The sequence below is a fragment of the Cygnus atratus genome, chromosome Z (genome assembly GCF_013377495.2).
Source record: "Cygnus atratus isolate AKBS03 ecotype Queensland, Australia chromosome Z, CAtr_DNAZoo_HiC_assembly, whole genome shotgun sequence".
Taxonomy (NCBI): domain Eukaryota; kingdom Metazoa; phylum Chordata; class Aves; order Anseriformes; family Anatidae; genus Cygnus; species Cygnus atratus.
Window position 1 is genome coordinate 27553215 of NC_066396.1, and position 144179 is coordinate 27697393.

The 144179-nt window shown below is 40.5% G+C and overlaps 1 protein-coding gene across 1 annotated transcript; it reads right to left on the reverse strand.

The window, feature by feature from the left end:
- Positions 1-8351: 8351 nt before the first annotated feature.
- On the reverse strand, positions 8352-82245 carry MAP1B (microtubule associated protein 1B). The gene is made up of 7 exons (XM_035565813.1): positions 81803-82245; positions 77007-77108; positions 31958-32040; positions 28000-28140; positions 15973-22549; positions 13683-13921; positions 8352-12931 (listed from the first exon to the last, which is right to left on the reverse strand). Exons 1-7 carry the CDS (start codon positions 82209-82211, stop codon positions 12776-12778), a joined length of 7707 nt encoding a protein of 2568 aa, XP_035421706.1. The 5' UTR covers positions 82212-82245; the 3' UTR covers positions 8352-12775.
- Positions 82246-144179: the final 61934 nt, after the last annotated feature.

Genomic DNA, 144179 nt, shown 5'->3' on the forward strand with positions numbered 1-144179 from the left:
GATTTCTAGTCTAGACACAGAAGGCTGAAGTGTCCCTCCCCTGCCTATGTATTTCAGTTTTTCAGTGTCAGAACAGGGATTGTACATCCAAACGTTCACAATTGCTGCTACGTCCTCCAATTTCTTTTGCCAACTTCTTGCTACAGGCACCACTACTCCCTTCTGGGATCTCCTCCACACGACCTCAGTTTTAAGACCCTCTGTGCTGCCACATTGCCTCTAGACTTCTCAGCTGTTGATCCTGTGCTGATGAGGCACTATTTGGCTAGGGCACAGTGGGCACTGCCACATTTCTCCTCATTTCTCATTAGCATCTGTTTCTTGGCAGCACAAGGAGCCTGCTTCTGGCCCCACTTCCGCCCTCCCTCACCCTGCTCAGTGGATATGCCAGACTGCTAATGCTAACTGAGCTACAGCAAGCTGCTGGCTGCTGCATCCCCCGCTCCCTTGCAGAGCATGCTTTGCTTCCCTCACGACTAACCCCCCCTTACCATTTATTTAGATTTAACTGCTATAGCAACAGAAAAAAAAATACTCCTCCTAAGCTCTGAGTAACCCGGTAATTAATGTTACAGGCTGCCTTCTTTTTTTCACTCCAATCAGTGTAGGTTTGAATGCTTTCAGCACAACCTGAAGCCAAAACTCTAAGTGTAGATACAGCCTTTCATCCAGGCATAAGCTTTAAACAAATTGGACAGCAACAGTTCTGTGCCACATTGTTCTTCAGGAAAGACCTTTCTGCACTGTGGATAAACCAGATATTCTGCATTGGAGCTGAATCTGCTTCCATCTGTGCTCTGCCCTTGGGAGAGGGGAGTTTCCCTGCTAAATGCTTTGCAGGCAGCAGAGGAGGAGGTTGCTGCAAAGGTCACCAAACCCAAGATCATGGCAGTGAGTCTAGACCATTTGTAGCTTAAGGAACCAGATGTTTTGCCTCCTCATATCCGATCCCTCAGTATCACCCTGAGCAAGAAACCACTCCTGACACTTCTACCAGCCTCACACCAGAGCCACTCTTCCCTCCCCTGCATGCCCCAGCCAGGTATTTCTCTACAGTCCAGCAGTCTCCATCTCTTCCCCCCCGTCCCAGGTCTCGCCATCATCTCCACCAACTGGTTTCTGCCAAACCGATGTTTTCTCACCAAGCAAATTCTCACATTTTCCACTAACTTATCTGTACTCGATTGAATTTGCCTTTTGCCAGCTTTCGTTGCTTCCCAGCTTCCCTTCTGATCTCCCTCGTGATCCTCTGCATGCTCCTCCCATACATACCCCATGTCTGTTCCTGCCACACCACCCCTCTCTTTGTCTCCCCTGTCTCAGACAGCATTGCACCCCAGGCTCTGTAGGCTGCACCCAAGGGCACCCAATTCTCAGGCACATTTTTTCAGGCCCCTGCTCACACTCAGGAAGCTGGAAACAAAAACTAACAACTGCAGCTTGGGAGGGGACTAGGGGAGGAACTCTCCTTTTTTGTGGTCTCTCTTGCCTGCTAGCTTTAAGCCAGGTGAACAGTGAAACAGGCAAATTGTGAGACAAGGGCACTCGGAGACCATTTGGGACCAGTGCTCTGCAGGCTCCTGCTCAGCTTCTCAAGGGAGATAACACCACAAATGCAACAGCATGAAAAATGAACAGAATAGCAACTGAGCTTGCCTTACCTACTTTTCTCCTTGCCACTGTAGGAAAAATAGTATAGAATTGACTTCCTCCCCAGCTCCACTTCATAAATCACATTGCACGCACACCTGTTTTTCAGCTGCTTCCTAGGGTAAGCTTAACAAGGAGATTGAATAATTCTGTCCAATTCTGTCATGAATTCTGTCACAAAAGTGACTCAGGACATTCTGCAATCTCAGATCTCAGTCTGTCTCAGCTCACAACAAACTGGAAATTTGCATTTGTTTTGTCTGTTTCCATAAACCAGTAGCATTCATCTTTGCCTTAATTCTCAACAATGATTAAGAATTAACAATAGCACTGCTAGTAGTAAATACAGTCTTAACAATATTATGATTAATGTTAAATCTATTTTACCTCGAACCACCTTTTTTTCTTTTTTTTTTTTTCAGTCTAATTTTTAACAGATCCTTGATTTCTTCTGTCCTGGCAAGTTTCACGTGAGAATGATGTATCCAAGTGTTTTTCCCTGTTACAAGTACTGCAGAAAAGGAAGTTAACAACACCAAAAAGAGTCTTTCCCACCTTGGCATAACTGGCTTTTCCTTTCATGTACTTTAACCTGCACATAATCTGCTGGTTCACAGAGGTGCATTTTCCCTTCTGACGGCACTGGTTGCTGTAGCTGAGCTTGGTGTTGGGAGGGTTTTATCTACTTCTGGAGCTCCACCACACTGAGTTAACCTTTCATCCCCTTCCAACAAGTTGGTCTTTGTCGTGATATAAGTATTCAGAATCTGCAAATTTCTCCCAAATGACACCTCAGCTGGAGTTAATGCTCTCTGGTTTGGCCTCTGTCTTCTGTGCATTAAAATGACTGGTAAGGCCTCTGGCCACGTCAGACTGGTTTCTGCACAAATTTTAGACACAGCACGGTTCAGGCTCTGATTCATTCTTTCAATTTTCCCTGACGATTATGTGTGGTAGGGTTATGCAGTTGTTGGGTGATACCTGATGTTTTGTATAAGCGTTTTAAACCTGGGCTGTAAAATGGCTGCCCTGCTCTGAGTCGATGTTTTCTGGAGCTCCAGACCTGGTCACCACATCTTTTAAGGGGAACTTGACTGCTTGCCATCTGTGTTGCCAGCTGGATGAGTCTTCTCTTCAGTGTGCACTGCTGGATGCATCACGCTTTTTTCGGAGGTCTTTTCTGGGAGGCTGATAGCCTCTAACAAATCCTTGATCTGCTCAGCATTTGCTCTCCAGCCACTGCTGGAGGTATGGAGGTCACAAAACGCCTTTGTTTCCACAACTGTCCTGTCCTGTAGCGTGGCAGATAGGTACAAAAGCATACTTCAGGTCCATGTAGCTGTTCACTTCGTTCCCTTGTGCTTCCCTGTGGGCTTCTGCCAGGGCTACCAACTCGGCTGCAAGAGCATCGTGTTTGGGAGAAATAGGCTCTGCGATTAGCACCTTGTGCTGAGTCAGGAGGGCAGCATACCCTGTTAGTCACCTTCCTTCTGATCCTAAGGTGATCGGTCTACAGAAGTCTGGAGTTGGCAGGGCATGTCTGTAAGGTCTGCTCTTACCTTTCCTCAATTTTGGGTGACCTCTGTGCCATCATGGTGTGGTTCCCCATCATCCAGGCTCAAGGCATTGCTTCTCTGCTGTCAGCAACAGCAATTTGTACTTCTGGAGTCTCTGAAAACTCAACACCTGCGATGATTTAGTGAACCTCAGTTCGACATCATGTGGGGCTTTTACAGTCAGTGGGTGTCCTAACACAATCTTCCCCTATTTTTCTGCTATCAGTGCTTCTGAAGCTATTGTTTATATGTTTATGGAATCAGACAAAAACAAAAGCAACTTTCCAGTTTGGTGTGAGCAGAGATGGACTGTAAGAACAAATACAGAATAATGATTGGGTTAGGCAAAAAAAAATAACAAAAAAATCCCATCCTATTATTCTACAATCAAGAGCTGAAAAAACACTGCGTAAAAAGCTGTTTGAAAAACAACAACAAAAAATTAAGTTCAAAACTGTCCATTAATCAAGCCATTTTTATAAAGCACCACTATGATATCTTTAAGAAATATTCACCCAAAGCCATTGTGATGTTACATTTATCAACACATCCTATTGTAACTCTGTTATGTTGTAATTCTGTTGAATTTAATGACCCTGCTGTTTCTGTGTGCTGCTTGCTCGCACATGAAAACGCAGCACCCGTTTTCAAAGAAGTGCTCATGCAGTGATATTGAAGAAGATACAGGCCTGGATGGCCACAAGAGAAGTGGGGGCTGCAGGGAGGAGGCGAACTGCTCTGCTCTGCCCTGCTCTGTGTGAATTGCTCTGCAGGGAAGAGCTGCCTGTTTCACCTGGAAGTTTGGCACCACTTGCTTTGTCTCTGCCAGCGCCACAAATGGAGGTGAGCTGTGGGGCTGGGGCAGTGGTGGGACCGCATGGGCTGTGGGGTGTTGGGAAGGGGACCAGACAGAAGGCACCGCAGGTTTTAACTGGGGCAGGGGGGCTCTCCTTCCCATCTCCCTAATGGAGGAGGAGTCCCACAATCATGGCTAAAACTATTTTCATGTTCTCTACAAATGCAAAAAGCTTCTGAGTTCTTCCAGTCTTTCACCCTGGTACTCATTAGATGCAAGCTCACAAACCAGTTAGCACTTCTTCACTGGGAGACATTTCTTGGAAATGTTGCTGCTCCTTGCTGCAGCACTTCAGGCAGCTGCCTAGACATTTCATGTCTAGACACACATGGATGGGACTGTCAAAATATTCCCTAGAGGAGAGAGACCACAATCTTTCTTGGTAGTAACACTATGTCCTTTGTATCAATCTCCTCTTCTAGAAATGTTCCTTCACATCCTGTTTTCTTTTGTGATTACAGATGTGATTTGAATTAAAGCTATTGCAGTTTCTCCCTTGTAAGTATATTTTAAATCATTGTAGTACATCTTCCTTCATAAAGGTTTTTGAATAATTTCCCTGCTCATTATCCTGTTGCCTATATAGCTGAAGGCGCACGAAAAGTTCTCAGTACTGAAAGTAATACATTTACATGCACAGTCACAAAGTTGTGCATGCAAACATGGTGACTACCAGCCTAAATAACACTTGCCTGCACTGTCACCCATGGTACAGCACTGTCAGGCTTGCACATGCTTGGCAGTGCTAACAGCTTTCCTGTCCTTCTCCAGGAGTGGGAGAGAGCCTTCTCTCTGCAGCCATAGCCAGAAGAAACAAACCAGTGCAAAAGCAAAGCCTGTTTGGTATGTTGGCATGAATTTAATTGCTATTGGGAGAAACACCAGCACTTTAAGGGTTAAAGCTCTCCCTTTGAATGCAAAAAGCAGCTTCCCAATTCAAATCCATGGCAGACAGCAAATACACTGCTGATTAGGTAAGCAAATATGTAACTCTTCCTCCCACAAGTGTCACTGGCAGAACACTTCCAGCAAAGCACTGAAGGTCATTATACATTATTCACAAGAGGAAAATTACATATTTATTCCCTTGCAGCTCAAATAAATGTTGCCTGAAGCCTTGCGCAGATGGGCTCTATTTACAGTAACACCCGACCATGTCAAAATAAGGTTACCAGATGCACATGGGGCTGGCCACACTCTGTTCTATGCATGGTGCTGGTACCAAGTCCCTCCTTAAAGTTGTGGGACCTGGTCCAGGACCTAGTCCCAGCTGCAGAGGAGGGCTGGCTGGTACGAGGGGGTTTCTGACCCCATCTGTCCATTGCTGTGCCACCGACACAGGCAGAAGACATCCTGGGACACACGTTAGCAAATGTCCTGCTTTCCCCGACCTCCTCAGAAAGCTGGAGTATTTACAAAAAGGAGTTGCACTGTTGACTTCGGGTGATGCAAGTTCTGGTTTGCAGAACACCATCTGATCCTGCAAGTGCTGCTGCTGTTTTTTTTGCTGGGGGTGTTTATGCAGAAACTACAATTTAGCTTCACAAAAGGGTCTAGCAAGTGCTTGAGGACATTTGTGGAAAGTAAAGTTAAATTTAACTTCCTAGAAATGTAATTGTAGGAAATGTTACTATCAGGACATGTCTCTTCTGCTGCAGGAGAGAATCTACTGCTGCAGAAGTGACAAATGACTTTAAGTTGGGACAGTGATTCCTTCAGAACAAAACTTTTGAGAATGAATTGTAGACCAAGAATTAGTTACAAAACATCAATTCAAGAGGAAAGGTAGTAAATGTGATGCTATCTACTCTGGGTCAGTCTCCTTATGGAAATACACACAGCTTTCAGTAGTTACAAAGCTTGGCCCAGTCTGCAACCACCGTGGTACTGACTCTGTTACTGCTCTTAAACTTTTCTGATATATCAGGACCACCCAACTCACCATAAATTGCAGATATCCCAGGCACAGAAATAGCACTGCAGCCCCATTACACTTTAGATTATCAGGATAAAATTCAGCTTTCAAAATATCCTGTTTATTGCAAATCCTGACAATTCTTCCCCTAAATGAACTGGGAAAGAAACTATCAAGTCTATTCCTCTCTAACACACAATGTAACTGCTGCTATAATTATATCTTTGGAAACTGTAAACTCTTGCTGGAAATACTGAGTTGCAGTCCAGGGGGTTCACATTAAGTATTGAAGTGGCTCAGTGGTTTAGCTTACTTTACTGTTCAAGCTCAGTAACACAACTGGGCTGGGATAATGTGAGGTTCACTCAACATGGGTTTCTGCACCTTCGCATGTACACAGGATGTAACTACAGTTTATACAGAAATTGCCAGCTTTGTTTATATCAGCATATACGTTCACCTACTTAGGTTGTCTTCTCTGTGTAATTCACAACCACGGGTGATGGGCAGAGCAGTGGTGCGATGTGTGAATCGTGGCATATGCAGCCGTTTTGGCAGCGAACCTGGCAGCAGATGCACAGTCATACTCCACCTCCTCGCCAGCTGTTCACACTGGGGACAGTAATGCTGGAGTCGCAAGGTGGAGAAGCAGCTACATCAAGTGGTAAGGATCTGTGAAAAGCAGCTCACCAAGCACAGGCAGCCTACAGAGCTCGCTGATTTAGTTCTTTAGTTCTCCTCAGCATTTAAGGGAATAAAAATACTTTAATTTCTGGTGGAAAAGATGCTGAGCATGTGGTCAAAAGCCAGTAAAACCCCTGGTAATTGCTGAGGAGTTTGGCTTTCGTCTGCCTCTATAGGGTTTGGGCTGAATATGAGGAAAACACACACAACAGAACAGAGGACAATGCTCTGTGGGAGCATTCATGCTAGCCTGGACTAGTCATATCTGTTGGAGGTGGAGGTAAGGAGCTCAGCAGCAGTCAGCAGTGAAAGACTCTTTACTGGGTGAAGGCCATGGGCAATGTTCGTGTAGCAGAATCACCATGAGCCTGGAGACACCCCCTAGGAAGTCAAAGAGCTTTGCTGTAACCCTGGGAATGAGCTGGATGTGCCACCACGGATATTATTCAAAGGACCCTTGCACACATTTTTTCATTCCATTCTAGGAACCAGGAACAGCTACAATTTCCTCCCAGCCATAAAGAACTAAAAATTATTATTAAACAGCCTACAGGTCTGGGGTGCTACCAAGCAGATTCCTCATTTTAGAGAGACCCAAGAGGCCTGAGGGACCATCATTTTCCTCTGTCTTCCATAATACTTCACAAGCTGACTGAATTTGTTCATTAATAACACTAGTGGAAATAAAAAACCTCCTCCTAATCAAGTGCTTTGAAGATGAGTTTTCATTTGGCCCCTGGAACCAGCAATGCTAGAGACCAAGCTGGTCTACCCTTTTGACAGGTACAAGAGGTGGTTCCACCAGTGTTAAGCCTTACACTGCAAGTATAGATGAATAATTGGGATTGAAACCTGACCTGGCCTATTCTACATGTTCATTCTAATATATTTTAAGGCACATATATAATATTTAATATATCTTAAGGCATTTTTTGAGTACAACAGCTCAAAAAAACTTGACATAAACATACTTGAGGTATAAGATTCATAGCATTCGCTCCCCTCATCTGGTCTTCATTTTCCTCTGGTTAGCTGCAGTCAGACCAATTCAAGCCAAGCACAACATTTCTTATTAATATCATTGGAAGTTATAAATGAAACTGTAGAAGTCGGAGACAGAGAGGGGCACACAAGCAGGACTGCTGTCTGAGGGGGAAGGAAACCACTCAGTGACACAGCTTCTCTGGGGAGCCAGCACCCCCTGCTCCCCGCCGCCCCAGCCTTGACCTGCTGATGGCCATCACCTACTGGCTCACTGCTCACCAAGGAGAAAAATGGGAAGGAGCAATTCACTCTTGTTAAACTGCAACAACTCCCTGGTTTGGAAAAGATCTCTTTTCAAACCAGGGCGGGTTTGGTTTGATGTAGCTTTATTGGGTATCATCTCTGACACAGCCACTTGAATGCGTACTTACTGAAAATGAGGTGTTTTCTCATGCTGCTGGGGAATACAGAAATGAGAACAAAAAGAAGCCACATCATGGTACATCATGGTAATGTTTTACACCATGAGAGATAAAACAATCTTCATTTATTTTCAAATTTCTAAATAGAGATTGGTTCTAATCTAATACTTAAATAGTCACTGATATTTTGAGCAAAACCCCATATAATAGGCCATCATGATTGAAGGAAAGGGGAAACTTACAAATACATACACACACAAAGACAAGAAACATGTCAACACCACTTTACCACTTTTGTATTTTATTGTGGAACTGAGTTTGTTTCCTTTACATCAAATATCCTCAATGGAAGAGGGGATATTGCACACAAATATCATAAAAGCACTACATATTACTTTCACTGGAAACTAATTTTCTACATTAGATATGACTGGATAGAATAGAAGTGATGCAGGATTATAAGACATAATACCATACACAGCTGCAGACTGACACAAACACCATTCAGAACAAGAGAGAGGAGGTGTGTGAGGTGCTTCTCAGCCAGCAACAAGACTGTTTCTTTCCATGATTTGGAAGATAATGGCTGCATGCAAATGCGTGAAAGCATATTTCAGATTTGCTCTTTTACAGTTGTGATTACAGCCCAGTCTTGAAGAGGTAGCTCCTGTCATTTGGAGCTCCTAGCAAATCTAGTGCAGAGAAGCTTTGTATTATTTTTCTCCCTTTTTTTTCTCTCCTTTCAATATTTTTATGCAATTGTTTTATTTAGTTATTTAATTTTTAGATTTTTTTTTTGTAAAGTCACAACAAACAGACTATTTTTTCTTTTTTTTTTCTTTTATTTTAAATAGCAAACATTTTTAAATCAGGTGAATAGTATAATTGCATTCTAAGAAATGCTTACCCTTAGTTGCTTTTAGTGTTTTGTTCAATTATTAAGTGAAAAGATGAAAGCTTACAGTTTCTTTCAAGTGTAAGTATTATACTTTTTCCTTTTCTAATAAATCCAGACCAACAAAATTACTATTTCTCTCAAAACATCATTACTGAGCAAGAACCTCTGGCGACAGATGAACAGAGAGAAGCATATGACATAAATGTTCCAAATGCACAGTAAGCGCTCTTTGGAGCTGACTTGCTTGTGGTAGGAGGGATTGAAAATTCAATTAACAAATCAATTAAATCTTACTAAAATGAGTACCGGAACTCTCCTAAATAGCGTAAGCTATTGCAGGCAATAAAGAAAAAAAAAACATTCACATATACGGTTAGCTCCATTCACCACAGCATGTAAGGTAATTTAAAAAAAAATAATCAAAAGTGAATTTTTGAAAGATGGGGTGAAAAGTAGAGGTCAATGAAGTCAGGCCCACCACAGGACTTTGAAAAGGCATGCAAGAGAGGCCCTGTCCAAGTTCAGGAGTGGGAGGTGATCTCTAAAGTTAATTCTTCATTGAATTTTATTAAGCAGTATACTTAGTAGCATAAAGATCATGACTGGGATGCTATTATGGATAACACCATCATTTAAATGGAGTGTCCTTTACACTCAGACACTGAATCTTTATAATTAGAGTAATCAATAACAAACCATGCTCCTAGAAATCTATGCCAATCAACAGCACTCATCGTTAATGTACATGGTACATTTTGATGACTGTTCCTAAGCTAATTGTGTAGTATTATAACTAGCACAGTTAGATTAGTTCCACAGGCAGGAAAGACATTAAGGGCAAGAGGAGCTAATGGAGGAGGGAGTTCATCGTTTTGTTGCACCCAGGGGTGGTTGCCATTTAAAAGGGAATGGATGGAACAGGCATTACAAAACCTCGGAAGAGCCAGGCTGGGCTTTTAATATTATTGTAGCAGCAAAAAAAACAAATGCACATTTTAAGATCAGCTGTAACTACATTTTTTTTTTAAGTAAAACAAATGCTTGAGCCATCACAAACTTGGGGAGATTTAAGGCTTAATTCTAATTTAATTTACAGTAGGATTGAATGACTGTAACTTCCCTGATTGTAGTGAAATTGTTCTTGATTCACAGTGGTGTGAGATTTATCTCAGGACCACTGCTGTACTTAAAACAGATTTTCTACCAAAGCAGAGGTACAAACTGTTTCAGATTTTGTCATAAAATCAGAAAATCTGTTAATCTGTTCCCACTCAAAATGTTTGAAATCTTACCTATATAAGAAAGTAGACAAAGCAGAAAGAATTGTAGAAACAATACAACTATTCTGCCAATATTTTGCCTATAACTTCGAAAACTATGTATTACTAAAGTAATTTAAGTAAATGATTATGAGCCCAGCAAACATGCTTGCTTTCACAACACATTTCCACCTGCCTTTTGTGCCATAGTCATTCTGAGTTATTCTTAACAGCTTAAAAGGTATAGCAATAAATAAAACAGCAATGCTAGAGATACCTAAAAAAAGAAGACATTAAAAATAAATCGAAAACCCCAACAGTTGACAAACAGTAATTCACAGCATTAAATGGGCCTCAGGAGCCCATGTTTAAAGGGCCCTAAAGCAAGATTAAAAAAAATCATAAAAATTAGGAGTGCAAACATATACCTATTAAACAAAAATATTCTAACTATGTAAATTTGAAATAAATTAGAAGTAAAGAAAATAAAATGAGGTCATAGTTCACTACATTGTGAAACTTAATATCAGCCATAACATTGAATCATACAGACCAGCACATATCTCCATTTCAGAGGCCTTTATACCTTCTTTAAATTCTGATTCGCAAACCTTCTACAAAGTAACTTTTTTTTTTTTTTTCATTGGGGTAAAACTTCTGAGACTAAAAAATCCAAACTGTCTTAAATTATGGAACTGTTCTACATGCTGTTCCTCTGCAGGCAGTCTAGAGAAGGAAAGAAAGGGGAAAAGAAGGGAGGAAAGTGGAAAGGAAAGGAAAGGAAAGGAAAGGAAAGGAAAGGAAAGGAAAGGAAAGGAAAGGAAAGGAAAGGAAAGGAAAGGAAAGGAAAGGAAAGGAAAGGAAAGGAAAGGAAAGGAAAGGAAAGGAAAGGAAAGGAAAGGAAAGGAAAGGACTTATTTTAGCTTATTGCTTATTCTATCTTTTCTCAAGATCTTGTGAGGGTTGAGAATGTAGACACTTGTAAATATTAGGCAATCAACATTTCAAATTCCATTTTCTTTCATCATCAATAGATTAATTTTATCATTAGGGTGCCCCCTCTGCACCTATCCCCAAAAAAGGTTTTGGCAGTTGACTATTTTCAATAAATTTTAGCTTAATATCCATTCTCACTAGAACCTTAAACAACATTATTCATTTATCTTACAAAACTACTAAAAAAAACTGCCTTCACCTGAAAAATTTTTCTTTGCATTTTCCTGTAAATGAAAACTTTTGTTAAAAATTCATCTATTAAAAGTTCACACATTGCTAAAAAAAGGTTTCTGTACATTTGTTCCCATATTCACTCTTAAATTAAACAAATAAAATGTAAGACAAAGGAAGGTTGAATACTGTACAGACTCGCAGGTAACCTTTTTATCATTCTGAAAATTTCACTAAGTTTTGCAACTCTGATACTGGACACCACTTCAATCCTGCTTCCACAGTACAAAAGAAGCTTTCAAAAGAAATGCTCATCTTGCCTTCTTCAGCTGTCCAGGTGTACCAATGAAGTGTTCTCATGACTAAGATATGTAATTCATAGCACCAAGCCATTTGACCAGTCAGATAGGTTTCTAGTACCACACATGCACACTCACACTTCTTTACTGGTGTAACTATGATCCTACACTGGTGTTTATAAATTTGCTGTCTCAACAGTAAAAAATAAGTGCATCGAGTTTCTTTGTACATTCAAGTCACTTCCTAAGGCAAATTGTCTACTGTATGTACTCCCAACTGCTTTGGTATTTTGCTTCGGTCAATCAACAGCTGACATGGGTGTTTAAGCATGTGGACTGGTCAATTCTGAGTGGAGTAAGTGGACTTTTGCTGGGAGTATGCCTTAGACCAATAATTCTGGATGTTAAAAGGAAGGTTTTAGAGTTCTGGATGGGGTTCAGATAATGTGCATATTTGGCCTATGATTGTTATGGTATGTCAGTATGCAGAGTTCAAATTAAAGTGGAAAACTGCTATGAGAGTTTAAGTTTTATGTCGTTTCCTAGCCACGTTCTGTTTCTTTACATTTTCCAGCTAACTTAACTCTGTAAAGTAAGGACCCCCTTTGCGATAGCTCGGATTGATACAAATTTAAAACTTTCTTTTCATATGAGAGCATAAGAAGACTGCAGTAAGCGATACATCTATTGCCATGAGACTAATGCAGATCTAATTATTTATTACTTTCTCCTCCTACCCCTCTCTCTCTTTCTCTCTTGTTGTGTTTCTTTAGAGGGCAAATGCCTCTACCTGGCAGAAGTCAGTTATGGTTGCTAGTGCATGGTTTCTAAACGTTCAGCGGAGATGAAACTGGATCTGTATTTTCGCAGTAATTTGAACCCTACTATAGGAATACTGTTACTTCCCTTAGCAATCAGCAAAGACTGAAAAATATTAGTGACTTGCATCACCGTGACACAGTATAGCATTTGGCAGGTATATAGTTCAGCAGTTGAAATAGATGGGTTGAATTTTTAGAAAAGGTGTTTTCAAACTGAAGAATTTCTGGAAACAAAGTTTAACGTTGTGGTGCGTGGTCTTGTTCTTACAGTTCAATCTTGCATGCAGGAAAAGATTCATCTTGCATAACAACCGTGCTGCTGCTTGCCAAAACCATGATGTTGAGGTCCTGCTGTTTCTCATGGGTCTCTTGGTACCATTCTCTCATCACTTCTGAGTCATGTGTTGGGATTAAGGTCACCTACAACATGAAAAAGGAGAGCTTCTCAGGCATGAGCAACAGAAGAAAATTCTAAGAAAATTGTCTTTGTTAAAATGCCAACCAACAGTTACATTTCCCTTTTGGAAAGATCAGATCTTTATGCAGTAAGTAATAAGATAAATTTACGGATAAAAAGAAATAATAATAATTTAAAAAAAAAAGTAGATAAGATAAAATGACTGTAAAGAAGCAGTTTATCATAATAAAACCTTAGTTCTGTAAGGTGCTCAAATACAGCTTTTCAGAGAAGGAGCAAGGTATAGTCTGCACTGATATCCCTTCTGATTATGGCCTATTTATTTATTTATTTATTTATTTATCACATTGGAAAGGCACAAGGAGTTTCCAAGTGTACGTGGTTGCTGTACAAACCACAGAATGTTAATTTTTTCTTTCCTACATGCAAACTGAAAGGTTCCCAAGCCCAGATCATATATGGTATAATAATAACATGAAACAGCCAAATGGCCCTGTAAATAAGGCATTTTCAACTATTTTATTCTTCAGGGCATTCAGTCAGAAGGGCGAGGAGTAGAGGCGCAGCTGACCACAGCTCTGTACTTCACTCGTGTGTCCTCTCACTGGTTTCATCACTGATGAAATGAGGTGCCCTGGCTGGGAACCTCCTGTCCAGAGCAGCGGCTGTCCACTCCACAGGTGCTCTGGGTACCCATGGTTGCTTCTCAGAAAAGTTTTAATTTCCAGGCAGAAATACTAGCAAAGAGCCTACCTGCATGTTGCTCTCCCACTGGGCCTTGCCCTCCAGCAGGGAGTCCAGAACAGCCCTGCTTGGCTCCTCGGCTGCGGCATCATTCCCGCTCACCACGTAGTAGGATGACCGCACCCTCTTGAAAAACTCAACGTCAACATTCTTACTATTGCTGTGGTTGGGAATGTACACCAGATCCAAATACACTGGAGGTCCTGGAGGCACTGCCATAGATTTTGCTGACTTAGTAGTCCCAGGTCCTTTGGAAATCAAACAACAAAAGAATACATCCCGGGGTGGTTAAAAACATGCATTTATTAGTGACCATTAAAATCGTAGAGGTGATACTCCTTAAAATAGCTACTGCTGGTTAAGTGTTACAGCTGTACTTCTGTGTCTTCTGAAACAATTATGGCATTACCCTCCTACACCTAATGACATGCTCGAGCTTTGTTGAATCCAAATGCTGATTGTACTAGGAGGAAAAAACCTGAACACATGTAACTAACTATATAATACAATAAAAACTCACTGCCACATAACCAACAATTGACTGAACATTTCCCAGTAATACGCTACTATTATCCAACAATTACTACACAAATCTGTGATTACTGAATTACCATTCAATAAATGGCAGCCTTAATTTTTAAGTTAAAAAGCATAGCTTTTTGAAAGTCTCAGATCTGCATGATGATGAAACATAGGGTCGCATAGGGAGCCATGCAGATTTGAAGCTATCGTTATTTACATACACAGATTGGCCACATCACAAAAAGCAGGGGGAAGAAGCTGCAACGAATAGTGCAGTGGCTAAGAAGAACTTCATTCAAAAGGAAGTCCAAATTTTAAACACTTACATACTTACAAAAAAGCTGCTTTTGCCACACACTGGGTCACAGTGTGAACTGGCAATCAAGGTTCAATCAGTAATCGTATTCAGATGATGGCCATTTATCGATTACTAGCCTCCTCATGATGTTATAGAGGATGATGTTTGGTAAACTAAATTATCTGAGCAGTACACTTTATTTAGGGTCACATATTGAAAGGCTAGGAAAGTCCATTACAATTGTCTAGCTTGATCTAGCTTGATTCATCAGAGGGCAATATGCCAAACAAGCATCATAATATGAAAATATTTCCTGAATTAGAGCATTTTTAACTATTGGGTATGTTACAAAAATTTTTACCATCTTTTATCACACAAAAAATAATAATAATAAAAAAATAAATGATACATCTTCTGGAATTGTGGACGCTACCTTTGCATACAATATTGGGCATTATATTTTAAACCTAAATGTCAATATCAAATGAGTCTTGTCTTAAGCTCTAGCATATGCCTGAGAAGTATGCTTCAAGGAAAAAAAATCTAATATAAAGGTAAAGTTCTGGAGAAATGTACAGCATGAGGACCTAAACTGCTGTTTTGAAAAGCATCTACTAGCAGAGACATGCAAACTACAGTATAAGAAATGAACAGTGGACTACTTCAAATGGGAGAGCTACGGACATGAATGTTGGTTTGCTTGTACTGAATCCCAGACCTGCAGGGAGTAAAAAGCTTTCAAGAGAATGTCAGTCCTGTTGATAACAGTAAAATCGGAGTATCCTCAAAACTCTGTAATAAGATCTGCTGGAAACAACATGCACAATGCCTTCTTCAGTAATTTAATTTGTATTTTATTACTACTTAGAAGGCACAACAGTCATTCAAAATGACATTAACTTTCCACATGTTGAGTCATCACTGATGGCATAAGACGTTAACCGGATTATGTGATATATATACTTAGCTCACTGAAAGTGCTCTTACTACTGTTATATATTTTTTTTAAATACTCTTTTTAAACATAATCCAGCAAAGTAATAAAAGCATCCAATGTCCTACAGCATCTTGCATCTCAAAACATTAAACTGCATTAGTTTATGTTAAGAGCATTGTGCCTATATGATTCTGGAAATGAATGAAGTGGATCACTCCACTGTTAATTTCACTTCACCTACAAGAGCAGTACTTTTAATTCTATTAGTCGGTTAACAATTTAGACAGCTGGTATTAATCTTTTTTATACTTGATGTACTTGAACTAATTCTTTATATCTCTGGAAACTGACACGTCAAGTTGCTCAGATTAAAAGAGTTAATTCAGAGAATTTCATTCATTTAAATGTGTCCTTTACATTCTGTATTTGTATCTAAAACATGGACTTTCTTTGTGGGGTTGCTGAAAACCACATTCCCAACTGATATAAAAGCAATCTAACTTCACTATCTTAACAACTAGAGAGGTCCTATGTGCTTTTACCTGTGGTTGCAGTCTTTGCTGACTTGGATGCTGTTGTATTTGCTGCATTCTTGGTGTCCTTATCTTTCTCTTCTACTCGGGACTTTACTTCTGGATTAGAGATATTTTTGGTTGCCTTCTCCACAGACTCCTTCTTTTTTGGAGAAGCTGTTTTGGAATTTTTTTCTAAAGATTCTTTCACAGCTGGCTTTGGTGAAGCCACTTGTTTCGATTTACCATCACTTTTTTTAACAGGAGAAGATGACTTGGTCTTAGTACCCTGTTTTTTTGTTTTTGTCTTTTCCTTAAGGTCCTTCTTCAAAGGTTTACCCAGATTCTGGTCAACAGGCAAAGCCTCTGGATCAACCATGGAGACATCAGGGTGCCTAGGGGAAGGGCTACGATCCTGCATCGGGACCGGCGGTGGGTCAATGTGTTTGTATGTAATCGTCTTGTCTGTTGGAATGGTTTCCGACTCATCTTCTGAGTCAATGTTAGCATCTGCAGTGATGGAAGGGCATTCCTCAGTCTCGGGGGGAACATCTGAATCTGTCTGAGATGGGGCAGACTCACTCACTGAAGTGGGAGGTGTTTCATCGCACTGCCGTCCCTGCTGCTTTCCCCCGGAGGGTGGCTGGGCTCCCCCAGACTGAGTTAATGGCTTTTCTTGATCTTGAGACTGCTCTTCACTTGCAAACCACTCGAGGGGATTAGGGTTGATAAATGAAGGTGAAAGTTCAGTTTTAGGATGCTTATATTCGCAGGAGGACACAAGGCATAAATCAACATCTTGACGAGATTCTGCTAACGATTTTCCCGGAGTAAAATGTGCGCTTGCTTCATAGGAATAGCTAGTAGGTTCAGGTGACCTGGTGGCTTGCTCAGTTGTCTCAAATGAATAATCTGTGGCTTCAGGTGACCTGGTGGTTCTCCCAGTTGTCTCATAGCAGTAGCCCATGGCTTCTGGTGACTTAGTGGTTTTCCCTGTTGCCTCAAATGAATAATCCATAGCATCAAGTGATTTGGTAGCTTTCCCAATTTTCTCATAGGAATAATCTGTGACATCAAGTGATTTGGTGGTTTTCCCAATTATCTCATAGGAATAATCTGTGGCCTCAGGTGATCTGGTGGTTTTGCCTGTTGTCTCATAGGAATAATCTGTGTCCCCAGGTGACCTGGTGGTTTTTCCTGTCATATTATAGGAATAATCTGTTTCACCAGGTGACCTGGTGGTTTCCTCTGTGATCTCGTAGGAGTAATCTGTGGCCCCTGGTGACCCGGTGGTTTTCCCTGTCATCTCATAGGAGTAATCTGTGGCTTCAGGTGACCTAGAAGTTTTCCCTGTTGTATCATAGGAATAATCTGTGGCTTCAGGTGATTTAGTAGATTTTCCAACTGCCTCGTAGGAGTAGCTAATATCCTCTGGTGATCTAGCAGTTTTTTCTGTGGCCTCATAAGAGTAACTAAGTTCCTCTGGTGACCTGCTGCTTTTCTCTGAATCTTCTTTTTCTGGGCTGAATAAAGGTTCTGGGCTGTGTTTTGCTAGGGGTTCCTGTAATGTCACAGCCTGGTAACCAAAGGCTTTGTCAGAGGACATTTGCAATGACAATGAAGATGCATGACTAGCTGATACTGCTTCTGTGACTGCAGGAGGTGAATCTGGAAAACTAGGAGAGTATAGAGGAGAAGATTCCCTCGGACTTAATGGAGATAGATCAGACTTTGGTGACAGCTTTTCTCCTAGGCTCTGCACCTTTTCTGAGGTAAGAGAAGAATGAAGTGACATATCTCTGGGTGGAACGGCACCTGCAAATGTTTCCTCTGGCAGTGGAGAAGTTACCTGGGAAGGAGTATGAGCTGATGAACTTGAAGATGAAGCTTCAATTTGAGAAACTGAAATAATTTCTGAAATATCCTTCTCTTGAGAGTAAGATGTCTGCTCCACAGGGGAAATCTTCCGTGCAAAAGTAGTCTCCTGTATATCTGAAGGGCTATAATCTACTTCTGTTGGTCCATTTTCAGATACATGGTGTATACTAGTGCCTACAGGAGGATATTCAGGAGATTGCCTACTGAAGTCCATTGCTAAAGACTGCTCAGGGGATTCCTGACCAAATTCTACTGACATAGTTGACTGTTCAGGAGATCTGTGATCATGCACTGGGGTTCTTGATTTTGCAGTTTTAGGTGAGAAATCTGGTGGAGAAATTGACATAGGTCTTGGGCACTCCTCCTTAGATGGAGACATTTCTGTTTCCTGAAACGTTGTTGGTGTTTGTACAACTGACACTGAAAGGGAATCGTCAACTTCTGTAGAGTGGGGTGATCCAACCTCAGCATGCAAAGAGGGGGATACATCATCGGTAGTTGGTTCTGGAAATGAACTAGTAGCAACAGATGCTGTGGAGACAGAAGCTACTCCCTCAATATGGGAATACGTGTCTTCTGCTACGACCTCATCAACAGGAGTTGCAGACTTATCAGAAACAGTGCCTTCAGAAATTGACATTTTTGTGTCCTCTTTTAAGGAACCAAACTGACTGATATCTATTTGAGTAGGTGAGAGATCACCTGTCAACTTTCGCTCATCCAAGACCAGTGAAGACTGGGAGCTGCTGGGTTCTGTATCCTCCATTCTTCTCTCTAGGCTGAAGCCTTCCTTAATTACCATAAACTCCATGCTTTTTTCATCTTGTTTTTCTTGGAAAAGCCCCACTGAGCTGGCTTCAGAAGCTGGGCTCATTTGAACCGGTGATTTTTCTGTTTCAGGTTTCTCCTCAGAAGGACTTCCATAATCTCTGGTGGGAGACTTTACATCAGCACTCAAAAATGTATCATAAGTGGTCTCTGAACCTATCAGTGGTGGACTCCGTAGAGGTGAGAGAACCTTTTCAATAGGAGATTCTGAATCTGGAACAGGCTCATCCATAGGGCTTATTCTGGGTTTTGCAGACTCATCTTTGACTTCACTGAATTCAAAGCTAACTGGAGCTTCTGTTGACTTTTCACTTGTTTCAGAGGGAAGCTGACTGGATTTTTCATCAGTGGGAGACTGATAATAAGGTGTGTGGCCAGCACTACCAGCAGCAGACTGTGAGGGAGATGCTACTTCTAATGTTTTATCTTCAGGGCTTGCACAGTGCTCTTCAGCAACTTCTTGACGTACATTGGGCAATGCAGCAATGGGGGCAGGCTCAGCCAAGACCTTGATCTCATTAGGAGTGAGTGAAAAGTTGACACTGCGTTCACCCAGTGGTGTTTTGGCAACTGGTGATGGAGGGGACAAACTATCAGCTGGACTCTTGACTGGGCTAAGTTTTCCAGACACATCTTCTAGACAGGTTTCTTTGATTTCTAATTTGGCAGTGCCTTGGATTTCACTTTCTTTTTGCCGGTACACATCCTGGAACGCGGATTTGCAGAATTTGTCTTCCTCTAATGAAGAAGGTGGTGAGATGGTAGAAGCTGAGGCATTATAGTCTTTACCTTCTGTGGCCTCTGTTTTGGATCCTTCTGATAATCCGTTAAGAGCATCTGGAAGTGGAGAAAGTTTAGGCCTACCAAACTCTTGAGAGTACAGTGATGTCTCATACTTGGTAATATTCACATACTCCTGAGAAGGTGACTCACTTTCCTCATTGTTAGTTTCATCACTCATGACATCCCGGGGCGTAGACATTTCATCCATTGGAGTTGGTTCGCTAGATATTTCAATGGTAGACTGTGTATAACCCGAAGTAGCAGTGAATTCCTCAGGCTGATCTTCTCTATTTTCTTCATCAGAAACAGTGGCTTCACTTTCTGAACCACCAGGTAATGTCTCATCATGGATTGAAGAGGCTGGTTCAACTGCTGGAGACTGAGGCTCTGAGTGTTTTGTTGGTGTAATGATGAGTAGGCCATATTTATCTTCAACTTCACCAGCTTCTGCAGCTTTGTCTACCACAGCCATCACATAATCTTCTTCAGCTTCTATTTTTTCAGTCTCCTCTTCATCTCTGATGTCTTCTGCTTTGTCTTCTTCCTCTTCTTCAGTCTCTTCAGTTTCTGCTTTTTCTACTGCTTCTTCCCTGTCCTCCTCAGCCCGTTCATCTGATGCCTCATAATCTGCCTTTTCAATATATTTTTCATCTTTGATATTAGCATCTGTTTTGGCCATTATTTCTTCTGCACTCTTACCCACTTTTCTTGCTTCTTCCATGTATGGTTTTGTGGTGTCAAGTGGTGTCTTTTCTTCCTCATCTTCACCTCGTTCTTCAGCTTCTTCTGTCTCTGCCTTCTCCTCATAATCTCCTGCTTCAGATGATTCTTCCAAGCCAGTTCCCTCATCTTCATACTTTTCATTGTCATCAACCCTGTGCTTTTCCACAGGTTCCAATTCTTCAGGTGTCTGTTCACACTCACCCTCAGCCTCTGTGGTAGTTATGCCTTCATCAGAGGACTCAGCAGGTCCTTCATTGTCTAATTTTTCCTTTTGGATATCAAAGGCCTCTTTTTGTTCTTTGCCAGAGAGCTTCAGTTCATCCTCTATGAGTGCAACCTGAGGTTTTGTTGCTTTTATTGTTTCCACTTCTTCAGCTTTTAATTCTTCAAAATCCTTTGTTAAATCCTCTGGTGAAGACATAAGGGACCTCTCTGCCTCAAGTTCTTTTCCACTAGCTGTAATTTCTGCAGCTGCTACAGCAGCTACAGTTGTAGCAGCAGCTCCAACGGCTGCAAGGGCAGCTTGTTCTCCACTGACTTTGATCTCCTTCTTCACAGTCTTAATTTTTCCCTTTTCCTTTGGTTTTCCAGCAGGTACTGCTTCTTTTTTAGCAGGTTCCTCCTTCTTTTGTGGTTTAGGTTTTACTGCTGGCTTTTTGGTTTCAGCTGAAGGAGTGGGTGTCTTCTTTGTTTCTTTAGGAACCTTTTTGATGTCCTTTTTGGCTTCTTTTTCTTCCTTCTTAACTTCTTTTTTCTCTTCTTTTTTAGCTTCTTTCTTCACTTCCTTTGGTGGAGCTTCTTTCTTCACTTCCTTCTTAATTTCCTTCTTCTCTTCCTTTTTCACCTCTTTTTTAACTTCTTTCTTGATCTCTTCTTTTTTGGGTTTTTCCTCTTTTTTGATGGGAGTTTTCTCCTCTTTTTTAGAAACCTCTTTCTTTGTTTTTTCTTTTTCCTCTTTCTTTTCTTCAGGTTTTGCTTTGACTTCCTTTTTCACTGGCTTCTCCTTTGTCACTTTTGGTTTGACATCTGTAGCTTGTTTTTCAGGAGTTTCAGATTTCAGTAATTGTTCTTCCTTACTTGTTATATCTTTTTCTGCCACTATAGGTTTGGTTTCTGGTTTTGCTGGTTTCTCTTTTTTAACTGGAACTTTTTCTTTGCTTTCTAATTTCTGAGGCTTTTCTGGTGCTGGACTAGGCTTTGCAGGCTCTGGAGTTTCTTCTTTAGATTCTTTTCTGACAGTCTTGCTTGGTGGTGTCTTTGCAGCAGGCTTGAGACTTTCTTTGCTGTCAGTTCGCTGTTTCAACTTTGCTTGTTTCACAGCTGGACTAGCAATGTTTCCGGTTAGGTCTTTTTGTGTAACCATTGGTTGTTTAAGGAAGTCCAAGTGTTTGAGTTTTTCTAGTCCTTCTAGAATATTATATTGGGTGCTGTTTCCAGGAAACAGAACTCGAATTATTTTTTCTGAAGGATTAGCTGGATGCCAAACAATCAGGGATGAAACAGAAGTGAAATAGGATAATGGAATGTCTAGTTCTTGGCCATTTGGTAGCAGAAATTCAGCTTTATCTCTGTTAGTACCACTCCACTGTTGCATAAAATATTGCATCTCTTTGCTGCTTTTGACAGGATTAAGCACATACATCTCAAGTTTACCAACTCCCATTTTCTGAAATAAAATAATGGGATCAATGGTATTTCCCACGTTTCTGAAAAGAGGTTCTGGTTTCATAGACAATTTATTTAAATACTGAAGAGTAAAGCAAGCTTCTTCAACACTCCTTTTAACTCTGATGTTAGGATCCAGATTCTTCAGGTTCTCAGGTACATTAAGGAATACAACTCCTAAATCCGGTGAGATCAGATTTTTCATCCAGTCACTGTTGGTAGTAGACCCTTGAGACTGTTCCTCTTCTAATTCAGCTATTTTTCGCTGAAGCATGCTATTGATTCCTGGCAGGTTATCATCTCCGATGTGAGTGAGCAGAATAGAATCTACCCTGTCCAAATGCCGGATAAGCTTCCAAAAGCAAGATTTTCTTTCAGATCCTCCATTGATAAGCATGTTGAATCCATTCACTGCAAACAATGCAGAGTCTCCTCGTCCACCCGGGAAAATATAACAGCAGGGTTTGGAGAGTTTCAAGAAGCCTCCTGAGGTTGGAGGTTCCAAAATGTCAAAGGGTGATGGCACTTCTACCGATTCTGACAGATACTCTGTAAATTCAGAAAGTCCTTCCATTTCAGGCAATATGGAAGATGAGTTGAGTTTAATGTTAATGAAGTCTTGAAGGTTGTGTCGGTCAAGATTAGAATTTTTCCAGTCCCCTTCCTCAGGGCAGAAAAGAGTTAAGCTGGCTTTGTTGGCAGGGTGTGTGGTGCTCAATAATTCACCAATCTAGGGTTGTGAAACAAAAACACAAGATACACGTAAATTAATTTTTAATGATAATTAATGACAGAAAATAATATTAGCTAATCAGATAGATAAGACTTTTGTTAGACCTTCTGCACTGGTGAGTACTCATCCTAGAAGCCAAGGAACTTGTTTACACTATTAGTTTACTACTAGATTATTATTATTTTTATTATTATTATTTCTGTTTTTTTAAATACAAAGGAACTGCTTACTCCTGATCCCTTCCTCTCTGCCCAAAGGAGGAAATTACACCAAGGTTCTCCCTTCCTTCCTTCCTGCACCCTTTATAGTAGGACGGTAGAAGCTTTTATATTCAGAGGGGATGAGAGCTATGAGTTTAAAACTGCAAGTGCTACCACCATCTCTGCCACTGGCACATGAGCCTCTGTGCTGCCCCAATCAATCCAGAAGAGCCATGCAAATACCTATGGGAAACAGTACATCCTCTGAACAGGCTGTACTGGGCTCATTTAACAAGGTTTTGGTAGCAGGGTACTGCAGGGGTGGCCTCTGTGAGCAGAGCCCAGCAGTTGCCCCCATGTCAGATCAGAGCCAGCTCCATCTGGTTCCAAGAAGGACCCACCGCTGGCCAGAGCTAAGCCAGTGAGCGATGCTGGTTGGGCCTCTGGGAGAGCAGATCGAAGACAGGCAAAAATGGTGTGCTACAGCAGCTGGGAGAGAGGAGTGAGAAGCATCCCTGCAGCCCCCCAGGTCAGTGCAGCAGGAGGGCAGGAGGTGCTCCAGGCAAGCAGCAGCAGTTCCCCTGCAGCCTGTGGAGAGGCCCCTGGTGGAGCAGGCTGTCTCCCTGCAGTCCATGGGTCCCACACGGAGTGGATCTCCATGCTGCAGCCTGTGGAGGAGCCCCCGGTAGAGCAGGTGGATGTGGCCTGGAGGAGGCTGCGGTCCATGGAGAACCCCTGGAGGAGCAGGCCCCGGGCTGGGGCTGCAGCCCGTGGAGAGGAGCCCACGCAGGAACAGGGGGTCTGAGGGAAGTTGCTGCCCGTGGGGGACCCGTGCTGGAGCAGTTTGCTCCTGGGGGATGGACCCCCTGGTACAGAGCCATGTGGGAGCAGTGCTTGAAGAGCTGCTTCTGTGGGCAGCCCACGCAGGCTCAGTTTCAGAAGGACGGCATCCTGTGGGAGAGACACCATGCTGGAGGTGGGGGAAGAGAGTGACCATGAAAGAACAACAAAGATGAAGTATTATTGTAACCCCATTTCACTACACTGCTTAGGGGTAGGAGGTAGAAGAGGTGGACGGGGCAGAGGTGTTCATAGTGTTCTTAGGTGTTCTTAGTTTGCTTTTGCTTTTTTTTTTCACTGTGCTAATCTGTTAGCAGTAGGCAATAATATTAATCTCGTTTATGCTGAGTCTGTTTTGCCTGTGACACTAATTGGTGATTGATCTCCCTGTCCTTATCTCAACCCATGAGCCTTTTTCATCATATTTTCTCCCCCTGTTCTGTTGAGGAGGGGTAGTGAGAGAGCAGTGCTGAACTACCTATTGATGTTAAACCACCAGATGCCATAGTATGAAAGGCTATTTTTCTGTTCCAATCTGATCTAAAAAACAACATTTAATTGTTCCAGATCAGTACACAAACAAACATGGAAAAGTATAACATATTTTAAACCTTCTGCCAGTTAGGCAGACACAGTCTGTCTCTATTCTGTTTGTTCTTAACAAAGAAAACACCAAATTATGTAAAACTCTTCTTTAAAGAAGTAATTCAGATATAAAACGCTGGTGTAAAATATGCCCACACAGTATCATGGAAAATACCATAATCTTCTTTACGGAGACTCAACTGTCAGTTGAGCTGTAAGAACAGTGTCTATTATGCTACAGCTGAACAATTTGAAAGTCTTGGACCACAAACTGAATCAGCGGAAGAAATGAATATATATAAACTAAAATGATGTTTGATTGCAGTGATCTCTGTGGGTGTCTGTGTGCCTATGTCTAACTTCCTTTCTTTGTGTTACATTATTTATTTTCAGCATTTACCAAAAATAAAACTCATCAAAGATGCAGTGGCTGTTATCCAAACAAAAACAATCCAACCAATGCCTAAATAAAGCAGAAAATAAATATTTTCTATCTTCCTTTGTCAGCCTTACATAGTATCCGAACCATTTGATAGGAGTCTAAAGAAATTTCACTTGTATGTCAGACATGGTTTTGTCTGAAAAAGAACAAAGAAAAAGGCAAAATAAAATGTGTAAAGATGGAAGAGGATAAATGACAAGGGAAATAGGAGATCCATTCCTGCTGTTTATCACAGAAATAAGAGTGGCAGCAAAGACCACAGCTCTGAAGTGGATTTAGGATCTTCAGTATAGTCCTTATGCTGTCTCCCTAGTCAGGGTTGAAAATACATTATTAGGGAGAATTAAAAGTAGTAAAAGATCACTTCCTTTGGGAGAATAAATCAAAGCCTGTTGCATACATAAGGTGATAACTTGTGTACAGACTGTTTCTCATGGAGGGCCAACTTTCTGGATAGATAGAAAATCATGTAGTAATACAGTGAGCTAATTAATATACTGGCCCAAGGTTTGCAGTTAGTCCTGTCTAGTTTATATAATACCATATTTGGATTTCTGCTTCATACCACTAAATTCAATCTCCGTTTCCTCTTAAAAGCTGTCACACTTAATGCAGATACTGTTCAGCTATTGGTAGCACAGGCCAATGAAAAGTTGGGAAAAAAAATCCAGGCATAGATCATATCTGTTAGGAATAGCAAGCTCAGGAATGCCCCAGTAAAGGCTTTAATGGATTTGTATTTCCAACAATGACACAAAGGGCATTGACAACTTCACTGCTTACATGATTTTATAACACAAGAATGTAAATGCTCTTTCTTTCCTCTGGATTGAAAGTCAGTCTGCGAGCAAAGAAACATATTTATGAACCTGGACATCTTTAAAACACTGGGATACCTCTTTTGAAGAATCCTCAAGTTTTAAAGGTGTTGTAGCTATAGAAGGCAGACAGCAAGGTGGTTGCTCCGAGAGCATACTACATTGCTTCATACCCTGGACCACAAAGGCAATAACAAAAAGTTTTTCCTCTGATAGCTGTTGTTGCAGAGGCAGTGGAATAGGACATCTTCAATGCTCTGGCACAGGAGAAATTGAAAACAATGCTTTTTGGCATCGCCTGCAGAGAGGTCTGCAAGCTAGAGATGGATTACTGAACTGGACTTCAAAAGAGTATCACCCTGGCGAAGGGAAATACTTCTTTATTTATTTGTAGGCACATTCCATCACCATAGTTCAGGTTTGGTCCAGTGAAACAAAAGGGACAGAAACCAGAAACATGAACTTCAGACAATATTCATCAAACCTTATATGCTTACGGGTCAGGACAGCATAGGAATTCTTTCATTTAATCACTATTTGGAAAATCACTAACCACTTTTTTTCTAGCCTTTTTTTCTAACCATTTTTCCAATTTGTAGACTCTCTGAAAATTTCCCATTAATGGGAGCATTGAAAAAATGTCACATTCACAGGCTGCTATATGGGAATCAGGTTCTTTCTTTGGGTTTCTGAAATGTGTAGAAGCAGTGAGAGCCCAAGGCTTAGGGAAAACAAGCTGGATGCCAATGCTTTAAAAGAGTCGTGCTGGCTGGTGAGCATGCTGCCACCAGCAGAGATGAGCCATGGGAGCCTCCTTGGGGCCAAAGGAATATGTCCCACATGCCCCACAGCAGTCCCACACTGGCTCTAGCATGTTGCCAGACATCACCCCTCTGCTTTCCAGCCAACTGTTGTTGGCTTATTAACTGTAACAATAGGATTTGCCCCTGGTTTTGCATGTAGTTCATGCGTTCCTACTTAGCCAGAAGCACATGGAGCTCTGTCTTGCAATTCCACAGAAAAGTAACTCTGCAAACTGACTTTTAGGGGCCAGATGCATTCCAGAGAGCAGGAATCCAGTTCTGGAATTCCAGCAGGTATCCCTAACCCTACAACCACATGCAGAACAAAGAGGCTTTGAGAACATGATCAAATAGATACAGTAAGGTCACATCGGAGCTAATGCAAACTTTGCTTTTTCAGCACTGAACTTTCAAATATCACTCCACTGAAATTCTCCTAATTAATTTTGGAAACTAAAATCCTATGGATGCAGCCATATAGTTTATCTAAATATATGTTTTACACAGCAGCCAAATTAAGTGTGACAGCTTGTTTACTATGGGCTCCTGCCCTATGGGAGCTTTCAGACACAGCACATTAAGCAGGACAGCAAAATAACAAGCCATGAAACAAACAGCATTAAATACTGGTATGTCATATACTTGTATTTTTGGTGCATAAAGATCACAAAATTTACAGGTTTCTCTAGCCGGATTTTAAACACTACAGTAAAGAGGCCAAGTGGGTAGGTGGTGCAAAATTCTCCAGCTGTTCCAACAGACAGTCTCTATCTTATTTAATGTCACCTACTGCTCAGCTGCCAACAGGCAAGGACCTTTGTCAAATTCAGTTTGCCTGCTTTGTATGTTCACCTTAGATAAACAACCTGTACACTTTAGAAGCAACACTATCTCCTTCCATTGTGTCCTGGTTTCAATTAGGACAGAGTTAATTTTGCTCCTAGTAGCTGGTAGGGTGCTATGTTTTGGATTAGGATGAGAAGAGCGCTGATAACATGCTGATGTTTTAATTGTTGTAGAGCAGTGCTTACACCAAGCCAAGGACTTTTCAGCTTCTCGCTCTGTCCTGCCAGCGAGCAGGCTAGGGATGCAGCAGGAGCTGGGAGGGGACAGACCCAGGACAGCTGACCCAAACTGGCCAAAGGGGTATTCCATACCATCTGACGTCATGCTGAACAATATATAGGGGTGGCTAGCCGGGGTGGGGGGGGCGGCTGCTCGGGGATAGGCTGGGCATCGGTCAACGGATGGTGAGCAATTGCATTGTGCATCACTTATTTCGTACACATTATTATTATTAATACTATTATTATTATTATTATTATTATTATTTTTCCTGTCTTAATAAACTGTCTTTATCTCAACTCACAGGCTTCACTTTCCCGTTTCTCTCCCCCATCCCAGAGAGGGAGGGGGGAGGGTGAGCGAACGGCTGTGTGGTGTTTGGCTGCCAGCCGGGCTAAACCACAACACATTGTCAAAAGGTTCACTGGTTTCCCGTTTCTCAAAATTAAAACTTAATTCCCCAAATTAAAATGCAATTCTTTAGTTAAGCAACTCACATTTAAAAAAAAAAAAAAAAAAGTAAATTAAATAGATGTTTTTAAAGAAAGCATATGTTTTTAAAGAAAGAAGAGTAAAGAGCATCAGCATCAAGCTGCCAACTCTAAATTCAACCTAACACAGAGGGCCATTTTTGGTCTTCTAGAAACCTGTGCCATCACACGACAATAAATGGAAGATACTTTTCTGAACACACCTCTTGATCAGTGAAGATCTCAATGAAGTTCTGGAAGGAGAAGGACCCTGACTGAAGAATGAGTTCTCCTGTGTTTTCAAAGCACTGTCCAGTTAGTACAAGGAGCTTGTGTCTTGCAGCATCTGTGATCATTAAACGCACCTAGAGTGAAGGAGAGAAACACAGCAATAATGGGAGTTACCATGTGTTTCTACATTCCTATGAGAATGAGCAGTTTACCTTGCTTAATTTAAAATATATTTTGCAGCAGAGTCTCACAGTACTGGTGAAACATCAAGTTATATTTCTGCTAACAAGTAGCAAAAAGAAACAAAGGAGGCACAAGAATCAATTAGGGAGATGGCCTGATAAATAAGTCAAAGTAAAGACATGTAAAAAAAGCAAGAAGCAGAAGAGAATAAAATTGGAACGACAAGAAATATTTTCAATGAACAAATATATTCCTTATATAACCCTTGGTAAGTTTTAATAGCAATATATCGGGACAAATTTGGTCAACTGTGCCTCATATGCTAATAAGGGACAACTACACTTATCAGACTCAGTTTTTGGAAGGCCATTCTATTTTTTCTATTTTTTTTTCCCAGTATACAGCATAACTTGCCATTCGGTTGAAAAAATATCACTGAAAAGTAACAGTCACAAATCACAATCCCGCTTCACCAAAATCATAAACTTAACCATCAGGCACTCAGATACAGTCATATGCACCATTTACTCCTCATGATGTCACTAACTATGGGCTTTTTATAGAATGCCTGTGAAAGATCTTATTTCATACACGTTACTAAATTATGTGGATGCCTGATGGCTTAAAGGAGCTTGTTATTCAGAAATAATTTTCTTCTGCATTTTGAAATAACAACCTTAAAGTAGATTCTCATTACTTTGCTTGACCCTCACAACAACTACTAGTAATTCCTGTTTCCACCTCAGGGAGAGATTTAACTGTATCCTAAGAAATATTCATACGTTCACTATCATTCTGTTGGCTGATCTCAACTTAAATTGAAGAATAAGAGTAAATAAAACCTTCATAAGATTCTGTACTGTTGAGTAAACCTTTTGCTAATATTTCAAAAAAGTATTTTTTTTTTCCCAGCACCAAAAAATCGATTCAGATTAAGGTAAGGCTTGAATTTCAAGTGTGGTAATTCCTCTGTTCAAGAAGAATTAAGTTAAAACAGAGTAGTGATTCCAGAACAGTGCTATCCAAACTAAACTAAATGGGAAGAGTCCATCTGGAACAACTCCACATGTAGATATTGCATCCAAACTCCATCTCCATGGAGATGACATAATCACCTCAGCACTCCTAGCAAGTCATTCTTTCAAATTTATATATTGATTGTTAAGCAATCGATTGTTCTAAATAATTCCCTCTCACGCCAGGGAAGCTGAGCCAGAAAGGCTTGACCTAAATCTCTGCTGAACTCATGTTTTCAGTACAAGTAGAAAAGAGCCACTGAAGAGCTTGTATCTGCAAGAAGATGCCAACTCTACCACATCTTCATTGTTATTTTATTAAATAAGTGGCCTTGACTTTAAACAGCAGTAAGTTCCTTTAATTAAGCACAAAAGTAATGCTGGTTTGTCACTAATTGCACTTAGATGATTATAAATTCAACAATATCCTTGATAGATAGAGTCTATCTATTTCAGATAAGAATAGAGACAAATGCAGTGGTCTGTCTGATGTGTGTCTTGAAACCCTGTCTGCGCCAGTGGTATTAAAACCATAAAAAAAGATGGTTTCCTCTGCTGTCTTTTCTCTCATTGCTGGCAGCAGCTCTGGACAGTCTGCCAACTTATGTATAAACTTACTAGGTTTTCCAACAGCAAAATTATTTCCTGATTTATGAATCACTGATATGCGACTGTCACATAATTCCCCTTTAACTTATTTTATTAATCTGTGGTTCTGCAGAATAAATAGATTCTGCAGAATAAATAGATTCTGCAGAGCTAGAAAACTATGGCAGGGGAAAAAAAAGGTAAATACATGGTTGCAGATTGTAGAGGGTAACATATGATACACATGAAAGAACTTCCAGAGACACATAAATTCTGTGTCTGGCTATAATCAAAGCATTCTGAGGGACTACCAGAATTTTGTCTTCTGATTTCAAGACCACTACATTCAAGAAGAAACATTGCAAGGTGATAAATTCTGTTCAACTTTACCCTTGGTTGAAGTCCCAAATTGTCTGAAGATAGCAAACAGCAAGACTCAGCCGAAACTGGGTTACTTATTACATACACAATTGGAGGAGTATTATGGCAATGGAGTGGAGTCTTCTTAAAAACTAAGTGACTGTTCATAAGGTTTTCAGAAATTTGTTTTCTTAGGGGATATGTGGTCTGTCTGCTTTTGGACTTCTCTCTTTTGGGAAGTATTTGGCAGCTGACGGAACATGATAGGAGCTTTGGGCAGAACCATGTTCAAACTACAACCAGTATGGCTGTTACCAGACAGATTAGAAAAAAATTGTTCTAGCAACTTTTGCCTTTGTTTTTCCTGAACTGATAGATTCAATTTTCTCTTCTGATGAAGTCAGAGCTCCATGGTATATCACTGTCTCCTCAACTGCAACATGGAAAACTACTGATACTTGAAGCTAAGTTTTCTATTTGCCATAATGCACAAGGCATGTCTCTTCTAACCTCCAATTTAATTCTCCTAGCTCTTTCTTACCATCTTTTCTGGCTTTTGTCCAGTGAGGGTTTTGCTTAGTCAGCCAAGATAAAGACCAGCTTCTAACTTCTGGCTGTGATCAGTTTGGCAAGATGAAAGCAAAGTAAAGATTGCCTCCCACAGCCTCGTGAAAGGAAGTTGGCAGTAACCTAGCCAAACATCTTCCAAAGCCAAAGAAGTAAAGACAGAGTTCAGAAGTCATTAATTGGCCTCAGACAATGTTCTTCCTTGTGGTCATCCATCCAATGAAGACAAGAAACAGAGATAGAAACAGCATTTCCTTACTTTTGGCAGTTTCTTCTACTCTCCAACCCCCTCACACACACTTTAAAGCTTTTTATTTTTACTCTGAAAGCCTGAATGTATTAAAGACAATCCTAAGAGCTGCTACCCAGCTGCCCTCCTTGTTCCTTACCAGTCACCTCTAATGAATGCAAGAGATTTTCACAAATAGTTTTTCAGTCAATGAGCTGCTGTTAACTAAGGTGGATTAGTTATTTTAAATAAAATAAAATAAAAGTTTACAAATTTCATTTGCTTCAGTGTGTTTCTTCCTGTTGGTGTTTAATATCATTTTGGGTTGGTAAAAAATAGATTTTTAAAATAAAGTATTGCAAGTAAAACCACTTCATTTCCCCACAGAAATCTTATCATGTCAGTGGTCCCCAGCACCAGCTAGCAATGCAATTATCCCTATTTTTTAAACCTTCAGTCTCAATATCTAAATTTCTCAATTTTCTCTTTGAACTATGTACTCAGTTCTTCAACTCTACTTTACAGATTTCATGAGGAACTGGTGCTTTCCAGAGTCCAGTGATTATGTTACATGTTTTTTGAAGGACAGATCACAGATCAAATTTGAGGCACCATCACACAGCAATTTTCCTCAAAGACCTGAATTTTTCTCAGGGCACCAGTTTCTCTTCAGGCACATTTTCATGTGTAAAATAGACATCTAGAGGTACCAACAATGGAAGAGCCAAAGAAAAGCAGGTGCAGTTCTATCACAACTGCCTCCATTTCATCAAGAAGGGAATTTGGTGCATTATGAGGAGAAGATTTCTACGATCAGAGATCTGCTTCTGTTTACACCTTTGGCAGTTTACCAGGAGTCTGAGAAACTAGTAAGAAAATCAAGGGATGGTTGATAATGTTGATATTTACTACTAACATATGCTTTCAGCCACAATCAGGGCCTGCTCTCCTTCTGTCCACTTAATGGAGCTTTAATAACACATCCAGTGAAATATTTCTGTGACTTACCTCGGTACTAACTGCTTCATCCGAGGGATTGATCAGGACTACTGTTTCTAGGATATCACTTCTGTGGTGAAGAATTTTCTGACCTGCAAACACAGAGAGGGGAAAAAAAATTAAACCAGCTGTGCAACATGGTTTAAACCAATGCTTTCCATGAGCTAGCTATGTGTCCCACTGTGCAGCAGCTCCCTGGTTCACCACAGCTGCGCACAATGGCCACAGCAGCCAATGCATTGGCTCATGTCTTCAGAAACATCAAATGCCATGAGGTACTGTGTGCCAAAAACTGGAGAAATTCAAGGTAATGGAAATAAACTGTCAATAGCTGCGGGTTCTGTGCCTTTCCTTCCTGTTACTCAGCTTGGTCTCACTGAGCTGGTGTGATCAGGGACTGGGGTAACTGCTACCAGCTGAGCACCTGGCCTTGTGTTTCTGTGGACATATCTACACCGCGGATAGAGCAGAGACTACACAGTCCTCTAGCATGACCAGGTGATTTTAAATGAGCTTTCTCATATTAACAGCTTAGCTGCAGCAGTAGGAAAGTCAGCAAGGGCTGCAAACTTCCCCTATACAAGAAGCAAAGTGCCATACATCAGTACTGTCTGTCAAGCACAGTTTGTGAGATGAGCAGAGGAGGCCAGGGATTGTCCCCACTCCACACCACTAGAAGCACACTCACTGTGGCAGTGCTCTAGAGCCAGGCAGCATCCCACATAGATCCCAGGTCCCCAGCCACACCAAAACAACCGGGTTAATTAAAGCTATGACAGAAGTCCTCTTCCAGCCTTCCCCTAATACTGACTAATACCACAACACTGTGAAAAATTCCCTTTCAGGATGGTCTGACACTTGCCCTGCTGCCCTGCCATACAGCTTCACCTCCGTCCCATTTGCAAAAACTGTAACAAGCAATGTTAGGTAACAAGAGTGAACAGAAGTGCAGAATACAGCTAGCTCCTGAATGAGTAATGTCTGCGCAGTTCTGCTGCAGCCTCACAGCCTGCTGGCTTTCATACTCAGTAGTTAGTCTGTCTGTGTATTTAATAGTGATATTCATCTGACTGGGAGTGGATGCCAGAAAAACACAACAGGACTCTTGACATTTTTTTTTTCTTATGGTAATTGGCAAATGCTTATCAGCATCTCTTTCTGTGAGAACTGCAGAGAGATTAATTAGCAGCTGTATTGTCATTCAGAAATGTGGACTGGTAATTAGACCAAAACCAGGATAGCTTTCCTTTCCAAGCAAACTGCTCGGTATAATATTAATTAATTAAAATAATTAATTGTACTCACAAGGAAGTAGGGGGGAAACATAACAAGTCACGTATTTGCCAACTTAGAAAAACTCCCCTGTAAAGAGACTTAAAATAACAAGGCCAAGAACTGTGATTGTGAAAAGAGCTCTGCATTCCCGAAAAGACAAGAGCACCATCAAGGCAGTCTGAGAGGGTGGGTTGCCAGCCTTTCCCACACAGCCCCTGGCCCTGCCTTCACCCGTCCTGCACCCGCCTCCTCCTCACCTCTCAATTTACTGCATCTTCTGCTGTTGCTTTGGGGAAGCTCTGCATTCATAAATGTAAGAGCTTGTAATCAAAAGATAGAAAATAAAGGAGAAGGAGAAAAACAAACTAAAAAACCTCAAGAATGCTCTCAGTTAAAATGTGAGATGAGGTTGCTCTTTATTGTTTTGTGTGTGACGATACTTGGAGACTTGTGGATAATAATCAAATCAAGTTAAACTTGTTTTCATAACACCTATTCTTGGTGCACTTATTTGCAAGGAGAGACTGCATATGACAAAAGTGGAGAAGGGCAAGTCTCCCTCTGCAGCATCCAGTTCTGGCATTAGCCTTTGTAATTCAGTTTATTTTAATAGCTCTGCTTCCTGGCCTAACAGGAATGCATACATGAGGTTGCATTCAGTAAAGCATCCAGATGGCTCTGTTGCCACAGACTCCTTCAGAAAATGTTCTATGATCAGATATTTTAGTTATTCTGCAAGCTTCCATCAAATGAAGAGATTAAGCAGCGTATTGAATCTAGTGCTGGAATCTAGTTTGAATTGAATCTAGTGCTGGGAAGGAAATGAAAGAAACTGTCACCCTGGAGTTGCCACAGAAATTTCTCATGTAATAGTGGGTGACACAGAACACACTTTGCTTCAGGCCAAACTAAGCGTCATCTATGATTAGATGTTAACACATTAAACATAGCTATAGAAGAAATGCGTTCAGCCGCATGCGAAGTTAGACAAAGATGCATGGTATCCACCCGACTCAAAGCACCGACTTTGGACCTCACTGATGCTACTCCAAGTCATCTCTGTAGCTGAGATGAATTCAACCAGAGGAGCCTCAACTCTCACTGACTGGCACAGATGGAGGTAACACATGACTTACACCCCCACGGTGCAGACACCCAGCTCCAGTGGTTGCATGGTTCCATGCAACTTGAGATTGATTTCCAGAGGCAAGTGTGGCGGTCTGCACCATATACACGTGCCTGTTTGGAGCTGCAACTGGAGCTGTGACTGCCCCCTCTTCAGCTCCTCCATGTGGGTGTGTTACTGCTGACCACACAGGGTGGGGACCAATCACTGGCAGGGTGCAAGACACTACAAGGGCTTCCCTCATGTAAAATTCTAGGGTGGGCTCTATTGCCATTAACCATAAAATGATCCTATGCCATTGCTTGAATAGTAAAAAGTACGTCCTTTATGGACGTGACAGTTTTGTAGGAGCAACAGAGGGTTGCTGCTCAGGTTGTTACTTGGAGATGCTTGGCTGTGATGAAGGAAAGTCTCTCAGAGGGACAGTTTTACCAAAGAGAAATTAAATGTCACAGGGCAGGAGAAGAAAGTAGCATGACCATTTCACAGCCTGGCTAGAGACTGTGACTTCCTAAACTATAGATGGAGTAGGAGGATTGGAGATGTGTGTAGAAGACCCGGAGATTCTCTAAATTAACTGTACTGGATTTTTACAGCCTTTCTCTACACATTTAATGGAATGTTTTTATGATGTGACAGAGGAAGAAAGGAAAAAATTTCCAGGTTGCACAGCAGCAATTGGGTAGCCATATTTTACCCAACTTTATTTTCAGAAAGGCAAGTCAAACTCTTATCTAACAACTTCAGGAAATAAATATTAAATATTAATTCTGTTTGGAAGAAATCTAAATATCTCCTCATTCCCAATTTTATTAAGTAAAGCTTCAAATTTAAACCAGTTATGAATAGTCTTGGCAGTTGTCTGATCCAGAAGCAGTCCAATAGAGAGAAGAAGTAGACTGCGTCTACTATGGCCATAGAATCCCATTGACCAATATCCTAGGATTATTGAGACTGGTATTGCCAGTAACATTGAGAAGTGACTAAAGAGGTTTCTAACTTACACAGTTGGTCTTTTCAGGCCAACCAAGCACTATGATCGTGGGATGCACTTCTAACTATACTGCAGTTAATTTTGTGCAAGCACAAAATGTAAATGAATGGCAAGGGAAAGCAAGCAAGCCTTGTTTTAAGTCTTTTTAACCAAGAACCACTGCTGACACACACTTTGCCTGTGCAACACCAGCCCATGGGGATGCATGCTATAGGCAAAAAGCTGTTCAACAGAAGAGTTCCCAGCAGCCCTTCCCACCACCCAGGATGAACACCAGCACTCCCTCACTCCCCATCAATGCCATTTCCACACAAATTAAATTCAGAACAGCCCATCCATAGAGGAAGCAGGAAAATATTTTCTGTGGTGTTTCTGGCAGAGAGGGTGATGGGAGAACAGCAGCTGAGCTGACATTCAAACAAAATCCTTTATCAACTTCTAACGTTTTTTAACATTTTTTTCTATGTCATTTTAAAACAAACAAACAAAAAAACAAAGAAAAACACACACAAAAAAACACTAAAGTATTGTCTCTCTTTCAAAAGACATTACCACCTTGTTCTGCCAGTCACCATGCTGGGTGACATTAGCAGTTTGTGGGTATTACTGATGTAGTCACCCCTTAAAAGCTGTAGTGGCTTTATGCCCATGGAAAGCCGGAGCTGGATGACTGAAAAATATTACCAGCTAAGGATTTCATACATGTGAGTGCACAGGGCTTGGTGGTGGTGGGGTGGTCTGAACCACTGAAGGTCAAGGCATGGACAAGTAAGACACTCTTTTGTATTTAATTAATTTTGATAAATTATTATTTTGATAAATTATTATTAATTAATTTTGACAAAACAAAATACACCTTTAGCAGAAAAAGAAGTAATAGCCTGAGGCACACAACAAGATGTCAGACAGAGCACACTATGTGAGTTGCTAGACTCCAAAAAAGTACTGGGATACATCAGACACTATGCTAGAAAGCAATAACTGATGTTCAAGAATCATCACATTGGTTTCAGTTTTACCATGCCTGATGAAATTTACTGAAAGATTATCATATCCTTTGCATGTAATCCATTTAAAGTAATAAATTCCTTTTGAGCTTCTTCCCTAGCAAACAATAGTGCAATAGCCCTTACCTTTTAGATAACTTCAAACTGCTACCCGTTTCACCTTATATTTCCAGTAAAGATTTCAAAAAGGTCATGGTAACCTCGTGGTCAGCATGGTTGCCTTGTGCTATCAATAGGGTATTCTGAGTTCTGGATGACTGGTCATCTGGTGGCTGCTATTTTTTAAACTAACTGAATAAATCTATTCTTTTTTCTTATTTTCAACACAAAGATCAACAGTCATAAATTACCATATAACACCATAATTGTGACCAGCCCTTAAACTTCCCCGCTGTCAGTCTGGAGGCACTACATTGCAACAATTCCAGACCAATGAGGAAGGATCAAGATCTTCCTTTACAGCAGATTATCTGTTATCTGAAGAAACCTTGCATATATGACATGCAGAGTTCCATACCCTTTACCTTCTCCAATGAAGTGCAGTCACCAGAGGCTTTAACTTTTTCTGGCCTGAACTGCAAACTAGAGAAATAGGTAAATTTACAGCATTAAGCAAAGTAGAGGGTTTTACAGAGCTGCCAAAACAAATCCTGATGTTGTAAAAATTTAGAGTTCCCTATCTGCAACTGAGAAGATTTGCAGATTTGTTAGAGAGATGGCCACATAATGTCAAGTCACTGGACAGTGGGAGAAGAACTTCAGAAAGCCCCTCCAGGCACTCTCTGAGATCCCTGCAGGTGATGCAGGGTGCTGCAGAGGCTGAACAGTCTTACAACTCGATGACATGATGGGGTGTACATAACAGACATCACTGCATTTACATCAGAGAAGATAGATTCACTGCCTCCAGGGCTCAGTGTGACCTAATGACTTCTTACATTTTATCTGGGTGCAAAGAAGGAATAATATATATATATATACATATATATATTTCCAGCAAGAACTCTTATAGATATGTAGGAACGTCACAATACTTTACACATTTCTGAGTGAAAATAAAACACATAGTGGCTAGGATGCTGAGTCGACATGACAGCTGTGAACTAAAAGTCAGCTCTACTAACATTGCTGAACCCTCTGACAGTGACAAAGATTTGGAAGAGTGACACTGACTAAAGTGTTACTCTTCTCCCTGTAATTGCTTAAACCTGTTTGCCCTCAACATAATGGTTAGTTCAGATTCAAATCAAACGTAATGTACTTTTTTATAGAGAATTATGCATCATTTCTGCAGAGTTAGATATCTCTTGCATCTGATCTGCTGGAGTCTAAACTGTGCTGTGACTTTGTGAGAAGTATAAACCCCTGCTTTACCTTCTCCTTCTGAATACAAATGGAATTCATATTCAAGTTTCATATGGTTCAGCTGCAGCCTGGTGATAGTTAAAGGTTTTTCCTACTTACACCTACCTAGCAACTACAAGTCCTAAGAGGTGATGTCCTGCAGCATATTGTATTTTAAGACATTTAAGCTCATTTTTATTTAATGAAATAAGACTAGTTGGATATAATTCCATTTTAGTTCTTGGATAAGTCCTTATCTATCAGGTTTAATCTGAGTTTATATTTCGAGATAGTAACAGATCCCTGAAAATATATGGCTAGACAGAAGATGATGGTGCAGCCTGAAAAGAAACTGCACAATTCAGCCCCCAGTTACTCTACACAAAGCCAGTCCATTATCCTTGCTCAGTACTGTTGAGCAGCAGTCAGGGAAAGCAAACTAACCCCTTTACATGAATATTCATATCTGGGTTCATATCTTCTGTCTCAAATGTTAACCTGTAATGCTTGCAGACTTGAGCTGAGCTGCACTAGGAGATGCTGTAAGTGCTGCCCCCCTATCAAACAACACAGGTGGCTCCACAGTTCACAATGAAATCTGAAGTGAATTCAATGCATTAAATCACATTTTCACATACCCTGTTAGCAACAGACTAATTGTATCAACTTTACACAATAAATATCAATTTCTTGCACCCTTCGCCAACTTTATGTGACATCCAATTTGCTGTCAAAGTACAGCCATTCATCAAGCAGAAGCAAACTGCTGGTCTTTCTCTCCCATTTGGTACTCTCAAGAGCAAATTATTACCCTCAGCTATCATCACTCCCCGTCTGAAACAGCATTTTTCACATAATTCTTCATGTTTTACAATTTCAGGGCTCTAAGGATGATTGCTAAAGAGCTAAAAATTTCTTCTGAATGAAGATGTATTACAAAAAGTACTCTGAAAAAACTTGAAGCAAACCAGTCTAAAGCAGAACAAATAGAAGTTTATGTATTACATTTTAAATGCCTACAAATCCGGTGTTTTTTTTGTTTTGTTTTGGTTTGGTTTTGGTTTTGTTTTGACAAAAAAGGGGTATGCCTCAGAAACTGAACCAAGTCACCTGGAGTTTTCATTATTGATTTCACTGAGGCGATGGACAGGAGTGAAACTTAAACATGGCTGAAGACCTCAATAAAATCACTGCCAAAGAGAATGAAAATACACTTCCTGTTTATATACTGCACTTGCAATTGTAATGGATTCCAATGCTCCTGATAAATGGGTTGACACTTGAATTTGCTAAAGGAAAAATATAACCAGTAGTCAGTCAGCACCACCAATCCATTCAATGAATTCACCTGCAAGTTACTGTTGTCATGCATTAAAATTTGCTACCAACAGGCAAAAATACAAGCCTCTTCTTGAAGAAAGCAGCATTTCCTTGCCAATTTTAACCAACAGCTAAAGAACGCCAAAATATTTTGAGAAGCAGTTGAATAAAAAGGTGTTCTGTGGGTGAGTGACAGTCTTTTAATTACTGAAATCCTTCTTTGATTACAAGACCAAACTTTCCTTATCCGTCCTAGGATAACCAATTATTCTGAATGTCTAAGATTTCATATTTCTGGGGAAACCACCTAGTATCTCAACCAGTTGTTACAGAGATATTGGACTCCTGGCAGCAGTCATTGTTTTCTCTTTTAATGCCCAGTTTTTGCTATAGGCAAGCATGGCTGTCCCTGAACTCCACCACTTCTACTTTTTCAGAAGTCTCAGTGGCAGCTAGAAGACTGCAGCACTCATCAACATAGATATGTACATAGGCATCTTTATGTCTAATTTTATGTCTTATTCTTAAATTGTTTTGCCCCTAAAACTATTTTACATAAACTGCATAGTCTTTTATTTTCAAGGCAGTAGGTGGCACTTATAGGTAGTTCCACATAAATAAAAATTAGGATCTCCCCCTAAAGTATACACGGTTCACAGTGGCTTCCTCAAATGCATATTTTGATCTTGCTTAGGAGTATTCCCATATAGTGTTTTTTGTAGATTAGAAACCTAAAAACACTGTGAACTCTGAACTACTTTCACAGTTAACTTTATCTTTTGGGTTCAAAAGATAATCTGGGTTCAAAAGATTCATCTGATAGGTGTGAAAGCATTTTAAACTCATAAAATAGAGATAAGGAAACAATTTCCAAGGTCATACAGAAACCTGAATCTTTAGAAGTCAGGCAGAGTGCCTTAGCTACACAATCCTTTTGGTTCTGCTGGGTGGATCAGTATGTTGTGCATTATAAAATACTGAATACTTAAAAAGCTATCCATAATGGATTATTTTTTAGAAGATCTCCTTAAGTCACTGTTAACTACTGTCCATGGACGAAATTCTTCCATAAACCATTTGCCTGGCTATTAAGATATCTATATTATTTAACAAATAATACCTTCTGCACTCCAGACCCTGAAATTCTAGCTACAAATGGCAATATAAAACCGAAACCAGCACCCACTGAAGTTACAGAGAGATTTGGCCAGGTCTATCAAGCAAATGAATTTAATCTTTTCCTCTCCTAGAATTTATACCTCATAAACTTGATACAGGTAGGCAAATGTGAGATTCTCTGTAAGCAGTGGTCTTGAGTTACACGTTTCCATTACAAGTAATAATCTTAAAATGCTGCTAACAGCTAGTGAGGAAGTTAATGGCATCCATGCCGTGGTCAGCCCTGTATAATAACATAGGCTGTAATCCTTTCATTGCCTCATGCTAATCTCTCTCCTGCCCTTAAATCCCAAATGCACAGAAAATGGCAAAGGCAGCTCTAAGATATGCTGCAAAATTGATCCATGGATCTGGAGTTTTAGTTTTCAGCTGCACAGTGCATTACCCTGGTACTGCATAGAAATTGGCAGTCAACACGCACCACGATGGGAGACTGCAGTGATGCAGAGCTGACTCATCAGTCATGAAGGTCACAGAAAGTCCTCATCTGAGCCTGCATTTGGAAGCATTACTAACCAGGGAAAAGAAAAGAGCACTGCACAAAATCAGACCTCTTCTGGAAGTGATCTCTTCTGTCTACAAGGAAATTTCTTCTAAAACCAGAAAATATCTTGGACCCAGAAACCAAAACAATCACAAGCAGAGCAGTCCGTTCCCCAGGAGAATTGCTTCTGCAATAGTCACAACAATGTGATTCTTGACTTTGCTGACTTGAGAAAAATAAACTCTCTTCCACATCCCAACTTGGAGTAACAGTCAAATAGAAAAACAAAATCTTGTTCGGAATATTCTCCCCCAATATTGCTGTGTCTCATTACCTCACACTCCAGAGTTTCTCAAGCAACACCCTATATCATAATATGGGATGGTTAGAAGCATATTTGTTCTTTTGTTATAATGAGTGCCCGGTATACTCATAGTATTACAAGCAAAACCATTTACTGGGCTGTTAAAGACGTTAAGCAAATTCATGCATCAAAAGGAGAATGCTTGGGATTATTTCCAAGGGCTGCTTTTTATGGAGAAGAATCATCAGATTAATTTTAACAACTTCTTCCAATAAAGAATGATTATGCCAATTTGTATTAAACAACATGGTGTCTAACACAAATACAAATGAACAAGAAAAATTGCCACTGAGCTCAATGACGACTGGAAGAGTTTCTCCAATTATAACTATCTACTGCTAAAAATAAGACAGAAAACATCAGCATTATGTTTCACCTTAATGGAACTTAAGCAACTAGACAAGATCCTTCCTGTATTGAAAAACAAAACAAAACAAAAATGGTTACATGTATTTTACTTCCCTTTCAATGCTGCTATTGCTAAAACCTTCTAACATCCTTTCAGTTTTACCTCCCTGTGCTGCAGTGCCTGACTGAGCCATTCTGCCTTTACCTTCCTGACTGCTGGGGAAGTTTCCCAAGAGTTTTCCTTTTCCCTGCAGCACTATGTGCAAATGCATGCTTGCACTTCACAGCAAATTCCAACTTTCTGTGGAAGACAGCACAGTAAACATCAGGGAAAAACACGTAATGCAAAATGTGCAGCAAAGGGATGAATACTGAAATGAACATTTCAGAAAAAAAAAAAAAAACAGAAATCTGCCATTTCCCTTCCCAGACATCTCTACCCGAACGCAATTTTAGTCTCCTTTCCTTCAGTGAGAAGCCTCTGGATTTTGATCACTTCAGAAGGTCTCTGTTAATGTTACCAAATTGCTTTAGCTTACTTACTAATGGACTTTCATCACTGTGGCAGCTGAAGCCAAACCCAAAGCTCCAATTAAAACCCTCTGGGGGATATTTCTGGTCTTGGGGTCATTACTGCAAATGCAACTTATTTTTAAGTTCATCTGCCATCTCTGTGAAAATCAAAGAAGTCTTAATACAACCAGTAGGGGTTTCACACATGGGGAATCCATTCTCTCCCTCAAGCAGATTTTCTTCGACACGTATTTATTAAAAAATCAAAGTTTCTCAGTTTATATATAATTTCTATTCTTCCTCCTACTTCAATTCAGAGAATAATTTCATTGGTTTGGCAGTCCATGTATAATGAATGACAGATATGTTCACAAGCACTAAGGGCTGTTGAAGCAAGCCTTGCACTCCAGATTTGCACTTAAATTTCAGTATAAAAATTATTTATCATTGAATCTTCCTTGAGCCTGGAAATCAATAAATTTTCTTGGGGAGCAACCAGACAAACAAACAAAAAACAACGGTTTGCAACCTACCCTTGATACCTGTAATGTAACATTTATTACATACATTAAAGATCCCAGGCTGTTAACCAAAATACCTCCTTAAACATGATTCACCCAATGATTCACTTTGAAAGGAATTTACGTTTTGGTGAAGTTGTTTCACAAGTAACATCACAGCTTTTTTGCTGTTTCCTGAATAATTCATACAATCATAATAGCTATGTTAAGCAAAAATTTGTATTTTTAAAAACTTGTTTTTACTTTTATAACCATTAGAAACTTCCAATTCTTTCAAACATATATTACTGCTATCAACTAAATTACCAGCTGTGGAATATCTCTCTGAGCCTCTGCAACCACTGTAAAACCTAACAAGATGCTTTGTTTCTAAGCCTTTAATAAGAATTTGGTTTAGTCTTTTCCCTCAGCAACCATCCACCTTCCCAGCTCCATGGGACATCTTGCCCAAAGCTTTTATTTTGCTTTATATAGCGAGAAAAGAAAATCAATCAAACAACATCAAAACAAAAACACCATGAAGATTAACAGTGCTATTAGTGTTATTAATCAGTTTCTAAACTTAAATTCACTGTCATATTCTAGTAACACATGCTTTCCTGGTCTGAAAGCAGAGATCAACTGCTCTACACAAAGGCGGAGATCTTCCTCTTCCAGACAAGAAACTCACTTGAAAGCCTCAAAACTCTTTCATCTTCTAACTCTTGATTGAATGTGTGCAATTCTCTTTGGTTTTATACAAACTGCAAATGTAATATGAAATAAACTGCCTCCAAGTACAATATAGGCAAGTGTTATTAATTAATTCCAAGTTTTCATAAAGAAGAAAATGAGAAAGCATATCTACCAGCTACATGTTTCAGCACAAAGTGAACCTTCTTTTTGCTTTCATTTCTGGAATTAATGCTTAAAGTAGTCTTTGTCCTTAAGTTTTCCTATGATATGTTTAAGTTCAACCGATTGGACGGTATTATAAAACTGAAAAAATCAATGCTATCCTGCAATTAGAACATCATAAACAAGGATGGAGGGGGAAAAAAGGCAACATATTCAATAAATACAAACCTGTATCCAAATATTATCTTCAAAAGTCAGTGTCTTTTAGTACCTAAAATCTAAATTTTCACAAAGCAATTACACTAATCACTTGTGGAAACTGCAATATCAAAAGCATTATATATAAACAATAATGGTAGCTCATATCCACTGATACAGTAAAAGAAAAAAATACCCATTATCAGAAGTCAAAGGGTTCAGAAATCAGAAATCAATGAACCAGCAAGTGTGACAGCAAAAGCTGGCCATTTATATGACAAAAATGGGCAGACTCCAGAGGCCAGTCAAGAGACCAGCTTGGATTGTTTTTTTCCTTTCTGTCACTGCACTAACGTGAATATGGATAAATAAGTAAAGAAGGAAAGAGAGGAAGAGATCTATTTCTAAAAACACCTACTTTAATCTTCAAGCAAGCAAAGAGCTCACCCTGTCAAGAAAGGAAAAAATAATTAATTACGAGTTCTACCTTAGGATCAGTGTTTTGCAGCTAGGTTTTCCTGCCTTTTCCTAAATCTTCTTTGTTATTTAGGAACCTCTAATCACCTTTTATGCCTCAAAAATACAAATCTCTGAAAATACTTAATAATTTCACCCAGTGGGAATAGTCATCCAATTTTGGTCTGGTTCTTTGTGAAAGTGTTAGAAACCTTTAGCATACCATGATTGCTTAAACTTTAAGGTCTATTCTTCCCTTTATGTGCATGTTTAACACCTATTATGAGAGTTACGTGCATACAGCAATGAAAGATTGAACTCTTCATTGTTTAAGATGTGGTGATCAGCCATGTGCTGCTTTACGAAAAACCTCAAGGATATTGCAAGTACTATGGGGAGTTAATCTCATTACACACTACTAATAGCATTTGTGGCAGTGTTTGCTTCTTAAATCAGCCATAGGTGACCACCTGGTGCCCTGTAACTGGAAGACTGGTCCCTCAACACATGGACAGACCAGTCTCTGCAGAGGAGATTAATCTGTAAACTGCTATGATTCTATTCTCCTGACACTTTCTCCCCCACTGAGAACAACATGTGTTTTATTTTCAGTTTGAATATTTGTAACTAAACTACAGAGCATTGTAAATTATTTTTTAACTGAAGATACTTAAAACATATTTTTTTTGGAGGTTGGTATAGAATCATGTATTCAAATACAAAGATGTTTATTTAAGAATGCACTGCAGGCACTGACCGAGTAATTAAAGCAGGTTTCATCACACAAATTTCACCATGCTGTGAAAAAAAAAATAATAATAAAATAAAAAAAATATTGGTACCCTTTGTTTTTCTATCAAGAAATTTAGAAAATTCAAACTTTAGTAAGAGACATTTCCACTAGGCTCAGGATTAGAATTAATTTCTCTGTCTTGCATCCAGTTGTGATGCTTTAGGGTACAAGCAGGACGAACAGTGATCACCAGCTTTTTAAACAAACTTCATCTTTCTAATTACTTTTGGCAATTGACACCAGCTAGCCTCCAGCAATGAATTTCCAAGATGAGACATTAAATACAATTAGAGAAAAATATCCACTTACAAATGTGTCAAAAATGAAATCTGGAGATGTATTGGCAGAACATTATTAAAATAACTCCAGCTAACATGGAAACACTGAAGAAATAAATGTACAGTATTTTTATTTTGTATGTTTTACAAGATGTTTTGTATATGTATTCCATCTGGAGATTTCATGATTCACACTGATAATTTATCTGAAGTGGTAAGCTCTTAAACAGTCCTTGAGAGATCTAGAGATGTAAACATTTTGTTGAAAAAAGGTATTTAGAAAAGTATAGATTTTTAAAGAGATCCAGTCCACTTTCTCATTATAAAGATAGTCCTCCCACTTGTCTGGTTCCCCTACACAGCAGGCTCCAGACTTTGCCATCATCTTGCACTGATTGCCCCTGGAAACAAGCTCCATCAGTCCTCGTCTCTGGAGGCTCTAAGCAGTAGCCACAGGGGTCATACTGTTGAATTATCTTCATGCAAAGTTTCCCCAGATAAAACAATCAGTGAATATGACAGCCGGAAAAAAAACAACAAATGAACAAACAAACAGCACTTCGGAGTTAGGTAAGAGAAGGTGATAAGCACACAATACAGAAAACATGTAAAAAAACTCAGCTCTCACATGGGTGAGAAGAAAGGAGAGTGGTATATTCTGCAGACAGAGTAAGGACAGTTTTATAGACATTGTACGTATAAATCATTTATCAATAATCAACACCTTTATTTTGATATCGCTTGTCTCAAAAATTCTTGCAGTCCTCCCTTCTCTCCCCCCAGCCCCCCCAAAACAGACAAACAAATGAACAAACAAACAAACAAACAAAATGCAGAATCTAGAGCTGCAAAAATGGGAATTTTGTTACATTTGGTAAGACTCCTTGAGAATATTCATAAGTTTTAATAGTGTGCCCTTGACAGGCACAAAAAAAAGGAGGTCTATTTCAGGATCCCTTGAAGAAAACCACTGGAAAAATCACAAGAAATACATTTTCCTTATTCAGCTACAGTGGTGTAATGCTGTGTGTTGTCTAAGAATTGATAGCTACACAGTAAATGAAGAAAGTGAAATTCAAACTGATTATAGCTCTTATGCCACATCTGCCTAAGGGCCAATAGTATGCATTAGGTCTGCACACATGGCATGAAGCAAGGCAGCATCACCTTTGCACAAACAGTAAGGTTTCACCTCATTCTCTTAAGAAAGAGGATTCTATATTACCTCAATTTCTGAACTTAAAGGTAACTTCTGGAGGGCTCATCTTCAAAGAAGAGCTAGTTTGCAGGATTTTTTTTTTTTTTAACCTGATACATAAAATGAGTCTCTTATGCAACTTGCATCCCACACAATGACGCAGGATGTGCTCCGTGTCCCACACCCTCATTACTGCACAGCCCAACCTTGACTGAAGGAAACCTCTCACTCAATCCTGTTAGATGTCTACCTTTCTCATCTGAACTGTCATGGCTCGGTACTGAAATAGCCCTTCAGACTGTTTTATAAGCACCTGGAAAAAATAAATACCCAGTGATTATGAAATGAGCTGTTGGTTACAGTGGCTTTCTCCACACAAGCCAAGTAGTGTGGGCCAAATCCCATAGGCTGTTACCCAACTTTAATAGGTCACTGCCTGGGCAAAACTTTATTCATTATACCAGCCTGTATATGACTGCTGGTGAGCATCGGCTGAATAATTGTATATTTACATACAGAGACTATTTATATTCTTCACATAGCTAAGAAAGAGGAAAAGAAAAATATATGTTTATAACTATCTCTACACAGGGACTGTGCTGCTGGGAACACTCAGCACTTACCCTGAGGCTGCTCGTATATATCCAGTTACAGGAGAGAAAGAGAAGAAGACCTGTGTACTGATCTACCAGGCTTGGATGGTTTAGAAGCAAAGAAAGGTCACCCTAGAGAAGAGCAGATTTCACCTAGACATGAGGGAGACCTCTAACAACCTCCCTTGTCACGATCCCAGTTTTAGGACCCATCCCCTCAGGGCTGCAGTGATGGGTACAGAGCCTATCTGTGTGTAGGTACCAGAGAGGTTTGCTGAGGTGGGTAGATCTGTATCCACATCACCTCCAGGAAAATACTTGTGAGTCAAAGCCATGCTTTCCAGTGCTTTAAGTAATGGCCAACAGTGTAGGAATAAATCAGATTTAGATTTCAAAATAATGTCTCTGGCACTCTCTCTAGCATCCCTTATTTCCCAATTTGAAGTCCTCAGAAAGACGTTCCAGCATTTCCAATAATTTTACCTTGCTCTGTTTTCCCCATATACTGTGAGACATTGCTCACATTGCATACCCATGTTTTCATCCTTAATTTAAAAGACAACAAAGCACGGGCTACTATCCAGTCAATTTTTAATCACAGATATGGTCTGGTATGATTATTAGACTGTGACAATAATGTTTCATATGTTCAACAGTAAAACCCCCATAATGATAGTTACAACTAGGGAAATATTTTCTTTTTCATATGCCAAAGAATAAAAAATAGAATCAAAGAATCCCATGAAAACTGGCACGTGTATTTACAAACTGTCCTTGGCTTGGTTGCTATAAAATGAAAACACAAGTTCTTTGGCACAGCTCTCATTGTATACAGATTAAATCTATTTGCTGTTAGTGAATATTAAATCTTGATATGCAACTGTAAACACATCTCTGCTGTTCCCCCAGGTCAAAGCATGTGGACTTACACTTTATAAATGTACCACCAAACCACAGCATGTTTACTGTTATTTTAATATATTTATAAAATGTCCCCTGCTGCTCTCATCTGAATGCTATAAATTGCTTTCATGATTTGCTTAGAGATATGAAAATTCAGTTGACATAGTAATATTTCATTTTATGCATGAAACACTCAGAAACACTCCATAACATTCAACAAATTCAGACCATACAATCCTTAAAAATATTAAATGCTCATTTTTATCATCAGACTATGGGTCATGCTGGGGGTTGGCCTCTTCTCGCAGGTAACTACTGATAGGACTAGAGGGAATGGCCTCAAGTTGTGCCAGGAGAGGTTCAGATTGGAAATTAGGAGACATTTCTTCTCAGAAAGAACAGTCAGGCATTGGAATGGGTTGCACAGGGAAGTGGTAGAGTCACCGTCCCTGGGGGCTTTCAAGGAAAGGTTGGACTTGGTGCTTAGGTCCATGGTTTAGTGGGTGACATTGGTAGTACGGTGATGGTTGGACCAGATGATCTTGAAGGTCTTTTCCAGCCTTCAGGATTCTATGATTGTAGATTCTATGATTTTTCAAGCCTCATGAGTTGTCTGCACAAACTATGTTTGGGGGAAGAATATATATTCACAAACTTAAAATCAATTAGTAGGTCTGAAGTTTTAATTGTACTGAAACTGTTCTGAGCACCCTACATCAGAGCTTCTTTTTCCCCACTTGGCTTCTCCTGTATATTAATGTATCTATGAGGTGGTATTTCATTCTCATTTATCTGAAATATGAGTTATGCCAACAGTAATATGCCCACACTTTCCCTATCCACTGCAAACCTTCAATATCCAAGGAAAACATTCATTGCCCATCTTATCATCAGGTAATATGTTAAACAACACGTTCATTTCAGTGACTTAACCCTAATGGACTACAGTACATTTTCAGTTTTTATAGCCAGTAAATTCCAGATTTTCTGAATCACAGGAGATATTAATACTGGCTCTGAACAACGTACTCCAGTGCTCTGTTCTTCCCTGTTTGTAAACCCATCTCCAAGGTCTGGAGACCATCAGAGGAACTGCAATCATTCAGGCAGTCTGGTGGCTTACAAGCTGTCTTCCTTGGCTAGACTCTTTCTCCACTTGTTCCTTGTCACCGCTCTTCCTGAACTGTAATTTTCAGAGCAAAAGTTCTCCTGAGAAGTAGATGATCCAATACAAACATGCAATAAAAACATGAAATGCATGAGCAGCATGAACCCAGCATGCACCAGCTGAGTCAAGGTGATGCCTCAGTACACCCAGGACACCCTCTGGTTGTAGCACCCTGGCGAGTGGACATGGGCAGCATCAACAGCACATCAGGCCACAGCACCCCTGCCTTGGCTGTGCAGACCTTCCTCTCTCACCCCTCTTCCTGAATAAACAGGGGAAAAAGAAGACATTGTGTGAATGTCTTCAATAAAGCTAGTTGTGCACCAACTGGCAAACAAAGCTTTTCTGACAATGCTTTTTAAATGAACTGAACTTTTACACCATGTTCAACTTGGAAATTGTGGGGGCAGCAAAAAGAAGACAAGATAGGACACATTCAGCTTGAATCTCAGTATCTCAAAAAGTCCTCACTTAACAACAACAAAAAAAAGTCAGAATATAAATTTTATTTAAAGGGAATTTTCAATTAAAATAAGCTTAGCTTAAATCTTTGACCAGCTCCACTATCTTCATTTCTAGTGATCAAATTTGAAATTCTCCTTTTGGTTTCCTTTCAGCACTCCTTCCAGCTCACTTCCCTAGCTCTTGGGAGCACTTGCTTGCTTTATTCCAGACACACACCCCCAAGCCCCAGGGCTGGTGGGTTTCTCCCTGTGTGCTGCATTTACATTTGGCGTGAGTGCCATGTTTCACAGCAGCAGCTGTTGGCCTACCCTTTTTTTGCCATTATTTGCATTTCAAATAGAATCAATGGGAGCAATGAACTAAAAAATAAATTGAAGCTCTTCATAGAAGTTCTTTTGATAATATGACTCAGCTGCTGAAGTCCTGGAACAAGAAAAACGTGGTAAGATTGCACAGTCCCTAATTCCAAGTACCTTGTCAGGTGAGATCAAGAGTAAACTATACGTCAAAAACTTTAAGTTAAAATGGAAAGCTTTTCTACAGCTGATGGTAACATAGTTTCAGTAAGTAATCATTTCTGTTGCCCAGTTTAAACACATTGCAATAGGATTCCGAAAGTAGTGTAATAGAAAATAAATTGATGTTTTCTAATTCTTCCTCTTTTCTTCTCCTGAGTAACTTCACTATAAAAGTTTGTATTTCCTAGCTGGAATTTGCAATTCATAGAATCATAGAATATCCCCATTGGAAGGGACCCACAAGGATCATCAAGTCCAGATTCTTGGTTCCCAAAGGACTACCCAAAAAGTCAGACCATGTGTCTGAGAGGGTTGTCCAAATGTTTCTTTAACTCCAGCAGGCTCAGTGCCATGACAACTTCCCTAGGGAGCCTGTCCCAGTGCTATTCAGAGATCATTACCTATCTCAGCCCTATTCTCATATCCTTTAGGTAGTTTCTCACTTGCACTTGTGAGAAAATTCTCAAATAATTTTCTTCAGACAGGATCTTCTGTGAAGCTATTTTATTTTCTATTGCAATGGCGGGCATCCTGCCAATTAGGAGCACATTTTAGTAAACAAATCATAACCTTTTATTCCCTATTACCCGACACCTGATCGCCTCCTGTTTCCTCATTGGCTGAGTACTACAGGTCCACAAGCTACTCAACGCTTCTCTGTACCACATATGTACAAATTTTTTTAACCCTTTAATTTCTCCCTTTTCCTTTTTCTTTTATTTTTTTTTCTTTTTTTCCCCTTTCTTATGTTTTGAGAACCTGTGATCTTTGTTTTACTATTCCCACTCTGCTCATCCTGTTTTTCTCAAGCTTCCACCTTATTTTGGAATAGTGAGGCCTACTACTGTCCACTTATCTACTTAGCATTTCTCCTTATTATGACTACACAACTACCTTGGAATACAGAAAAGTAGTTCTCTACTGCAAAAACACAACTTAGTTTCTCACACACTGATCCAGGATTTGGAGATGTATTTGGAGGATAGTGCCAGATATAACTGAGTAAGTGAAGACAGTGTAATTAATTGAGATTTTAGGAGGAAATAAGGGAGCAAAGTCAGAGAGGAACTCTAGCATTCCCATACAAACTCCATGCAAGTTTTCTACAACAATGGTTGAACACAACCCCAGTTTATACACTTCTCTGAGACATAGTAGCATGTCTTCAAGGTGTTTCTTCTGTGCTAGCATGACTGCAAGTGGGCAGATCTGTGGGGAGCAGAATGAGGGCACATTCTCCCATCCTTACAGACACTAAGTGTGCCTGCCACTCCTGCTGTAAAGACAGATTTCAGTCAAGCTTCTAATAAAAGCCATGAGTGTAATTTAATCCCATTTGTTCCTCTCTGCTTCCAAACAGCACTGTCATCCATGCCCTGCTGTACCTCCAAAGGATATACATCATTGCCTCCAAATACCAAAGGACATTACTGGCAAAAACTGCGTATACCCTGGGGGAAAGGGCAGGAGGGGAGCACTGGGATTAGAAATGGCCATACTGAGCCCCTGGCTATGACATCAGACCTCTTAAACTGATGGCTGGGACACTAATAACAAGAGTACTTTGTTTCTTAATGGACCTCTGTGATCCTCAGTGTACCTTCAGTGTGAATAATTAGGCATTAGTCCTCCCCAAGCTCATTTCCCTTTTTATTTTCCCCTCTTCAGAGCTGATATATGCCTAGACAAACCATCTCTGAAAAGCAGTGGCAGAATCAGGGTCACTATTCTGCATTCTGAACTTCTTCCAGTTCAGGATGGGAAATGGTCAAAGGATGGCTAGATCATGCAGGGATTCATCTCATCCTATCTGAATATCAAGACACGCTTGCAGCTGTGGTGGCTCAAATACACACAAAACCAAGGTCCTGTTCACAAAGCATCTCCTGGCACCTTGCAGAATAGTTTGTGTCTCACAACCCAATACCCACCTAGAGGTAGTTTGTATTCTACCTGCTAATATTTCCCTGGCTAATACACTTACCAGTTTTTGTGATAATTTTCTGTGTGCTTGCTCCACCGCTGCACTTCAAATAAGTCTGTTTACTGTGTGTATTTCTGTTTATAGGTTGTTTAATGAACATTTTGGAAATACTTGGATTTTATAAATTACTGTGCATGAGATCTACATTCTGGTTATGGCTACTGTACATTTGTAATAACAGAAATCCTATGAAGTATAAGTTATTTCTCATGCAACATCTATCATAAATGCTGGAAACACATAAACAAAAAATCCTAATTTACACAGGACTGATCCAACTGGTATTCAGACGGCAGAACTTTTTCCACTGACTTCAGTGGGCATTGGATAAAACCACTGGAGACAGATTCATTAAAAATAACTGTCTAGAAAATATGATTTACAAGATAAAAAGTACAGGATTTCACACTGCCAAAAATATATTAACTTGCTAATTAGTAATCCCAAAGAACATTGATGGTGACAGATTTTCAATGAATTAATACATTCACCATGCACCACAACTTAAATTTTCCCATGGCTTCAAGAATAAGCTAATTGTGGATTTATTCTATAATATTGTGAACTCAGTCATAAATTATTCATCCTCTGTCATATAGCTCTACATCCCATCTGCAAGTTAGATGGAAATTACCCCCGGCTCAGATTCCAACTAATGTAAATTGGCATAGCAACAGTGAATTCACAGTTATTCGGTCTTGAGCAAGCACTTAACAATAGGCTGAAGAAATTCTACTTGATAGTATCTTTAAGAACTGAGCAGACTTTTTGGATGGCATTTTGAGATGTATGTGTGCAGCAGCAATACTAGAATAAATTCTAATCTATCAGAGGACTAACAGCTGTTCCAAATTGTATGAATAAAAACCAGTATTTCAGTATAATGCTTAGTTGCTTAATCCTTTATTATTATTTTATTTATTTATTTAATTAAAGGATTGATTTTGTTTTAGCAATGTAGGTCCAACCATCTGCAGATACGTGTGTCCTTTTTATCATCTCATTCAAGCTTTTCTTATTGAAATCAGACAAAAGAGACATACCAGAAGACAAAGGGAAAGTTAAAAAACAAACAAACAACAACAAAAAAACCCACAACAACACAATTTAAAGTGCTGTTTGTTTGTTTAATCTAAATGATTATACTAAAACATAAATAAATGCTTAAATCTTTAAAGAATAAGATCCAGCCAAATCCAAAGGTCCACTGAATGAGTAACCTAAGAAGTTCAGAAGTATGCCCAACCATGCTGTATAGCTATTGCAATGTGAAGGCTGTTCTAAACATTGCAGAAGATAATCTCTTGCTTTCTTGCCTATTCACCCTACATATTAGCTTTTTATTGTGTCTTACTATTTTTAAAATACATTTTTAAGAAACATATTTGTGAATCAGCTGTTTTAAATCACTATCTTTTAACATTCATAGGTACTTATCTCTTCACGCATCCATGGAAGTCACCACCCAAATTGCCACCCTCCTTTGGTCCACAAAGAACCAGCACCTTCTAGTGTATGTTCTCTTTTGCTGTTGAAGACAAGTCCTATCATATTAGATAGGACAATGACAACTTAAGGACGAGTGAAAGATAAAAAAGACTTCCCTTCCCTCTCTTATCCGCTAGCATGTCTGATTTTATTCTGCCTGTCTTTTGTGATCTCTTCTTGTACAGCACACAACTTATCAACTGACACAAAAATGAATGCATAATAAATATTCTACAACAGCAGGAAGAGATGTGCTAAATATAAACTGCCTGGTCAGACTTCTACCCTTGTCCCTAAGGGTAGGTACAGTTGTCTTCTGATGTCTCTCAACTTCTTGCAGTGCTATCTCAAATGCTACTAGCAACTAGTAATTAGTCTGTTTCTCAGGTGCCTTGAGTAACTGGGTGATCCCTGCAGTTTCAACAGAAAAAAGAAGGCAACATTTTCTACACAGAGTTATCTTAAAATCAACAACTTCAGCTATTGCATTTAATAAATTATTTATAATGTTCTAATATACTTGATATGTTTATAACATTTTAATAAGCAATTGCTCCAGGCATGGCAGAACGCTGGCCAGGCAGAAGCCTCAAGCTTCTCATATGCAAGTTGGAGGCATGAGGATCAAAAGATTTCTGGGAAGGGAGGAGAAGATGTCCAACTCCAGTGAAAAAAGAAACAAGAAAGAGAGAAAGAGAGAAAGAGAGAAAGAGAGAAAGAGAGAAAGAGAGAAAGAGAGAAAGAAAAAGAAAGAAAGAAAGAAAGAAGTAAAGAAAGAAAGAAAGAAAGAAAGAAAGAAAGAATACCTAAAAGGGTATTAACATTCTTTTTGTACCATTAAAACACTCCATGAATACTGACTGCAGAGTTAAAGTCCCCAGTTTCAACTTTTAAGAGGGTTTTTCTTACCCTAACAATGATCAAAGGGCACCTGTCTTTGCCCTAGGGCATGGGAGAAACAGTAGAAAGAAAAAGGTTGAGTTGAAGAATTCAAGACATTTTGTCATATTAGCTTTTTGTGTGTTTTCCTATTTCTTGCTTTCTTTTTCCACCTGGCCTTAACAAATATGAAGAGAAGAGGTTCTCTTCTGTCTGGCTGTTAGTAAGAGGTGAAATCTGATTTACAAAGAAGCAAATTCAGCATATTTTGCAAATGGCTGAGATAACAAAAATACATACATCCTTCTGAAGGCTTTCCTTTCAGTTTATGTATTTGCACCTTGCAATGGAGCACACAGTGATTCAAGTCCTTGGACGGTGATGTTAGTTATATTTCTGGAATGGGAACAGTTAAAAGTACCATTTTCCAAATAACTGTTTGAAATTGTAACACAAATTCTTGCCCATTACCATATATTTGGCTTATGTTACATTGAAACAAACTTCATTTTTCTAAAGTTAAACGAGAGATTTAGATTTCTTACAGAAATCATATGCTGGATTAGGAATTTACTCATATGCATTATTCTGAGTGATAATAAAATAAGTGGGATGAAATCACTGGGAACGTTACTTTTTTTTTTTTTTTAAAGAAAACATAACCTCAGTTTTTATTTTGTGATTTTCCTATTTTATCTATCTTTGTTAATCATTACGAGAAAGTTATCTACACTGCTGATTCTGCACTGCTGATTAACCTTCAAAAAAACAAACAAACAAAAAATCCACCACCACCACCACCAACAAAAAACACACTTTAGAAAACACCTTGTAAAACTGCTTTTGTAAAATTAAAATACTTCATTTGGTCTCATTGACTTTATGGTCATTATTTGTTCTCATGTTCTAAAGAGAAATTTTTGGAAATTAGGAGACATTTCTTCTCAGAAAGAGCAGTCAGGCATTGGAACTGGTTGTCCAGGGAAGTAGTGGAGTCACCATCCCTGGGAGTGCTGGATGTGGTGCTTAGGGACATGGTTTAGTGGGTGACATTGGTGGTAGGGTGATGGTTGGACCAGGTGATCCTGAAGGTCTTTTCCAACCTTAATGATTCTATGATTCTAAAGCAGGGCTACAAAGTCCAAGATGCCAATGCTGCAAGAGACGTCAGAAATATGAACACACTGTATCCATAGCTTAAATAAAACAATTAGCAACATTTATTCTAAAAAGCCCTGGGGCTGATGGCCCCTGTGCAATTAGCCAGAAGGGCTAATGCCTCTTTAGGGCATTAAATCATAGAATCATAGAATATACCAGGTTGGAAGGGACCCACAAGGATCATCGAGTCCAACTCCTGAATACCTCCAAGTAGAGAAGAGAGCACTGTTCAACTTTCTCTAGTATACTAACTGCCACTATTTGAGGTCAAGCATAGTTCTGGATGGGTTCAGGAATGTGTGAGGACACATTGCTCCTGGTCCCAAGCTGACCACAGGGACATCTGTGAAACAGACAAAAGAGACTTCAGCTACAGTACAGATTTCTCAGATAGTCATGCCTCAGATGGGCAGCCGTCAGCAGCAGTTAAAGGATGACCATTCTACTCATGCCACTGTTTCCTGGGAGTCTGAGGAGGAGTGGAAAGGACCTTAAAATTAGTGAGAAACAACAAGGCCTAGAAAGCCTTGAGTGTCTGATCGTGGATCTTTCACAACTTCAGAAAAGGACTTTTAAGTGACAGGGGAATAACATTTTAGTGCATCAGAATGGAAGTACTTCAAAAAGAAGAAGACACCTGATCTTCCATCCTGTTTGAAGACATATAAAACCAAACCAAATAAACCAAAAAAATAGGGGCTGTGCAAACATTTTTAAATTAAAAGACCTGAAACATATTGCTCTGCAAAAGTTTCCCTATTCATTAATACACAAGACAGTTTTTAATTACCTATTCCTACTATTATAGTCATTTGCTTCTTATTGACTCTCACCTCATGGTCTCAGCTTGCAGCGCACTAAACCTCTTCAGCTAAGGGTACAGAATTCTGCACTGTGTAGCTAATTTGACTAGTTCAGGATAGTGATAATACAGTAGAAAACTAATAAACACAGTCAACAATGACGGTAGTATCACTATTAACTTCAACTTGGTTATTCAGCAGACAGTGAAACAACAAAAAAATGACATTTATGTTCATTCCTTCTTCTGAGGAGATTTTGTCCTTTGCAGCCTAGGGACCTGGTGTAGGCAAACAGCTCTTCTCACGTACCTTTGTTCTTTTGAAGATTATGACTTAAGGCCTAAAACTAAGTCAGCACTTTCCTAGTCAAGGATGGATTTAAGAATTTTTTTAGTGTTCCCTTGACACAAGGCTTGAGTTTCTCATGTTGTTTTCTTATGTTCACTGTGTATCATACTATTGCATGATTATTCTAAAAAATCCTGGCAACCTTTTATAATAATACATTGAATACTAGGACTGACACATAGACCTTTCATCAGCTGCCCTCTCTACTTTCTGTGTGGAGTAGAGAATAAGTGTATGATGATGTCTGGATCCATGAAAATCTCTGTGAAGTCATCTAATTTGGCAAAGGAAGTTCACAGAACCAGATATAACCATAATGTAGTTTCCTGATAAAAACTTGTTTATTGCATTTCCTCCTGGGATGTAGGTATATTTCTATTCAGAAGACATATGACAGTGTAAGATCCCTTGTAGTATATCTGTCAAAGCTTGATTGTAACCTCATAACAGGAATGGCCCAGCAGTGTAGCTAAAAATAAGACATTGTCAGCACTTTTTTCACAAACTGCTTGTTGTGAATGGTTATAACTTGACTATTGTAAATTGCTCCCCTTCAAAAAACACATGGGAAGAAATAGGTCGATTGTACTGTTTTTAAATGAGTAATGAAAGTTCACAAAAACATTGGGTTTTCATTACATTTCCAGTGCTGAAGTTGTTTTATCTTCTTCTATAAACAAAGACAAAAATAAACTCTTTTTTAAAATGATCTCTTTCAGCTTAAATTTTCCCTGTGAATCATCTAGTTTTGGCCTTTATAATAATTTGGTGGTCTTCTCTTTTATGAAAATTTGAGGGTTTCCTATGCTGACAACCTTAGAGTCTAAATAGGTGGGAAACCCACAAAGGAAGTGGAGTAGGATAAGAAACATATGAGGGAGTCCAAAGAAGCATTTAAAAATGGTAATTCAGAGAGTATCTCTCTGCACTGAAGCAAAGGATGATGAGGATCTCTCTCCACTGAAGAGAAACTGGGCTGGCAACCACCTAGAGAAGGACTTGGCAGGCCTTGGAGTATCAAGGGTTTCTGACAGGACAAGCATACACCATGGGTCCCAGGCTCCTGCATCCAGAACAAGGGCACACTTGGATGCTCAGTGCAGGAATCAACTCTCCCATACGCCTTCATTTCTGTTAGCTTGTACCATGCTGTGGTCCATGTAGGTACGTGGGCCATAAGACCCATGTAACATCTGTACAGCAGAGCTTCTGTAGTTATAATGGCTTTTTATAGCACTAACTTGTCATACATAACAGTACAAGGACCATACTGAGTCCTTCTGATATTAATGACAATTTTCTCAGCCTTCTTCTTTGTCCAGAATGGAAATCTGTTTAAACACAGCACAAAGGGAAGACTTGGCTTTCCATCTCTTGTTTCATTAAAGAGGAAGGGAAAGCAAAATTATCGCTAAAATCATTTCTCAAACTGTCTTGTGTCAGCTTTGGTTTATGCAAATTATACATACACTTATAAACAGCTAACAGTTTATGCAGAGTAAGCATTCCTTTGCAAGATTAGTAGCAGCACGTATGGTTTCCCAGTTGGGGACTTATTCCCTGTTTCCGCATTTTACTACTTTGTTAACAAATGCAGATTTCTTTGTAATTAAACCAACCATTTAAAGTTCTGAAGTATGTGACCATGTCAAGATTTGCTGCAATTTTTTGCTAATTATCACGTTAGTACAGTGGAAGGGGTCTATTAGCAAAGGAATGGGATGATAATAACAAAAAAAACACCACACCACCACCAACAAAATACTGAACTATCTTTTCACTTGAATGTTACTACACTGAGAAGTGCTCTGAACAGCTTATCTGGCTATTGAAAAGCCACTCACCTAGTAATATTTTGAAAGGCTTAAGTTTGGTAAGAATTCTCCTTTAGTACTGATTAACCTGAAAATGGTGTTTGAATGGCAACATAAAACATGGAGTATGTACCGCACTGACTTTTTTATTTTTTTTCTTGAGAACACAAAAGCAATTTCCAGGTCTGAATGTCACTGTAGGCTATTAATAAGTATTGCCCCTTGGAAGGGGGGTGGAGGGTGGGGAGGAGAGGGAAGAACTCTATTGCTTTGAAAATATCAAGATTTCCCTTGGGTTACTATAAGAAAAATAACAGACTCTTTGTAAGGTCTATATTCAACAGATTTTCTTTACAGTTTTCTTCACATAACAATAAATTGAAGACAATACTAGTTACATTGCAGTTTGATGTAACCAACAAATGTTTCTCCTGGAAAGGAACAAAATCCCACTCAGAGTGTCTCCTAGTAATATCCAGAAAAAGAAAGTTACCTCTAGTCTCTCCCATCGCCACCTTCTCTTATTCTTCTCAGCACTAGCCTAATTTTCTTCTAGGTCTGGTACAGGATGGAGAACATGACAAGTCCAGTGTTCTGGTGACCTTGTTTGAAAAACTCTCAGAACAAAGCTGGCACAAGGAAAAAATCCAGCTCTTCCCTATAAAATCCAGACTGATCCTGGGGCTCTTTTCTCTCAGCTTTACCTGGACCTTGCTCAATCATATAAGCAGTGGACAAACTTGGCTGCCATTTTACTGATCTACTCATCATCTAGCAGAGAACACTCTCACAAGCAATTCTATCACCAATATCCATCCCAAAGATAAACTACATCTTTTACATGACTGGTTTCCAACCACAGGAAAGTAAAAGGTTGCGCTGGGCACCTCTTTTTTGACAGTGAAAATCCCTGATCCAGTGCAAGTTGTGTTTCTCACCCATTTTCTTTCAGTCAGTTGGGTTTTTGCCTAAAGAGTTTTTGCCTAAAGAATATCCCGTAGCCTTTGGCAATAAGACCTTTGATTGAACTAGGAGAACTAGTAGCAAATATGCAGCTTCCCAGATATAGAAAAAAAGAAAAAAACAAACAAAAAAAAAACTAACAATTAAAACATACAGGTGTTTAATTATCTATCTAAAATATTGATCTGGCTTTGAAATCTGAAGCTGCATATTAAAAGATGAATCTTTCAGAATTAGGTAGAGAATATTGTGGAAGGACCCTTGCAAGTTATTGGAGCTCTGTGATTAACTTTACATTACTATTGCTGTTTAAATGAGAAAAGTAATGCAGTAAAAATTAAATGAACAAATTTAACGTGGATGCCTCTGGGCGTTATTAAGATTTGTAGTACTAAGTGTCTTCATAATAAATTGGTCTGAACAAGGTAGTAAATGCCTACTCCTTTTAAAATGGAGGAATATTTTTCATTACCAGTGTTTCTGAAAGAGAATGGCGGAACTGATTTTCCCATAAATACAAAGCCATAGGTTAAATACTTCAGCATTTTCCAGTGGCATCACCCATCCTCCTACACTTTGGCAGCAAGCAAAATAACTGTGACTAAACTAATCAGTTTCTTCAGCTACTGTGTGCGCTCATTATGTACCCGCTAACACTGTATGTTCTGAAGATTTCTTTAAGTTAAGTGCAGTAATTGTAGGCATTGGCTCATTAGCAAGTATGATCAACACGGGTTATCAAAAACATTTTTTTTTCATGCATAACAAATACAGCAAGTTACTAAAACAGTAAAAGAAGTATCTATGATCTACAGTAGTTTGATCTACATGATGCAATACTTTATCAGCACAATTAGAAGCAAATTTTAAAATCTTAATTTTCCACCCTCTTTTGTCTAAAGGAGACCAGAGATACTTTGCTGTTTCCTGCAGAAAGCTTGTGCCCTAGCTGGCAAAATGTCAGGTGAAATTGGACTGTGCAATGCAGAAAATGTTATTTTAGATATGATACACCCCTTTTAAAAATCTTGCTGATTACATGCATGCTGTGTAATTACAGACATTCATAAATTATACTCCTTTAGAAAGACAAAGTGTCAGCATTAGTGAGACATTTAACGCACCTAATATTAAATGACTATAACTCAAATATACTTTAGGATCGTGATCAGTTGAAAAACCAATGCAGGAGTACATGATATCACTTTGTACTATCACATATACTTTAAGGTACATGATATCACTGCAGTTCCATTTTGCCTCCCAGAAATTAAAGTAATTTAGTATTTGATGTATTTTCTCATCTTTAATGTGTTCACTTACCCTGTGAATTTTAAAATTTTATCTTGAGAAAGAAATCTAAAGGTTGACATTAGATTTCTAATGGAAGCTTTCACTGCATTGTATTATAGGCATTATTTTATTTTATTTTGTTTTACTTTCCTATGAAGCACAATTCAGGTTGTCTGACACACTTCATTTTCTAAGGAGAACTTTTAGATGTTAACCAACTCACCTACACCTGATGATAACCTGAAATAGTAAAAATGCACAAGAATATTCTTAATTTGAGAAAAAAAAAAAAAAGTACTTACCCCCAGAGAACAGGAATAATAAACAATGTTGGGGTAGATCCTGCGTTTATTGGAATTAGTAGGAAAAATCTGACTGATTTCCAATAGAAGAAATTTCAGGTACAGGACTTTTCCTGTTAAACAGGCTTTCTAAGCTACAAATTCAATTTATATTTGAAGACTCCAGCAAAGTAAAGGTCCTTTATGCTGTACTTGTCAAATTAGCCATATTTGCCAGTTTAGGCATACTTTTTAACTTGGGGATTATAGTCCTTACTGCATTTTTTATAGACTGATACGTTTCTACAAAGTTATGTTACTGGATAGTTCATAAGAACGTTAACCTGAAAAGTGAAATTAAAAAAAAAAAAAAAAAAAAAAGAATATGTATAATATACTGTTTTATAAATACATATAAAATAAATGACCTGAACATGCAGTCTCTCCTCATGTAACATCTACTAGATGGTTCCATAATGATGGCTGCTCACGTGAATGTTTAGAAGACTGGACCACTTTAGAAGACTGGACCTTGCACTTCCAATTTGGATAACCATGACAAGTGCATGGAATTGAGCTATCCAAAATTCTTCTCAGCACACTGGTTGTATATTCCTCTACAGCTCTGTGTTTCTGTTTGGGATCGATCATTTTTAGCCAACATCCTGGCCCATTTTTCTTCCCCCATTACACTTACGCCGCTGCAGGGAGTGGGAAGCTGTTGCTGAACACAACCTCTTCCATCAAGCCTAAATATCAGATTAGAAGAGCAAGAAATGGGAACGTAGTTTAAACTAGCAAGAAGCCTTGCCCTGTCAGTGTTAATCCTTTGTAATATTCCACTTCACAACAGAGAGGATTTAATTGTTTCTCAAATTGCTCTAGGGTCCTTGAATGAGCAAATCTGTGTTAAGAGAACAGACATTTATTTAAAATAAACTTTGTAATAAATATTGATCTACTGTATCAGTAGATCATTCTGGAAATGCAGCAATCTCTCCTTGCCTAATTAAACTGTGCTAATCTGAAAATGTGGGCCAATCCCATAAGGCACAACAGATCTGCAGGAGTGTGAAAATGCCTGGAAGTCATGGGCCTCTTGGAAGATATGTGCTCAAGCCCTGTCTGCATGCTAATGAACTCCACCAGATTGAAATCCACACAGATAGAACTCAAATTATCTTCCACAACTCCAGCCCCGAAGTCTTCTCATTAACCCTCCACCACGAGACATGCAGCTGTGTGGAGGCGGGGATGGCTTCACAGAGGTGACAAAAGGCGTGGACCCCTCCTTGCCACTTGTCTTCCCCCAGGATTTGAAGGTTGTGTCAGTCACTAAGCCAGGCTCTGAGGGGTAATCAAAATGTCATTTATTTCATCCTCCCGTGACATTTTTACTTTACCTGGTAAGCATTTCTGGATTTAGGACTGATAAGAACATCATGGGATGCACCCGAGGGTACTGAAAGAACTGGCGGAGGAGCTGGCCGAGCCGCTTTCCATCATTTATCGGCAGTCCTGGCTATCGGGGGAGGTCCCAGTTGACTGGCGGCTAGCCAATGTGACGCCCATCTATAAGAAGGGCCGGAGGGCAGACCCGGGGAACTATAGGCCTGTCAGTTTGACCTCAGTGCCAGGAAAGCTCATGGAGCAGATTATCTTGAGGGTCATCACGCGGCACTTGCAGGGCAAGCAGGCGATCAGGCCCAGTCAGCATGGGTTTATGAAAAGCAGGTCCTGCTTGACGAACCTGATCTCCTTCTATGACAAAGTGACGCGCTTGGTGGATGAGGGAAGGGCTGTGGATGTGGTTTACCTTGACCTCAGTAAGGCTTTTGCCACCGTTCCCCACAACATTCTCCTCAAGAAACTGGCTGCTCGGGGCTTGGACTGGCGTACGCTTTGCTGGGTTAGAAACTGGCTGGATAGCCGGGCCCAGAGAGTTGTGGTGAATGGAGTCAAATCCAGTTGGAGGCTGGTCACAAGTGGTGTCCCCCAGGGCTCGGTACTGGGGCCGGTCCTCTTTAATATCTTTATCGATGATCTGGATGAGGGGATTGAGTACACCCTCAGTAAGTTTGCAGATGACACCAAGCTAAGTGCGTGTGTCGATGTGCTCGAGGGCAGGAAGGCTCTGCAGGAGGATCTGGATAGGCTGGAGCGATGGGCTGAGGTCAACTGTATGAAGTTCAACAAGGCCAAGTGCCGGGTCCTGCACCTGGGGCGCAACAACCCCAAGCAGAGCTACAGGCTGGGAGATGAGTGGCTGGAAAGCTGCCTGGCCGAGAAGGACCTGGGAGTATTGGTTGATAATCGGCTGAATATGAGCCAGCAGTGTGCTCAGGTGGCCAAGAAGGCCAACAGCATCCTGGCCTGTATAAGAAGCAGTGTGGCCAGCAGGTCTAGGGAGGTGATTGTCCCGCTGTACTCGACTCTGGTGAGGCCACACCTCGAGTACTGTGTTCAGTTTTGGGCCCCTCGCTACAGGAAGGACATGGACGTGCTCGAGCGAGTCCAGAGAAGGGCGACCAAGCTGGTGAGGGGTCTGGAGAACAAGTCTTACGAGGAGCGGCTGAGGGAGCTGGGCTTGTTCAGCCTGGAGAAGAGGAGGCTCAGGGGCGACCTTATCGCTCTCTACAGTTACCTTAAAGGAAGCTGTAGTGAGGTGGGGGTTGGTCTGTTCTCCCACGTGCCTGGTGACAGGACGAGGGGGAATGGGCGAAAGTTGCGACAGGGGAGTTTTAGGTTGGATGTTAGGAAGTACTTCTTTACCAAAAGGGTTATTAAGCATTGGAACGGGCTGCCCAGGGAGGTGGTGGAGTCACCATCCCTGGAGGTCTTTAAAAGACGTTTAGATGTAGAGCTTAGCGATATGGTTTAGTGGAGTACTTAGTGTTAGGTCGGAGGTTGGACTCGATGATCTTGAGGTCTCTTCCAACCTAGTAATCTGTGTCTGTGTCTGTGTCTGTATCTCAGTAACCGCAGAGCACACATTTCCATGGACACATGGCACTGCTTAAAAGCATTTCATTCCCACTTGAATTAAGCTTTGTTAGAGATGGCAGACTACTTCACCAGCTTGGATTACGCTTCACACAAACATTCAGCTTCCTACAGCAGTTTAGGTCTAATGGAAGTTAGCTGACTTATAGCCAGCCCCAGTGATGCCCAAACTATCACGGATTTTAAGTTGCTGTGGTGCCACAGCAACTCAGCAGTGCTGCCTTTCATTTTATGTGCAACCCTGGTACAAACTATAAATAAGTTCTTCACTACCAATTCCCTCAAACCATCTATAGATAGGCTCTACAAATATCAACTCTTCAAAAGCACTCCAATGTTGTTCTAATAAATGTCTGGGTTAATCTAGAGGGACCCTTCTGCTGTCAGTAAAATTACTCAGAATTTACAATTCTTAAAAGAAGAATTTGTCAAAATGGTATAGTTATCACAATTTAAGATAAACATCTGGCTGTGTTTGTTGTTGTTGTTGTTGTTGTTGTTATCATTTGTAAATGATAACAGACACCTGCTCCCTATGACAGTCCAGAGCCCTGGTACATTGTCCACAGATAAATCAGCTAAATGGACAACTATATGAATGTCAATTTACTAGTATTTTCAGAAGTTAAAAGGTTTTGCTGATGCAGGTGTATGCAGGTGCTCAGTCTCATAAAATGTCCTTCACTTTTTTTTTTTTTTTTTTAATACAATGCAGAAATCTGAAGGAGTTAAGTTGGTGAATGGCTAATCCCAGCTTTTCATCGTTTGTGTTATTCTCAAGCCAAGCTGAGTGATTGCTGGAGTGATTACTTTCAAACATCTGGCTGGTGGCTTATTTGAAGAGAGATGGTGGCCTCATTTTGAATTCTAATGAAGACCACACCGCATAAATCACTGACATTAGATTCCCTACTGGCACAGTTGGCAGAGCAGTCCTTGACAGAAAACTGAAGCAAGACAAAAAGAATTAAATGTTATTACATCCCTGCAACCGAACAAACCACATCAAGGTTTGTCTACAGCATCTGAGCGACACAGTCTCAGACAGTCTTTATACTGTACAAAGATAAGAACTAAGTTCCATATCTCTTAATTTGGGATATATCATGTTCTACAGTCACTTAGAAAGCCATGATTTACTTATTTTTTTTCTGCCCTTAAGGAAGGCAAAAGGCTACACTGAGATTTAACTTGTATGAACAAGTATTTTTAGGTAGACAATACTGCAATGCTTTGTCAAACTACATGCTACTGTATTGCTCTACTCCTAACAGACAGTCATACCACAGACTGAGACAGCAGAAAAAAAAAAAAAAGAGATATACTAAACTTGATAAGTGAGTCAGAGTCTACTTGATTAGGTCTCAGGTCTTCTATTTCATGCCATGCTCGAATTCAGCACCAGAGAGGAAGCACTACTTCATGTCTTGGTGTAGTTATATGCCAGCTTCAAAATAGGAAGAAGCTCAGGTCTGTTAGAGGCGACTTGACAATACACAGAATACATCATCTGTAAAGCTAATGTAGCAAGTATTTCCTCGGATACATATACAGCATACACTAATTTATGCACAAATACAACCATTTGTGTGATGGTCTTTCTTTTTTCCTTATTGGCTCTGCAGAGTTAATTTAATGTTAAGCATTTTCATCATGATCACTACCTGTGGTCTTCAAGCTGTGACAGCTATCGCCCTGCATAAGCAGTATTCTCCTTCTAAAACTAAAGTTTGCTGAGCTCGTTTCACATTGAGGAATTTGTCCTTCACAGTCAACAGATCTCAATTGTATGAAATTTGAACTCCAAGCAAGATCTCAGAGCAAAGTAGAAACATATGTATCACATTAAGTACTATGACCTAAAAGCTGTAGAGAAGTATTCATACTGGGCTTAGTCCATGCCAGTTTGCTGCATTGCAACAAGTATGGGCATTGAGAATGCCATCTACTGGCAAAAAAAAGCATGAGTGAGCATTAATTTCACAGCAGGCTATTTCCAGAAAAAGGGAAAGGGTAAGAAAACATGATGTGGAATGCTGTTTTTTTTTCATTGCTCTTGTCAAGTTTTAAATTTGATAGTTTTGACTGTGTGATGTGATGCTGAATTTTATGCACAAAATTTGGTTGGAAAGAGTTTTGCATCTGAGGGTTATCATTACAAATTAATTCTGTACCGGAAAAAGGTAATGTTTGAAAATAGTAACAATTTAAATGATATGAGAGATAATCATAAAATATGAATAGAACTGAAAGATTGAGATTCCTTTTACTTTTCTACCATTCTTCTCATTTCACAGGCTTGCAAAAAACAAGTCTTGAAAGTTCTTTAAATATTTGGTGAGAATATTCAGTCTAAGCCTTTGACACTAAAATCTGTAACAGTGTCATATTCAGCAGTGAAACTGTTATTACACTCTGAGCTATAGCAACCCCAATTCCAAACTTTACACAGCCAGTTTGTGGTTTGATCACAAACAATCATCTTGGTGGAGAATATCTGCCCTATTAATTACACTTGCGAAGCAATAATTATTGTTCTAGTACTACAGCAAGGCAGATCCACTTAAGCTACACCTCTGCTGCTCTGCTGAGAATTTGCATTATCCATCTTTTTTTTTTTTTTTTGATTATTGATGGGATCTTTATTGTGTCCAGTCCACACCTAGTCAATGACCTAGAACAACTAATGAAAAACAGATAGTCTAATATTGAGCCATTTCTGCCTGAGTTTCCTACCTTTGCAAGTAAGTAGCAGATATGGAATAGTACAGGGAGTAATATTTGCTGAGGTTGAGCAAGGACTTTGGTCTAAATCTGATCTGATCACTATCCAGACTAAGATAACAATCACTGACAAAGATAGCAATCTCCTCAAAAGGAACATCAGAAAAAGAAGTTGGAAGTGCTGGAAGAAGCCTGTAACGTATTTAGTAGCAGAAGGAAGGTAGAAGTAGAAGGAGGAAGAACTAAAAAACACTATTTGTGATCTGAGACATTCCTGACCGCAGCTTTTATAAACTCACGTCTTAAAAAAGTAAAAAGTTAATTTGTTGTTAGCTGTGGTGTGGCTCCAAGAGAGGGAGCAAGCCTGGAAGTCCCAGTAGTAGCAATGTGCCATTTGCATTTTACCACCACTTTACCTTGAGTTACTGTGACATATAGGAAGATTTGAAGAGGAACAGCAGCAGGGAAAGGAAGAAGAGTAAATATGATCCACATTAGCTTCTCTGTCACTTTGAAAACATCTGCTAACATCCAAACTCAGCATTTCACACATTTTAGGAAAGCAGAAGAGAACAGGATATAATTTTTAAAATAGGGTGACGAAATACCAAAGCAAAACAGGAAAATGGGAAAAAAAATTTAGATATGAATGTCATCAAAGAAAGTCTCTGATCTATGGTTTGTCCAAGCAAAAGCTGCCCTTGCAGAGACACCATGTCTCTGAAACATGGCAGTAGAGCTGTGCCAAAGCAGTGCTGTAGCAATACTGAATGCTGATATTATGAGCAGGATGAAGGTCCTCTGAAGATCTTCTGAGAGGCCCCATCTGTCACTGATGGGATCATTCTGCTCCCACAGAATAAAGACTGGGGCTGCACTCCATGGAGTTGCCCTGTATTGGGCTGAGGCAACAGCTCATCAGAACCTGGTAGGGTAGCTCCATGGAGGGCTGTCTGCACCACTGCTCTTTTACTTCTGACAGTGAAAGAAATCTTTTGGAGTGGCCCCTTCTTTTGAATTCAGCTCTGCTTTTTTTTGTGACTACAGGGCAAGACAGCAAGGGAGAAAGTGTTATTGTGCCTAACTGAACATTACCCTGGGTTGAATACACCACCACCCTCAAAAGCAGAAGGCACTATTTTAAAAACTTGACTCTCAGAGTACTCAGGAAGGCCTCAGTCAGGATTGCAGGAGGCTGGTAAATTCATAGATGCCCAGCTGTCTCCAATATCAGCAGGAAAAAAAGTGTCAAGTTAGAAATGGACTGAAAGATAAAAAATAAATAAAAAAAAAAGTACTGATCTGTAAAATAAAGTAAATATCTATAAAAAGTTTCTTCCAGATTCTCTGCAAGAGATGTATTCCTTGACTTGGAATCTGTTTTCAGTTTAAACCAATTTAATTGCAAAGGGAGCACACAGGCCAATAAACAATCTAGAGGATGAAACTATAACTTTTTTTGGTAAGTACAGCTATAATGCATGATTGTATTACACTGTTCAATGGAATGAAGAGTAAGCCTGTACTGTTCAAGGAAATGGGAATGTTTTGTGTCTCCTCTTTCCTGTGATTATTGTCAATAAATGGTTGCAGAAGACCCACACCCAATGGCATAGTCCAGTAAATGGGTTTCTTCCCCACTGTAGAAAGGCAACGGCTCCTCCCAACAAATTCATAAAATCAGATCCTCCTGTTTAACATGAAATATGAAAGTCGCGAAGTTCTCCCTCCTTCCACATGGTAATCCCCTACTTGACATGAAATGATGTTCTCCCACCAAAGCTGGAGACAAATTCTAATTCCTCTTGTACAGGCTTTAGTTGGTATAGAGGGCTGTTAGTTGCAGTGCAACTATTCCCACCAGGGACTCTCCAGTAATACAATTGGTACAGCCAAATTATTTATGCACCTGAGACAGTGCTGCAATCAAAGCATCCCATCCTTACTCCTAAGGAGTCACATAAACAATACATCATTTCCATTTGGATTTCTTTTTGGTGACTTCCATGACTTCCATGTGTTCTGTTGAAGGCTGGTTTGTTTTTCATTTGACTCAGCAACTCACATTGAAGGACACAAATATATATATATATATATCAAGCTTTTGTATGGATAGTGGATTGAAATGTAAGAAGAGTGGCTTTCTGTAATACAATCACTGAAAAAGTAGAAAGATTAAAACTTACTAAGTTGTCAAGAAACATTAAATGTACAAGATCCTAATTAGCATTGAAAAATATTTAAATCTTCCAAGCCTAATAAACTTCCAGAATCTAAGCTTTGCAGCTAAAAATGATAAGTTTAAAAAAAATCAATAGCATGAGACAAATAATTATGACTAATGCCATTAAATTAGTAACTTGCTACAGGCATTAAATCCTACTGGAGACATTCTTAGAGGCGTTGCCTTCTATATCTAAAGTCCTGTTCATATAGAAAATAATTTTCCATTCACTTTTTCAGTTTGTCTAAGGTCCATGCAGGTCTTGGAAGACTGCAAACTTCAAGACAGAACCTGAGGCTATTAAAGCATGCTGGATTGCTAAAACACCCATGTCAGGAGGTGTCCTAGCATCTTTCACGTCCTGTCTCTTTAGCTGGACTCTCTTTTTAAGGGACTGTCAGATGGCATCATGTATTTGTTTCCCAGAAGTTCATCAATGGTGCCAACAAAAGCATGACTCGAACACAAAAAAAGATTTGTTTGCCTTTCACTATTTTAATACTTTTCTAGTCTGTCTTGTCTGTCCAGTGTTGTCAGGACAGTTTTCATGATGCTGATTTCCTCACACTAAAAGTGATCCAGGAAGTACCAGTCCTTTTCTGATGGTCTTTTGAAAGGACTCATACACAAATGAATATCAGGAGACAACCCACCTTAGGAGAGTGTACAGGCTGTGGCTGGGATGGACTTAACTTTCTTCACAGCAACCTGTATGGTTCTTTGTTTTGGATTTGTGCCTCAAACAGTGTTGATAACACACCAATGTTCCAGCTTTTGCTGAACAGCATCTGCACAGTGTCAAGACTTTCTTTTTCCCACTCTGTCCCCAGTAGGCTGGGGGTTGCCAAGAGCTTTGGAGGAGAGAAGGCTGGAACAGCTGACTCACACTGGCCAGAGATATTCTACACCACATAACTCATGCTCTGCAATAAAAGTTGGGGTCAAGGAAAAAGAAGGTGTGGGGTTTTTTTGTTTCCAAGGTGGCCACTGTTTACAGACCAGATGGGAATTGGTCTGCCTATGTGAGGTGGTGAATTATTTCCTCTGCTTTGCTGTTTTTGTTGTTATTGTTTTTGTTTTGTTTTGTCTGTTTGTTTGTTGTTTTCCTCTCTCCTTTACCTATCTAACTGTGCCAATTTTGACCAATGAGTTTTCTTGCTTTTGCTCTTTCCAATCTCTCATGGGAGGGGTGGGGAGAGTGAGTGAGCATCTGTGTGGGTGCTTAGCTGCTGGCCAGGTTCAACCCACCACAAAGAACTTTCAAGAGCCTATTTGTGCCTTGAGACTGGGGAGGTGAAGCTGGGATCAGTCTTTTTGTCAGAGGAATTACAGAGTTACCATTACACTGGAACAGCTTCCCAAGGCTGCCTATCTTGTCATGGGGGAGTTGACTTCCAGCCGAAGGTCTCTGTAGCACTTTAGAGTCACTCAGACATTACACAGCCTGAGATAATACCGCAAGGATGTGGTCTGCCTCCTTGGATGGATTTCTGTTTTGTTTGCTGTTGTTTTGTTTTGTTTTTAAATAACACCCTAAGCTTCTCACATACGCTTATACAGAAGACAGATACAGGTCAATGACTCATCTCACCATTATATAGAAGCCCTCAACTTCAACTCTACCAAAAAAATACTGAAGTTCACACAAATTCATTTCTGAATGCAGTGCTGGGTTTATTATTACTATTATTTTTTAAACTTAATTTTGCCTTGTATCAGCAACTAGGTTTGAGCCATAAACAGCCTAATTCCAACCAGTAGGAATGCCAGGAACTAGAAGAGTCATGTCCTTAATGCTTATGGGTCTATGCTGCACACACGTACCCCACACAAACAGCATGCAAGCCCAGGCCATCAGGAATATAGACTTTTCTGCTTGACTCTAGGAATAGTTTGCAACCAGTGAATATAAGCCAAAAGGACCCATCATGTCTTTTTGGAGGAACCATCAGGAAGTTTGATGTAAGTACATGGGTGTCTGCTACAAAAATACCCACCTTCTTATTTGTGACTAACATCAACTAAAACATGTAGATTCCCTACTTATATGCCCCGTTATACTAAGGTGTAGTCTCAGCAGTCTACAGACAGGAGCACCTGGATCTGTGGCCAGCAGTAACACATCTCTTGCCATGCTTTCTGCATTTGTCTCTACAAGGTGCGCCAGGACTGGAACTCTTCATGCTGTTGTGAGGCTGATGGAAGCAGTCATAGTGGCATTTCTCATGCAACACTGGGACAGAGGGACTGATAACATGCTCCCCTTACCACTCTGCCTAGAGACAAGGAGTGTCTAAACTATTCTTCCCAGTGCTGGCTGGGTTTGGTCCTACTGGTGAACACAATGGTAGGCAACTCACTGCAAATAAAGCACTGTTTTGGGTCAGACAAGAAGTGGAAGTTTAAATTTGGCTTTTCTCCATTTTTACAACACACGATTTGGTCCTTGTTTGACCTTTAAAACACTAAGATCAATCTTTTTTTCTCCATTATAAAGTCCAATTACAAACATTTAATATTTCTCTCTAATGACTGATAAACAGTTACAGAAATAAACAGAAAATTCAGGCAATTAAAAAAGATAAATCTTGGCAAAATCAAGAAAAATAGAGATCTGAGAAAAAAGTTATCTGTTACAAAATAAACAAACAAAGAAAGTCAATGATGGTCTGGCTACACATTTATTATGAATCCATAACGGAGGAGACAAGAGGCAGTTCATCTATAAAGGATACTGAGAAAGGGCCAAAAAAAACCCCAATTGTTGAAGTATTCAGTTGCAGACATCTGAAATAGACAAACCACTAGCAAAGAAAGATTGAGGGGTCTCGTAAAAAATGAATTAAGTATAATTCTATAAGTATTTTTAAAATAACCCATAACAAAATAACCCTTGTAAATATACTCTTAGGTATGCTGAATTATACAACTAATAATGAGGAATGGGGATAAAAATTTCATAATGGTGTTAAAATTCTACCATTATTCACCATTAACTTAATCCTATGCCTCTGCTAGCCATCTCACATAGGCCAAAAACCTGTTCCTGTAAAATATGGTCTAGTCTAACATAATTCGTTATATGTACTTGTGATGCAAGGCATTTAAAAATAAACTCCTAGCTGTTTTGCTGATTCATGTTAGCAGCTTAGCATCAGCAGGTACTGGTGTTGTGGCAGTAATGTAAATTCATGCTAATTTTCTTTGAAATCATTCCTAAAAAAGCAGGAGTGGAAGTCAGTGCCAAAATGATTGTCACATAAGTGCAAGAATTAATTCACTGAAAAAAAAAAAAATAGAATCACTTATTAGCCCATCTCTGGCATTTTGATTAGTACTAAAAAAGGAAGGCTTTGTCAGTTCGTGTATCCAGGCGTGTAGGCAGTTGCACTGTAATCATCTCCTGAGCCACCAAAACCGTAGCAGTGCACACAAAAAGAGCTTGTGAGCAGACAAGAGCACCACGCGTGCTACCCCACTGGTTGCCCCTGTGCTCCCAGTGCTGCCAGCAGCATCACCACTGCACCTTTGCACTGCAGGCTGCAACGCCCTGCGGGGACACCAGCCACTGCCACAGCAGCGTGAGTCAGCTCAATTCCCTATGCATGTCCCTTTCCACCTCCATTTTCTTTCTTCTGAGACACAAATACTCTAAAACACAAAACAAGTTCGGTAGCCAGCTAAAATTAACCTCTCCAAACATATAATGAGCTAAAATGACTCCACTTGATAGCTATTCCAGCTATCACAGCCTCTAATAGCTGTAGAATCATATTTATAGATTGTCCCTAAATATGCATACCAAACGACTTGATTTTTTAGTCTGAATTAATTCCTGGGCACTTGGTGACAGTGCTGAGATACCATCTGAGTTCACACCTTTCTCTTACCCACACACGACTACATCATCTTCTAGACAGATCTCGCAGCAGAGGTGGGCAAAGAGCCAGGCTGATGACTGTTGTCCCTCTATGATTTAGGTAGGAGTAAGCAAAACAGAAATTTAAGTTCTTAGCTTTTTTTTTTAAAAAAAAAAAAAAAAAGAGTTTTTAGTAAGCACAAAACCCTCGCCCTTTAGGATTTCATCAGCAACTCAACGAGCTCATATTACAAGCTATTAGGTGTGATATTAACTGGATGCAGATCTGCTTTGACAACAGCAATGGGAAACCCCATGCTACAGGTGTTGAAAACCAAAGTCCCCCTCAACCCAAAATCTCTCCACAGGACTCTAATAACCCTTAATTGTAAATTCTGAAATGGTACCTTTCAGATTTAAGGGTGTTAGGCTTTTAGGGGGCAATGGCAATCAGAGAACAAGAGTCTTCCCTAGGAAACCTGAAGAAGGCAAGTCCAAAAACCTCTTGCACTTTGACAGGTTTCTCCTAGCCACATGCAGGCTGGTGAAAATAAAGTCTTGTGTATGGGTAAGGAAGGACTCACTTAAGCCAGTGCAATCACCAGCTGCTGACTGGTGGGCAACAGGACCTTCTGGTGCTGCTCAGGCAGGAAATGCATTTTCCACAGATGCATGCTCTTCATGAAACGTGTTTGAAGGATAAAGTAGCCACTGAACAATGCTTGAGCAGCAGTTCTTCACAGAGACCAAGAAGCTTAGAGGTGGCTAGGTACTGATCAGCTATCTAAATAAAACTGATTTTATCTAGACAAGGGCTTTAATAGACACCAATATAACATTTAAGTGTCCACAGGTGGAAGCAGAGGGACGAAATGGCAGGTGTGGAGGTCTTGCAGGGAAGGGCGCTCAGTTGTTCCACCTCCATGCAAAATCCACTTACTTGGCCTTTTGTGAAGCAGGATACTCAGCTTCATGCAGTTGAAACATATATACATATGTATATATATATATATTTATTTATTTATTTTAATTGAGAAAGGATTGCAAGCTACAGCTGCAGTTTCAACCACCTCCATTTGCTTTGCCTCATTACCAGACACACAGTTCCTTTTCCAGCATATACATTATAACTCATTGTTTGAATTTTTTGTCCTTGTGAAGCTAACCATAAGAAGGAATTCATCACCAGTATGTGACAGAAAAAACAGGCAAACACCCATTTTAAGTCATGTTGCCTGTTGTCTTGGCAACCATTTGATAAGCTCTGTTACTCATTTTTCACCAGCACCTGAAAACAACATTCCTGCAAGATTTGATATTATTAAGGAGTCTGCTAACTCAGCTGCTTTACAAGGTATCAGAAAAGATCTGCTACCATTTCCATTCTGAATCCTATTTTTCAGGGAATCATAAATCATCCACAAATTGTCATGCAACTGAGTATAGGATGTGCAAATACCATTGTGGCAATCCATTCCCTTGGTAAGAGCACAAAAAGAGTGTTGGGACCCGGCCATGCTCCCTTCAAAATCAATATGTACATGGCTATTCACTACAAACAGAAGGATTACACCTCAAATTCCTCAAGTGAAAACACATGAATGCTCTGACAGACATCTTCTCTCACATGTCTCTCCTTCAACACTGCAGGCATATGGCATGGGGACAGGGTTGGCCCAATTTCCTGCAAGCTTCCTCCTGGAGAACTAGTCATACCATTCACATTACTGCTGCGTGTATCCTCGAGCTGCTTTGAGAAGCATACAAGCATGTACTGAGCCAGCACTGCAATTATCATAATTAAACATGATGATCAAACAGGCTTCAGTCAGTATTCAGACCTCACTGTACCAAGGGCTGTGCAGACTCACTAAATGACTCTACCGTTCCTCAAGAGTAAACTGTCCCTGTGTTTGAGTCACACAAAGAGTTCAGTCTCAAAAGACCGAAAAAAAGGCTGTTTAATTACATCCCATCTGACATGCCACACACAATCCCATCACCTTGGATGAATACTTTCCTTGGACAACAGGTAACCTAGTTACCCAAATTCCACAGAATTTCTGAAGCCATAAAGGAGTATGTCCTTACAATCTCTTCAGTATGTTTAGTATGAGTTGCCAGTTTCACAGTCACTGAAATTCAACATTTGTGCATTGTAACAGAAAACAAATATTCTGTAACTTTATGACCACAGAACAAAACAAAAACAAAAAAACACCCCTCCTTGCTCTCAAATAGTTGAGAAGACACAAAGGAACCTGAGGCAAATTCAGCATCAAAGCTGAAAAAACCTCAAATCTTGTCCTCTGATATGTGCTATGGGACTGAAAAGGAGCCAATGGGTTTCCACACAAAATCTGAGAGAAAAAAAAAATGGTCAAGAGGGCTAGTTTTATTCCTGGATGTTCATTTTTTTTCTAGGTTTTAGTCTCTTTCAACATGGATTTTGGCAGCTTATTGTTTAAAGATTGAGCAGTGCTGAAAAACACATTCATTACCGCTTGTCATAGAGATGTTGATGAATTCCAGTCACATGCAATTAAGCTGTAATTCAACACAATGACAGACTAAACAGGCAAGTCTAGTCAAACAAAAAAATAAATATATATATATATACTATTTCTAGAGAAAGATTCCTAGAGAATTCTATAATCTTTGTTGAAATTGAATTGAAATTCAAATTTGAAAAAAAGAGGTGCATAATCTTCCTTCATTTATCATATGAAACCAGAGTATTTGCTTTATTTTAAGTCATGCAATGCTATCAAGAGCAATACTATCAAATGCTCATCTTAATATGATAACAAACATATTAAACTGACTGGAATATTTGTGCTGAAGGAGAAGCACAGGTTTCTTTTCTTTTTTTTTTTTTTTCCCTGAGTTTCTAAAGTAAAACATGTATATGTTAAAGATATATTCTACTTCACAGTACACTTCTTGAAAATACATTATGCTAATTTCATTTATTAGAATAACTTCTCTGTAAAATGAAGTGATTGGTGTCACTGAGTTAAATTTCCTTCCGGACATTTAAAATGAAGATATGTATTCTATCCCTGAGTTTAATCCCATGTAATTCAGCCCCAAGTATTCCTGTAACTGTCCTGTTGTTTTTTAAATCAGGTGAAAATTCATAGAGGTACATCTTTTTCTTAAATCCAGCCAAATCTCTATAGATATGGGGACGTGACGGCAAAACCTGCTATAACCAATCCTGGAATTAGTTACACAACACATTTTAGTGCATTATTCAAGACCATCAGGTCAGTGCTATCATGCTAGCAAGATATCAGGATCTCTTTGTCAACAGCATGTAACAACTGACCCTTAGGAATGTGATGGGGTAGTATGATATATTTCATATCCTTTTTCACTGTGTTTAAGAGATGTCCCTGAAACCAGAATTTATAGTATTTGCCAGTTCTTGGTTGTACTAGTCAGTATGCACACCGCCACAATATGTTCACCACTGAAAGCAAGCTATTCTGCTGTGCAAATGTTATATATTTTTATATGAAAGCCAAAATTAACTTCATACATGCTCACTCAGTGTTTGCATTCAAGAAACAAGATGGTAAAAAAAAAAAAAACAAAAAAAAAAACTTACCAAACATTTTGATTCCCATGCAACCAGAACAAAATCAAACTTTATACTTAAAAAACTTTTTTTTTTTAATTGTATGAATCTTCTAGAAGAAGGAAGGACAAGCTTGAAGAAAAGGCAGCAGAAGAAATGATTGAGTCTCATAAGCCCTGTAAAGTGCTAATTTCGTCATAAAAGCCAATGAAAGTTCCTGCAAGCCAAGGCAGACCCTCCACCCCTCTGCTTTTTATACCAAGAAAAAGTACCAAGCTCTCTGGGGAGAAACACAAAGCTTGAGCCACACTTGTACAACAGCCGTGACACCATTTCTGGCTCTATTGAACTGTGGAGCTAACCTTCAGGTTATTTTTTGTATGTGTTTTGCCTACCGCAGTAAGGAGCAGCTTGGGTCTCTGGAATCACCAGATTGTGCTACAGAAACAAACTGTCCAGTCAAAAAGTAAGCTTCACTTAACTTTAATGGGGACCCAACATTAATATCTATTACCAAAGTAATCATGGTGATATACATCAAACTAACCTAAAGGTCTGATTAGTTTAACATTTCAGACATTTTGTTTTGTCAGAAAGATAAATATATGTATATATAATTTTCAAGCTATGTATTAAAAATACAGGAAAAAAGTATTCATTGTAAAGAAAAACAAATGAAAATGGGCCATGTAATACCCAAGTGTATTTATGAATTCTGTTCTTAAATACAAGCAAAACAAAGCTTTCTCTAACATGTCCAAAAGCTCACCTCGAACATCAGGAGAGAATCGAGCTGAATGGCGAGATACAAAAAGTTTCAGTTCTTGATCCAAGTTGCATTCAATCAAGTTTGTGTCCCATGATCGGATTCCTAAAATTCAAAACACAAAAACACATCTAGCTAGATATATCAGCATATATAGACTGTTCCTCAGTTAGCACTCATGTTATTTGCATATTCGTAAATTCCAAAACCAGCCTCTTTTCTTGGCGTGCCACACAGCCATCTTTTGCAAAGTGCAGAGTGCTCAGAAGAAGCACTCTGGACAGGGATCAGCCAGAAGAAAGAGGAAAACTGGCTTTCCAAATGGTGGCAATCCTTAAAGCACCTGCTTTGTGACTGCTGGTCCTACAACCTAGAAGCCACATTGTGAGAAGCCATTGATGTCCCTGCGTCAACTTTAAAATAGCAGTACACTTATTTACAAAACTGAAAGAGACGGACAATGTTACCTCACATGTTGCAAATTAATATTTAAATAAAAAGTATTACATTGCTGACTTCATTCAAAAGCTTTGAAGCGTCCCACATTTTAAATTAAAATTTAAGTGATCTTTTATTTATAAGTATCAAAATTCTACTTGTGAGATTTAGAAATGCTACACTTGATCTTTTTTCTTTTAATAAACATCGCATCTCTATTTCCTCCTCAGCTACGAAGGAAAAGGTACAGTTGACAAATATGAATGTGTCATATGACACATAAAAATGTATTTTGGAATCAAATATTTTAAGGACTGACATTTGACCAGGGAAAAACAAAATCACTGTAGCCAAAACACAAGTTTAGTTTCCTACCATAATATTTTGATGATAACATCAAAAAAAAAAAAATCCAATTAACAGGAGAATATGTTTTAGTATTTTTCTAGTTTTGTTGTTAAGTTTTCAAAAACAATGAGTAGGCTGTTGTAGTACAGGTAAGTCCAGACACTGCTGTGGTTTTGAGCACCAACATCATAGTGATTTATTGATTGATTGATTGATTTGTCACTAGACTTATACAAATTAGCTGGCAAATGCAGAAGAGACTGCACCTAAGGAAGTGTCTGTTGGCCCCTTCCCACAAACCTGGCCATGTCTTTGCATGAAGATGTTGAGTTAAATCCCTTAGGGGTTTGCTACCTTTGGGTTGGAGGAGAACCCTGAAGAGGTGCGTGGCCAACCCCTCATACTGTGCAACCAGCAGTGGCACTTCTGCTGGTAACTGTCAGGATTTCAGACTGCTAACTTTCCTGTCAATGCTGGCTCCCATGCTTTCTCAGAAACATCAAGCCTCCCTCTGGCAGAGGCCATGTTCTAGGGCTGAAGGATGAGGGGGGAGAAAGAGCAGAGAAACCAGATCTGCATTGCTGGTCTCCCATTGCAGCTCTGAGGAGGTTCTCCATGCAAATATGGGTATCTGCATTTCAGGAGCCTGAAGACTGCAGAGATAATTCATCAAGTGCTTTTTCCTTGTCAGCAGTCCAGTCAAGGTATGAGCATGCTTCTTACTGGGATATGCTACCAGTTATTAAGTTGTTGCATTATTAAACTCTAGAGAGAATTGAAAATACAGCATCATCTGTATGTTTCATAACCACTCCAGAGAAAAATAACTGAACTATAACCAACCACCTCCACTTCCTGACTTATGCATCATTGTTCAGAGGCATAGGCAGTGACTCTCTTCTGCAAGTCTCTTTATTTTAATTTCTCAAAAATCTCTTGGCCATATGGTACATTTTTGGGGCGTAGTTTTGGCAGGCAACCACAGCTCAGCAAGCTTTAATATTTTCCAGGTGTTGGAATATTTGAGAGCAAGAAAGTAAATATGATATAATACCACGCATGTACTGTGCATATGAAAAGTATGACCAGTAATGTGATGCTGATCATGAAGCTGAAGTGTGTTGAATAAATGAGTGCTGGACCTGAAGAAGCGACAAGATAACAGCTTGGTGGCTTCTGACAGCAAGCTTGTGTGGGAAGACTGCGAAGCTTTCTGGAGGTCAGTTAAGCAATAGGGACTATGATTCAGCAATGCTGCTAATGACAGAGCCTGTCCACCAGCCCTAACCGCTTTTGTTGTGGATCCAGATTTGTGGTAGGGGAAAGATTCTAATTAGGCACAGTCAGACCACTGAGCCAGTCAGTGTCCAAAATACAGTACTCAATGAAAAATAAATAACTGAAAACAAACAAACAAACAAACAAACAAAAAGACATACTATGCACGCAGAAGGTGAAGTTTGGATTGAGCTAGAATATACCATATTTGCAGCTGCATGATTCAGCATTCTGGATGCAAAAAAAAATTATACATGCACATTATAACAGAATATAACGTATTATGTACATTATAAAATCAAATCAGGTTTGAATATGATGGAAGTAAATCTAGAACTAAAATCCAAGGTCAATCCAATGATGTATATCATTAATAGCATAGAAGTAATGACTGGGAGGATGACTGAGCTGGGGCTCTCTCTTTCTTTCTGCAGTCTTTGGAGTGCAACGCCACTAGACACAGGGATGATCAGACAGCAGACAGGGCACACCCAGTAGCATCTGCCAAATCAGTGGAAAGATCTTGAAGCTTTCTCCTCACTCCTCTCTTCTTCTTTGTTGGACAGTGGGTTGGAGGATTGCCCCCTCAGCAAAATGACATCCCAAATGTAATTAGTGAAAATGCAGGTTGCCAAGCCATTCCCACTTCATGATATATTAAGAAATGACTCGGCATTCCACTGGCTTGCGTAGGATCACACCACTGATGTCTTATCAGCAGATGTTTTCTTTGACACGTTGCTCTGCAGTTCAGTGCGTGAATCCACACTTTTCTGTGGTGGTACTTCGGAGACGTACCAAAGAAGACACTGAGGCAGAGTGATCAAGAACCCTACAAGCATTTAAGGCTCTGGTGAGCACAAAGAATGAAAGAAGACAGTTTCTCCAGACTACAGTGTACTTTCCAAAGAGAAAGATAAGTGAAGCCCATATTTGCCTCACACAGACAGGGCTTCAGACTCCAAGTGTACTCATCCAGAACAGTGCACCTCAAAATTTGATCAAGGTTTTTTTTCCTAGCAGGCAAAATCCCAGTCAGATCATCTGACACCAGGAGCAGTGAGGTGACTTCTAATCCAAAATGATGAATAAAAAGGCCAAAGCGTTTCCTCTGAACATCTAAAACTGCAAGTGGGTGTTATGCTTACTGGCAGGAGGTAGCAGCAACAGAGCTATGCAGCAGCAACTGTACAATAGAAGCTTCAAGAAGAGGCTGAAGAGCATTTCTTCAGAGGAAGGATGACATCAGATGTCTTGAGGGGAGAAGTTTTATCCATTTGCTCAATAAATTGTATTAATTTACTTGAAATGCAGCCAATTCACTTCCGACACAATCAAAAATTAGACGGAATTGGGGAAGTGCAGTGCTGAAGAGGCTCTGAATGACAAAGCATCTGCCTCAGTAGTTCTCCCTAGGAGACAATGGTCGCAAGAAAGATGAACAGGTCACGGTGAAGCTGGTTAGCCGTGATGAGGCAGCCCTTTACCACAAACAGCCATGAAAAAGAATCGAGAGAAATCGCCAACTACAGCAACAACGGTTGGGAAAACAACAATAGAGACAAACGAAGTCCTAGCTGGAGTGCTGAACCACACCTACACGGCAAGGCTGCTACCAAATCCCTCTTTTTCAAGGTCTCTTTCTCCTCTCTAACAAAAGCAGACTTCTGATATCTCCGCTTTTATCAGCCCAGAACAAGATATAGGTTAAAAAAAACACAGATCAGTAGAGTTTAGCGAACTATAGGGTCCGGCAACAATTTCCTTTGTGCTTAACACCACCGTTACGGCCGCGGGGCTTTCTGCCTCTCCGTGCACACTGCCATCCCTTTCACCGGGAACCGCATCGAGAACTTAACAAAACTCGGTCCTTTCACTTGCGATACCTTCGTGCATCGCCGTCTTAAGGGAAGGGCAAACAGGCAGCGAGTTGCGGCAGCCTGAGCTGGACAACAGCGAGGCTGGCCACTCGGACACCAGTCTCGCCACCCGCGTCTCGTTTTATTATTCTCGCTACTGTTTCATTACACACGGATGCGTGCGTCTGCAGAGCTCGCGCGGCCAAAGTTGGGCACAATGCGCAGAGGAGCCGCATCCCCGCTCCGGGGGAAAACGCCCGCCGAGCGGCGGGGAAGGGGAGCAGCAGCAGGAGCCGCCCCGCAGCCGCCCCCCGGTGCCCGTCCCCGTCCCCTGCTCGAACCCCGGCGGCGGGGCGGGCGCCCTTTGTCCGCGGCGGGCAGCCCCGGGGACCGCAGTGCGGAGCGGGCCGCGCCACGCCCACCCCGCGGCGGCTCCGGGACGGCGGCCGACAGCCGCAGCCCCCACAATAGCGCGGCGGGGGCGGCGGGGGGCGAGGGGCTTTGTGCACGGCGGGAGGGAGGGGCTCGGACCACCTCCAGCACCCCATCACCACCAGCACCCCATCACCACCACCACCACCCCATCATCGCCACCACCACCCTATCATCACCACCACCCCATCATCCTCATCACCACCACCCCATCACCACCACCCCATCATCATCACCCCATCACCATCACCCCATCCTCACTCCCTCCCCACCACCACCCCATCACCACCACCACCCCTCTGTCACCACCCCACCACCATCACCACCCCACCACCACCACCACCCCAACACTATCACCACCACCCCACCACCACCCCACCACCGCCCCATGGCCACCCCCGGCCCCGTTTAAGGGACACGGACGTCTCGCCCCCCCCGCCCCACCTCGCTCGATGTTGGCGATGGCCCGCCGCAGGTGCTCCTCGGTCACCAGCTCGCCGATGACCACCAGCAGGTAAAACTTGCTGTCCAGGAAGCGGTGCGAGAGGCTGGGCGAGGGGGAGGTGGGGTTGGGGATGCTGCAGGAGGGCTCCGAGTCCACTTCCACCACCACGGTGGCCATCGCGGTCCCCCGCTCCGCCCCGCGGCTCCGGGGCGATGAGGGGAGAAGGGCCGCTCGGCGGCGGCTCCGCAGGCGGCAGGGAGTGAGGGCGGGCGGGGAGGCTGCGGCGCTTTTATACGGAGACGGTGCAGGGCTGGGACCTGGCGACGAGGAGGAGGAGGAGGAGGAGAAGGAGGAGGAGGAGGAGGAAGGGGGGGAGCCGGCGCATCCCCGCCGCCGCTTTTCCAGCATCCACGGCTGATGTCATCTGCAGCAAATCCTCCCCGCGGCGGCCCCCGGAAGCAGGAAGGACGCGGGGTGCGAACAACGCCCCGGGGGCACGGGGCCGAGCCCCCCCAGTGCCGCCGGGCAGCCCGGGAGCCCCGCGCCCCCCGCGCCCCGCAGCCCCGGGGACGGAGGGCAGCGGCAGCCCCGCCGCTCGGGCACGGCAGCCCGCGCCTCACCGAAGCACTGCAGCAAAATCTGAGCCGTGGTTTGCATTTTTTTTCCCTTTTTCTTTTTTCTTTTTCCCACCTTGCAGCTGGCAGTCTAAACATTCTTCTCACCTCAACTTGTTTTTCTTTTTTTTTTTTGTTTGTTTGGCTTTTTTGTTTGTTTGTTTGAAAGCAGTTCACTCCTTGAGATGCTTCAGACACAGGCTTTCTGCCTGTATTCAAGGCCCGTGATTGTATGACTCAACCCAGAGTTTCTGGACAAGCTGTTTCTGGCACTGTTTCTGAATGAGCTTCTATACCCCATAGTCTTATTAACGTTCAAGAATTTCAAAGGGTTTCAGAGAACTAATTTAGACCACGCTTGAGCAACTCTAGGGAGCAGTGGCATCAGAAAACATCTTCAATTGCATATGCAAAGGATGGGCTCCTCTGGATTTCCCTATAAAAGTTAGACAGCTGCTCTGGATACTGACAAAGAGAGATAAATCCAATTACCTCCTAAAAGTGTTTTATCCTCCCCTAAAATGGGATGGAGCAGTCTGAGATAAATCAGCCTCCCTGGGATGTTCCTCTTACTTTGCTGACAGAAGCCAGGCACTGGTTTACACTAAGCATCTCCTTTATGTGGCTAAAGTGATGGGGGAGATATTTCATTGTGACCCAGGAAAGAATATAAACTTTTATAGCCTGGTTTATAAGGTAACCTCTGGTCCCTGACAGAGGAGACATTCTTCCTTCGGTGTGCAGCTCCTTCCAGTATGTCTGCTCCTCAGTAACAGAGTACTTGCCTGGGTGAACGAGTACCTCAGGTCTGCTCTCCTAGAATATGTACTTTGCTTTGAGTGCAAAACACTCATTCTAATTAATGTGCATTTCAGATGGTATTTGCACACAGTCACCCACAAGGACTGAAACCCCATTGTTCTCGGTGCTGGTCCATAACATTATCTCTGCCTACAGCACCTAGAGTTTTTAATATGAATAGCTCTTCTACATAAATTCAGCACTGAGATCCTTGGCTAACACGGTGTGGTGTGCTGGGATGTTGCATCTAAGGCAGACTGTTTTTCTGGTCTGTTGCTACACTGTTGTAGACTGCGGGCAAGCCTTTTTACAGCCATTGTCAGGTGGCTGAGATGTCACGGTGATAAAGAGCAACAGCTCTCCTTCTAAGACAGAGCTGACACTGCCGATGGAACAAATGCAATCACATAGATGCTGAGGAAGTAGTAACAGCTCGTCTGAGCCCAGCTATGACTTTGGTGTTTCCTTGCTGAGCCTGGCAAATTCCATGAGACAGAGAATACAGGCCCATATTAATATGGGTGCAGATATCAACCTAGCAATAATGCCCACTTCCCTGGGCCATATCCTGTGTGACCCCCACCCTCATAGTCTATATTCTAATTATAGATGTCCTCAACACTTGCCTCATGGTGCCTGTTGGAGGAAGCCAGCTTCTGACTTCTCCCACTGCAATATATAGCTTTGAGGTATGTCTTAATTTCAATCACCAGCAGGAGTATCTGGTCTCTGGAGTGTGGAAGGGACTTTTCAAGGGGTCTTGCTCACTGGTTGCAAAATAGAATCATAATGGTTCCCAGGCATAAACGTAAAATGATGTCTCACAAGCTTCACAAGCACAGCAGGTTAAATGCATTGCCCTGAGAAATGCATGCCAGTATACAAAAGGCATTATACCTGCTTTTTAGTTCTTCCTTATTTTAAGAAAAAGAAAAAAGGAAAAGAAAAAGAAAAAAAAAGGAAGATATATCTAGAAAAATGTTTGTGTATTTGAAGAGTAAAAGGCTAAATGAGTATATTGCATCAATGAAGAAAATGCTTACATGCAGGTAGGTAATACAGCTGTGCTTGAAATAGCCTGCTGAGACAGTCCTCTATTTTATATTGTGCTGTAAAAGAATGTGCAACTAGAACATCATGTGGTAACGGGTGAACTGTTGCAGCCAAATTCTGTGGTGATGGGAAATGTAAAACCCTAAGGACCAGAGGCTGCCTTTGGAAGAAAATGGTTTTGTGCCTCTTCAAGGGACAAAAATTTCTGCCCTCATATATTCACAAGCTTATGTCACTCCATCTGAGATGAAAGTCAGACGACAGAATATGCTTTAACCTCATGGATGTGTCTCCAAGAGCTGCAGGTTCCCAGCTCCATGCTGAGGCTGTATCTGGCCCTGCTGGAACCCCACTCCAGTAGTTCTGTTGTTGTCTTTATGCTTCTGGAAACCCACCGGTGTGCTGCAGTACGGAGCATATCAACAGATCCACTGCTGGGTGAAATGTGGAGATGTGCTGTATAAAGCTGACTCAGTGTCATGTGACCCTCAGTGTTTGGAAGGGATACCAGCTTTCTAGCTGCAGCAAAATCACATAGATGTGCCACTCCAGTGGAAGAAACAGCAAAATTCATGTGGACTATGAAATATGTCTTGCTCTGTTATAGAGACGATGATTGACATCCAGTGCTCCATCTTTCTGTTTGCTTTGGTTTGTTTTGGTTTGGTTTCTTTAGTGCATTTAATACCAAACTGGTATCCCACAATTGAATATAGTCGAACATTGCACATAAAGCTGTATTTTTCTTGTGGATATGGTATTTTTTAAAGTAAACAGTCAGTTTTAAATAAAGCACTTGGAGTCTAAAACTAGAACATACTTCTTGGTGGTGCATGCCATTTGTTACCCACTAATATCCAGGTTTTGTTCAAGCCTTGTCTTCAAGTTTTAAATGAGGTTTCAGTGATGCACAAAGCCTTAGGCTGACCCTTTGTCCACAGCAAGATGTCTACACTAGCATAAAAGAAATACATATCCGTGTATGCTACTTCAGACCAATTTAAGCTCTTAATGAAAGTAAAGTGGTTCAGAAGGCTCGTACATAGTCTCTCTTCTCTGAGAAATGTCAATCTGAAGACTGCACAACGTGTCATGGAGCAGGTTCATGAAGAGTGTGCCAGTGCCCACACAGTGAAAAAGGGTTTCCCGTTGCATGATGGAGTCAAGCATATTCCACCAACGTTATAGCAAACAATACCCGTCACATTTCATACCCCGCCTGATGCCTTCCCAGTGTTACCCACAGTTACTCCCAATGTGCACACTCCCCGATATGTGACCCTACACTCCTCATTTCCTAAAAGCAGCAATGCCCACATGGTCCATCATGCCCACAGGGTCCAGCTTTCACCCCCCAGGCTCTCGTTTGTGTGCTGCTCCTTCACAGCAACTCAGCAGAGCACGGGCACAGAGGGGCACTCTGCAAGTCACAGTGACCCTAGCAGAGCAGATGTGTCATTCTGCGGCCACTGGGCATGACAAGATTAGTCATGGGGCCTGCATGTCTCTGCAAGAATCAGCTCATAAAAACAGCTCCTCTTGTCTTCCCCCTTTTTGCTGGGCAGGGAGGCATCCCTAACAAACATCCTCAGACTGGCAAGGCTGAAGAAGCTGCTCCAGCAGCAGGCTGGTGGCACCATGAGAGCTGTGCCTGGGACAGCAGCAAAGGGCTTGGACTCAGAGAAAGACATTTTGAGAGGGGAAGTACTTAATTTGATGTCAAAATTTATGTTTAATTACATAGTAAATAAAAATTACTTGTCTGCCATACATTTCAAGTATTTTAAATTATATTACTTCAATTTTAATTACTATTCTCTAAACACCAAAATCAAGAGAGTTTTTATTTTCTTCTCGTGGTCTTCCTGCTGTTTCCCTTTCCTCCGACTTTCCCTATGGAAAAGTGGGAGTTAAATATTAGGAAAAAAAAAAAGTGAGGAAAAGCAACACTATTGCTTTTAAAAATAACATTTTCTCTCACTTTCAACCTTGTCAAAGTGAGAGAAAAATAACACCAAGCAACATTCTGCTTTAGTTTCCAATGGCATACATATATATATACATATATATATTGCCAATTCCCCCCTTTTTTTTCAGTGGAAAAAGGAGAAGTTAGAACTCAAAAAGGATGGAAGTGAAAATATACTTTATTTCACTAGTGAGAATGAAATGAAAAAAAATGAATTTCCTCTTGACTTTTAAAAAAGGACAAATAAGAAATCAATTATTTTGAATAAAATTATCCTCAATTTTTGAATGAAAAACACATAGTTTTGCATGGAAAAAAATGATTTCATCTCTACAGTCAGAGAGAAAATAAAGCAGGTTTAAGCATTTGGACCCTGATATAATTAGGATGATGCTTAAAATTCAGTGATAGATGATAATAAGGACATCCATTGTACCACAAAGCTGGAATTATAATTAAAACATCATCAACAAAACTAATGGTGTGAGAATGTAAATCAGCGTGACAGAGTAGATTTTTAGTTTCATTTAAGCAGTTCTGATCCCTCCTGAACAAGAGAGAGAAAAATGATCTGTTGGTATAGCTTGGATTTAAGGGAGTGAGTTTTATTGTTTTTTAACTTCTTGTCAAAGGAATTCAAATTACAGAATTGTAGCTGGCTCCTAAGAGCAGAATATGATTTTTCTCCTATGCCACCAACCTGAGGAGTGTTGCAGTCCAGAGACCTAACATATGCTGCCTTTCAAGTTGCTTTTAGAGATCGTTCTTGACTTAAGAGGGAGGAGAATCAAGCCGCGGGTACTGAATGGAGACATTTACACCATCTGCTTAATTTTGGGGCTGGCTGGAAGCTGAGAACTCCTGCAAGGTGGTGTTGGCCACCACACCACCAACATTCAGCCTGGGTATGTGCTCATAACCCATCTGCCCCCACAGCACATCCTACCAGCGGCATGCCTGGGGGCCCTCGGCAGTCTTCTGTGTCAGACATTAGTCTTGTTAGTCACCGTGAGCACAGGGGGGAATATGCCAGTGGGCTGTCAGTCACACACTGCTGTGTCCTAGCTACACAGATGACAAAAACATGTGGAGGTGCTGTAGAGCACAGGACATTTTTTTTGTTTTCCTTCCAGTTAGAATCATCTAAAGCTGCCTCTGGGGACCCAAGAGCAAGCAGATATTTTACACGATGCTCTCATCTAGCTTCAAGTCCTGCTTTAAAATACTTTTCAGAGGTAGCCTAGCTCTACTAGTTCTGTAATATTTAAAATGAATATTACTGTTTTACAAGTGTCTATTCCCATATTCTCTCGAGCATGCTACAATAGAAATGCCATATTGCTCCTGTACAGAGAGGAATAGATGGCAAAAAATCCATGCAAGCATTTCTTCATGCAGTGCACTGTCATGTTTGTAAACATGGAAACTGGGGAACTGCTGGATCTGCATGCTGCACGGGTCCAGCAGATCACAGTCCTGCACAGGGAACATGCCAGATCTTCAAGGTCTCTGCAGTTTTCATGCAACTCACAGCTGCAGCCAGGGTAGTGCACTGTTCTGCACACTGGCACAGGGCTTTTTATGCACACAGACTGCATTCCTGCAAGGGTCCTGATGTGGCCTTTCATTCTTGTTCTCTTTCAAGGTCTCTGGATTTCACTTAAAGATGTGTAAAGTTGCAATGAAATGTGGTGTATTCCTATCCAAATAATTTGGGACTCTGCCTAAACAGTTTTTAACCTTTCTACTAAAGTACTCTTTAGTCTTTCTACCATAATAATCCAGTCCTTTGACTGTTGCAGTTGCAAGAAAAACTTGTATTTTTTTTTTCCCAAAGAACTTGATATGCTTACAGAAAGAACAGAAGGAATGGTTAACTTCACTTTACATGTCTCTGAAAACAAAACATGAGAGTTGTTTATTCGGACCACCTACAAGACTAACCATCTGCTTCCTTCCCATCTCCTTGTACTTTCTGTTGTGGCTTAATAACAACGTTACTATCAATACAATTTTGCAGCATCATTTTGGCTTGGTTTTGTCTTCCCTTTGTTTTTTTTTCTGCTATTCATCTCCCTGTTCCATGCACTCCCAGTAGGCTGATACCAAGTGAAGATTATGTAAGGATGTTTTTCCTCTGATCTTTCCTTTCTTTCTACTTTATCTGCTGTTTAATTTAGTAAGTCATTCCTAGCATTTTGTAGTAGGTTGAGATTTGCTTAGTAAGGGTCACACTGCAGAATTTAGTCAATGTCCTGAGTATGCAGAGAGGGCAGCAAGCAGAGCATTTTGCTCAAGGGACCCTAGTTTGGGAGTGGGTAGAGACCACCACCACCATGTGCTGTAATGTAGAGGGGAGGATCACAGCCACTGTCTGCCTTTGCACCCCTGGGAGTCTGCTGGTCCTGTCACTGCTGTGCCCAAACAGCCCTTCTGGAGCTGGAACCATGCATGGGGAAGGAGAAAGGCTCCCCGTGATCTCCCCCTAAGAATTGTCCCAGTTTTGTCTGGCACCTGTGTTTGACAAATGTTGTATATTAACTTCTTTGGGTAGTGCTAGAATGCTGCTGTCATAGCACTGAAATGCAGAAAAATTTTCTTCTTCATTATTTGCAAATGCAGTGTAGTGGCAATGTTAGAGCTGTTGCCGAAACTGTGATTTGCAATACATAAATATAGCTTTGCTACCAAGCAAATTTCATAATGCAGAAGAGGAGTATTTTTTGTTGTTGTTTTCCAAATATTTGAGGTATTTTTTTATTTTTATTTTTTTCATTAGCTGTTCGTGTTTATTCCAACTCGGTTTAGTCTTCAAAACTCAAGGAAGGCAAGATTTATATTAGCCATACCTGATATATTATACTGCAACCACCCTGCACTATTTTACCATGGCCACTATTATACTGTCATTATGTGGCACAATAGTATATTTTTAAATGCCATCTGTTATATGTAAAGCTTCTTTATCCACCCGTTAGTTCTGCAAATACAAAATTGTACATATAGGAATGATTTTGTCCAGCACTGAAATGCTGCTGTTTCTGGGATAAAACACAGCATGCTGCAGTTGCACTCAGTTTTGTGAAGGGATGTGAAGGCGTATACCCCTTCCAAGCAAAGTCATGGAATTACATTGCACAGGCAGAATGTAATCCCCATTTCTGGGTAATACAAAGATTCTGTATTCTAGCAACAAGTGGTCAGAGCTCTGTTTTCACATTTCACTGAGAAAATCACAGTTTTGCAAACCATAATATACCAACTCTCTATTAGGATATAGATTTACTAATAAATTAAGGGAATGGGGCTATTAGTTTGGACATGTGTACCACAAGGACTGCATGTTTTCTTTGAGGATTTGCACTAGGTGAGTCACAGAAGCTTTTGTCATCATAGAGAAAATGTATCATATGTCCTAGTGGCCATAATCATTGTTATATGTATCCCATTCACACATTCTATTTTTAACAGCATTAAAATAATTGTAGAAAAATTATTCAATGAAAAGTTTTGCTTGTCTCCAGAAGAGTCTCTGATTATTTTTTTATTTTGGAACATCTCAAAGTGCTAGGTACAAACTTCCAGTTTGACCACAACATTTTCCTCGGGTTCAATTAGTGTCTCAATCTTGTTTGATATTAACAAACTGAGTGGGGAGTATTATGTAGCTGCCCATGGTCACTGCTATGAAAAACTAAATTAAGACTGTGGTGGAAGGACCAGTAGAACTATATATAGAAGCAAGCTGTTAAAACCATTTTACAGAGCAAAGTACTGAGAGAAGTCATGAATAGAAAAGGAAAAGACTGGGCCACAAAATACAAAGGAAATTGTGAAATTACATCAATCGGTGAAATTATAGCAAAATGGTCAAAGAGCTATTTTCTACTTCAGAAATGTTCTCTGAAGTCTGGATTTTGGCTCTCATGTTCCAAGCATGATCAGGGCTGATAAACTTCTCAGAAAGTCGAGTTAGTCAGCTAGCATGCTGCTCTGCCCTGAAAGGCTCTGCTGATGGCAACACCCATCTTCTGTCAGCACAGAAGGGGGGCAAACACCAAGGATTGTGAAATATCACTAAAAGGAAAAGTTTCTGACTGAGAACAACACTAAATCAAGAAAGAGATGTGTTTAGCTTGACTGAGAAAGATGTCCAGATGGTGTGCAACTTTCTGTGATAAGAGTGATTAGTGCCTGCATGCAGACAGCAGGCACTGGGGAAAAAGCAAAGAGGAAAGAGGTGAGTAGCAAGAAGGCAGTGGCATTGTCAACCGAATTTGGAAAGTAAATGTCTAAGAAAAGGATGAGCAGCTGAAGCATGAAATTTGGATAGACATGGTAGGAATCCAAACATTGAATCTGATCACTTCTCATCCCATGTTCTCTCCTCAGGCAAGTCAGTGTCCCAGATGTGGGATGGGAATTCATCATGTGGGGAAAAAAATAGAGGGAGAATGTTGATTCTAGCATGATTCCCCTTCTGCCTCAGCACAGCAAAACCCAGGGGACTGCAACAAGGGTAAAACAAGGTGAGCACTGGCCAAAGGATTTGCCTCATCCCCTCGGACTTGCAAAATGACTTCTTTCAGCAGTGGTTGTCTGCCTTCCCCATGAAGAGGAGCACCAGCCACAGGCAGCACCTCTGCAATCCCCTGGTTGCCAGGATTCCTGCAACATCTCTCATTTTCTCCTCTGGGGACTCTGAAAGGTGACCACTACTGATTGCCCTCATTAACTACCTCCAGCATTTTAAGACTGATCAAACAACTCCCTGTGATTTTAATCCAATTCCAGCCTTTATCAGATGTGCAGACTGTCCTGTAAAGGTGCAGATTTACACACAGAATTTAAACTATTGACAACAGACTACATTTTCTGATTTGCTTTCCACAGTCCCTAAGAAGGCTCCTGTGGATTCCAATGGGCCTGCAAACCACAGAGAAAAACCCTGCTGCAATCAACGGGACTGTTTGTCCAAAGTAGGAGCACAGCATCACATTGTGGGATTGCTATACACCATGCTGCTCTTCAGATTCTTTTCAAGCAATGCCAATGTGCTCACGCTCCAAGTCCGAATGCTAATGGGATGCTCTTGTGAGTAAGCATTTTCCAGACTGAACTTACTGTGATATCTCTGAGCTCCTCTCATTTGGGGAGATGGTTCTTGGGGTTGCTTACAGACCCCTGCCGCCCTCTGCCTCTCCACCATGCCTCTGATAGCTGGGCTTGTCCACCCACTACTGCACTAAAAATGACTACACAAGCACTGATAGATGAATCTCCAGCTTGGCATTGTCTTGCTCTCTGATTAGAAGTAATCACTAAAACTTTCATTTCATATGAGTTGTTTTCTAGTGGCTTCCAGGGCACATTTCAATTTAAAAGCTTTTTTAGGGGTTGGTTCTCTTTGTATTGTTTGTCTTTGTTTTGTTTTGTTTTCCTGAACACGAGGAGGAAAACATACTGTGGAATCTAATAAATACTGAAAGTCAAGCTGGGTTATTTTGGGTTGATGCATCTACAGTGATATTTTGTACGGAGAATTTAATTAACATTTCTTTTGATAGTAAATAAACTAGAATAAAATCCTTCTCATCTTCCAAGCACTGAATTTTTTCTCTACTGCTAATAGCAGTAAAAATTAGTAAAATCTTGTTTTAGTGAGTAAAGTAAGCTTAGGTAATTCTGAAAGAATGAGAGGAGACACTCTGCCAAGGGAAAAGATGTATTTCATATTTGTCACATAAATGCATTTATGGTAAATCACATCTTTAACCTTCATTAGTCTCCTGTTTTCCCATTTATAAAATGCAGATAGGAACACTTGCTCAGCTTTAGAAAGCTGCTTGAAATATGGGGGAGAAAAGGTAGATGTACCAAGGATAAACCATTTTTCAAATTTTAGGCCACATTTAGCCATATTCTGCCAGAAGGTACTCAGTTCTTGGAGAACAGCGAAACCAGAGGTGTGTCTTCTCGGGATTTTTCTGTTTACATTTTTTTTCCTCTGCTCAATTTCCTACCTGTATATTTTACTTTAAAGTAATTTTCTCCTAGTGTTATGGAATTGTTTTCTTTACCTTAAGCTTTTACTTTTTGATATCATTGATAATTTTTTTTTCTTTTAAAGGAAGATGCTGTCTGTATGCAAATGAGTGAAGTTGAGATTTCATAGCATGAAAGAATGATCATTCTCCTTTTGCTTTCCTTTTTGCTGTCTCTTAGCCTGAGGGATCTGCTCATATACTCTCCAGGGGCACTTTTAGCTTGCTGTGGTAATATTAACAAATGGAGTTTATCATATCTCAGAGAATTTAAAATCCAGGCACGCTGGAAAAAGTCTACTATAAACAGGTTTTATTTCTAGTCAAAATATAAGAGATTTAAAAGTTTACTTTGTTGGGGCAATAATATATACAGTACAATACAGTATAGTTCTCTTTGTATTTGCGATACAATGCCTCTGGCTTAGTATAACCTCATTATGCAGTATGTTGAGTTTACTGAAATTCTGGAGGCTGATAGCAATAATTAAGCAATAAGGCATGACAAGTAGTATTTCATTATGCACTCCCAGAATGCTTAGGTGAGTTGTTAGGCACACAGCCAATTGCTTTGAACCACCTGGAAGAATTATTTTTATACATAATGTGGATAGAGATGATCTGATTTGCTTGCAGCTATGCAGTTATCACATCCTAACCACTTCGATAAAAGCTCATCTGCTTAGTAACTAGACCGATATTGACTTCAGTGATAATGATCAGGGGTGAGCATTGCTGCTGGTTTAATGGCTGACAGGTATAAACACATGGCCCAAGGCACAGCAATAAGCCATCAGTCCCCAGAGCCCTGAAATGCAGCTGTGGGCGTTATTATAAACTGAGACTGATGGCAGGTATTTCAGGTTTGGATGATGGGCCAGAATAAGGCATAAGCAACCTTGGGCATGTCAAGGGAACAAGGTGTGCATGAGCCATATGATTCAAACACATGTTCAGCATTTCATAGGGGTTCTGAAAATGTGGAAGTGGCCCCAAAGAGCTTCAAGTCTTCATTTTGGAAAACTTAATATACTTGTATTCAATTGGCTTAACCTGTCCTGAAAGGTTACATGACTAGAAAAGTGGATATCCTTAACATTTACACTTCGTCCTCTTATGTCCAGTTTATTCAATTATTGCCTGGCTTTTCCAATTTGCTTGTGCATCTCTCCAAGCCTTAGCTCACATTGGGTCTAATCTGTGGCCTAATGAAGTCAGTGCAAAAATCTCACTTGTTCAATTGGGAAGAGAACTGAGGTCTGGTGGTTCTGCAGCTTCAGCACTTCTCTAGTCTACATCACAATAACTGCATCTCTTGTCTTCACAGCAGCCATAATGATGAAACAGTCTGTCCTTGTGCATTGCTACTTATGCTGCGTGTGTGCATTAAGGTGATGATTCCTTTTGAGTTTCCCAACAATGACAATTACAAGTTACTTTTCAAAAATGCACTGCAAATATTGGCAACAGCTATTCCCTCTAAGCAAGATGTCAAACTTGGGTGTCCAAATTGGGAAGGAAATCTGTTCAGCTCCCTGTGTCATCAGGAGAGGATGAGATGGTGCTCAGAGCTGTGACAGCACCCAGGGGCAGCACCCCTTTTCCTCCACTCATTGCCATGGAAAGTGAGGGAGGTGAACCTTTGAATTCAGGCCACTAGATTAAATGCCTGAAAAAATAACTGTGGTAACCAAAGCTTATAATGGTAATGTTTTATATTTTGTGTGGAAAGTAACTGAGTGATGTAATTTTGGGTTCTCAGCTGATGGCAGGTCAAAAGGGCATTCGTTATTAGAAGACACTGCATGTCTACTGGTGTTGGCTTGTAAAAGTGGAATGTGAAGTCCGCAACAGTGAATGGACACTTTGCTGCTAGTTCAACAGACTCATTGCTGTGTTTCATCTAAACTGTCCAAATAAAATGGTAGCTAAAGATATAACTGGAGATGAACCTCTTGATTTTACTTCTTGAAATATTCATTGACTGCCAGGATGCCCAGAGGAAACAAAAACAAAACAAAATTGATGTATACTTTAGATGAAAGAAAGCTCATTTACTTTGCCTCTGCCTCCACGTCATATTGGTAGATGCTGACCCGTAACCTCATCCTACAGTATTGATTTGCATTTGTTCTCAGTGAATATCACCTGGTTCTCTAGCAGCACAGATGTCACAACCATTTTGTAATGCAGATCATTTTACAAAAGGTTTGTTTTCTATCAAATCAAATTCACTGGTATTAAAACTTAAATTTAATGAAATACATGAATGTACCTCAAATGTGCAAGCAATGACTGAAATATTCATTAATGAATAAATGTCTCTTCAGTACAAATTCTTACTGTCAGAAACATCAGCTCTGTAATTTAGTTCTTCCTGTTTTCCAGGTAGGATCTGCACCACCACTCTCATTTTCATGGTGCAGAAGACAACTGGAGTAGCAGAAAATCTTACTTAAATCTTATTTTCAGTTGGGGCAGTCAGAGAATTGAACTGAACTCTGCAAGTGTTACCCTGCTTTCTGCTGTGTGGACTTCAACGGAAAATGAAAAAGAGAAGCCTTCCAGCTGAGGTCCCTGACATAAATGCCTGCAGTGGGGTACTGTGAACCTGTTCTGAGCAATATACAAATTGTGCTGGATTTCTAAAATGCTTGTCTTCAAGCATGGAAGGCAAAGTCCCAGAAGAGGAGGAGATTGTGCCATGTATTCTTGCTTTCTCAGTGAAAAAAGCTTGGTGGGACTTTGCTAAGCATTCAGCTCTCTCCAGACCTGCACAACAAACCACTGAGTCACTGTACAGAATAATTAATACCTTCCATTATTCAGATGCTTACAAGTACTGTCAAATAAGGTATTCTGTTCTTAAATATGTCAAGGGCCTACAAGCAGTTTTGCCATGAGTGTTGCTTCTGGAGCATCATTTCGTACTGCTTTCTCTGTGCCTCAGTATGCAAATTGAGCAAATGAATTAACAAAAAATTCAATGGGCCAGTTAAAAACAATCAGTTACAATTGAGGCTTATTTTCTTTAAAATTATTTCCAACTAAAATTGACGTGGATATATTTTGTAAATTAACAGTGTTCATGGAGAGGCAAACAGCTGCAACTCTGCTTCTTCTCCTGTCCACAGTTTTATCCTTTCATGCTGTTTTCCCATTTTTATGCTAAGTGCTAAATGAGAGCACTGATCACCCTTACCCAAGAGGCCTGACTGGGTCCAGTATTGACGTTAGTCCCTTTGTAAGCCTGTGACTTATGGTGAATATGGTAGATTCTTTAAAACAATGTATTGATCAACTTGATGATAGGAACAGGCAGGCTGTAAGAGAAGGACAAACCCTTTAGATAAGCTGTCTAATTCCTGAAACGGCGTACAAAAACACAATACTTGCAAATTCATGACTTTTTGCCTAGCAAGGCTTTGCCTTGGCCGCTTTCTGCTCCTTAACATGTTGCTCACCACCTATTTGCTAAACTTCGCAGGAGGTCAGACCAAACCCTTTGGATCAGCTATTCACCAAACTCCTAAGTTCCCAAGAATTTGCAGGAAGGTCTTTTAGTCCCATGGCATCATTTTCCTTCATTCTTTCTTCCCTGAGAGTTCTGCTGGCTTGTGCTAATATAGTTAAATATTCCAAGGTTGCAAAATGTTCCAAAGTCACAAAACATTAATAAATTTCAGAATACATGTACCAGGGCTAAACCATTCCCACTCTCAGGCTAGTGGGACTGTACTCAGGCACAGCCACAAACAACCTATTTCACATGCTCATTATAAAGTTTGGGAACCCCAGTGCCAGATGGGGCTGGCCTGGCTGATCTGACTGGCCAAGTAGTTTTACTGCACTCACATCAATATTGGTAAAAAGGACAACGCTTTCTGAAAGTGTTCCTATAAACTGATGCAAATGGTCCGTACTTTGGAGGCATGAAAGCAAAAATTTTAAAGGGCGAGCTCCTAAATTGAGAGGCTTTTATCTGTATTTAAAGCACAATCTAATTGGAGTTTCATTGCTGGATTTCTATAGGCAAAGAAATCTTATTGTAGACACCTATAAAAGAAAATAAAATATATAGCATATCCCAATGCCAACACAGTTGTGTCTTTGCGTTATATTCTTCAATCTTTTGTGTCCTTGGAGACTTGTAAATCTGTTTTTCAGGTTTAAATTAACACAGCAGTAAGTAATTGATCAATTATAAGTATGTCATCCACAGAGAAATGTATAGTAAATCAACATAATTTCCAAACAAAATGTAGAGAAATATAAATCCAATCTCCAGTCATTACATACTACAGTGCAACTGGGATGCAGAACAACTTTACAACCATTTTAACTCCCAATACTTTCTGGTTTAAATGTGCACCAGAACATCTTTGCAATTGTCCTCCATTTGGTATACACCCTCCCTGATGTTTAACCCATAAGGTAATAACATACCAAAGTAGATAGTTGCTAACTGAAGCCCTGGTTTTCTTACATATTCTCTGTATGCTTAACTTTCTGTGTGGTCAGTGAGGCTCAAGTGAAAAACCCTACACATGGTATGTCACTGGCAAACCTCTGTGGGACCATGGCCATGAAGGAAGCCTCAGTGAGCAATGAAGCAACAGGTTTCTGTCTATGCGTTTTATGCACCTGCAGTGTTTTGGGAATCTGACTCAGCTGCCTTCAAGATGTTAGTAAAAACTTCACAGTTCAACTGTACTGTCAGCAGAGATAATGAGTAGTATATTTGGTTCTTGCTGGCAGCAATGCTTTTCTTATGATTTTATTGCTCAGTTTGATGTGGTTGTCTAAATCTGAATTGCCTTATAAATTTTCTTCTTCTAGTAAAAAAAAAAATAAGTAGCAAAAAAGAGGAGATACCACTGGAAAAAAAATCTTAAATATGAAAGTTAAAAGGAAAATCTCTTTTTTTTTTTCACTGCTTCTAAACATATATGTACTTTGTTTTTATCAGTGGTGGTTCTCTAGTTGTAAGCTTATATATAAACTATACACAATACATACCCTTTTTAGTGTCTTCAGTCTTGATATAACACACTATGAAACCTGGGAAAGCTTTTAAAATTTGTAACTTAAATACAGCCCACATGCAAGAAAAATATTGATCCCAACCTTGAAGTTAAATGAAGATTAAATACAGTAAAATATTTTTTTTTCTAGCTTTAGAGCCTAAATTGCTCTTCTCTTAGTTTATTATTACATCTATATGTACTATCTGGTAACCACAAGCATTATACCAATATTTTATGTGTAAGGCTATTGACTTGCTTTCCCACCAACCCATTAAACTGATTTTTTTCTGGGAGAGAAACACATTGTCTGAAAACCAAGCTCACTTATTGCTTTAAATTTTCTCTTCCATATAATCAGCTCCTGGGATATCAATTATTCTACTTGTAGAGCAGCTCACAGGGTTGCAGAATTCAGCTCATGGAAGTCACTGGGCAAGCAACTTGCTTGCAGATGTATTACCATACTGCAGAACATTTGAAAAAGTTCCTTTCTTATGAAGTTAAAGCAAGTGTATTGCATTAAGAATAAATTGTCTTCTTAACCCAGATCATGTGTTTGCTTTTTTTTTTTAATATGAGATTAAATTTTTTTTCTTTGAAAAATTTTTTAATTATTATTTTCTTTTTGAAACTCATGGGTCTTGCTTCAAAGCTTTCATCGAAAGCCTGCAAGCTAGCAACTGCTGTTGTATAAAAGCAGTGTCTTATATTTACAGAATTCCAGGAACAAACATTTTCTTTTAAAAAATATTAAATATCTAAGAAGGGTGATTTCAATAACTTTATTAAAGGAATTGCTAAACCCCCTTGTTTAGATTCTGCTGCAGTAAGCCCAGCTTTCCTTCCTATGTTTTCTGTGGTACCACCACATGCATACGCATACTAAGTTGGCCAAGCATCACACACAGCTCAACAGGACATGACTGCTGGCTAGCCATGGATTACTGTCAAATCATGTACTTATCACATTTTACTGCATTCTCTGAAACAGTGGTGCTAATTTCTCTCTCTTTTCCCTGCCTCTAGTGCTTACAATATATGCAATAACTTAATTTTATTTGTGACATTGTACACTTTTTTCAGACTTATTTGAAACCTGTCTACAAATTCAGAAGTCACATAGAGGAGAAGGAGGGAAGCTGACAGACAGACAGACAGTGTAATCATGCAAATCCCACACTCTTTGAAACCCAGCTGGAAGCACAGATTGAATTCCATGAGTCTCTGCAATTTAGTGTAAAACAGAAAGGAATTTGTAACATGTGATGGTAATTTTGGTTGCCCAGCTCAGCAGCAGACCAGTTTAGGTGGCCATCTAATAACTACTTGTTCTTGCGCATGGCTTTGTTGGAGGGACCGGATGGGGACAGAGAATGACATTTGATTTCTTACCTGTGACCAGTTTGTCTGTTAGTTTGCTTGTTCTTAATGTAGCATTTAGTAAAATAACTATGTGAGAGAAGCAAAACAAAAACAAAAACAAAAACAAAAACTAAACCCAACAACAACAACAAATAACAAATCATCATAAGAGCGATCAATAATTAGGCTGTAGAAAAACCAGCTAAGTGCTACAGGCAGGGAGTTGTGTGCCCATACATAGGGTGGGGGAGCATAGTGTTACCCTGCCATTTAAATCAATCTTGTGAAGGAAAAAATTCAAGCAGAGCAGACAAGCTGCTTTGAGAAATCAGGAACCTGCATGATTTCTATGTAAAGATTATTAAGGAGAGTGTCTGACTGCATATTTGCATGTCATTCAAGACCTCCATCTTGGAGAAAACACTTAACAGAAGTCTTCTGGCAGAGTTTATTCATGCAAGGTGCTGACTGCAGTAAAACAGCAAGTGGCACCAGGCATTGTCTCTATAGTAACACAGTCACCAGAGGCTTCTGCTCCGTGTTTCCAAGAGCTGAGCTACACCAGATAAATGGAGCTATCACTGTGTTCCTCAGCCCTGCCCTGAACAGCTACACTGCCTCTTGTTTGCTTCCCTGGCAGCTTAGAAGAAAACTGGTCTGTGACTATGCTGCTGCCAGCTCAACACAACTTCTACAGCTTGCTATCAAAATGTTCAGCATGCCCTGTGATGCTGGAGAGCACAAGCACAGCAAATGTTGCTGTAAGACATAGTTTGCTGCTGCAAGCCCAATGTGAATGCCATCCATGGAGTTTTCCATAAAACATAAACAGAAAAAGGAGTGAAAAAAAAAGCCAAGTGAAGATTTTTTTTTTTTCACTGTGCTACTCTCCTTGGTGCGCAAAAGCTGGTTTAAAACCTGAGCTCTGCAGGTGGCTGCTAAAGACAAGTGCAAACTGTACCACTAGACTGAAGAAATTTCCAGTTTGACTGCTCAGAAGCAAGCTACCCTGAAAGGTGCTACACCATCAGCAACTGCTGCCAAGTGTGCTCCTTCTCTGGAAGCTTCAGGCTTTTAGCTCTAGGATCCAGTCCAACTGGAGGTTCAGCAGTGATGATAAAGCAAAGCCTACAATCAGCTGAGCTACACAGAGATCGATCTCTTAAATACAGGCAGGGAAGGTTGCTTCTCTCAAACAATAGCACTTAAGGTTTTCTCTGTTTTTATTTTTTTTTCTTTTCTCACATTTTATTTTTTCCAGTAAATGGAAGACCTCAAGGCTTCTCACATATATCTTGCTATGAAAATAGGTTAGCATTTCATTCCAGCATCACCAGTCTCATGCAAAGCAAGGGTTTATATATTACGGTATTACAGTATTACAGTATATCACCTCCTAAAATACTACAATATTTTCAGCTCTTTCTGCTGCCTTCAGTCCTCAGTCTTCATTAGTCCTCACTCCTATCTGAAGGCAATGCTGCAGGATGGCTGAACTCCCTCGCACAGCACAAGGAGTTGTGCCAAAACAGATTGCAAGAGAGTGATGCAGCACAACTCTATTCCATCTTTCCCTCCTCAAGATAGAAACTGTGTTTTGGAAAAAGCAAGCCTCCACATTAGGCATGCTCAGAAGCCACCCACTGTCTACTAATTACTGTCAGCCTCCATTTACGTCCTGAAAGGTGAAAAAGGAAGTCAAGCTTCAGTCTTTCTCTGGGGTACAATAGAGTGAATCACTGTTATCGTAGTCTGAAAAATATAAATAGTTGATAAACTGAAGACTACCATTCTCTCCTTGCCTCTTTATTCACACTATATTTATCTTGCAGGAATCAATCTAAAATCCACCTCCATACAAAGATTATTTATCTGCCCCTGTGAAACAAGTTGTTAAAGTAAATGCATTTGAATGAAACCTAGGTGATAATTAAATTCCCAATATCCTGTATTTTGAATGAAAAACGCTTTGCTGTGAGTTGTATATTCTCTCCTGCAAGAGCCAATTTCAGCAGTCCTTTCTCCTATCTTTTTCAAATGTCATCATTTTAAGTGTTAGTATTTTAATCCACTGTTGTTAAAAATCTCTGTGAAGTGTTACAATGGTGGTAAATTTTGTCACCTCCACCAAAGTACTGGAGGATCTGAGGGTGGACAAGTAGCCCCCAAGTTACTCCTGAACGCAGCAGAGTGTCAAGCTGAGAAAACAGAGGCAAGGATAACAGTGAGAGCAAGGTCACCAGTGTCCTGGCTTCAGCTGGGATAGAGTTATTTTTCCTCCTAGTAGCTGGTATGGTGTTGTGCTTTGGATTTAGGATGAGAATAATGCTGATAACACACCGATGTTTTAGTTGTTGTGGAGAAGTGCTTACACAAAGCCAAGGACTTTTCAGCTTCTCCTGCTGCCCTACCAGAGAGGAGGCTGCGGGTGCACAAGGAGCTGGGAGGGGACATGGCCAGGACAGCAGGCCCCAACTGACCACAGGGGTGTCCCATAAAAGTGGGGGGACTTGGCCAGGGGGTTGCCATTGCTGGGGGTCCAGCTAGCATTGGTCAGCAGTGGTGAGTAATTGTGTTGTTCAACACCTGCTTTGTGTATTTTTTATTTTTTTCCCTCTTCTGTATTAAACTGTCTTTATCTCAACCCACGAGTTCTCACACTTTTACCTTTTTTAATTTACTCCCCCATCCTACTTAGGGGGAGTGAGCTAACAGCTGTGTGATGCTGAGCTGCCTGCTGGGTTAAACCACAGCAACCAAAGTGTGAGAACATTCAGAGCAATGCAAAAATCTTAAGGCAACTAATAAGCTGAAATTTTGAGGATACACTAAAGATTGTCACATATATATATATATACATATATATATAACTTTTGATTTTTTAGTTCATTGCAATTGTCTAAAGCAGAATTTGATCAAAGGACATTTATTAGAAGGCTTATTCAAGAACCTTGTAGCTCCCTCGTACTCACTAGCAGACAGGAATTTTTCCATTTATTTCAACACATGGGAGAAATGAAAGCAATCCTGACATCAGGGTCACTTTAAAAAGAGGCTTGTCTGGTCATTCAATCTATGATCTTTCTGACAAAGAGCTTTCACAGAGCTTGATAGGAATGTTTGTTCCTCATTTGCTCTACATCAAGAACAATTCTCATGGTTTATCGTACTCCTTCACTGAAAATATTTTTTTTTCTGTAAATTTCACAAGTCCCCAGTTGCATTAGAAATTCCCATCCAACACTGTTATGTTACTCCATGAAACCCAGTATTATGCGTCTTCACCGCTCACACAAGCTTGTAGCCTGAATGGCTTTATTTAGATTACTGCAGCTAGCACAGGAAGAAAGGGTCATTATAACATCTCTTTGACGAGGCATACAGCATCTGCAGCTCGCAGTGCAATATCATCTCTTGAGCTGTTTTACAAGCAATACCTCAAAGATGGTATGTGAACCTCATTTTATACCTATGGAGGCAGTACACAGCTTGGAAGATGCGTAGCTTCTTGTGCTACTAAGCAGCAATATATAGTATTCTAGCCAAAGTCATGGATTACCCCAACAGGCTAAACAGTCTCAAATCTATGCACTACCAAAATAAATACATAAATTCCAAATCCCATCATTTAGGAATATCCTATCTGTTTGGGGACAAATATCTGTCTTTGGTAAAGCTCCCATAGCTTCTTGAATTTCATGGATACCACAGGGTCAAATGCTGCCAAACTGATCAGGAGAATGACAACAGTCATAAATTAAGAGCCAAATAGATTTTTTTTTTCTATTGTCATGGGCCCTTTCATTCCCAAGAAGGAAGGAATAATACCTTTAATAATACCTTTAACTGTGATCCTTGACTGTTTCAGTAACTGGGTCTTATATTCTTCTAACCAAAGCACAGCAACCAATTTGATGAATCAACATTTGGCCAAGAATCAACTTTACTCAAATAATAGCTTTGAGTTTCTGAAACATGGTTCTTGTAGGCTTGGGTAAGTACAAGTATAGATGAGGACCAGGCTTATCCCCAGGTCCATTAGTGAAAACAAGAGCAATGCCATGGCAATCAATGGAATTATTTTGATTCAGATGACAGCGGTTTGGCTGAGGCATTGTAAAGGGACATTAACTTAAATGTTTCATATGGGACAAATGATTAGAATGGTTTCTGTATTTTTTTTAAATGCATGCTTGTTCACTTCTATTTTCTACTGTAATACCCAGTAGGTATGTCTCTAATCACTTGAGCATAGTTTCTGATAACCAGAACAAGTTATATCCAAATAAGTGATTCAGTAGTCTACCTCTCACCGCTGGCACCAGAAACTGGAAAGCACTGTAGCAATATAAATACAGAAGAAATATTCTATTCCTTCTTCTGCCAACACTGCATTTACTGAACAACAGGCACATGCTACTGGTATCATTTTGCCCTCACTTAAGCCTGTCTTATTCATTCTTCCCTCCCTTCCTCTCATAGAAACAAAATATTAATGAGATATGCCAGTGATAGCTGAACTAAGATACAGCTTAAGATGGTCTGCATGTTTGATAAGTGTGCATAACAACATTCAACATTTTTTTTAAAGAAGTTGACAAGAAGTTTGCTTTGTGTGAAGACAGGCCTTTAACACAAAACATTGGTCTAAGGTTCCATAAGATTTTTTTTTTTTTGACAACTCCCCTTTAATTTGCAGCCTCAGTGATGCTGGGGCCACTGGATGGGTGTTATCAATATGACCCTGGAAATGACTATCCAGACCATTTTGATCTTGTCCTCAATCAGTTTAATGATATCCCAGGAGGCTGATAATGGGATTTCTTCTGATTGTGGCACATCACTCCCTGCAATTTTGACTTTTATACCCTGCAGTCATAAGCTTATGATCTAGGGTCCTGTAAAGGAACTCCTGCCTTTATAGGTCCATTTTTTTTTCTTTCCTTTTAAGACAGAATCATGGTCTTTCTGCAGTCATTTTACATGCATTTTTTGCATGTCATTTAACAGTTTCTTGCATACATGTGCTGGAAAAAGAAACTACAAAGGCGCAGAGATTTCTTTCAAAGCACAGAAACATGCTTTGTATCACAGTAGTGACACAGTGATTCACAGCAGATACAGCTTCTGTGCCACACTTCTGGACTAAAGTAATAGAAAATAAATATAGTGATGTAGTTCCAAAATATTGCCCAGATCTTCTATTCATTCATTTATCTACTAAAAAAAAAATGCTTTTCAGTGGATGCAGGAGATTGGTGAGCATTTGCATGCACCATAAGAAAACACCAGGAGCAGAATTACAGAGCTGCCTTTCTTCTGTCAGAAAAAAAAACATTTCCACTGTCTTATTGTCCAGAGCCAGTCACATCAGTGTGAGACTGGGCACTGCTTTTAAATGGCATTGCACCCATCTATACTGATTTATTAATCCCATTGCTTGAGCAGGCATTATTTAATTGCACACACAGGCAAAGTTACTGGCAGTTGGGACAGAAAATTCGTGGAGGAATCATGATGACTGGATTTGTTCTTAATATTTACATCTCTTGTCAAATTCTTATTCAAGAAATAAGAAACAGCACAGAGTTTCCACTTTGCAGTGCTATTCTGAGACTATATTGAGCTGGTTCAGCAAGGTTTAGCATACAAGGCAGAGAAAATCCAGCTGCCAGAATTTTAAAAAAGGGGTCCAGAGGGCTCTGAAGTGACTTAGAAATTTTTGAAGAGATGACTCATCCCTGTTCTTCAGAATGTAAAGTTTTCAGACAAGAAGTTTTTTTTTTTTTTTTTTTTTTTGTGAACCAGCAGGCAAGATAACATACATATATAGCTGTCTGCTGTGTTAAAATCTCTTCTACTTTGGTAAGGAGCCTTTTCTGCTCAGTGCCTCCCATCAGCCCAGCAGTCTGAAGGCTGCCCTACAGCTTTTGCTCCAATGATGATTGCCCAGCCCACAGTGGGCAGGACTGCTCCGGGCAGTTCAAGAAGCCTCATACAGGTAGAGCAACTCATTCTGGCATGCTACATGGTGCATATAAAATAAAAAAATAAACAGGGTGGTAGGGGCATGCAACCAACAAGTCATAGGTGGCAGCTGGTGAATGAATGAGAGAGCTGTGCTGTCAGGTTCTCGTTGCTATGCGTTGACATCAAAGGCGGTGGAGTTATTCTGGATTCATACCAATAGAAACGAGAACAGCATCCTGCCTGCTGTATGAGAAGCTGCTGCAATTGGAGAATGGGGTGGCATATTAAAGTGAAATATGCGCCAGCCTTTTATATAGAGTTTCGTTAACTTCAAAGATGTTTCTATAGCACAGACACCATTTCATTTACAAAAACAACCAACCAAACAAACAAAGAAACAACAGAGAAGTGAGCTCACTTTGACTGGATCTTATATGTAGTGTACTAACTTAAAATAGTCACAGTATGGCTCTAAAGATAAGAAAAATGGCATAAGAAAAAATTACAGACTTTTTTTCCCAGTGTATACTGATCTTCTGCACTAAACATGTTTTACTCTGCAGCCTTGCAAGCATATCTTATGTTCCCCCACCCTCGGAGCAGTTATATCACTGGAGCCACACATACTTCATTCTACAGCATGATGAGGAGTGTGTCCCATGCCACCACCACAAAGACATACACTCTGTCCCTAGTACATGGTCCCCAGCATCCATGCAGCTCCCTGCCCACCCCCCTGGCATTGACCATGCAGTTGCAGCCAGGCTGGATGACAGCCTTTCTTCCCCCCCACATCCCTGCTCAAAATCCACCAGTGAAAGAAATTAGTGTCTGTCAGAGCCTTGGTGGTGACTTGGTGTATTGCGGGGTCCCTGGATGTATACTGGGGGCTCAGAGGAAGTTTGGAAAAACACCTCCTCACTGTGCTTTCCTGGGTTTTGGTTTTGACTATATGAGGCTGCACCCAGGCCCAGCTCCCAGCCTAACATGTGTGGGACAGAGGATGCTCCCCAGCCTTCAAGAAAGTCTGCGAGGATAAAGATGTAAATTTCTAATGTAAGAAAAAAACACATAGTGCTGTACAGAGCGAAAAAGACACACTCATACAGAGGCCACAGGCTCTCACTCCGCCTTGCTAGATATATAAACTTTTCATGGAAAATCTTTTTCTTTTTTTTTTTTTTGATGAATTGTTTAGTTTTTCTTCACGTACACATGGCAGTACCATATCATTATTAATCTGTATCACATCATCACCCACTAACCCAAATCCAATGTGAGTAATTTGGTGCTGAGTGCTGCAGATATCTGAAACAAAATAATAGTAACTGTTCCGGACAAATGAAAACATCCTTCTCTGGCTCTTACTATAAGAGCACTTCACAGTGTTCAAGGACAATATTTTTCCACCAAAAACAGAAATAAACATTTGCCTGAAACAGATGCATGAGAAGGAGGATAAAGCAAGGATAACAAGAGTGTGTGTTTGCGTAGATTAGATGTTCACACAGTTTAACCCGCCATCTGCCTCCTCACTACCTGCAGGTTCAAGATAGCATTGGGTTTCACAAAGGAGCAAGAATTTGCCTGATGCATTTGGCTGAAATTGTTGTTTCCTGCACAATGGTTTGCTAATGGTCCTCCTCCTTCCACCCCATAATGATGGCTGCATTTCAGCCATGCTAAAAATATGCACCACATCCCTGCAGCACTGTGGTTCTTTAAATATATATAATGTATACACAATGTAGAGAAATTAATCTGTTTATCCACATGCTTGTGCTATCTCTACATTCATATACAAACATGCATGCACACACACATCTCATCCTAAAGAACTCTAAGTTGTACATGCATGTAGAGAACAGTCTTTTGAAGTTACACTAAAAGCGTATACCCAGCCATTCTTGACAGAAAGCCAGGAGTAGAAATTCAAACTCAGCTTTCAGCACATTAGTTATTTATTACTATAGTAAGTATCTTGTCTATAGGGAAAATTCTCTTTTTTCAGAATCAGTGAAAAATTAACAAGTCTTGATATATTTCTTGTATGAGTTGCTTATTCAGCTTTGTATGAGAAGGAAACAAACATATCGACCAACCCTTCTTAAAATTACATTTATAAGTAACCATTTAAAATAAGGCAATGGCTAAGAATATAACCAATGATGTCATTTTCACTTTTATGTCTGCATCTCTTATTGGCAGTCTTCTGACCTGGACTGATGTGTGCTCTCTGGTGGGGAGGAGCCTTGTGCTGCTGGGCTGTAGGGAAAGCAGCTTTTCCAACCCCAAAGAGCCCCCCCCTCCCACCCACACATCTCAATTTCTTCCCACTGAGCTGTTGTAAAGGCTATTCCCTTCCAAGTGCAGCAAAGTGCCTTCACAGTGCTGAAGCAGGAATGAGCAGGAAGGGCCATGGGCACATGAGGGTCTCCCAGCCCTGCATATACCAGTATCCCAGACTTGCTTCCAAAGGCACAGATTGGCCAGCACTGAAAGCAAATTGACTTAAAGAGCCCATGATGTCCCAGATCTCCATTCTCACTCCAGCAGTTTTATATTTTCTCTAAGCAAACATGATGCTCTCCTATCAGATTTGAAGGCAAAACATAGAGCTGAGTAATTCAGGCCCGATGTGTTGATCATTATCCTTCAGAATTGGTCCCATCTCTAATTTACATTCTCTAGGATGAGGAAAACATTAACCATTCTGCAGGGGAAGAGCTGGCTGTTTTGCCTGGAAGTTCGGCAGGGTGATAAAAAATACCAAGGTCTGAAAGATTACAAAGGACCATACCCCCTCACAGGTCTGTGAGGATTTCAGGCAAGCTGTGGGAGCTGGGCCCCTGCTCATCGCTTACCAGCAGGAAGGGAGCAGAGTTCATTGCTTGCATATAGATACACAGACAGACTCCACGGCAGACTGCAGGGACCTTCCCCTGCTCCAGCAGCCTCCTTGAAGCCCTCTGCCTGCAGCAAAGCCTTGGGCTTAAGTGGTACCTTCCCTACCTCTGTTGCTTTCTTTTGTCTTATTATGTTTGATTTTTACTTTTTTTATTTTTTTAATACATCTTTCCTCTCAGTGCTCTTTTCCTCTCTTTCCCCTTTTCTTTTCTCAACTAGAAACTTCCAAGAGTCATTTTTTGTTAATGTTCTTGGACATTATCTTCTACTTTACATGTTTACTGTAAGGAGAATGTAAACACAGTGTAAACACAAAAATATTTGTTACAAAAATTGACTAAACCTCCCTCCCCATTTTTATTTTTTTTTAAAAATTTACACCTTTATTTTCATATTTCTGTTCTGTTAAATGAGCTTTTAAACTTAGTTTTTGCAGTTCATGCTTTCTGATTACTTTGTAATTGCCAACATTTGTGGAGGAAAATTTGTTTAAAAAAGCTGATGTTTTCTTGCTCGACACAGGAGGACACATTTGCTAGTAAGAGGGCATGTAAATAGTCTGCAACACCACCCCCAGGAGCAACAGAAGAAAACAGGAAACTGCAAGTCACAGTGGATTTGCAGTGAAATGTTAACCTCTAAGTCCATGTAAGAGAAGCACCTGGACACTACAAAATCAGGGCAATGGATGTTCTACTCACAGACAGCAAAATCAACAGATAAATAGCTTCTCTGGAAAAGCTGGGAAAACTACTTAATGAAGGAGGAAGACCTTAAGCCTGTCACTGCAGCCTTTCCCATGGTAAGGGCATTTGTATTGCAGGACAGAAGATACTGCCCCAGCAGCTCTTGCACATTACATTCAGTGACACGATGAACCCTATTTCCTGGATTTCCAGGTCCACTAACCTGTAACAGTTTCTCAGATCCTTCCCCTCTTATTTCAAAGCTGTGTCCTCAGCTCTCTCCATCGATGTCTTTACTCTCATCTGCCAGAATCCTTGGAGACCCTTAGGTTTGCTTGCTTTGTATTGTTGGGGAATCTTAAAACTTAAGATGAAGTCCTTCCTCCTGTCTCTCTCACAGAGACCTGAAAAATGATAGCAGCTTGGTCTGAACCCCAACATACCTATTTCTGCTTGATAACAAAATTTTATGGTTCTCAATTTCTAATATTTTTTTGAGACAGTGCCACCTTCCTCAGAGCCCTTGGCCATCTGCCATCACCCTGAAAGGGGAAATGCCAGAAAAGTGAATGGGAGATTAGCATAACATTTGATGACAGGTTTGGCATGTTGCATATCTAATACAGAATTTGCTTCAAGGGTCACAAGATTTAATCACTGCTCATATCAGTCCCCTTTGGCCATGTAATAGTATATCTCACGATGGATGAGGCATTAAAAACTTGAAATTCATTACTCAGTGAATAACACATAGCCATGTTGCTATTGACTACCCTTATGCAAGTCAACTTTGGTACTGTGGACACTGTTTCTTGGCAGCTCTGGCGTTCATTATAGGCATCATATCGAATTGTCTCCAGCCTCTAGCCACTCTCCTTGTTTTAAAGTTCTATCTTCAGTAACAATTTTTGAACTCCTGCCTCTAAGGCTGTAACTGGAGCTGATGTAAGACATGTCTTTTGCATGCAAATGGGTGTTCATTCATTCAAATTTATACATTCATTGTTAGAGGGTTATTAGTCGGCCTTTGCACACATACACAAATATTAATTCTGAAAGCAGAAATAAATGAAAGTTCAGCATATGTACATGTGACCTCAAATAGCAGTTTGAATCTCACTGGCATTTTGACCTTTACCACTTACCAGCTAAAATTCAGAGGCAGAAATGTGCAAAAATGACAAGAGTGGGAGACTGAATTGGTCCAAACATGAGCAGAAAGTGATTCTACTGAAGCTGGGCCATCATTTTAGCACCAGGAGAGACTGCAGACATTTCAGACTTCTTCCAGATGAAAGAAAAAAGTGTTATTAATCCCAGCTGAAACACAGCATCATTTGGAGAGAGACAAATGGAAATTCACCAGTATTTTTAAACATAAAAAGAACAACCAATAATTCTACACTGAACTTTTTGTAGCTGAGACCAAAGGCTCACAATGTAGTACTTAATCCTCTACTTAATACACATTAAATAATCTCTAGATCAAACTTTAAATAAACTCTAAACATGGCAAGTGAGCATCCTCAATTAAAAAGGGGAGCATTAAGCCAGGGAAATATACCTCTGCCACAAAGCAGCAACAAATTAAAGCAGGTCTGGCTCTGCATGGCATGGTCTGCAAGCAGGTTTCCAGCTCACCACCTATTATCTCACATCATTTCACTCCTTACTTTCAGAGAAGTCCTCGCTACACCTTCCCTTCTGATTTGCCTCATTGTTCAAAGTGCCCATGGAACAACATGCATGTGATGCCTTTCACAGTCCCTGGCAGCATGGAGATGAAAGACAGCCTTTCTAAGTGAGGACCCCTGCTGCTACAATTTCAAACCATAAGGGCAAAACAGAGGTTGACAGGCTTAAAACTCTCCCATAGTTTCAGTTCATCTTTCTGAGTTGTGCTAGTTGAAATGCTGTTTTTCAAGCTTTGTTGCTGGGCTTGCATCCAATGTTTACATTGCATTACCAATATCTGCTTTATATTGTTTCTGTCAGTGTTTCAGATAGCATACGTTTTCATTTTATAGCTCTCCTGCTTCTCTTTAACTTATGACCTTTATTGAAAATGAATGCATTTGTCTGCAGACTGTCAGGCAAAAGGGCTGAATCACAGGGGCTTTGCAATCCACTGCAGCTGTATTCAGAAAGCAGTGGTGGAAAACCATAAACTGGCTGAGATTAGAAGTTTATTCTGGAGGACCCTACATTTCCTTTGGAAGGCAAAGCACTTTGCAAACCCTCACCAAAACAGAAACAAAGGCCTGCTGGAAATGGACATTTTGATACTTCCCTAACACTTTTCTGACTTTTTATTCTCCTAAAATCATTTCTCTCCTTTTCGTCATACTGTTACTGTTCATGTAACTCACAGTACTCTTTAAAGGATCCTAGGTACTTGCATGAAATGTTTCAGAAGCTGAAAAGGAACTGGGTGAATTCCAGCATTCAGCAACATTTGGCAGTGGGGACCTGACAGCAGTGCTTGGGCATTGCATGTTACAAAACAGAGGCAAGAAGCTATTTTGCTTTCATTTCAACAACCCATTCAAACCTAACCACAAAAAAAAAAAAATTATTTTATTTTATTTTATTTTTATTTTCTGCATTCATCTTATGTTCACAAAAGTGTTGGTGTGAGATCTGCAACATTGTCCCTGACACGGAGGAGAAACACTTGCTAGAAGGAGGATTGGATGGGTGTGTTCAGTTTCCCTTAACAAAAGTTCCTTCACAGCCAGATTTGGAGCTAAGCAAGCTATAACTGAGAGCACCATTTAAGTAATTTATGGAGAGCAACAACAAGTAAAGTCAATCTTCTGTCTAATGTCTTCCACTCCCCTGGTAATGTTCTGGAAGTGTGTGGTAGCCAGGCCATCTGCAGTTGGTGGCATTATGGCCCACAGCTGCCTATCTTCTGTTCTTGACTCTTCAGTCTCTGAGAAGTCTCTCAGAAGAGCAGAAACCCCTTGGTAGCTTCCCCAAATGGGCACATTTCAGGGTGCAAGGGCTGAAATATGAAAACAGACAACAAGGTCAGTGGAACAGGCCTTCTCTTATTTACTTGGCTACTGAGCTGGTGCTTGTGCTCTCTCTTCAGCTAAATGCCACATATTGACAACTCATGCACATTTTAATGGCCTTGGCACTGGCCAGAAAAAGAACAGCATCTTCACCAAACTGAAGGTTTGGAGTTCAAGGGCTTAGAGATTTTGGGATAGGTACGTCTGGGACATGTTTCTGAAAAAAAATAATAGTAACTAAAAAAAAAAAAATCAACAACCAGAGTGAAAAAGTTATCAGGAGCATGTATGTGTGGTCCATCCAAATGAGAGTTAAGGTTACACTTCAGTAAAGCACGTAATTCATGCTTGCCAGAGTTTATTAGAGACTCGGAGGAACACTGTTTCATCAAGGTGAAGCTGGGGTGGGGAGAGGAAGGAGCAGGGTAGGGGTGTCACTTGATTCCGCACACAGGATAAGAGATGTACAAAACTTGGATGACAATCATTGTAGTTATCAAAGACAGAAGAAAAAAAAAAAAGAAAATTAAAAGAGAATTGCTTATCCATTTGTTGGCCACACACCACTACTCAGGCAACTGTATCTGTTATGATATATCATGGAGGGCTACCATTTGTAATCACTGTTCCTATACTTGAGTATTCCCTTATTGTGATAATTTTTTTCCTAAGGCCTAATCTAAAAAACAAAAACAAACAAACAAAAAACCACTAAACCTCTAAAGCTCCATAATAAACACTTATAATTAATCTGCCTTACCTGTGTTCTTACCTCTGAGATCCTTAGATGCAGCCTTGAGGGAGAAGGGAAGCCTGGTAGAGACTAAGACAAATCACCCAGACTGGCCCACTAGCAAAGGACTGACATTGCAGTATTAGACAGGATTTCCGAAATGTGTAAGCTGCACGTTGATGTGGAAAATTCATCCACAGAACTCAGCTGTGCTTTTAGAGCCAGTGACAGTTTTCCATTGGAAGACTGCATTTTTTATTTTTTATTTTTTCCTTCTGGCACTGCATGAAAAAGAAGGGATACTTTCTCTTTGTTTAGTTTTATCTTGTTTTTATTAAAGTGTGCTATTTCTATGGTATCCTTGCTCAAAATTTTTGTTTTCAATTGAACAAGATTACTTGTAGGCTGTGGCATCTTTTGTTATCACTTGCTGGAGTCCCAAAGAGCTGGATCACCTTGTAAGGAAATTAATCTCCAAAGCATAATTGTTTCTTGTTATGCAACTGAAATACCTAACCTTGGTCTCTCTCCTTTTTTTTTTTTTTTTGGCCATTGCATAAACAATGTGCTTCTGGGATGGCTTGTATTGGTCTAAAAAACCACTATAAATTTTCCAGGTTCAGATTCAAGTTGCATTAGCTGGAAAAGGCAGATCACTATAAAATGTAATATTCTCAAGAATCAATAAATCTTCCTTTTGGAACTGGAGAGGGTTTTCACCGCTGCCCCCTCAAGCCCCCCTGCTCAGAAGGAGGCAGGAAATCACGCAGTGCAGGAATGGTGACAAGACGAGAGCTCACAGCTGCACCAGCATTGCTTCTTCCCACAGCAGCAACATCCACACTCTGGCTACTAGACCTGGTGTCGTTGCAGGAGCAGTATGGCTGGGGTTGGCAAGTTAATTCAAGGAGCACTGACAGAGCATTTCAGGCTTACAAGTCATCTCACTATCTTAATAGAATTGAGATGTGCCAGGCCTACATCAATCACTTGTCCAATTTCCTTTAGCATGACCCTTTTTTATTATGGTCAAGTGTTAAAATTTAATGATGCATTTCAGTATTTTCTAATTTAATTTCTACAAAGGATTTTTTTTTCCTTCTGGATATCCTTCAGACACCAAGAATAACAGTTTTTTTTTTGTTTTGTTTTTCATCCTCTTCTTGTATATACTTAATTACAAAATGGTTAGCGTGGACATCTAGTCACAAAACACTTTGATGTGTTAGACTTGTTGCTGTCTGTTTTGCCAGGGACAGCTTGTCATGGAAGTGTCATATTTTGCCGCATTTATTCCAGGTCATGGAGCTATTCCCAACAAGTGGACATGAAGTTCTGCTATACTTGCTACAGCTACTGCTCTTCTGGTGCTTTTCACCAAGCAGAGGATTCATGCAAAGTCATTTGTCATGTGGCCACTATAGCCAAAGTGTCCTGGACAACTGAGACATGATAAAAGAACTGGTGACCAGTGAGAGAGAGAGTGGTCAGGGTGAATTCACCAGTTCAAGTTCCTGAACTCTACTGTCTTGCTTCTGGGTAGGATTTTAACCAAAACTGTCAAAGTCACTTGACTTTTATTCTTAACACAACAAAATGAGAGAAATCATGTTCTACCAGTGCCATCGACAAGAGAAGTTAGATGTTTAAGTCCTGTTCCTTTGGTCCCAGTGAGCTCAGATGTGGTTGTACGAGCATGTGCCTCCCTAACAATCAAAATAATTGCTTAGAAATCTTACTCCATTAATTCCTTTGCGAACCCTATAATCAGCACCTGCCCCTGAAGAATGGTACATGTCTGTTGACAACAGAGAGCTCTGAATTAAAAGCAGTGTCTGATTTTATTCTCCATTAGATGTTTTTATATTTTATTATTCATTATTACTAAGGCTAATGTCTGGCAGAGCGGGGTTTCAGCAAGCACCAAGTGAGCACCGAGCGGCAGAGCAAGTGGGCCTCCAGCTGGAGGATGGGCTCAGCCAGCAGCAGCTGTGCTGTGTCAGGGACCAGTGGCCTCCAGCAGCACCAGCCTCCGCCTCTGACCCTGCTTCTGAGGTATGAATGAAAGCTGGGGGCAGGGAGCTCAGTGAGATGTCCCTGATCTAAAGGGGAGCATCGCCCTCATTTTATTCAGCTTCACCAGCCTGGTCTGCCTCAGTTTCCCTTGACTTCGAATACTCTGACATGTTTCTTAAGGGATAAATAAGATTATTTCATTTTTTGATGGTTTTACTTTAACCTGCTGTTTTCAACATTGGTTTTCCAACTAGTTCCTGTATTTTTAAGCTTAAAATACTATTTGTCGCTTTTTCAATTGCCTCTTTAATAATTGTTCATTAAAAACAAGTGACAGATCCTCCTATCAAATCTATTTCTGTCAAAAAAGAAAAGAAAAAACAAACCAACCAACAAACAAACAACAACAAATAATCAAAGACAACCACAACAGCAGCTTTAGAATTGGGATAAATGAGTCAAAATACCAAGGAGGCTTGCTGGCTCCTCCACAGATTATCCAGTCCCACGCCCTGCTCCAGCAGGGTAAGAGACAGCAGGTTGCCTAGAATGGTGTCCTTTTGGGTTTTGAATATCTCCAGTGATACAGAATAATACTATTTCATTACTATGGAATTAAAAGTCTCTACAGTCAGCTATAAAACTTTGTTGCTAATTCACTGTGTAAAGTAGATTTGGATGTATGATAGACTGCCCAAATAAGTTCTCATCAACAGTTTGAGAATTCCCTGTTTTGATACCAAAGTATTTTCAGGTACTGCATCTTTCTGCCTAATCCAAGAGAAATAGTTCTGCTTTCTGGTTTGGGACAGAACATTTTTCCAATGCTATACATTCTCTTTCTGTGGACAGAGAATTTTAACAACCTGCATGTTGTAAATGCAACTACCTCAGAGGGCACCAATGCTCACCTGTGGCTCAGGGAAGTGCTCTTTTAGCAAAACTTCCTCCCACCCACCAGACATATATCAGTCAAGACCATGTACAAAACCTTCACCTGCCCTTGCCTGAAGCAAGCACTGCCTGTTCTGCATTCCACCTGACCAACCTGTAAGGTCTCTGAAACCTTATTACCCAGTGAAGTGGCATATCTGCACTGGGCAACGTCCAAAGATGCACCTAGTAAGGTGAAAAACTCGTCATTTTATTTTTCTTCTCATTTGAGCTTGTGACTAAGCCTTATTAGTGTTTCAAACCACAGCTCTGCAGAAGTGTTTTTTGTATTTGCAAAATGAAGCACAGATGTGGAAATGCAATGAGAGGGGCATTATCTCCGGCAGAAAGAAGCAGACTCCAGACCTAGGAAGATGCAAGTGTTTAAAGCACTCCTCCCCTATACATTAGAAATGTGTGCATCCACTTGTCATTAGCACAGCCAGGCCCAAATAGCAAGAGGAAAGCCAGCTTAGTCCATTGCTTGCCTGGGCACAGGTGGGTGATAGAGCACCCCTGGGAAACCCAAATCCATACCAGCATAGAAAATGCTGAAGCAACAGCTCGCTCCCAGGTAGTGTCACAGCAGCAAGGTCTGTCACTGCTCATCTCCTGCAGAGACCTGACATGCATCAGAAAGGTGATTTCCAACACAAACATGCTGTTTCATACAAAAGCCTGTTTGTGCATCCTGTAAAAAAAAATAAAATGCAAGCTCTCCAAACTCTTCTCCATCCTGCCTGGTAAACTCACAAATATGCCTGTGTTCAGGTAAACTCAACTGAGGTGAAAAATGTTTTGATAAATCATGTGTCTGATTTCTTCTTTAGCATGCCCATTTGCAATTTGTAAACAATCCCTGGCAGGTAGTAAACCAACAAACTTTAGTATGAAATTATTTACATAAATTATCTGAATGCCATTACAATGGTGATATAGAAATCATGGAAATGGTGGGGATATTATTTTCTTTTCCCATTGCAACCAGACCAGTTAGTTCTGAATGACATTGCAGGGCTCGTTTTCCAAAACCATCTTGCACTACCTTGACTCTGATCCCACTGAGCTCACTGAAGAAAACTAGGTCAGTCCTAGGAACTACTGAAAATCCCAGCCACGGACACTATTGCTCATAACAATAAAGCAGATACCCCTCTGAGGAGGTGATAAACCATTCCAGCATAAAGCACTGTATACTGGCACAGCTTTGGGCCTGGCCCTGTGGGCTGCAGCTCACAGCATGCCCAGACTGCTTCTTGTTGACCGGCTTTCAATGGCTTGTGCAAGGTCTCAGAGGAAGTCTGTGGCAGACTCAGGGATTAAAATCAGCTCTTCTAATTTCTGGAACATTTCTGCAATCACTGTATCGACTAGCCTGTCACCCTTTCTACGGTATTTATGTATGGACACCATATTAATTTATCATGCTTCTTTCTGAAAGTACATCTACAGCAGCTGGACTTATCACAGAGGCTGAAGCAAAACAATGCATCAGACTGAAGAGGAGTACCTGAGATCACAATCACATACACAACTCAGTCTCATCTGGTCAATTTAGAGAAAGTTAAGGTCTACTTTAATAGAATACTTTTTTTTTTTAATTAAAATATTATCTAAGTTCATTGTATGTTAAGAACAACAACAATTTCAGTAATGTTTGTCTTGCCAAAAACCAACCCTGCCGTACCCTTTTGTCTCTGTTCTGTTTTAGAATATTAATACATCAAAAACAGTAAATTGTCCTTCCAAACACAAACTCACAGATAATTGTACTCGAACACCATAACATCATTTAGCAGCAGTAAAGCTAACTACCACAAGAACAGTTCATGGTCAATGTACAATCTTGTCTTTTAAATGGCCACTAGTAAAGGTATACACACGTTTTTCTGACTATTCATTGAAATATAATCTTTCCTTTGAAATAATCATTTCCCATGATTACTGGTGCAAGTTAAATTTATTCCCATGGCTCCTGCAGAAGCAAATTTTAAATTTATAGGTTTGATACCCAAAACACTCCTCTATGAACAGAAATATCTCCAATCTTTTGATCACAAGCTATAGCCATCCAGAAAAGGTAAGAAACCTGAAACACAACAAAGCAACTCCATGTGATTGATGCTTCTAGTCAATGTGCCTCCAGCCTTAAGCACTGAATTCTCACTGCAGAACATTTTCCTTAAATCCAGAGTTAAGAAAGAAAGAGGAAATTCAACTGAGATACTCAATAATAGGAAATTAGGATTGCCTCAATGCTATTCTGTAAGAGAGCTGAAATGAATCAAGTAAGTCATGCACTGCTGAATTATTTACTCAGAACTAGCCAGGACATATCTGGAGCAGTATTTCCTTAGAGGTGAGGTTAAACTCAATGTTACTGCAGCTTGCACTGTCAGGTGAGTCATACTTCTATGGACACTGAGCAGTGTTTGTTGTTGCTTTTCTCTTTTTTTCCCCATGACTAAAGTGCTTATATTCCCTTTTGCAGTCAGCTGCTGGGGATAGTCTGGCAGCTCCTGAAGCACTGAGTGACAATGTCAAGGGGGAAACTACTAATATAGTAGGAGCAGCTGCAAGGGAAAAAAAATTAAACTTCTCTGGAACCTCTCTCTTATTCTCCATTCTCTGGGAATTAGTGCTCTACAAGGCATTCGTTAGAATCAGCTGAAAACTTACAGTAGGAATCAAGCAAGCCATGTGATTTCCCTCAGTGCACTGCCATAAAGCACGCAAGGCAAAAAAAGTGTTGCTGTTAACCCCCTATCAAATAAAAGTAGGGCAAAGATGTTGGAGGAGAACAAAAGGCTTCCAGAAATAAAAGCAGCTCTTCTTTTCTTTTTCCTTGAAGTTACCAGCATGTATCTTTCTCCCAAGGTCTGTAACCATGCTCTGCCTGACCCTGCAGCACTGCCCAGAGGTTTTCAGGAGGCTCAAGTACAACAGCCCTCTGCTTCTGGTGATTTTTTTCTTAGCATTATTCTGCTTGGTGATTCACCTCCAAGGACAGAAAGCCTGAGATGGCTGCAATGCCCTGGAGGCACAGAGGAGCTGCCGTGGGGAACAGTCCAACCGAGGGTCCCGCTGGAGCCAGCCAGGTGCCAGACCACAGCCAGTGGAAAGGCGAACAATTTTCTGCTCTCCACGCCACTGCTGGGCTCTCTCTGGAGCCTCCCCCTCCTTTCCAGCATGCAACAAAGGCTCTTTCACAGGGAGGGGCATTCCCAATTCACAAGCAGAAAATCAGTGTATTCAGTATTTGGAGGAGGGTGGGAAAATAATCACACTACACCTCAGCCAGTTGCTCCGGGTTTTGTCTGACTGCTTAGTGAGCTTTCAAATGAAAGCAAGTAGTCACTATAGAAACTGCCACATCATACGCTTATTTATGCTGCCTCTGAGGTATGGAATATCTTTTTTAATGAGGCATTTGTATTTTCTGCAGCTTTTAGGAAACACTCCACAGTAAGTAGCCGTCATTTTTCGGTTGGTTGGTTGGTTTGTTTGCCTTTTAAAAATTATTATTTATTCAGTCTTTTTTTTTTTTTTTTCCCCACTGAATGGGGGATGATACACAAGCCTTTGTTTGGAAACTCTTTTTCTTTTGTACTACATCCATTGGTGATAAATAAACAATCATAGCAATAGGAGATCTTTATTTTAATGGCCACAAAATTTCTTGCCACTGTGGAAGAATTCTAATTACAGGAAAGGAAATTAAAAAAAAAAAAAAGACAAAAATAACTGTTTTTAAGCTGTCAATCCACATCTCATTGAGAAGAAGAGATGAAAAGGTCAAACACACAAAAATTCAGCAGGTCCAAGTTGATGGCCAGTAATTTGAAATTAAAAGTCTACAGAGGAAGAAGACCTAACTGTTTGCATTGACTTTATAGATTATTGAGCTATTACGTAAAAGATAAGACCTCACAAAAAGAACTGATACATGCAAAATGCCTACAGTCAATGAAGCTTTCAGTAAATAGCAGATGTAGCCTCCCAGTGATCACTCACCTTTAAACTGTGGTCACCCATTGATATTTTACTATCTTCACCACAATAAAGCTGAGAACTTTGTATAATTACCTGATGGCACAGGAGCTTACAGGACTGATGACCACAAACCCTTGAATCTCCCCTTTGTTCAAAGGCTCACCTCCTAGTAACCAGGTCTAGCTTTTCTTTTATTTCCCCACCACTGAAAACATGGAAGATTTATGGCTGAAGCATGTGCTGCCTGGACTTTCTTCCCTCGAGCAGTGAATATCCTTTTTTGTCAGGTGTTTTCTGGGCCTTATTTGCATGAATAAACATGTTACATATTCAGAGGTGCAGAAATCATTCATGAAATGTTCTGGATGTTCCCTGCTCCTCCAGCACAGCCTCCCACTCCATGCAACCTCTTGCACCAACCCCTGAGCCTGTTTGGTCAGCCTCATGTCCTCCTGCTCCCCTCTACAGCCTCAAGCACCCTTAATGCTGTTCTCCCCCCTTCACTACCTGTTCATTTTTCTGTCTCTCCCAAACCTGAAACTCTCCAACATACCATCTGTTCTTGCCTCAAAGCAGGCTTTCATTTGCTTAGCTCTGACAGAGATACCGATCCTTTAATTTCAGCAAAAATTAAAGGCTTCCTTGTGCCTCACGCACCCTCTGTGCACAGAGTAGGGAGCAGCAGGCAGAGGCAGAAACACACCTGGGGCCCGGACAAGAGCTTCGTGCCCACTTTGTGGGGCTGTGGTATAAAACTAACCCTGGTGGCAACAGTCCTGGGAGCTGGACAAGGAGCTCCAAGCAGTAGGTATAAAAACAGAAAATCACCACACAGCTGGCAACTGCTGGCCTAATGAAATGTAAACCGATTTGTGTCCCTGTCCTGCACACAGCCTAGCATGCCTGCATTTCTATGTTCAGGGCTTATGTAGAGTCCCCACAGCTCTCACTCCAGGAAGGACTCCAATAAGAGGGGGCAGGAGGAGTATTTGTTGTTTTGTTTGTTTGTTTTCATGTTTTTGTATTGTTGTGTTGATTTTTTTTTTTTTGGTTTGTTTGTTTGCTTGTTTGGATGGCTGTTTGGTTTTGGTTGGGTTGTCTTCTGTTTGTATGTTTGTTTTTTCTTTTCCTTTTTTTTAAGATTTCCTTAACATACAGGACATACTTTGTAGTTTAACTCCTGGAAAATCACTGTTAATCAGCCACAGGGGACTAGCCATAGTCTGAAGACTGGAATGAATTACGAAGCACAGATCCTGGATCTATACCAAACATTACTTCAGCAAAGTTTTCAGTCCAGTTTTGAGTCAGACAGTGGATAAACTCTACCCACCCAGTATCAAGCTGGCCAGAAGATACCTTCATGTATCAACTTGGCAGACCCACACTCATGTCTGCCTGCTGTTGAATCTCAAAATTACAAAGATAGACAATAAATAGAGGCATTTCTGGTGGGCCAAAGGAGTCAGTTCAAAGTCCAGTGCCATTTGATATATTTTAAACTAGATACTGACAAACACACAGCTAGAAAAGTTGGAAGATTAGACAAAATTTGTGGAATGGTATATCACATTGGTAAGACAACTTCTTGTTGACAACGTGTTGAATTATTATTCTATTATTATTGCTCTATTCCTTTCTCATTATGCCTACAAATATGTACATAGGAGTGGAGGCTACAGGACAAACAAATGCAGTCATGGGTTGGAAAGCAAGGATTCAAAAAGATTCGGCGTCAAGCAGATTAACCTGCTGACACTGCCCTGCGAGTGTACCTAACAAAATGTTAATAAATACAGGACTGCTGCTAGAAGAAGTGGAGAGGTGTCATCTTGCAGCTATATGTGGTATTTATTCAGCCACCATGGAATCCCCCACCTCTGTTTGGAGCCCACAGCATTGAAAAGAGCTCAGAGGAAAACAAGGAGAATGATAGGAGGACCAGGAAAAGCAATTTACCAAAGAAGCATAGTCTAGTCAGTTAGCCAGGGAAAGGTTAAGAGGTGACTTACTCCCTGTCTAGAAGCAGCTGCCTGTGAAGGCCATTACTGCTAGCAGAGAGCCCTTTAGCAGACAGAGACTTAATAAGATCTAATGGATAGAAGCAGAAGCCAGATGAATTCACAGTCAAAAAATGGTCATTTGAAAAACAACCACAACAACAAGAAAAATCAGTAAATATAATTAACCAACAGAACAGCTTTCTAGGCTAATTCTCTCACCTGAATGTTTTATTTCAACCCCCCCTGTCTTTCTCTGAAGACGTGCCTGGAGTTTTCAGTTATTTCAGTTAATACCTATGGCCTAGTTACGAAATGGTAAGAGCAGCTGCTCCAGGCATGACTTAGAGGTCCATGTAATCCATCTTCCTCCAAGAGCTATGAGAGGGGCCAGTTGCAATGCAGTGCTTCTACAGAACAGGATCCCTGTGGTCTGCAACTCCAGGAACCAGCCTGAAGAAAGCTTCACAACCCCCGAGGCATACTGTGAGCACTAAAAGAAGAGGTGTGGTGACCAACCTGCTGGAGAACAGCACGGACCACAAACAATATATGTACCAGGTGACAAATCAAACCAGCAAGCTCAGGAAAGGCAGCCAATGACAGTGAGAAGTCTGGGAACAAGCACATAGACTGCCTGCCTTATTCTGACTCCCTTCTGGGGCCTCAGGCTCCTGAACAAGGGTATTGCACAGCTCAGCTGTTTGCCTGCTCTCCTGAGGTCACCTGCACCTCCATGGCCAGTGGCTGCTGCTGTTGTCCCATGGGTCCTGCCTGTCCACTGGCAGCACTCACATCTTTTCAATCATCCAGCTGCTGCAAAGACACCAGGCCATCTTCAGATGCTTCCAGCAGCCCACATTTCTTGTCTCATGCATGCTCTTATGCTACCAGTTGTTAACACCTTCATCAGGCCTCCACTTGCTTCATATCACTGTCCTTCCCCATTATCCTTTCCTTTCCTGAGCTCCTTTTCTTCACACCTCTTAGAGGGGTGTAGTGCAATGAATATTGCAGCATACAAGTGCTTAAGCTGAACTCGTGCATCCTGAGTGGCCCCCAGCAGCAGCAGGTGGATATCTGCTGGACAAAGCCATGTTCCTTCAAGGAGCTGGACTGTTTCCCATGGTAGTGTCCCCAGACAGGACTTCTGGCAAGGTGGGAGCTTCTCAACACCTAATGTAACAAATACAGTGCAAATACATAAAAAAGAAAGCACAGTCAATGCTTAGGATAAGAAGCTACATGTTAATCAGAGCTGTGGGGAAAAATAAAATGGAAAAAAAAGAAAAAAAAAAGGGAGAAAGCCTGAGTTTCAAAGCAAGTTCTTATGTGAGGAAAACCAACCAACCAACCAACCAACAAACCAACCAACCAACCAACCAACCAAAAAAAAACCAACCAACCAACCAAACAACAACAACAACAAAAACAAGGTTAAACAGACACGCAAAAGAGGGAAACAAAGACTTACAATGAAAGCTAAAATGGGTGTTGTAGGTAACCAGAAGACTGCATCAATACCAGCAGCTACTAAGACTATGACTAAGAACTAAGACCTGGTCTCACAGCATACCTAGGAAATGTTACAGCTCCGTGTTCCATTGCAGTGAAGGCAACATAGATAAGCTAAGCGCTAGTGTAAGTGTACATACTGTCCATATATAAACCCATCAGCTCTTCAGGGCAAAGACTACCTGTATGTAAACATGAAACACTTTGGAGACTCAAAAATCAATCAAACAACAAAATGTTCTATGCAGCTCCTGAAACAGCAGATAACTGCATCAGAGAGTTGGCTACAAAAACCCTGTTCACGCACCTTTATTTCATGTGAAATGTTATTAGAAAAAAAATCCACTTCCAATAGAAAGCAGGGCATTTCTCCTTCATTTTGCAGTTGGCAGCTGTTTGTCCTTGTTTCAGAAGTGCATCACAAAAGACCATAGGTCTCCACGACCAGACCACAACCTAGTGCTTGTCTGGACTTCTGGCTGGGAGCCTTCTCTGTAGCAGTGTATCCTGCCACCCTCCACCAAGATTTTCATCACTAATTCTCACATTCAAGCCCGGGTGCTGTTTGCAGAAGACTCTTCACTGGACAACCTCACTGCAGTAGATTCCATGGGCTTTGTTAGCCATGATTTGTGCCTGATCAAGCGACCCTTGCTACCAGTCAGCATGTTACGAATGCCCATCAGAGAAACAACAGCCTCCACTGTTTGCATCCCTGCAGATCAAAGCCATGCAATATCCCTCAGCAAATAGAAAACTGGTAGCCCTGTCTCGCGTAATCTGTGAAAGCAAGATGCTCTCTACAGATGGATGACAAGAGGCAGTTTATAGTGCAATTTCTGTTCCCCTTCACTAGTCACAGAGGCTTTTAATTGCAGGCTGCACTCTGTGGGGATGGGGCCTTGCCCATCCCTTTGGCGGGCAGGTGCTGTTTACATTGCCAGCCTCCCCTCGGGATTTTTCCTAAAGCAAAATAGCTCTGTAGCAGCCTCAACTGAACAAGTCCAGTAGGAAATACATTGATGAGCATATGAACAGGTGATCCTGCCTCTATCTTCTCTTTTATCAGTTTGGAGATGTTTAGCTGAACCTAGTAAGTTAGAGCTACTTCTGACAAGCTCTGCTAAAATGCAGTTCACGTTGAAGCCTCAGCCATGCCCTCCTCTGCAGATGTAGTCCAACATGGGTTTATAGTGCTGAACCCCTGGTAGCTTAATTAATGTTCTTCATAATAAACTCTCTTCACCCCACTGAAACAGCAGTTAGTGCCTTACTTCCTTTGTGCATACTGTATTTGAGAAATTTTTTTCATTCTACAGGGAGAACAGAATTACATGTTCTGGCATATTAGCATCTTTTCCCTTCTATAGTCACTCAGAAAAAAATCTTGGCTGGGTATCCCATATGCTCACCCTTTCAAGAAGAATATAAACCTTGTATTCTTCAGTTTATTCAAGTTCTGTTTTAATGCTAGGTATGTTTTATATTCATATGTATCAGGAGCAGTTCAGCTAGTATTAGCTCAATGTAGAAAAGAGTACATGAATCATAAAAACAGAAGCTTTTAAAAAGACTTCTTTTTCTTTTTACCATTTCCCATTGAAGCAAGCTCTAGTTCTTTGGGAAGAAAGCTTTTTTTTTTTCTCTTTTTTTTTTTTCTCTTTCTTTTTCTCTCTTTTATTTTTTTTTTTTTTTACTAAAAAGTGTTCAGTTTTTAATAGACTTTCTAAACATTAGTGTTTAGAAACCCCAACATAACTTACTGAGCTGTCACAGTACCTCATATAGCCCTGCTCAGACAAATTTCAGAGTATCTTCCTGACATTGAGGAAAAATGTGCAAAGAGATTTCCTTCAACACTAACAGTTAGGACTTGCATTTTGTCCTCTTCAAAAGCAGCAGATGAGACCAGCTCAGACATTTTCAGAAACTCAAAAAAGTGTGCTCTGGATCAAGAAAAGCTTTTTGCTTTCTTAATTTCAAAAGCTTCATTCAGATACCAGCTATTATTTGAGTTTTGTTTTTGTCCTTTGAGACTAGCTTGCACTTTAAAACAAAAACTTCCTCTCTGAAAACATACACTTTCTGCTGAGGAAGCATCCAGATGAAGCAGGTTAGGAATTTTGAAAAGGTACTGCATAAGTAGTGTTGTACCAGGTCAGACCAAATTTTTATCTCTTTTGTATCCTACCACTGGCAGCCGTCAACAGCCAATGTGCAGGGAAGGACAGAGCAAGAATGCAGTGAAGCTGTCCTGAATAATGCCCCAGCAGCCAGCAGCCCAGGAAGCTGGGTGTGTATTTGGCATCTCCCTGCTTTTTGCTCTGATGTGCCCTTTATTCCACTGAAGACTTTAACACCTCCTGTACCCTGCCCCAAGGAGTTTCCTGGCTCAGTCACAGGTCATGTGAAAACCCATGCCCTTGCATCATGGTATGTGGTGGAGAAGGCATCAAGCTCTTGTTCCTGTCCCTGTGTGCCACAGCTTCCAGGGCTCTGCAGGAGCCCCTCACCTCCACTGCTTGTCAGCTCTTCTCCAAGGTAATTAAAAAAATATATAAAAATTCTCAGGAAGAAGCTGTGCTTCACATCTGATCACCTCTGCCCTTTGCTGGGCTTTTCTGACGGCTGGTCTATTCTCTTTGAGACGGAGAAGCAGAGTTGCACAAACCATCCAGCTCCTGTGCACACAAAGGATTTAGCAGCATCAGAATTGTGTTTTCTTCTCCCTATCCCCTTTGTGGGCATGGCATTAATTTCTTTGGTCCATGAACCAAATGAAAATGCCCCCACACGTGTCATTTCTGTTTTGATAATTCATTAGAAATTCACAAAAAGTGGATGCTTTGCTGGAAAAAATAAATAAATAAATAAAAATCCCCAGCTAGTTCAGGGAAAGAGCCCCTACCTTTTGCAGGCATCAGGCTAAACTACAAGGCTCACTCTCATCTTTCACAACACCCATTTCTAACCTGAGTAAAGCTAGGTGAAAAGGCTGTGCTCTTCCAAACTTCACTGAGCAAAATGGGTTCCTTCTGCAGGGACACAGGTGCCATCTCTCCCATCATGCTATCACTAGCAGTGTGCCTGTACAACAGATATTCATGACACTTATTAGCCCACACCATGATTAACCAGGTCAGACAGATCAGCACATTGTAAAATTGAGTTCTAGAGGCTGATAAACTCTAATATTTGAGTTAGCCTTTAATTAAAATCTTTATAAGCATGGGACATCCTCTCTCCAGAAACTGCAGTGGACAAGACACAGAAAACTACTTTGCCTAGTAAAAGCTAAAGATTAAAAACCATGATAAACAAGAGCAAGGAAAGCAGATGTTGTTTTTATGGTAGCCTGCCCTTAGTTTACAGCCAGGAGACGTCAAGAGGAATGTTGCAGTATTGCCAGAAGTCAGTCACTTTTGCTGTAAAAGGTGAAAACAGTAACTACAGTTCAGCCAGTAGGTCAAGAGAAAACAAATATGTTTGAATGGGTAAGTGAAAAAAGTAACATGGAGCATTTCTAAAAATACTACCGACATTAATAGAAAGACATGAGCTAGCAGTTTAGCAACAGACAGAGGAGTCAGAGGCTCTTCATTTCCAGCCCCAGCATCCTTTGTGGGCTTCCCAAACCAAGGCTGGTATTGATCTGAGGCATTTATAAGACTCTGTTACTTTACTGATTTCCACATAAATCAACAAGTATTAACAAAGTCCCTCACTTACTTTCAGGAGCTTCTGGCACATCTTCTTTTCATGTAAAAATAGCATACTGCTTCAAAGAGCATTAGTATGTTTTTTTTTTCTTTCAGTTTTTGTAATGAGCAACTTTGTTGTTGTTATAATAATAATAATAATAATTATTATTATTATTATTATTTATTTTTATTTTTATTTTTATTTTTAATATTAAAGAAATAAAAAGGAAATGAACAGAGCTGTCATTCTAGGGGACTCTGTCATACTCACGAGATAATACTACTCACTACCTTGCCAAACAAATGTTTATGAAAAACTCTGCATCTTTCTATTTATCTTTCTAAACTAGAAATAGAATAGAATAGAATAGAATAGAATAGAACAGAACAGAACAGAACAGCTTAATTTGGGAGGGCCTTAAGATCATTATATCCAACTATAAAAATGACAAATAAGTTCAGGTCCTTTTGTTTGACCTCTGCTGTAATGGAGATGTCATAGGATGAGGGACAAGTGCTGCTCTTGGGCACCCCTTATGCTTTCCCATAGTTTATGCAGGGGTGGGTTGACAAGGGTGGGCTGAGCACTCTTGTTCTGTTGGAGCTCACCAGCTGGGCTGACATGACAGGTCTCTTTGCCCTCACCTTCATGCCATCTTTGGCTGGAAGCTGGTAAATGTACTTTTTCCAAAAGACTCAGGCCAGCTACTCAGACAAACAATTTGGAGCAAAGAAATGAGCATGTGGCTCATCAGTGGCTATCTATCACCCAGCTGCACATTCTTACCTCTTGCTGTAAGTGCAAGGTGGCTTATATCTACCATGGGGCAAGCCATTACATGTATCTGCAACCACTAAAATCTCTCTGAGACTGTATTCATTTCTCTAGGTATCTATTTATAGCTGAAAAATAATCTCCATATTTTTAGAGATGCATTTGGTTGGCCCTTTTAGTGACAGCAGTCAGAGCTAAAATAGCCATCCACTTAAAAACACAGTGAGGTTTTTCCATACCCTTCAACAGAGGCAGTATGCTCTGCACATATCGAAATTCCATCTCAAGAGCACAGGCTATGCAGGAGCTGCAGGTGGCTCATTTCAATCACATCCCCATGAAAAGAGTGTGCCAACTTGTGCTCTGAAGGTAGCTGTGGATAAGAAATGTAATCAAAGGCTGGAGAGGAAAATATCTGATAAGTAAGGAGTAACTCAAGGTAAAAACAATGTTAAACTTGAGGTGTCCTCACAGTCACTTTTGTGTTACTTCTTACTTTGTAATGTGATGCTGCAGTAAATCTTGTAGGAAAAGCCTGGTGCTGTGAATCCACGTGTGTTAGCTCACAAAAGATGGCAGGACAATTTTTTGGAGAAAGGTGTAAGTTCTAAGCAGAAGTCTAAAATTTTCTAACACTTGATGTCAAAACTGGTTAGAAGGATCAAAAATGCAAAAGAAATATCTGATTATATCAGTTGAGATCTAGCAGGGGAAAAAATGTTTTTTTCCTTCTTCTGTAATTTCCTGTAGAATTGGCTAAAATTTACAATGATAGGTGCTTAAATGCAGATAGAGTTGCAAAAGTTCATATGCTTTATAGATAGAAAAGAATCTTTGCAAGATTTTAATCATGGTGGGGTACTGTCGTCTTCCATTGTGAGACACTGTGGGTTTTAAGGTTAAATCCTAGAAAAAGGTTACTGGATTTGAATTTGCTTCTCCTGGAAAGGACGGAATTCAACAGGATTACTTTGATTAATTTATGTTTATTAACAATTATGAAGAAAAAAATATGATAAGGAGGAGCTAGACTGGAAACACTGGCAAACAACAAGGGCAGCAATCAACCACATCAGTTTAGACGGTAACTGAAAAGCAGCACCAAAAGTAGAAAGCAAGATGGGACATTCTTAAGTGGTTATGAATGACTTTAGAAGGCTATACAGTGGCAGTCTTAAAGGTAGGGCAGCCTCAAATACTAGTCTGAAGTGATGTTTTTCACTTCCTGTGCTTTTTTTTTTTTTCTCTCTCTTCTTCTCTCTCACCAGTGCTGTGTTAATAAGAGATTAGCTCCCGTCACTTAGTTCCTGTCACCGACTCTGACCCCTATTCTTGAATGCCATATATTTAATGTAATTGAATTAATTCCTTTTTACAGCAGGAGCTGAAATATTGCCCATTGGGGATTACTTTAACTTTTCCTCTCTGGTTGTAAGCCTAGCTAACATGACTTCACAGAGGACTTTCTCATGACAAAAAAGCCATAAAAATTATGAAAGCAAATGAACAAACGCCTGGGTGGAGGGGCCCACATGCAGATCACTGCCACTTCATTAAGAGGTTCATGTCAGTGTCAGCTGCGAAAGCTGGTTGGCTAAGTGAGAGTGATTGTAACAGCCAATGTGCGGGTGTTAGGTGGGCTGATTTCAGATGTAATTCAAATGTTACTGTGACAGTACTGTTGTTAGATGATTAACAGATAAATAGACAGACATAAAAAAGACATGCAGATATTTTTTTTTCTATGCATACATTTGAGGTATTTCCATCTGTGGGTTGGTGTGATCTTGGTTTATGACTTCCCCTTTACTGGGGAAAACAAGTTTTGGAACAAACAAGTTTTGCAAAGTCAAAGAGAGACAGAAAGTATACTACATGGTTCTCCACCATTTCACAGTATCTTCTTTCCTTTTTCTCTTTGGGAAATCCTTTTCCTAGTGCACATGAAAGATTCATTCCTGCTAGACAAACACTGTCCTGTTGCTCTTGTCCCACAGCCACATTAACTTGCAGATTGAGACTTGAATTCTGCTGCAGGGACATCCTCCCAAGGCATTGCAGACAAATTACTGCTCTGAAGCAAAAATTGCACCTACTCTGCAACACTGATTTGTTTTCAATATTAAATCTAACTCCACAACTACAACCTGGCAGATCAGAGACAAGGTGAGCCTTACACAGACATCAAGGAAGGAAGCCTCTCCATCAAGGTCATTGATTTGAGCACATCAAGTCCTGATGAGGGTAGAAGGATCAGTATGTTTACATCCCTGAGGACAGCAAAACAACAAGAAAATACATGTGAATTTAACTTTTAAGTAAGGAGGGGAGACGATATGGATTTAAGATCTGAAGCTCAGTGCCATGGCTTATGGGACCCCAGGAGGGCCAACCCTACCCTGGGGTGCATCAGGCCCAGCACTGCCAGCTGGTCAGGGGAAGGGATTGTCCTGGTCTGCTCTGCACTGTGTGGCCTCACCGCGAGCACTGTGTGCATTTTGGGTGCCACAGTATAAGAAGGACATAAAGCCGTTAGAGAGTGTCCAAAGTAGGGCTACAGGGATTGTGAAGGGTCTAGAGGGAATGAGAAGCGGCTGAGGTCCCTTGGTTTGTTCACCCCAGAGCAGAGCAGGCTGAGGGGAGGCTTCATGGCGGCCTGCAGCTCGCTCATGAGGGGAGCGGAGGGGCAGGTGCTGAGCTCTGCTCTCTGGGGACAGCGACCGGACCCGAGGGAACGGCATGGAGCTGGGACAGGGGAGGGTCAGGCTGGGTGTTGGGAAAAGGTTCTGCACCCAGAGGGTGGTCGGGCACTGGGACAGGCTCCCCAGGGCAGTGGTCACTGCACCGAGCCTGTCGGAGTTCAAGAAGCATTTGGACAACACTCACAGACACATGGTCTGATTTTTTGGGTGGTCCTCTGGGGACCCAGGACTTGGACTCGATGATCCTTGTGGGTCCCTTCCAGCTTGGGATATTCTATGATTTTAAGAGCTGAATTAAAATGCCACCTACAACTGTTTTGAAAGATTTTGTATGGAAAAGACATATTTTTCTGGTGAACAATCCCTAACTGGTGAATGACTTCAATCATTTAGGCTAGGGGCTTTGGTGAAGAACACAGAATGCTTGGAAAGAACTCTTTGAAACATTTGGTGCCAGGGCTGCTGTAGCTGCAGGAGGTTACTCTACTCAAATGCAGAGCTAGGCTATCTCATTCATACGTCGGCATTGGACAGGATTACAACTTTGCAAAATCTCAGCATCTCTCCAAATAATATGGTACATGTGATAAGAAAAGACCACGGTATTTTGTTAACACTAGCAAGAGCTTATGAAGCTTTCTATGGAAATTGTGCAATTCCAGTGTGCTGCTGATTGATCTTCGTGGTCGCCTGATAGGAAACAGAAGCACAGATTGATATGCAAACGTTATTCAAATGACATGTAATCACAGTATTTGTATTTGTAAAAGACCTCAGCATGAACAGTAAGTTATAGGACACTCAGTAGCATTCTTGAGGTGTACGCTCATGCTAGGTGTTGTGGACTGTGTGCACAGCCCCACTGGAGGAAAATCTCATCAAAAATCGATTTATAAAGACAGAAGAAATCACTTCCTTAATTCCTCATTCCAGCAGAATGTGATGTCAACTATCTGCAACCACATGTCAAATATAACCATGTCACCTTTGCTCTGTATTGAGTCTGATATTACCAGTCTGAAAAGAAAGGCTGATGGGTAATTATTTGAGCAAGTGTGTGTGTGTATGTACATTTACAAACATGCACTAGATGCATACACGTGGAATTTATCAGTCCACAGAAATGTTTTCAGGGCAGAAAGCAAGGTGTTTCCCTTGAAACTCGCAGCTTCAAACATTTGCAACTTTCTGAATTAAATTTAATATTCAGGATGATTATTTCACATTCAGTCTCACCGCATCTTTTCACCCAGACATGTCAGCAAGATTTCACACAATTCAGAAAATGAGTTTGCACCATGCGAACAGCTTTTCAGAGGATTTTTTTCCTGTTGATTTTGACTAAATTTATGTTGTGACTTCCTTTCTAACATGCCAATATACCTAGGCCACTGAGGTTGAGTTAAGGCTTATCAATGTTTCTATAGGTCAGGACTACAACACCTTTGAGAAACATATTCCTTAAAATCAGTGCTTATTAAAGAAATCCATTTGTTCATAAGAAAAGGACATTGAAAAACATAAGAAAATTGGGTCACCAATGAGGAAGGGATGCCCACAATTCATGGCCAGTTCTCAGGGGCTTCCACATTCACCCATTATGGGAAATATTAAATTATCTGACAATACCAAGGGTTTGCATTGCTGTTGGGCACACCAAGAGCTGCTTGTGAATGAATCACGTGCTTGAATGAAGTACACATTTACTGCAGAGCAATATCACAGAATCACAGAATCATCTAGGTTGGAAGAGACCTCCAAGATCACTGAGTCCAACCTCTGACCTAACACTAACAAGTCCTCCACTAAATCATATCACTAAGCTCTACATCTAAATGTCTTTTAAAGACCTCCAGGGATGGTGACTCAACCACTTCCCTGGGCAGTCTATTCCAATTCCTAACAATCCTTTCAGTAAATAAGTTCTTCCTAATATCCAACCTAAACCTCCCCTGGCACAACTTTAGCCCATTCCCCCTCATCCTGTCACCAGACACGTGGGAGAATAGAACAACCCCCACCTTGCTACAGCCTCCTTTAAGGCACCTATAGAGAGTGATAAGGTTGCCCCTGAGCCTCCTCTTTTCCAGGCTGAACAATCCCAGCTCCCTCAGCTGCTCCTCATAAGACTTGTTCTCCAGACCCCTCACCAGCTTTGCTGCCCTTCTCTGGATTCACTCGAGCACCTCAATGTCCTTCTTGTCGTGAGGCTCTCAAAAGTAGTTTTAGGCTGGTGTTTGTATGACTCAAGGGAAATACAAAAGTGTGTTTCAAATTCTGTTATTCTGTTGTGGTGAGAAAATAAATAAATTAAGGCTTGCTACTTTCACTAAAAGAGAGTTTTACATAGGCACTCAGTATCTTTGTGAAACCTTCGTCCTTAATTCACAGGATTTTCATGTGAGAAGATGCAATGTGCTAATGCAAAGGAAGTTGTTACTCATTCTGTCATCAGCTTTATTTATGTATCAGGCACAGACTCTATACCAAGCTGGATACCTCTCAGAAATAGTGGTTTTACCAATATATAAGGATAATCATGATCTTTTAACTCCTATGACAGGTATCGTGCTCTCAGGACAGGGAGCAACTCGCTGATGGACTTGTGAAAGATCAATAGTGTATAACGTCTCACACAGCAATAGCATCCAATCTCCCCTACGCATAGCCAAGCATTAATTAATAGCATTTACAATGTCTTTATCTAGTCATAGATGATTAGAAGTGAAGCAAAGATGGAGGGAAATCCCTGTAAACACACAAGATTTCTATCTCCTAGGTAGGTCAATTAAAGAGTTTTGCAGCCATATCTCAAATGCTTATTCTGCAAGCATGTACAGTTGGCCAGAGGAAGAGTCAAACTGTCCAGAATTGATGGCATCATTCAGAAAGTGAAATGCTGCTGTGTGCTCTGAAGTTGCAATTTAAGCTGATAGAATGTAGACTGGAAACAGTTAAATAAGAGACTTATATACATATTAAATTTAAGCTAGAAATATGATTTCTGTTTTCTTTTACTAGTACTCTTGTGTTGCAAGACATCTAACTAGAGGTTTGAACCTTTGTTTTATCAAACAAAGAGCACACACTCCCACCTGGGGGTCCTGGAGAAAGGTGTACTAAGGAGCAAGAGGCGCATTTAGGGCACATTGCCTCTGTGAGGACAGCAAGCCACATGATTCCTGCAATACTTTTGTAGTTGAAGGGTCTGGGACCTGAAGTAAGGAGCAAAGGAGTGAAGTAGGAATACCTGCAGATGCTGGTTTTCAGACAGCTGTCCTCCCTGACAATTGTCCACCTTGCTAGAAGCAAATGGCCAAGAGACACATCATGACACCAGGCAAGAACTGAAACATCACATCTGGATTCTGTTGTCTCTGTAATGAATAAAATATTCTTCCCGGTCTAGTCTAAACACGTGCATAAGTATATCAGTAAAACACATATGATTAAAGTGGCTATAATCTACTTAAGGCAAATGAGGTACAACTTTCTCTGGGCAATATCGAACATTGCTGGTACACTGCTGTTGTGTAGGGTGGAGGAGAGAGAGAGAAAAAGCTTGTGAGAGCTATAAGTGAAAAAAAAAAAAAAAAAGCAGACATTTTGTCACAGTCCAAGAAATCATAGCCCAATTTATTAGAATGAGGTATGTTCAAAAAGATATGAGAATACTTAAAAATAAAACGCCAGATAAATAGTACAATGTTTCATATGGACAAAGATTTTATAAACCTTGTTTTCTTTTCATAATAAAGGGTATTTCTGAATAACACCCTTTCAGCTGCATGGTGTCCCTATGCACACTCAGATGAGTGATCATGAAGCTATTTTCACAGCAGGTGACTTTTCAGTGAGTCCTCCCTGTGTGAAATCTCACTTGTAAATGAGGAAGTGGATCTATATGACCATAAATTTGATGGGAGACAAATTGCTGGTGGTGTTATTCCAGTGGTTGCTCTCTCCACATGGCCCCAACATGAGACAAAGCATGACACATTGCTTATAGATTCAGTGCAATAAAGTGTAAATAATTGAAAGCTTTTGATATTATCCTGTCTTCTTTTAGCATGTCTTCAATAATTAATTCATTTGTATCTTAAAAGTGTCTTGCTCCATATCTTCAGTCATTTCCACAGTTTTGCTTATTAACCTTCAGAGATCACAATCTGTTTTGTACGTGCTTTTTCCCTATTGTGTTGCTGTGTTTATACTGTGGGAATTTTCCTCTATCATGCTCATCATTTTCCACATCCCATTTGATTCACCAAGTGCACTGCCTCCAATAACCGTAGCTAGCAATAACAGCTAACATGATTATAGCATACTGTATTTTAATTGGGATTAGAATTTAAGACTTTCAGTTTGCTCCTTCTTCTTAAATGGGCAACTTGTTTTCCCTGGAGAATTCATGTGTCAGAGTGTCACAGCCCTGATGCCCAGGTGACATCTGACCCAGGTAGCATCCTTCACAAGGCCCAACTATCCTGATTCATTAACCTCACTTTATATTCTACAGCCTATTAAAAACCTTTTAAAAAGGTTTATTACTCTGCTTACAAAGTGTTTTTACCTTTTTTTTTTTTTTAAATAAACATTTTATAGGAAAGCTTGTCCAAGCTTGAATGTTTATTTCTGACCAAAAATTTTTCACCTACAATTTTTGTTCTACATATTCCCCTCATTCAGCTATCACAAATTGATTTACAGGGCCTTCTCCTGTTCCTGTTTCAGTCACCAGAACCTGCTGCCTAACTGAAGAAGGATGGACTTTATCCCTGGAAGTTTATTTTAAAGCTTTTTCTTTACTAGGCTATTTTTGTCAAGTTTTTCACTTGACATTGATTGATTCAGTTGTGTGTTTCTTCAAACAGAAATGTTACACTGTCTTACTATTTAACAATACCTGTTCTCTGAATGGATGTCTTTTGCTGAAAGTTTCTAGTTCTTAAAGACTGTTTCCAAAAACCATGAAAGAGCAATATTGAAGAGGGTAAACTGTAGAGGTAGAAGACAGGAGAGTTAGACTAAAACTGCTTTCAGAATGTCTTGTATTAAGAAAATGATTGTTCATCACACTTTGTAATTAGCCATTTGCTAACTTCTGGGAAAAACAGACCCAGAGCAAGGGCAGCATTCATCTTCCACAGGCAGAAATAGAAGTCATTAATAATTTTCCTAAAATGTCTCATTTACATTTTTATTTTGTTCCATATTGTGCACTGGATATTTCTCCAATAATCTGCCATTGTGTTCATTCTGACATTATATCCTTCTACCTTGCCATGTGTGTGTACATGGATGTGTATGACTATGACTCCACTTACACAGGTGCTTTAACATGTCTAAACATGTGTCTTGAATATATCATAACAAATACAGAATATATAGTTTGTTAAGCACATATCACGCAGACAATATAAAAATTCTGTCTATTCTTATATATCTGTTATCTTTCTAGCACATATTTCTTCTAATTTGACACCTTTGTCCAAGTCAATCTGGGAGCAGACAGCAATAACTTTCTTTCATGAGCTGTGTGGAGCCAAAAAGATTGATATTTTAATATTTATTCCATAAATGGGAATGTTTAATATATAATTCACCCATTTTTATCAGTAGAACAGGAAATCTACTCACCATTACAAAATTTCTCCCAGATTAGCACCTTATTTAATAAATCTGGACTGAAATTAAGGATTGGTTTTCAGTAAGATCACCCTGATTATGGATTTTAAGAATTTTTGAAATGCAGACGTTTGTAATACTGGCTGGTTTGCCTGTACCTGTGGGTATGCACCACACACAGGTACTTCTACAAGGCTGAACACACTCATGAAACCTGCCAGCTCAGACACTAAATATACACTCTGCTAAGTGCATGCCTCTCATGCACATTGACTGTAGGTTCTATCATTTCTCATTAATGGTGTCGTTTCTAATTGAGCCTTAGTCACAGTGCAGCTGGACACCACATGGCACTTTCTCTGTGAAAGCACTAAAGGCAGAACAAACAGCCTGTGTAGGCAAACCTTCCTGGCTGGGAGGAGAGTCCATGCTGATGGGACAGCGTGGAAAAATGTGACTGCACTGGAGGCGACCTTGCTGCTGGCTGTAGAGATTTGCCCAGCTCACTCTTCTCTGCCAGCACTCCTCTGCTAAGCTTTCGGGTCTCTGCCTACTACACTTAATTCATTGTTTCACTTTCACTGTCCTGGCTGTCAGCTTCTTGGTCAATCAGCTGTGTACCTTGTGCCAAACTCCTCTTATGCAGAAGCTGCTTCCCTGGTTGCAGTTACCTCCCTTGCAGGGGACATCCTCCTGTAATCATACTACTGCCTAATGTCATGAACTTGACTTTCTTCCCTTAACCTGGCAGTGTCTCTGTGTCAGAGATATGCCCTGTTAGATGTCTGGAAACTCCTGCTCTTTCTGGAATACCATTTTAAAAGCATATTGCCAATATCACTAGCTAAAACACTCCCTGAAGTACATCATTGAAAAAAAAAACAAACGAACAAAAAAAAAACACAACAGGTATGTTGAAGCAGTAATAGTGAACCTATAAGGGTGAAGAAAATCAATACATGTCAACACTGAAACAGGGCCTGAGACATAGACACTTTCGTATAATGTAGCTTCATCTTGGACCCAGAAGAGATTGCTCACACATCATATAATCCTCTACAGAGTCAAGATGAACTGCAATAAGGGCTTTGAAGTGGTACAATTTTTGACACATCACCTGAAATATTTGTATTGGTCACACAGCCACCATGATCCTGTCTTAAAAGAGGGAAGCAATATTCACATCCGATGGAGTCAGGTAATTCATCCTCTTTGTCTCAGCATCACATGAGGGAGGGAAGAAAAGTTATTGATTTTGTTGCTTTTGTAGACAATTACATTGACTGGTAGCATAACATGAGCAAGAAAGATTGCTATCAGCCTCACCTATTGAATACCCAGAATAAAGCAGTTAATTTTGAAGAGAAGCCATCAACAGGAGAAAAGAGAGAGCTATTGTGGTAGCAACTCAACACACTCCCCAGAATATTAAGGTCATTAGGGTCTACTTCATAGTGTTGATTTTGAGTTTATGCCATTTCGGTTAAGGTTACCAAAGTGTGCCATCACTGGTCCAAGCTTTGCAGTACTGTTGCTACACAGACTTGTTTGTGGCAGAGGGTCTGCAGGCTTGGTAGTGAGGGGAGAGATTTAACCTCACGGGTGGGAGAGCTTGCAGTCAAGGTGATTTTGAGATGCTCCAGGAATAGTTTTCCACACTGGAGAAAAGTGTTTCAACAAAAAGTATGTTACTATGTATAGCCAATGTGCTGTGACAGGGTCCCAGAAGCCCCCCATAAGATGAGCACCATGCATGCAGCAGCAACCCAAACCCACCCTCAATTACTTCATGTTAAATCTTTCTGTGAAGCTTGTGTCAGAATGAATCCTATGGAGTTCATAAAAGAAAATGTTAAATGTACAGATCAGGTCTCCGTCATCAGATGAAGGTAAGAGGAGAAAAGCAATAAGATGTGTTATGTAAGCCAAAAGACATGAAGCAGAAATGATGCAGTCTTCTATCCTAGCACAACCATTTCCTTCCTGGGAGGGAAAATGGGAATGAGAAATGCCATCATGAGTGAAGGGGGATGGCTTGGGGAGAGGTCATGCTATCCCAGGCTATGCCAGCCCCCTGGATTTCCTTGGGCAGGGGGCCTTAGTGGCCAGCCAACTGTAGGTGAGGCAGTGGGGAAAACCCTTCTTGGTACACACAGTCCTGAAGAAGCACCCAGCTTTTATACCTGTTTCTGTTTTATGATGTATGATTGCCAGCATATATTTTAATGCTTCTTGATAGAAAACAACAAGCTCTTTTTTTTTTTTTTTTCCCCCTCTGACTCTCTCATTCATTCCCAAGCCACCAAACACCAACCTGCAAGGCATTGGCTGTAGGCTGGTGGCAGCAAACACCAGAAATGTAAGGAGACCTACTTTACATTGCTAACAGTCTCTGGGTCTTAAAAGCAAAGCCAAGAGACACACATGAAAGAATGCAATTGTAAAAACAAACAAACAAACAAACAACAAAAAAAACCAGCCCTGTACTACACACAGGACATCTAAAATGCTGTGTGTGACAGGCAATTTCCACGCATACAGAGTGCAGGAGTGACTGCGGGTATGTAAAGCAGGCTCACTGCCCTCCAGGGCGCTCTCCACAGGGCTGCAGCTCTGTGCTGGGATGTGCACCTTCCAGACAGCTTCTGATGTGACCTCGGGCAATTAGCTTAATTCCTCGGTGCAAAATTACACTCTCCTTCTAAGTCCTTTGCTGGTCTTGTTCACCTACGTTGTAACTATATCAGAACAGACACTATTATGACTATGTGTTTGTGCAGCAGGTAGCAGAGAGCCTGACTTTGGCTAGAGATCACAGGTGATCCACTGTGCTGTGTGCAACAAGGAGCTGCAGAGTGTATCTCATGAACATGAAAAAAAAAAAAAATATATATATATAGCATATCTCTCTGCTGTGTCATAGACACACTTCTACATGCATGTATTCAAAGCAGTGAATTCAAAACAGCACATCAGATATGCATGGACAGCATATGTCTGTGAAATTCTACATTTATCTCTAAGATGAAGAATGGAAGACAGTGGCTTTGACTTCTCCAGCACATGGAGATATTTATTACACTGAATTCAGTCTCAACAGCAGCTTTGGTTTGGCTCGAATCCTCTATTACATGACTTGCCTCAGTTCAAAGACCTGTAATGCACCTGTACTCCAGGTCCTTGTACTAAATTTAGAGGGGATATTCAACACTGCAGTGTTGTTATCTTGTCAGAGCCAGCAAAACAAGATCCCCATATAAAGCAGAGCATTACCACACCTGTGCCTGTTAGCCCAAGGCAGGCTGAAGGCAGAGAGTGGCTTCTGGCAGAAGATATGAGTGGGTCAGCTCCAGAAAAGCAAGCCACAGCCTGTGCAGACACATGCAGACAGCATAGTTTGTGTATTTCCAGCCAAGAGGTCACAACACTGTGCTCCTTAGTGCTGGCAGGAAACCCTTTCTGTACTGCAGAGAAAAGGGTCATTCAGGCTGTGTGTCCTGATCCTCCTTGCTCTTATAGATGCCCAACTTCATCGGGCCAGAGAGATCTTTGCTCCCCATAACTGTGTTGCTCTCACAACTCTGATAACACTATGCACAAACCTAGAATTACACCCTCTCTCATTTCTTATAGCATTTTCAGCAATTATTTTCTCTGAAGGCATTTTAAATCACTTGTAAATGCCACACAAATTCTGTCTTCAAAGCAGCCTAGGTAGGTCTCAAACTTGGAGCAGCCAGTGTTAGACTCTACAGGGAGGTCAAAGCCTTCAACTTTCTTCTACAGCAAATAGCATCACCCTGCTGAGATCCAGGACTGCACAGCAGAAGAAGGGACTGGCACAGAGATGCTCAGGGACCAGCTTTGCATCAGGTGCAATAAAGATTAATTCAGCCCTGGTACTATGGAAGTGGCAGGGGAATGCTGTAGAGGCTAGACAGCAAAGAATAAATAGAGCTCTGCAGTATGAAAAAGTAACTCTGAAAAAACATCAGCAGCAGTGTATCTGAGTTCACTGGGGGCAGCCATTGAAATTTCCATGCCTGGGTTTTGGGGCATGTAACCTGAGACATGCAAAGCAACACTGTCGGAGATGCTGAGCATTTTCAATGCACTTAGTGACTGCCAGCAGTGTTTACCATCCGCTTCACACAGTGACAGCTGATCCTTCTTTCTCCCTTCATCAGCAGAGAGTTGAGCTTTGCAGTCACAATGATAATTCCTCTCCTTTCAGGGATAGTGAATGAGAAAAAAAAAAAAACAACAACAACAACAACAACAAAAACCATACACCCTTCCCAAGTAGTCCAGCCCTGCAGAAAAGACGTGCTTGCTGTAAGCAGCCATCACAGCATTCTCTCTAGTGAGGGGGCCCCGCACTTGACTGAGTACCACAAGGTGAGCCTCATGCCACAGGACACCCCAAGACCCATGGTCCGCGCTGACAGAGGCTTGTACTATTCCTTCTTCAGTGCCACTGACTGGGAAACACAGCAAAACACGGCCAGGGCAGCAATGGGAGGTTGCATCCCCATGCCAGCAGATGTGCACCACCACCATGCACTGCATGGTGCCGAAGCCTTTCCCCTCCTCTCTCACCTTGCCTCAGTCACCTGCCGTCCCTGCAGGCAGGAGGAAATGGTGTGTGCAAGCAAATCATGGGGCTGAAGGGCAGGTGTGCTGCTGGGCTGAGCTTTGCTTACCACAGGGAAGGCAGCCAGCTACAAATCAGGGACTGCTGTAACATGCTGGCAGCGTTTCTCACAGATGACCTCAGCATTTGCTCAGTCTGACATCACTGTCAGGAGCAATGTAAATCAGGCAGGTGTGCTGTGAAATGCTCCCTGGGCAAATTTACAAGAGAAATAAAGGCATGTGCCCTACTGGACAAGAAGCCACAATGTACTTATCTTTTCAAACTGTCTCTGAATAGTAATGAGGAGGGTTTGAAATGCTTCCTTCCAGTAGTCAAAAGATTCACTGGTGATCATTTCCAATGCATTAAAAAATGAGGGACCACACCCAGAGGCCTTCATGTAGTTTTCAATTTATTTATTTGTTTTTTTGAGCAAATTCTGGAGCAGAGCTCTTCAAGTAGTCTCAGATCAGGTTCCATCTTGTGCAGAATTACAAGCTGCTTCTTCAACACTTGCTACACAAAACAAACGTTGGTTGAAAAGAAAGAGAAATGGCTTCAGAAAAGTCAACACCTGCTCTTTCTGAAGTGAAAGGGAGTGACCTGATCTCCACATCTCTCTTTAAGTCCCAAGAGTAGCCAGAGCAGCCTTGCCCCTTTTGGAGAAACACCATCTCCTCAGAAAAATGTCCAGCTTTGTCCAAGCAAACATTATATCATTAAAAAAAAAAAAAAAACTTCAGAAGCTGAACCAAACTAATTCTTACTGTTTGGCAAACATATTGTGTGAACATGTGCTAGTTAGCAGAAGATTTACATCTATGCTATTAATAGGAACTGTCAGGCAGATTTCGATTATCAAGTACAGCACTGTACCTGTGTTTCAGATAATGTGGGATCATTTTCAAAGGTTGCAGTTCAATCACATTCAGTTTGGTCCCAAGGACTGCATCCTCACTGTACCTTTGTGAGAGTCAAGGGAGCCGTGCCAATTTGTGCCAGTGGCAGACTGCAGTCACATTTCCTTCATAGCGAGCAGAACGCTACATGCAGAAGTGAACAGGGAAAGGAGTTTAAGGTATGTTAGAATATCTCTGCTGCTACTATTTTATGTCCAGCTGTAACAAGAAAATGCTAATAATTGAGACAAAGACCTATTCAGCCACTACCTTTTGTGCTACATGCTAAGGTACAATTTGCTCAGGAGGTCTCAGTTCCTGTTACGGGAAGAGTCTCCTCCTGTTTATTGATCCAGCTTCAAGATGTGTTTTCTCCACAGTTGGCTCTAGATTCCAATAAAAAAGTACTGTCAACTAAAGCATAACGTGAGAAAAATCTCAAATAATTTTCTTCAGACAGGATCTTCTGTGAAGCTATTTTATTTGTGATTACAATGGCAGGCATCCTGCCAATTAGGAGCGCATTTTAGTAAACAAATCATAACCTTTTATTCCCTATTACCCGACACCTGATCACCTCCCCAGTTGAGTACTGCATTGGCTGAGTTCTACAGGTTCACAAGCTACTCGACACTCCTCTATACCATATATGTACAATTTTTCTTTTTTTTTTTTTCAACCCTTGAATTTCTCCCTTTTCCCTTTTTTTCCCCTTTCTTATGTTTTGAGAACCTGCGATCTTTGTTTTACTGTTCTCACACTGCTCATCCTGTTTTTCTCAAGCTTCCACCTTATTTTGGAACAGTGAGGCCTTCTACTGTCCACTTATCTACTTAGCATTTCTCCTTATTATGACTACACAACTGCCTTGGAATACAGAAAAATTAGTTCTCTACTGCAAAAACACAACTTAGTTTCTCACATAGCAGAAAATGTCTTTGGTCACCATCTCAAAGGTATAGAAAACACAGGACCACTATTAAATGAGATGACTGGATGTGACACTATGGATAAGAAATGCACAGAGATCTAAAACCTCAGTAGTCTTTCAGGCTATTTGCAGGCTTACAAAGATTTGCAATGCTACCCTAAGTTACTTACAACACTACTCTAATTTTCAATCTTTATACAGGTAAGCGAAGTATACTATAGTGGCCTACAATGTGATTTCTTTAATCTTGTTTTTATACATTGACTATCCTATAGTGCTACTGTTATTGCAAGGTGGGAAAAAAAATCCATTCAATCCATTCAGATTATAGTGGCTGCAAAACTGTACAATTGTGATCACCTCCATAGTGCAATGGAGCAATTTTCTTAATAGGGGAGCTCAGTCCACATGTGTACTCTGCTTAGATGTCTGTGATTCAAAAGGAAAACATGTTTCTACGCCTCTACACCATGTACTCAAAAGCTATTTGCTATTCAGTATAATGGGTTAAAAATAAATAAATAAATTAAAAATTCAAAGATGAGACTTTTTGAAAATGATCAGCTAAAGCAACCTATGCATTTTGCTGATGCTTCATTATTCCTATGAGTAGAATGCTTCTGCAGTGCTACACTGCTGTTAAAAAGTGGGAGCTAGAGACTCCCTATATTTGTTTTTAGTTGAAGTCAATGCAAGAAAAGATTGAAATGAAGTGAGTACTTGGGCAAATAATAGTATTCCACCACGGGGTCTGGGGATGTGTGACATGATTCTTGCTTTGCATAGACCACAGGGAGCCTAGTATGACCCTAGGGGATAAATGCAAAGCTCTTGCCTACCTTTCACCTGCTTGTTCACACCACAGTGGAGCACAGATCTGAGGCTGACCCCAGTGACAAAATAAGTTGTGAGACAGGTTTTAGGCAGGGAAACACACAGATAGATTTGTTTAACAGCCACTTGTTTTGCTAGTGTCAGATGAAGTGCAGTCAAAATCCACTTCCAACATGGAGTCAATCTGCCAAGCACGGGAACAGCTCGGTTTTGTATTGTTTTCATGTAACACAAATCTTGCCACCCATGGCAACCCAGAAATAAAAAAGGCAGAATCATAATCAATTTCTCCTGCCTCCTGTAAAAGGTAGCCATGGGTGTACTTCCTACCAAATGTGGCTTTAGATGTATCAAAATGCAAGGAGGATTTGTACCCTGCTCTGAGGTGCAGTGGAAGGAAGAAAGCACAACACAGCACCTGTTCCCTGGCTTCAGGCTTGCATCGGCGCTGAAGAGCACATAGCAGAAAGCAGGGGAATGCTTGCAGTGCACTCTGCACTGCTTCTCCATCCTATTTGCTGGAGTATGAGGTGTTAGACATGGCACACCATATGATTTTGGCACCATCTCTGCTCCTAGGTGGATGGAGTTTTCAGCACCCTTTGAGCTGCTGAAGAGTTTTCCAAGCCAAAAATTAAAATTTCACATTTCCACAAACTGGAACTCCAGAAGTAATCCAGGTAAACTGAAACATTTTCAGTTTCAATCACTGAACACATTTTCCATATATTTTTCAGACATTCTGTATGTTTCACTTTCTTTACCTCAATTAGCATTGCTGTTCAAATGAGAAGACATTTCAAAACAAGTAGAGCACATATTCATTTTCACTTGAAGATGCCAAAGCAAAGTACTGGGTGAAAATATCATCAGAGCCAGCATTTTTTTCTACCAGAAAGAAATAAAATAAAATACAGTTTTAATGAAAAATATTTAATCCATAATTTCCAGAACAGCTTTTAGTGCTGGCACAGGAAATGCTGTGATACGAGTGCTAGAAGAGAGGAGGTTTAAGATACTGTTTCTAAAGGAGACAGCAGCCTGAAGGTCGCTCTCCTGCCTCTGACACAGCAGTAGTGGCCACCAAGAATAACTGCTGCTAGAGCAAAGAGAGCTATGGTCTTCACATGTTTTTTGCATCTCTTCCAGGAAGTAAATCTTGAGGTCCTGCAGTGTCCCCCTGTTTGTGGTACAAACTGTTCCTTTAGTGGTGAGCCCAAAGGTGAGATAACTTTGCAGATCAGTGCAGAGACCAGTCCCATTCCCACACCTACGTTCATGCTGCCTGCTCCTTTTTAACCACACTCCCAGCACTGTCGGTGTGAGCAGTTCACACCCCTGTGGCAGCTCTGGCACTGCAGAGAAGAAGAAAAGGAAAGCTCCTTTCTTCTTCCCCTCTCTGTTTAAAGGATGGGCCAAATCTGCAAGAAATTACATATTACATATTTTATTTATCTACAAGCATATATAGAAATTCAGGTCAAAACAGATGCATGCTCTGATAATACTGCCAAATTTGCACCTGCAAATCTTCTCAATAAAAGCAGGGCAGTGCTTCTTCCCTTCTGAGGTCTGCTTCTGCCATACTGTAAACCTTCTGCTGTCTGAGACTTTCCCGGGGAGTTGT

Excerpts from the sequence above, each read along its gene's own strand:
- MAP1B (XM_035565813.1), bottom strand. The coding sequence starts at position 82,211 with ATGCTGGAAAAGCGGCGGCGGGGATGCGCCGGCTCCCCCCCTTCCTCC. Across the intron at positions 77,109-81,802 it reads CATCGCCAACATCGAGCGAG|GAATCCGATCATGGGACACA; the intron begins GTGGGGCGGGGG and ends TTTGAATTTTAG. Across the intron at positions 28,141-31,957 it reads ATGAAGCAGTTAGTACCGAG|GTGCGTTTAATGATCACAGA; the intron begins GTAAGTCACAGA and ends CCTTCACTCTAG.